The 144,179-nt window shown below is 45.3% G+C and overlaps 7 protein-coding genes across 7 annotated transcripts; all 7 read right to left on the bottom strand.

Annotated features, from left to right (window-relative positions):
- Positions 1-15,601: 15,601 nt before the first annotated feature.
- LOC144259683 (olfactory receptor 51G2-like) lies at positions 15,602-16,570 on the bottom strand. The gene has a single exon (XM_077807989.1). It carries the CDS (start codon positions 16,568-16,570, stop codon positions 15,602-15,604), a length of 969 nt encoding a protein of 322 aa, XP_077664115.1.
- Positions 16,571-39,325: 22,755 nt separating this feature from the next.
- Positions 39,326-40,291, bottom strand: LOC144259682 (olfactory receptor 51G2-like). Its single transcript, XM_077807988.1, has one exon. It carries the CDS (start codon positions 40,289-40,291, stop codon positions 39,326-39,328), a length of 966 nt encoding a protein of 321 aa, XP_077664114.1.
- Positions 40,292-54,565: 14,274 nt separating this feature from the next.
- LOC144259681 (olfactory receptor 51G2-like) lies at positions 54,566-55,531 on the bottom strand. The gene has a single exon (XM_077807987.1). It carries the CDS (start codon positions 55,529-55,531, stop codon positions 54,566-54,568), a length of 966 nt encoding a protein of 321 aa, XP_077664113.1.
- Positions 55,532-80,582: 25,051 nt separating this feature from the next.
- Positions 80,583-81,548, bottom strand: LOC144259680 (olfactory receptor 51G2-like). The gene has a single exon (XM_077807986.1). The coding sequence runs from the start codon at positions 81,546-81,548 to the stop codon at positions 80,583-80,585; it is 966 nt and encodes a 321-aa protein (XP_077664112.1).
- Positions 81,549-95,607: 14,059 nt separating this feature from the next.
- On the bottom strand, positions 95,608-96,573 carry LOC144259679 (olfactory receptor 51G2-like). The gene has a single exon (XM_077807984.1). The coding sequence runs from the start codon at positions 96,571-96,573 to the stop codon at positions 95,608-95,610; it is 966 nt and encodes a 321-aa protein (XP_077664110.1).
- A 17,973-nt stretch (positions 96,574-114,546) lies between these two features.
- On the bottom strand, positions 114,547-115,512 carry LOC144259678 (olfactory receptor 51G2-like). The gene has a single exon (XM_077807983.1). The coding sequence runs from the start codon at positions 115,510-115,512 to the stop codon at positions 114,547-114,549; it is 966 nt and encodes a 321-aa protein (XP_077664109.1).
- Positions 115,513-129,005: 13,493 nt separating this feature from the next.
- LOC144259677 (olfactory receptor 51G2-like) lies at positions 129,006-130,052 on the bottom strand. Its single transcript, XM_077807982.1, has one exon. The coding sequence runs from the start codon at positions 130,050-130,052 to the stop codon at positions 129,006-129,008; it is 1,047 nt and encodes a 348-aa protein (XP_077664108.1).
- Between the last annotated feature and the right edge of the window lie 14,127 nt (positions 130,053-144,179).

Below are 144,179 nucleotides of genomic sequence, written 5' to 3'. Positions count from 1 at the left end.
GATTTAGGGGTAACCCAATTCACAAGATGTTTCGCAACATTCAGCAATCGCCCATCTCAGAGGTGGGGTAAATGGTGTAACTGCATGAGTCAGGGGACTGTCACTGACTTGCTTTCAGTAAGGATTTGACCCTGATAGTTTTTTCCTCAAAGAGACGTTAGTTCTTGTGAAAGGTGCCCGCTTGACAGACCTGGAGATGCCTGTGCTATAAGGAGCCAAAATTCCACACGTACTATTGTGGATGGACAGCACCAAGGGTATACTGTTCGGCACATGGGCGAGTGAACTTATAGTCTTTCCATTACCTGGATTTGAAACAATTTATTTTATTGTGCAACTTAAACAAAGCAGCCAGATCTCCCCAGAGTTCCAGGGAATCTCCCACAGCCCCCAGGTATATTCTGCAGCCACAACATACATCCTCCTAGGAACAGCCAAAGCCAACCCCACATCCAAACATTCTCGTCCCTACTCCATCAAGCCCCGCTCCAACCATGAACTCATTATGCAGCCCCTTCTCCAGCCCAGTAATCCTCTCTCCCCAATCGCCTCCTCACCCTGTCACCTGTTTCCCCACTCCAGGCCCCAGAGCCTTCATCCTGACCTCTCAGTCCCTCCGTTCTGCCCTGCAGCCCCCCATCCTCCTTTGTCTCTGTTTTCACCGTCCTGCATGGTTCCATTCTGGACACCCGTTCTCCTACTCCTGGCCTCTTCCACCTCCTCCCTGTCCCGTCTCCAACTGCTCCCCACAATTGGATCTTTCTCACAAAGCCCCATGAGCAGATCCCCTCAATTTCTCATCAGCCCCGTTCCCCAGCCCCTCACACACCATCAGCCCTGCCATATCCCCTGCCCTGAGGGCATAAGGGGGCCTGTCCCCCACTCTGCCCTCACACACCATCAGCCTCTCCATATTCCCTGCCCTGAGAGGACAAGGGGGGCTGCCATTTGCCCTGCCCCTCACAGGCCATCCGCCCCTCCATTTCACTCTTTTGGGCAATTGTTCAGGGAAAAATTCTGCCTTCCCTCAGCTCATCTCCCTTGGAGCTCCTGGTTGCTCTCCTCCCTGGTCTGCCACTAAATCAGCTGCTCCCCTGTCTTTCTGCCTTTCTCAAGCACATTCCTCACACTTGATTTCTCTGCCCCATTGTCCTGATCATTTATTTGCTGAATGTTTGGCTTCTTTGAACTCAATTTGAAATGTAGCTACAAGATCAGTGGATTTGGGAAGTAATCCTGCTGCTTTGGATAGGTCTGTGTCACTGGGTTGTAGCAGGTCAGGCCTAATCCGATGTTGTCCAGTTTGCAAATTAATTCCAATTCAGCAGTCTCTCATTGGAGTCTGTTTTTGAAGGTTTTTTTTGAAGAATTGCCACTTTTAGGTCTGTTATTGGGTGACCAGAGATACTGAAATGTTCTCCGACTTGTTTTTGAATGTTATGATTCCTGATGTCAGATTTGTGTCCATTTATTCTTTTGTGTAGAGACTGTCCGGTTTGGCCAATGTACATGGCATTGTTATTTTTGCCGATACAGACTAACACAGCTACCACTCTGAAACCTGACAATCCTGAAGAGTTCAAGTCAACTTGCTGCTGAATTCCTGCCCAGATGGTTCTTTCCATGAACCTGGAACCCTTCCTGAACCCTCAGGACTAACTTAAATACAGAAATAGGCAACTCACCGAAATTCCACTCTGCAGAGAGACGATATCTCCTTACTGCACCAGGAATGCAGAGCCCTGAGAATCAGTGTATGAATCTCACGTCTGACACTCGCCGTGCTGAACAGTCACCTTTCTGATTCCCCTGAACAGTCCCTGAGGACTTTCAGGTTGGCCGGGACTCCCAGACAATTCCCTCAGCTGTGTGAGCAGCAGGAGGAGCAGAAAATAGACACTGGAGAACTTCAGCTGGAGAGCCACCCCCGGGAATAAAGAAATGATTCTCTGATCCCAGGGGCTCAGATTGTGAGGACAAACTGAGTCTTCCAAATTGTTCAGCCTGTTGACAGATGTTTGTCTGTGTGTGTCTGTTCTTTCTGCCTGCTTTGCTGACTCTGGCCAGATAGCCCATACAGCAGGCTCCAGTTGAACTGCCCAATAAATCCACAGAGTCAGTTGTCAGTGAAGGAACTCGGTCAGTTTTATTGTGAACGAGGCACTATGCTAATGCCCCAGATCAGTAGTTACAGGTACATGTGTGCCAAAACAATGGACTGGCTACATGAATGGCGGGACTTTCTATTCCCTCCTCATTCAGAAAAAGACATTGCCTCTGAGATACATCTTTATGCACAGACGCAAACAAGTTAAGTATTACTCCTGATGTATCAGGGTGCCACCCTCTAATGTATTGAGGTAGCACCCATTGATGTGTTCAGGTGCCATCCATTACCTTGTACACATTGGTTTCCTCAAATACCTCTACCCATTATGCCGTTATCCTGACCTTATCCTTCAGACGGGTCAGCATCTTCCTGTTATCTTTGGGGAAATAGTTTGGCATCCAGGTGTTCTGGTATCAGCTTTCTGGAAACTGTTTGCATCTTTATTCTTGTGTCAAGCACTGCTTAGGAATGTGTGTTTCTGCAATATCAGCCCTGTTCCTGCCAGATTCTGTAAGCCAGGCCTGTCCCTTGCTCACAACTTAACTTTGCTTTATAGCTCCAAAGTTTTGACTCCTTTAACCCAGGTCTCATGGCCTCACACCAGGACTCGACTACAAGGGATTATGTTTCAGGCCCTCTTCCTCCTACACAGCCTAGCAACAGATAATGGCCTTCTTTTGTGTGTGTAATATACTGCCATCTGCACGATGTGTGGAAAATGATTCCATTAGCTATGGGACCAAGAAGCATTTTCAATGGCTCGTAGCAGCATAGTGCTGCAGACCACCCATGCAGTAGCAATATTTAGTCGATTAGCTGTGAAAAGTAACTGTCACTCTGTGGAGGCCAAATGACGTGATCCGAAATTAATACAGGCCAAGGGGCATGGAAAAGGATTTCTTCTCCCAGGATACTGCCATCCACAGTATTTGTCAGTGTCTCGTTGTGCCAAAATCACATGGCATTCCTCTCACACGGTATCCCACATTTTACAAGGGAACAGCCATGGAATTTCCCCAATCTTTGCCCTGCAGCCATTTCAGTATGGTGGTATTTTAGGTAGGTGTGCCCTACCAGGGTGAGAACACAGGGGAAAGGAATCAAACCACTTCTACATCTGGATCTTTTCTTTGGGCTGCCGTCCCTCCCCCATACTTGCAGGTTTCAGAGTAGCAGCCGTGTTCGTCTGTATTCGCAAAAAGAAAAGGAGTACTAGTGGCACCTTGGAGACTAACCAATTTATTTGAGCATAAGCTTTCATGAGCTACAGCTCACTTCAGCGGATGCATTCAGTGGAAAATACAGTGAGGAGATTTATATACACACGGAACATGAAAAAAAGGTTATACACACTGTAAGGAGAGTGATCACTTAAGATGAGCTATTCCCAGCAGGAGAGTGAGGGGCGGGGGGGAAGAAAACGTTTTGTAGTGATAATCAAGGTGGGCCATTTCCACCAGTTAACAGGAACGTCCGAGGAGCAGTAGGGGGCGGGGGGAATAAACATGGGGAAACAGTTTTACTCTGTTTACTCTGTTTAATGACACATCCACTCCCAATATATATTCATATTAATTGTATCCAGTTTGCAAATTAATTCCAATTCAGCAGTCTCTCGTTGGAGTCTTTTTTTGAAGTCTTTTTGTTGTAATATTGCGACCTTTTGGTCTGTAATGGAGTGACCAGAGAGATTGAAGTGTTCTCCAACTGGTTTTTGAATGTTATAATTCTTGACATCTGATTTGTGTCCATTAATTTTTTTACGTAGAGACTGTCCAGTTTGACCAATGGACATGGCAGAGGGGCATTGCTGGCACATGATGGCATATATCACATTGGTAGATGCGCAGGTGAACGAGCCTCTGATAGTGTGGCTGATGTGATTAGGCCCTATGATGGTGTCCCATGAATAGATATCTGGACACAGTTGGCAAAAGGCTTTGTTGCAAGGATTGGTTCCTGGGTTAGTGGTTCTGTTGTGTGGTGTGTGGTTGCTGGAGAGTGTTTGCTTCAGGTTTGGGGTATGTCTGTAGGCAAGGACTGGCCTGTCTCCCAAGATTTGTGAAAGTGATGGGTCTTCCTTCAGGATAGGTTCTAGATCCTTGATGATGCATTGGAGAGGTTTTAATTTGGGGGCTGAAGGCGGTGGCTAGTGGCGTTCTGTCATTTTCTTTGTTGGGCCTGTCCTGTAGTAGGTGACTTCTGGGTACTCTTCTGGCTCTGTCAGTTTGTTTCTTTTCTTCAGCAGGTGGGTATTGCAGTTCTAAGAATGCTTGATAGAGATCTTGTAGGTGTTTGTTTCTGTCTGAGGGGTTGGAGCAAATGCGGTTGTATCGTAGAGCTTGACTGTAGACGATGGATAGTGTTGTGTGGTCTGGGTGAAAGCCGGAGACATATAGGTAGGAATAGCGTTCAGTAGGTTTCCAGTATAGGGTGGTGTTTATGTGACTGTCGCTTATTAGCACCGTAGTGTCCAGGAAGTGGATCTCTTGTGTGGACTGTTCCAGGCTGAGGTTGATGGTGAGATGGAAATTGTTGCAATCATGGTGGAATTCCAATACTTGCAGGTGTTTCCAGGAGTTCTCTTGTGTGGGGAGGGAGGCCACTAGATGATGTTACACCCCACCTTATATAGAATTAACATTGAGTGGGAATCCTTTGTTCTGATTGATAAGAAGACAGAAAATATAATAATGCCACTCTATAATATAATATTATAATATATAATGCCACTCTATAATATAGTATAAAATGCCACACAACAGATAGTCAACCCGCGGAACGCCTTGCCAGAGGATGTTGTGAAGGCCAAGGCCATAACAGAGTTCAAAAACGAACTAGATAAATTCATGCAGGATAGGTCCGTCAATGGCTGTTAGCCAGGATGGGCGGGGAAGGTGTCCCTAGCCTCTGTTTGCCAGAAGCTGGGAATGAGCTACAGGGGATGGATCACTGGATGATTCCCTGTTCTGTTCATTCCCTCTGGGACACCTGGCACTGGCCACTGTCGGAAGACAGCACACTGGGCTAGATGGACGTTTGGTCTGACCCAGTAGGGCCATTCTTATGTACTTATGTTCCTAACACAAGAACATAGCACATGAAACTAATATGAAGCAGGTTTAAAACAAACAAAAGGATGCATGTCCTCACACAATGCACTGTGAGCCTGTGAAACTCTTTGTCAGAGGATCTTGTGAAGGCCAAGACTCTAACAGGGTTTTAAAAAGAACTCGATACATTCCTGGAGGTTGGGTCCGTCAAGGGCTATTAGCCAGGATGGGCAGGGATGATGTCCCTAGCCTCTGTTTGCCAGAAACGGGGAATGGGTGACAGGGGATGGATCACTTGATGATTCCCTGTTCTGTTGTTTCCCTCTGGAGGACCTGATATTGTCCACTGTCAGAAGACAGGGAACTCAGCTAAAGGGCCTTTGGTTTGACTCAGTATGGCCGTTCTTATGTTCTTATAATCCTCTGAAAAAACTCAATGGGTTTAGATACTAAGATAGGGTGTCTTGTTTCGAGAGGCTGGTGTAGCGTGCAGGGCCGCATCTTGTTCTTTGCCAGTACTTTGCCACATACAACTCATGAAGGTCTCGGTGCATGGCTGGACCCGCTCCATGTTAAGCCTAGTTTGAAATAAGCTTCATCTTATTTTCAGATTCTGTGTTTTGCCGGAACCTCCACTGCTGCCCTCACTTTGTCTTGTGATGTACACTTTTCTCCCATGGTCACAAAATGATCCATTTCTCAGGTAAGTTATTTCTCCCTGTAAAAGCGCTGCTGATACTGGTTTTAAGTTTGTTTTTAAGTACTTGGGGGAACCACACAACGGACATCTGAGGTGTCACAGTTGCTAAGAGAGCCCTTCACGGGACTAGTGTAGATTCCTACAGCACCTGGTGTGTCAGCCCAGGCTTCCGCTGCCACCCTGTGTTGACCGAGGCTCCGGCTGTCCCTTTATGCCCTCCTCTGGGTGTGCACGGCCCTTCTGCCTGAGTTACAGCTGCCTGGGTCTGACAGCCGGAGCTCTTACAAAAAGAACCACATAGCTTGCGCCTCCCTTTACACATTCCCGTGCCTCCCATAATTTGAGAACTGGTGCTCTAAAGGGATCGGACTGAAAGCAACTGTCCAGGAAAAGCCCGAGAAATGTCTGTTGGAACCATTGAACTCCCATGACAGTGGCGTCATCATAATACTGGGCTATGACCGGCAAGTGAGCAATCCTTGATCTTTGTAAGAACTGCTCAACATTGCGATAGATGGCAGCAGCATCCCCTCGCTCAGAGCAATCAATGAATCCTAGAAATTGTCCCTTTATTTCCAGATTTTCTGTGTCTCTCACGCAGACTGCATTTCTTCTGGTTTAAAACTGTGGGCTTCATCCACAAAAACTGAACAAACCCATTCTCCTGGACTTTCTGAATGATTGCGCTTTTCACAATGTCAGCAGCAGCAACTTGGAAGAGCTCTTTCTGAGTTGAGTGGCTTCGGAGATGGAAAGGACCCTTCGTTTTCTTTTTGAGTGCTTCATCATACTGTGAAAACAAATTCCATAGTTCCAGAAGGTTTCCACAGTTTGCTGATTCTTCTCTCTCCTCCTGCCCCCACAGTGGAATTCTTTGGTTAGCCAGGGAAAGAAATATATTGGTGGTTTTTGCAGCATACTCTCTGCTTTCATGTAACACCATCTTGTGAGAATGTGACAACTGTGCCACTCTAGAGCCCACGCCTTTTGAAAAAATGCTTTGAAAAAATGCCACCTTTCAGATTCGTTCAGGATCCGGACACAGGGAAGAAAGGAGAGCAGCAGAATATGGACCATGGACTTCAGAAAAGCAGATTTTGACTCCCTCAGGGAACTGATGGGCAGGATCCCCTGGGAGAATAACATGAAGGTGTAAGGAATCCTTATTGAGGTTACAGGGACAAACCATCCCGATTTGTAGAAAGAATAGTAAATATGGCAGGCGACCAGCTTGGTTTTACAGTGAAATCCTTGCTGATCTTGAACACAAAAAAAGAAGCTTACGAGAAGTGGAAGACTGGACAAACGACCAGGGAAGAGTATAAAAATATTGCTCAGGGATGCAGGAGTAAAATCAGGAAGGCCAAATCACAGCTGGAGTTGCAGCTAGCAAGCGATGTTAAGAGTAACAAGAAGGGTTTCTTCAGGTATGTTAGCAACAAGAAGAAAGTCAAGGAAAGTGTGGGCCCCTTACTAAATGAGGGAGGCAACCTAGTGACAGAGGATGTGGAAAAAGCTTATATACTCAATGCTTTTTTTGCCTCTGTCTTCACAAACAAGGTCAGCTCCCAGACTACTGCACTGGGCAGCACAGCATGGGGAGGAGGTGACCAGTCCTCTGTGGAGAAAGAAGTGGTTCGGGACTATTTAGAAAAGCTGGATGAGCACAAGTCCATGGGGCCGGATGCACTGCATCCGAGAGTTCTAAAGGAGTTGGCGGATGTGATTGCAGAGCCATTGGCCATTATCTTCGAAAACTCATGGCGATCGGGAGAGGTCTGGATGACTGGAATAAGGCTAATGTAGTGCCCATCTTTAAAAAAGGGAAGAAGGAGGATACTGGGAACTACAGGCCAGTCAGCCTCACCTCTGTCCCTGGAAAAATCATGGAGCAGGTCCTCAAGGAATCAATTCTGAAGCACTTAGAGGAGAGGAAAGTGATCAGGAACAGTCAGCAGGGATTCACCAAGGGCAAGTCATGCCTGACTAATCTAATTGCCTTCTATGATGAGATAACTGGCTCTGTGGATGAGGGGAAAGCGGTGGATGTGTTGTTCCTTGACTTTAGCAAAGCTTATGACACGGTCTCCCACAGTATTCTTGCCAGCAACTTAAAGAAGTATGGGATGGATGAATGCACTATAAGGTGGATAGAAAGTTGGCTAGATTGTCGGGCTCAACGGGTAGTGATTAATGGCTCCGTGTCTAGTTGGCAGCCGGTATCATGTGGAGTGCCCCAAGGGTCGGTCCTGGGGCCAGTTTTGTTCAATATCTTCATAAATGATCTGGAGGATGGTGTGGATTGCATCCTCAGCAAGTTTGCAGATGACACTAAATTGAGAGGAGAGGTAGATACGCTGGAAGGTAGGGATAGGATACAGAGGGACCTAGACAAATTAGAGGATTGGGCCAAAAGAAATCTGATGAGGTTCACCAAGGACAAGTGCAGAGTCCTGCACTTAGGATGGAAGAATCCCATGCACCACTACAGACTAGGGACCAAATGGCTCGGCAGCAGTTCTCCAGAAAAGGAGCTAGGGGTTACAGTGGACGAGAAGCTGGATATGAGTCAACAGTGTGCCCTTGTTGCCAAGAAGGCCAATGGAATTTTGGGATGTATATAAAGGGGCATTGCCAGCAGATCGAGGGATGTGATCGTTCCCTCTATTCAACATTGGTGAGGCCTCATCTGGAGTACTGTGTCCAGTTTTGGGCCCCACACTACAAGAAGGATGTGGAAAAATTGGAAAGCGTCCAGCGGAAGGCAACAAAAATGATTAGGGGTCTGGAACACATGACTTATGAGGAGAGGCTGAGGGAACTGGGATTGTTTAGTCTGTGGAAGAGAAGAATGAGAGGGGATTTGATAGCTGCTTTCAACTACCTGAAAGGGGGTTCCAAAGAGGATGGATCCCGACTGTTCTCAGTGGTAGCTGATGACAGAACAATCCATGATGACTCCAAGATCTCTTTCCTAGGGAGGTGATGGAATCACCTTCCTTTGAGGTTTTTAAGGTCAGGCTTAACAAAGCCCTGGCTGGGATGATTTAGTTGGGGATTGGTCCTGCTTTGAGCAGGGGGTTGGACTAGATGACCTCCTGAGGTCCCTTCCAACCCTGATATTCTATGATTCTATGATCACTGCTTGTGTATGGAGGATTGTCTATTTTTCCAGCCTTTTATTCCACTTTCAGTGAATGCAGGGGTATCTCAACTGGAAAACTGGAAAACTGGAAATCTGTCTTCAAGGAAAGAAAAAAACTGCAGCTACCTTCTCTCTGTACTCTAAAAATGTTTTGTCATTTTCCAATGTAAATGAGAAAGACTGAGACACAACTTTGCTTAACCTAGTGTCCGTAGTTCACTTTCTCTCCTTCTTTGGACTTTCCGCTACTTAATAGTTTCTGGCATTTGCATGCCTCTGCTCTTTATTTGATGTCTTGCTCCTATTACCTGGCCCAGCTGTGGGACTCTTGCTGGTGTTTTTCACTGGCCAGCGGTGGGGTCCTCGGTTGAGCGGGTGTTGGGGGTAGACAAGAGGAGAGGAGGCACTCGGGGAGCAGCAGGTGGGGGAGCCATGGAGGAGGGGGTCATGGAGGACAGGAGGGAGTCAGCGAGTGGTGATTGGTGGGCCATGGAGGAGGGAGGTGGAGGAGAAGAGGGACTCAGTCAGTGTTGAGTGGGAGAGTCAAGGGGGATGGGATAGAGGAGAGCATGGACGCAGCAAGCGGCAAGTGTGGATCCATGGAAGAAGAGAGTCAGTGAGTGGTGAGTGATGGGCCTCAAGGGTTGGAGGAGGGGAGAGACTCAGTGGGTGGCAGGGTCTCTCGAAGGAGAAGAGGAGGCACTCAGTGAGAAGCAGCAGGTGGCAGGGACCTCAGTGGAGGGTGGAGCAGGGACAGGAAGAGTTGGAGCATGGGCAGGGCCAGGGGAGAAAAGCAGAAGGGTCCTTGGGGCAGAGCACAGGTGGGGTCACCATGGCCCAGGTGTCCGCACTCTCAAAGGTGGCGGTTCAGGGGCTGCATGGCTGGGGAGGTTTAGCCTCCACTGGCCTATTCTACCCACCACCTATGTAAGGTGGCCCTCCCTGGGCCACTTCCCACCACTGCCCTGCGAATGTCCCAAGGTCTCCATCTGGGGTACGGCAGCATGAAGGATGTCTGTGTGTATTTATAAAATCTCCTCACTGTACTTTCCACTTTATGCATCCGATGAAGTGAGCTGTAGCTCATGAAAGCTTATGCTCAAAGAAATTGGTTAGTCTCTAAGGTGCCACAAGTACTCCTTTTCTTTTTGAGAATACAGAGTCCTCTGAAACCTGCTCACCACAAGGCACTTTCTGGTGGTTGATGTAGCAAGATCATTCTCCTACTCTCTTGTGAAGCAACTGCCTCTTTCTGTGCTTTGGCCGAACCTCCCGGGGACAGCTCAGTCCAAGGGCTCTCCCCCGCTGGGATAGTCCAAACAACAAATAAAGGGGATCGATCAAGTCCAGCTTTCATATGAGAGATGAATGATTTCCTCTCAGGCTGTCCCTGCAGCTTCTCCCTTCCCTCAAGCGGGACCTTTGAGCAGTTGTTCATGGGGAGACTCTACCTTCTCTCAGCTCATCTCCCCTGGAGCTGCCAGTAGCAGGTCTGCTCTGCTCCCTGGTCTGCCACAAAATGAGCTGCTCCCCTGGCTTTCTGCCTCAATCAAGCACTTCTTTTCAGACTTGATTTGTCTGCCCCATTTTCCTGATAATTTACTTGCTGAATGTTTGCTTCTTTCAACTCATTTTGAAGTGGGGTTGGAAGGTAATCCTGCTGCTTTGTATAGATCTGAATCTTTCGATTGTAGCAGTTTTGAAACAGCATCTACCATTTCCAGAACCTTTTTTTGGAGCAGTATGAAAAACACAAAACTAAAATTTTCCATTAATTTCTTTAATGCTGAAGGTTTGTATAATTCAGTGGCATTTTTGCTCAGAAGAATTATTTCCGTGTGTGCCTTCGTTGTGTGTAAACACTGAATGTGAGAGGAAGGAGTGTTTCATACTGGTTGTTGATCCATTTTGTAGTGTGACTTGGCAAGGCCAGATGGCTATAGAAAAGTAGTGGGAGATAGATAGATTAAATCCCTGGTACCAGGTTAAGTGAAATGGAAGCTGCTCCAGGTCAGTTAAGACACCTGGGACCAATTAAGAATTTTCCAGAAGGCAGAGAGAATGCTAGGTTGATTGGGACACCTGAAGCCAATCATGGGCTGCCTGAAACTAGTTAAAAGCCTCCCAGTTATTCAGCTGGGTGTGCATGTCAGGAGCTGTGGGAGGAAGTTGCGCTGTTGGAGAGGCTGAGTAGTACACACCATATCAGGCACAAGGAAGGAGGCCCTGAGGTGAGGGTGAAGTGGAGCTTGAGGAAGTGAGGGCTGCTGTGGGGCAAGTAGCCCAGGGAATTGTACATGTCATGTTTCTAAAAGGTCAGCTACCATAGCTGATACTATTAGGGTCCCTGGGCTGGAACCTGGAGTAGAGGGTGGGCCTGGGCTCCCCCCCCCCCGCCCCGCCACCTTTGCCCCCTGATTAATTACTGAGACTGGAAGACAACAGAGACTGTGCAAGGAAGGATAACTTCTCCTCACCTCTGTTGCTGGCTTATGATGAAAATGACTCAGTAGACTGTGACCCTTGTCTCTAGAGAGAGAAGGGTTATGTGTATGATCACAGTGAGCCTCTGAGGCTTGTGAAATCTGCCAGGAAACATGGGACCCACAGAGGCAAGGACAGAACTTTGTCACAGTAGTCAATTGCTTGACCAAGCTTTTATTTCTTATGAAATATTTTTCAAGAGGCCAAATAAGCAATATCCAGTTTACTGCTCTAACCTCATAAGAAAATAGTGCAGAAAAAAGGATTTATCTGATTCCAGTCTCTGGGAAGCCGTCTCGTGCAGTGATGTTACATTCACCTTACACAGAAAGTTACACCTTTCAACTTTCACCATTTATATGAAGATTTCACAAGTTACACATCTCTTTACACATCACTAAAATCCAACCCATCAGTTTGTCCCAGTTCCCCAATGTAAGCGGGGGAATGGTGCTGCTATTGTGGGGAACTTTCCTGGCTTCTGCACTACCTTGGTGGAATTGGCAGGCCAAAGAGTCTGAATCCTCACTTCCACTCTTTTTACCAAGAGGCCTGCCTGACCTCAAGGACTCCTCTTCGATTCTCCAGTGTGGCAGAGTCCGTGTAATGGTGACACAGCTGGGCCCAGGATTCCTGGGAGGCTGAACCCCCAGTCTCATCGTGGGGGCTAGGGTGTTCCCTAGGACAGGGGTTAGGGTGTCCCCACTCCTGGGTACTCTCTTCACACCAGACCCTTCTCGAACCCACTGATCACTACATTAAGTTAAAACCAAATATAACATATTAAACAGCAGCTGTAAAAAAAGGAAAAATGGGAAATGTTTGAGGAAACAAGGAACCCCTCTTTATGAGCATGGGAAACACCAGCAACAGCCATCTCTGGGATGGAAGAAATGTTCCCAATTTGCTCCTCACATGTACCCAGCCTAGTGCCCAGGCCCTGGCTGCTCTGTGCTGATACTGCAGGGAAGGAACCTGCTCTGGCAGTGGCCGCACGCCCTCAGACTCTAGGTGGCAGGACCTTTCTCGCCAGCATCTGTCCTCCCAGCAGATTCACATCCCACCTTCTGAGTCCAGCCTTCAACGCCCTCTTCTCTAGTGACGACTCCCTGTGCTGGGCGGTTTGCAGATGTCCCCACCTGGCTCTCCCCAGCTCCTCCTTGTGCTTGGCTGCTGGGTTACTTGTGACATGGCTGGTACCCACTATCTTGGCTCTGGCCCCACAGATCATCTGCCTTTCTTTCTCTCCCCATGATATACTCTCCTTGTGATCAGAAGAAGTGCTTGAGTTGGAGCCCTCTCTGTTTAAAAGTTGTAGGGTTTCCAATTCGACTTTGGAACAAAAATGCCCCCTCGCTTGCAAAGGAGCTGGAACAGGCCTGGCTACCTGGCCCACTGCCTCCAGAACTTGGAGATAGGTCTAGTTCCGAGACAGGTAGCCAAACTGCAAAAGACGTGGGCACTAATCAGCACCCTCAGGAGAGGGAGAGAGGGAGCAAGAGAGGGCCTTTGAATCTATGAAGATGAATATGGCAGACTGTGCAGAACAAATTAACAGAAGGCTTCATGGTATGCAGATTTCATTAATGAAGGGCATATTAAGGAAGGATTTAAACAAATAAGTAAATATTAATCACAATGATTTACTATGAAGAGCAAGGTAAAAATGCTGAAAAATTATATTTTATTATGGTGACATCAATAGTTAAGTCACAGTTAAAGTTGAGTCAAGTTTTGCTCTTAGAGCAGGGATTCAACTGCTGTGTCTATGAAATATTGTGTAGCTTTAGCCAACACAGCAACACTTATTCTCTGAGTGCAGAATGAGTTTTCAGAGAATTTACAAGTCAACCTGCTAAGTAGTTTAGGAATGCATAAACGTGGTCTTCCTCCCTTGAAACTCCTTCTTCCTTAAATGTATTCCACTGAACAACCTAATTCCCTGGACAAAACAGGATACTTTATTCAAGAAGGAGAAGCTTGAAGGGTACAGGACTGCAGTTTTGCTAACTGTGGGGCGAACAATACAATCTTTCCTTTTGGGAGGTGGTGACCATAGTCGCTGGAGGGGCTGTACGGAGAATGCTCAATCAGGACAAACTGCAAGGAATAGGGCAGACAATCCCCAAAACTGGTGGCTTATTCTTATAATTGATTCACCAAAACAGTAACCAATCAGCTTCTATAATACCTTCCTGGTTCCCAAGAAGCAAAAATACCGTTCTCTTTAAGCAATCTAGCCTTTGGCTCCCACCCACACAGCCAAGTCCATCTATTAAGGGTTATAAAATCTTATTCACCATCTGTGAAGTTCAACTACTCTCAAGGGATCGGACACATTTCACACCAGGTAAAATACACACTGACAGACAATTCTTATTCACAAATCTAAGATATATTTAAAAGGAAAAGAAAGAGAGTTATTGTGGTAAAAGATTGTTATCCATACAGATATGAACCCAGTTCACAGGTCAGTTTCTAAGCAGAAATGGTGAGTCTGCCGATCTGTAGAAATCTTTCTGGAATTAATGGAAAAAGTCATAGTCCAATAGACAGTCCATATACAGAGTGTTTTCAATTTTTTCCATGAGAATTGCAGGGCTAATCCACAAGTCCTCCATCTTGTTACTTGAACATCCCCTGACAAAGCTTAAGCAGATCTGAGATAGTAAGGATCAGGCCCCAAAGTCCCTTTATAGCTGAAATTCAGCTGATTAGCCTCCTGTCCCCAAATGACCACAGCAGGCTGAAGAATGGATGAAGAATAAGTAATGTGCATTTTTGCCTTGAAATAAATCTCTATTTCCTATGTCTACACTGATAACTAGCAGCATTGATTACCATAAGGTCATTAACCATTGAAATGGTTCACAGGTAGTTTACTACAAACTTCTAAGAGAAATAAAGACAATGATATTATAAAACAAGTTTCATCAAAATGGTAATATCCCCTTTTGACCTCTGAATCAAGAGAATAGGTCATGAAACAAGACTTACAGGAACTGAAATTTATCATCTACAAGCTAATTTGGTCACATTGTTGAACTTGTAATAAGATATAGGTAAACCCAGACAAATATAATTAGTATATACTTTTGATTCTGTAACAATATATGCCTATATTTCAAGAACTCTAGTTTATTTACGGTGGCTTTGCTAGCTATCCATAAGGAACGGCCCTGTTTCCCATTTCAATACTTTTCTAATATGTCCTTAAGGGTTGCTTTTAGTCACAGAGGCACTTGGATACCGTGGGCCATATTGGCTCCGAGTGAGACAGATTAGACAGACCAAATCAGTGCCCCTGTCAAGGTTCCTCCCACACTCTGAACTCTAGGGTACAGATGTGGGGACCTGCATGAAAACCTCCTAAGCTTACTTTTACCAGCTTAGGTTAAGACTTCTCCAAGGTACAAATTAATTTTATCTTTTGTCCTTGGAATAACCACTGCCACCACCAAACTCGAACTGGGTTTAATGGGAAACATAGTTTGGACACATCTTTCCCCCCAAAATCCTCCCAACCCTTGCACCCCACTTACTGGGAAAGCTTTGGTTAAAATCCTCACCAATATGCATAGGTGACCACAGACTCAAACACTTGGATCTGAGAACAAGGAAAAAGCATTCAGTTTTCTTACAAGAAGACTTTTAATAGAAATAGAAGTAAATAGGAGTAAAGGAATCACCCCTGTAAAATTAGGATGGTAGGTACCTTACAGGGTAATTAGATTCAAAACATAGAGAATCCCTCTAGGCAAAACCTTAAGTTACAAAAAAGACACACAGAGGGAAATAGTCATTCTATTCAGCACAGTTATTTTCTCAGCCATTTAAAGAAATCATAATCTAACGCATACCTAGCTAGATTACTTACTAAAAGTTCTAATACTCCATTCCTGGTCTATCCCCGGCAAAGCAGTATACCGACAGACACACAGACTCTTTGTTTCTCTCCCTCCTCCCAGCTTTTGAAAGTATCTTGTCTCCTCATTGGTCATTTTGGTCAGGTGCCAGCGAGGTTACCTTTAGCTTCTTAACCCTTTACAGGTGAGAGGATTTTTCCCTGGCCAGGAGGGATTTTAAAGGGATTATCCTTCCCTTTATATTTATGACAGCCCGCATTGGAGTCTGTTAGTGGAATAGTTTTGAAAGATCTTCATGATCCGTTTACGAATCTCTTTGGTTTTCATGCTGTATACAATGGGATTGAGAACCGGGGGGAAGAGGAGGTGGAGATAAGACAGAAGAATTTGACTCTGAGGGAGAGCCTGTTTCTTGAACCTTTGAATCATAGACAAACTGATCAGCGGGGTGTAGAAAAGCAGGGTGACGCAGATGTGGGAGACACAGGTGTTTAGAGCCTTGAGACGCTCTTGCCAGGACGTAATACGCAATAGAGTCTGAAGGATCATGATGTAAGACAAGACAATGAGCACTGAGTCTAATCCCAGAGAAGAAAAGAGAATAAACAAACCATAGAAGCTGCTGGGCGTAGTGTCTGTGCAGGCCATCTTCATCACATCTTGATGCAAACAATATGAATAAGAGAGAGGTTGAATCTTGCTGTATGGCCACCTCTTGAGAAGAATGACAGCTGGGATATTCAGACCACTAGCCCTAATTATTATCACCAGCCCTATGTTTCCTATCCTTGCACTGGTTAAAGTCGAAGCGTATCTCAGCGGGTGGCGTATTGCAACAAAGCGGTCAAATGCCATGGCTAATAGTACAGACGATTCCATCATGGAGAAAGTTTGAATAAAGAAAAGTTGGGTCAGACAGAGATCAATGCCAATTTCTCTGGCGTTAAACAGGAAGACGCTGATCATAGTTGGCAAGGTGGAAACAGATAAGCCAAGGTCAGTGACAGACAACAGAGAAAGGAACATATACATGGGCTGATGGAGACTGTGCTGTGTCTTGATCACAAACAGAATCAGACTGTTTCCTAGAATTGCAATGAGGTATATGGAACAGAAAGGGATGGAGATCCAGGGGCCATCAGCTTCCAGCCCTGGGATCCCTGCCAGGAGGAATCTTGCAGGACTGATGTTGGTTTCATTGCAGGTTGGCATGATGCACTGGGGAGGTTCTGGTCAGTTTCTTAAACCACATCCCCTACAATTAAAAGCAACATGATTGAAAATATGTGACAGCAAGTCAGAAAATATGGCCCATTCTGCCCCCGCTCTTCAGACAGGTTGGAGTCAGTACCTTGATTAAAAACCCTGGTGGTACTCACACCTCCCCACATCAGTTATAAAATCCCATTAATAATAATATTGTGTTCTAATATAGAGCTTTGCATTTATAAATCTCAAAGTGATTTACAAAAGTATCAGTGGGTCTGATTCAAAGCCCACTGACACTCATCAGAAGGAGGATGTAGAGCCTCATTTAACTGAGGGGGAAACTGAAGCACAAAACAGGTAAGCAACTTGTTCAAGGTCACTCAGGAGATCAGTGACAGAACTCAGGTCTCCAGGCTCTCAACTGAGTGCCCCTTCACTAGACTAGACCACACCCTCTCCCCTAGATGGACCTTGGCATATGAAGACTTCTATGAACTTATTATTAAAGGGAACATAAGAAAAGCAGAGTGGACCTGAAGCAAAAGACTGGATCAGAACACTCGTACGTTCTGGAACAAGATTTCAGTCTGGATCCAGGTCTCAACTCTTTAGCTTGGATCCATGATAAAAAAGTAAATGTTTTAGCTATTTAAAAATCCTGTGAGAGGAGAACAATGATGTGTATTGTGAATGGTCCCCGGGCTGAGAAGCGTTCATAGAAACTACTCAGTGATGACTGACAGGGACTTCTCCAAAGCCACACAAGGAGGCTGTGGTAGAACAGGGAACACAATCCAGCTCTGCTGTGTTTTAGCTGTAAATAAGGCTGCCCTCGCTGTTGTACATGATTATGTATGTTATTATTGGAGGGGAAGGGGACGAAAAGAAAAGGAGCCTCTGAAGTCTGTGAATGTTAGCTGTGTCCTATCTTCATTCTAGATGCTTCCTTTGCTCACACTAGGTGAGATCCACCCCTGTGGAGAAAGCCAAAATTTCCTCAACCGGAAGTTTTGCCATGTGCAAAGTTTACAGTTTAAAGACCTATCCTCAGTTCTATGCAAGACACCAAGGGACATCAACGGACCCAACAGGCACTAAGCCACCAAAACACTCATTGAAAGTAAATTTTGTTGGAGCAAAGACAAAAAGCTCCATTTTCCCACTTATGGTATCCGAGCAGACACTCCAGGGGGTGTTATATGCCAAGCAAGCACCATGCCTCCGAAAGCTGCAGGAAATGCAGGGAGTGCAAGTCACCCTTTCAGAGGTTACCCACACTCTCTCCGATTGGGTAGAAACTATGGTCAGATTATTCAGTATTTGCCACTCCAGGGTTAACTGCACCCCTTCCTGTTAAGAGTCTGGTGCTAGTGACTGTCAGTCAGGTTATGGGTCTAGATAGACCACAGCTGGGATGTGGTATGGCCATGCTGAGGCTCCTTCTTACCATACACAGCCCCAGGCAAGTCAATGGTACTTACGAAAAAGTGCCACAGGGAGTTAAAAACACAAGCTGGCTTTCACTGGGGTTTGGGTTCTTCACTCATGGAAAATTCCGTGCTACAAGGGTAATGTTTGCACCATCTGGGCCCTCAGATTGCAAGCACCACAAGGGAGGGACCTGTCTTCCGAGGAGTTTGGGTCCTATATACAACAACGAATAACGTTGCTGATCATAAGAATGTGCAGGTCTCATTGGTTACAGATTAAACGTTCCAAGCAGTTGAGACTGGCTGTCCCTATCCGTGAAATAACTCCAGTGTGATCAGCGCACTTACCAAAGCCACGAAAGTAGCAGCTGGACAGTGTTCATCCTTGACTCCTGAGGAAGCAGAGCCTGAACAGCCTGGGCAGCAGCATTCCCTCTCTCTGCCAGGCACACAGTGCAGCAATGTTTATAGCCCAGTAGGTAAAAGCTCTAGAGGACAGATAATCAATTGGGAATCACCGTTGATCACATTGTTACATGTTTTAGCTTGACCAGCACAAATGGAAAAGACTTAAAAGGTGAATGATTTGAAGTATTTCTACAGCGACTGGTGCAGTGTCCCGGATTTAAGGGTAACCCAATTCACAAGATGTTTCGCAACATTCAGTAATCGCCCATCTCAGAGGTGGGCTAAATGGTGTAACTGCATGAGTCAGGGGACTGGCACTGACTTGCTTTCGATCAGGATTTGACACTGATATTTTTTTCTCAAAGAGACGTTAGTTCTTGTGAAAGGTGCCCGCTTGACAGACCTGCAGATGCCTGTGCTGTAAGGAGCCAAAATTCCACACGTACTATTGTGGATGGACAGCACCAAGGGTGTACTGTTCGGCACATGGGCGACTGAACTTGTAGTCTTTCCATTACCTGGATTAGAAACAATTTATTTTATTGTGCAACTTAAACAAAGCAGCCAGATCTCCCCACGGTTCCAGGGAATCTCCGACAGCACCCAGGTATATTCTGCAACCACAACATACATCCTCCTAGGAACAGCCAAAGCCAACCCCACACCATCCATTCTCCTCCTACTCCATCAAGCTCCATTCCAACCATGAACTCATTATGCAGCCCCTCCTCCAGCCCAGTAATCCTCTCTCCCCTTCTCCAGCCCAGTAATCCTCTCTTCCCAATCCCCAATCCCCTCCTCGCCCTGTCACCCATTTCCCCACTCCAGGATAAGGGGGCCTTTCCCCCACTCTCCTCTCACATGCCATCAGCCCCTCCATATTCCCTGCCCTGAGAGGACAAGGGGGGCTGCCATTTGCCCTGCCCCTCACAGGCCATCTGCCCCTCCATTTTACTCTTTTGGGCAGTTGTTCAGGGAAAAATTCTGCCTTCCCTCAGCTCATCTCCCTTGGAGCTCCTGGTTGCTCTCCTCTCTGATATGCCACTAAATCAGCTGCTTCCCTGTCTTTCTGCCTTACTCAAGCACTTTCCTCACACTTGATTTCTCTGCCCCATTGTCCTGATCATTTACTTGTTAAATGTTTGGCTTCCTTGAATTCAATTGGAAATGTAGCTACAAGATCAGTGGCTTTGGGAAGTAATCCTGCTGCTTTGGATAGGTCTGTGTCTTTGGATTGTAGCAGTTTTGAAACAGCATTTACTATTTCCCTGAATCCTTCTTTGGAGCACAATGAGAAAAACAAAACTAAAAATTTCCATTCATTTCTTTAATGCTGAAGGCTTGGAAACTTCAACGGCACTTTTGCTCAGGAGAATTATTTCCATGGGTGCCTTCATTGTCTCTAAACACTGAAGGTGAGAGGAAGGAGTGATTCACACTGGTTGTTGATCAATTGTGTAGTCAATTGCCTGACCAAGCTTTCATTTGCAATCATTTGTATGATATGATACCAGCTTTTTGGAAGGAGTGATGTTGCATGCACCTTATGCAGAACGTCTGCTCCGCAAAGTTACACATTTCAGCTTTTATCACGTATTTGAAGATTTCACAAGTTACACATCTCTTGAAATGTCACTGAAATCCCACCCATCAGTTTGTCCCTGTTCCCGCAATTAAGTGGGGAGCTCTAGCCCATAAGGACAGTTTGCTAGCTTGCTACAATGTGTTTTTTTCATTCATTTGATTGAGTCTATTATTTGGGGGGGGTTGTTTATGCTGAATTCCACTACATGTTATTCATAATTGTTGTTCATAATAGTTGGCTGGAACACAATGAACCTACAGGCCTCTATCCTCTATGATTATCTAGACCAAGTTAGTGTAAGGGTTTGTAACCTTTGGCATAGATAAATGGCCTACCAGTTACCCTGCTTGACTTTGGGGAACTCAATAGGGAACTGAATTAAATATGTTTACCATTGGTCTGGAACAGACCGGTAACTGCAGGGTACACTGCAGGACATGGAAGTCATAAGTTAGGCCAAGGGTAACGGTTTCAGGGAATAGATAATCAATATTACTATGTATGAATATATGTCATAATATGTTAATCTATAGAGTAAGTGTACCCGAAGATGTCTCTGGGTAAGGAAATAAGATTTGGGCATGATAGGCTGTGTCCTGATTGTGTGTTTAGGAAAAGTTAGCACATGTGACTCCATTTTGGTTTGGGGCCCACCATTGTTTAAATGCCAGCACATCATACACCAGGAGGAGTGATCCTTAGATACTGAATCCCTGTGAAAATCCTCCTCCTTGTCTCCAGCCTGCCTTGACTCCCAGTATCTGTTTTTTGTCAGTCTCTAACTCCCTGTCTCTTGGCCTTGATGTGAGGCCTCCCATCCTGATAATAAAAGTTACTGATGCATGGCTTTAGGACCATGCTGTGTAATTAACAAACTGGTATAGCACGAGGAATGCACCAAGCAGGGATAGGTGGTAGATAAGACAAGGGTTTGTTTATTGGCTAAGGTTTCCAATGCACAAGGGCAACATGCTTTGCTAAAAAGTATATAACCTTTGTATAATCTGTATTCAGGGTCCCCTCCTGGCTAGCAGGGGGGCACCACGCTCGAGCGTAATAAACTTAGTGTCTTTTGGGAACTCTGCAGTTGTGGACTTTGTTTCTGTGCCTCAGCCTAGATTTGAACTGTGCGTGACCTATCAGGTATAATTCGCAGCACTGGTGTGCGTGTCCTACCAGGTGTAATTCGCAGCATTTGTGTGCATGTCCTACCAGGTATAATTCGTAGCAGTTGTGTGCGTGTCCTACCAGGTATAATTCGCAGCACTTGTGTGCGTGTCCTACCAGGTGTAATTCGTAACAGTTTTGGCGACCACGAAGGGACTCTAGGCTCGCCCCAACAAGCGAGACTACACTCCTCCTCTGGGACAGCTCCCGCCGGCACAGGGTGAGTTCACCTTTGAGAACTCCAAGGAACGGGGGTGTGAGCCATCGCTTAGGCGATAAGGTGGCACATTTGGTGTCCTTTCGGTAGCCCATTATGGGTTCTGGGCAGAGTGTAAGTAAGGGGACCCCTTTGGCTGAAATTCTCGAGAATTGGGGGACTATTTCTGCTACCCATAGGTTAGGTAAAAAAACAAAACAAAACAAAAAAAAGCTGTAATCTTGTGCAAGGTTGAGTGGCCAGCACTAACAACTCAAACACCTTTTGACTGGCCACCGGATGGTTCCTTTGCTGGGGAAAAATTAACAGCGCTTAGGAAAAGGCTGGAAAACAAAGCTCCAGCCCAGATGGATTATTGGTATGTATGGAACAACTGGGCTTATGCGAGTGCGAAAGGACGTCCTCTTTCCTCCTCCTTTTCTTATTCACCTCAGGGGTCTCCAGCCCCATTCTGTGCTATGCCTGCTTCTGCCCCTCCTCCGGCTTACCCTCCGCTTTCTGACTTATGCCTGTCACCTCCTTGCTTGCCAATTAGCCGTGCTTTCTGTCCAGGTGACAAGCCTCATGGGGGGAGGACTCGGGTAGCCCTTGTAAGTAAAAATATTTAAGAAAAGAGACCAGGATGGCTGGGGGCTAGTTAAGAAGCCCACCCTCCTTGTTAATTTGGTAGTGAAACAAAGCTGGTGCTCATGGAAGGGACCGTTCAGAGAAAAAAAAACAGGATCGGGCCCAAGCAGGCAGGCAACAGATAGAGAGATTGGAAAACAGGTTGGAAACTTGAAGGTCATAGTGAAAAAAGAGGAGTAAATAATTACAGGAATGGAAAACGTAAATCCCGGAATAATATTTGGAATGGTAAAATCTAAGTTTATTGGGTGTCGTTTTGGGAAATAAGCAAGTGATTTAAGAAAGTAAAGTAAGAAGTTAACTCTTTAGTTGCTGGAAAGATTTAAGCAGTTGAACTTTGTGAAATACTGGAAAGAAAAAAAATTCTTGGTTTCTTTGCAGCCATTTTGGAAAAAAATGGGCCCTTTTCCAAAGAAATGCAATTATACAGTGCTACTTAATTAATATCTTATTAGGCTCCAAGGGGCTACAATAGGTGGTGTCTTCCTTTTCAGGTCGCTGTGTGTTTGACAGCAGGAGTTAAAAGTAAAAGGCAATCAAAAGTCTGGTAAAGTTTATTGTGCCCTTTTTAAAGTAAAAATCTTTAACCTGCGGATCCAAAAGCAAGCCGGAAAGCATTTGTTTTAATGTAAATTACCTAACTGATAAGGGAGAGGCCACTGAAACCTGGGCTGCCTATAAAACAAATACAAGAAAATATGGGTAATTCCTCTGTTTTGCATGCAATTAACAAGGGTATTTGTATAAAAAGTAAATATTTTAAGCAATGACTGACTGCCCAAAAGGGGTAGATCTGTGTTTTATTTTTGTCTTTCAGAAAAACAGAGAAAACTGATGCAAGCTGAAAAGCAATTCAACATCTCATGAATTTACTGGCACAATAGGAATTCTGTTCTGTGTTCTGTCTTGTGGTGTTTGTCTTGTGGCCAGAATTGCTGTGTTTAATTTTTCATAGGACAGTTTAGTTTAAAACTAAATAGAAGGGTTAAATCAAAATGCAGATACTTGTTTTATTCAACTTGGAATACAAAGTGTTTGGATAATATCAAAAAATGTGATAGACTAAAGTTTAACACATTTGCTTAAGTAAAAAAAAAAAAAAAAATTCATTGGCCAGATCGTTTAATTGAAAAAAATTATTGTTAAAATTTGCACACAGACAGTCTTTGGAAGAAAGGACATGAAAGGTTAACCCACTCCCCATATTATACATGGGATCCTTCTGGTTACCTCACATTTCTAGCCAGAGGGCTGGGAAGGGAAGAAAGCTATTGGACACCAGAGGTTGTACCAAGTGGACTCCTCAAAAGTGGGTGTGCTTGTCCTGGCTTGTTGCTCCAAAGCTCTGTAATAAAGTCATTTTTCTAGAAGGGTGTATGTGGCATACATTAAGCAATAAGAACTAAAGTGCTGTATAATGGGCAATGTACATGTGTTCCTTTTTAAACAAAAATGTATAAGTAAAAAGTGAAAGTTTCCATTGCAGGTTAATAAAAGCCAAGAAGGGGAAAAGAAATAAAGTGGAGGACGAGCTAATTCAACGCTGCAGCTGGCAGGCTCGGTCCAAAGATAAGACACTGGCCTGCCCAAGGACACTACTCACAGCTAGAATTTGGCTAACAGCCAAGAAAGAGGGGGGCTTGAATGTGCCCAAGCAGCTGTGAGATCTGCAACACACTGCCAGACATTAATGAAATGTGTGAGGTCTCTGTATTTACAGGTGAAAGAAGTCCTGCTTCAAGAATCCTGAGCAAACCTGCCATTTGTTAAAACCAGGTGACTGGGTCTAAATAAAGGTCCATCAACAAAAGACTACTCTGGCCCCATGCTGGAAAGTCCCTAATTAAGTCCTGCTAACTACCAACACCGCTGTGAAGTGCCAAGGACTGACTGCCTGGACCCATGCTTCTTACTGCAAAAAGACCCCTCCACCTCGAGATGACTTCACTTCGACTACTGATCAGCCTGTCCCTCCTTCTGGGTTTTTTTTTCTTTCCTCCTTTTAAACAGCAGGAAAAAAAAAAAAAAAACAAGGTGAAGTGCTAGTAACGTCTCCCTTGTCCAATGACAGAGCTAACCTTCATTCAGTATTTGCTAAAGAAACCAAAGCACTACAGGGTGACGTGCTAGTAACCTCTCCCCTGTATAATGCAAAACCATGCCTGTTTCAAGAAAGTTAAGTTGGCGCTGGGACCCCCACCTGACCCTGACAAGCCATTGGACGAGCCACTTCACGAATGAACACTACAACCAACCCATGGACTGAGCTTTCCAGCTACTGGGACCTTCACAGCCCACCAGAACTTTTTGTGTTCCTGTTTATTGGACTTACAATGGGGGGTAGTGTTTTTTGTATGGTACAGGGGAGGATGTCGACATTGGTATGGTTTGCCTCGGGGGGTCCTCTCCCTATTCCCAAGTCCAGTACAAGGATGGGAGGGCAATAGCTTCTTGAATTTAACCTGTGCTATCAAACAGGGTGTAAATCGAACGCAGTGTTGGATTTGTATTCATACCCCACATATTTATGTCGGGGGTCCCGTTGGTAGGGGTACCTATCCCCCTTAATCGAACACTCCAAGCTAAGCTATGGGAAAACACTACATTTAACTGGAATATTACAATCCAAATATGCTCTATTGATATGGTAGCGCAGGGTAATTATGCTTTATGTGTGTCACGACGTAAGGGCATAGAAAATACAGTTTTTGTAGGGAATTTTGTGGGGTGCAAGGACACCATCCAAATCAGCTCTGGTGCAGGAGGTCCCTTGACCTACTCCAGGACCCCGTGGCCAGTCCCCGAGGGGTCTGGCTGGTATTGGTTATGCAATCACACAGCCTATAAGGTTCTCCCAGCAGGATGGTGTGGTACATGTACCTTAGGGGATATAGTACCCGCCATGACAGTACACCAGAACCTGACCCGGGGAGAGATCCGCAATCTAGTATGGAGGGACAGACGAAGTATTCCTTTAAACCCCCTTTCTCAACGGCCCAAAGGCTTTCACTCCTTTGTGCATTGGTTTCTGCCATGGTTGGGAGTAAGCGAGCTGGAAAAAGCTATAGTTAACATTTCAGCTGCTTTGGAACTAATGGCAAATGCTACTGCAGATGCTCTCTCTGCCCTTCAAATTGAAGTCACCCAGCTATTCCAAACTACATTGCAAAACCGCCTAGCCCTGGATTATCTCCTTGCAAATCAGGGTGGGGTTTCTGCTCTGGTTAATTCAAGCTGTTGCATATTTGTAAATCAGCACCATAGGGTGGAAACTGACATCCACATCCTCAAGCAACAGGCAGCCCTATTCCACCACATCAGCCTCGACACTACCAGCGCCGGATTCCAGGAGGTCTGGGACTGGCTCATCTCATGGCTACCGGATGTGGGGACTTGGGGACGGCGTATTTTGTATTTACTTTTTTTGACTGTTATTGTGTTTGCGTTATTTTTTGTATGCCTACAATGCTGCAGTATGTGCTGTCGGCAGTTGCTAACCCTGCAACGCGGTTACTCAGCCCCAATATAGCTTACTGACGTACAAAAAGAAAGGGAGGACTGTTAAGGAAAAGTTAGCACATGTGACTCCATTTTGGTTTGGGGCCCACCATTGTTTAAATGCCAGCACATCATACACCAGGAGGAGTGATCCTTAGATACTGAATCCCTGTGAAAATCCTCCTTCTTGTCTCCAGCCTGCCTTGACTCCCAGTATCTGTTTTTTGTCAGTCTCTAACTCCCTGTCTCTTGGCCTTGATGTGAGGCCTCCCATCCTGATAATAAAAGTTACTGATGCATGGCTTTAGGACCATGCTGTGTAATTAACAAACTGGTATAGCACGAGGAATGCACCAAGCAGGGATAGGTGGTAGATAAGACAAGGGTTTGTTTATTGGCTAAGGTTTCCGATGCACAAGGGCAACATGCTTTGCTAAAAGGTATATAACCTTTGTATAATCTGCATTCAGGGTCCCCTCCTGGCTAGCAGGGGGGCACCACGCTCGAGCGTAATAAACTTAGTGTCTTTTGGGAACTCTGCAGTTGTGGACTTTGTTTCTGTGCCTCAGCCTAGATTCGAACTGTGCGTGACCTATCAGGTATAATTCGCAGCATTTGTGTGCATGTCCTATCAGGTGTAATTTGTAACATTGTGGCAGGGTCAGCACCCTATAAGAGGCAAACAACCATGCAGGAGGGGGGCTCTCTCCCTACTCTGTGGTACTCTCTTCACACCAGACACTTCCCTGACCCACTGATCACTACATTAAGTTCAAATCAAGTATAGGTTATTAAACAGTAACTGTAAGAAAAATTTGCAAAAAATGGGAAAGGTTCAAGGAAACAAGGAACATCGCTCCGTGGGCACAGGGACATCACAGACAGCTGTCTCTGGGACATAAGGAAAGATCGCAGGCTGTTCCTCACATGTCCCAGGCCTCCTGCCCAGGCATTGACTGCTCTGTTGTGATACTGCAGGAAAGGCACCTTCTCTGAAAGTGGCCACACATGCTCAGGGTCTAGGTGGAAGGACCCTTCTCCCCAGCATCGGCCCTTTCATCAGCTGGTGAGAGCAAGGTGGGTAAGAGAATGGCTCATTACAGATAGTTGACAAGAAGGCATGAGTAACAGTAGGGAGAAATTTGTATTCGGGAAATATAATTTAGGTTTTGTAATGACCCAACCACTCCCAGCCTCTGTTCAGTCCTACAGAAAAAGGCAACTCATCGAAATTCCACTCTGCAGAGAGAGGATATCTTCTTACTGCACTAGGAAGGCAGAGCCCTGAGAATCAGTGTATGAATCTCTCATCTGACACTCGCCGTGCTGAACAGCCACCTTTATGATTCCCCTGAACAGTCCCTGAAGTCTTTCAGGTTGGCCAGGACTCCCAAACAATTCCCTCAGCTCCGTGAACAGCAGGAGGAGCAGAAAATAGACACTAGAGAACTTCAGCTGGAGAGCCTCCCTCGGGAGTAAAGAAATGATTCTCTGATCCCAGAGGCTCAGGTTGTCAGGACAAACTGAGTCTTCCAAATTGTTCAGCCTGTTGACAAATGTTTGGCCGTGTGTGTCTGTTCTTTCTGCCTGCTGTGCTGACTTTGGCTGACTCTGGCCAGATAGCCCATACAGCAGGCTCCAATTGAACTGCCCAATAAATCCACAGAGTCGGTTGTCAGTGAAGGAACTTGGTCAGTTTTATAGCTGACGAGGCACTGTGCTAATTCCCCAGATCAGTGGTTACAGGTACACGAACACATGTATGCCAAAACAATGGTTTGGCTACATGAATGGCGGGACTTTCTATTCTCTCATTCATTCAGAGAAAGACATTGCTCTGAGATACATCTTAATGCATAGGTGCATTTCTCCTGATGTATCAGGGTACCACCCTCTAATGTATTGACGTGCCACCCATTGACGTGTCCAGGTGCCATCCATTACCTTGTACATATTGGTTTCCTCAAATATCTCTATCCATTATGCTGTTATCCTGACATTATTGTTAAGATGGGTCAGCGTCTTCCTGTCATCTTTAGGGAATGGGTTTGGCATCCAGGTGTTCTGGTACCAGCTTTCTGGAAACTTTTTGCATATTTATTCTTGTGCTGAGCACTACTTAGGAACGTGTGTTTCTGCAATATCAGTCCTGTTCCTGCCAGATTCTGTAAGCCGGTCCTGTCCCTTGCTCACAACTTAACTTTGCTTTATAGCTGCAAAGTTTTGACTCCTTTAACCCAGGTCTCAGGCCTCACACCAGGCCTCGACTACAAGGAATTATATTTCAGGCCCTCTTCCTGCTACACAGCTTAACAACTGATGACTTCCTTCTTTTGTGTGTGTAATATACTGCCATCTGCATTATGTGTGGGAAATGATTCCATAAGCTATGGGAGCAAAAAGCGTTTTCAATGGATCATAGCAGCATAGCGCTGCATACCACCCTTGCAGTAGCAATGTTTCGTCGATTAGCTTTGAAACGTAACTGCCACCCTGTGGAGGCCAAATGACGTGATCCGAAATTAATACAGGCCAAAGCGCATGGAAAAGGATTTCTTCTTCCCAGGATACTGCCATCAACAGTATTTGTCAGTGTCTTGTTTTGAGGTCTCAAGTGGATATATATTTGGCACCTCCCAATTGTTCCAGTAATTCATCGTCTCTTTCGATTGGGTTAGCGTGAAATTTCAATAGTGTGTACATCTTTCAGAAATCGATGTAGGAAGAGGTTGTGCTATCCTATGTCAGAACTAGTACCATGGGGACTTTTCACACACCGTGTGATTTTTTTCACCACTCCCAGGGCCAAAATCACCTGGCGTTCCTCTCACACGGTATCCCACATTGTACAAAGGATCAGCCATGGAATTTCCCCAATCTTTGCCCTGCAGCCATTTCAGTGTGGTGGTATTTTAGGTAAGTGTGCCCTGCAAGGGTGAGAACACAGGGGAAAGGAATCAAACAACTTCTACATCTGGATCTTTGGTTCAGGCTGCCATCCCTCCCCCATACTTGCAGGTATTTCCAGGAGTTCTCTTGTGTGGGGATGGAGGCCACAAGATGATGTCTCACCCCACCTTATGTAGAATTAACATCAAGTGGGAGTCCTTTGTTCCAAAAAGAGTTCCCAATCCAGTTTGTGGAAAAATACAGGTACCCAAAATGGAGTTCAGTGTCATGTGGTCTGTTCACATGCTTTTGCATGCCCTGCTGAGTCATAGCAGCGATTAGCCATAAGCAGTCTGAGGGTTTTCAGGAAGGCTCACCAGATGGGGGATAAGGCCAGGTCGTTACCCTGAATAGGTCCTTCACAATCCATTGTCAAGACTGGAAGCATTTTGCCTCGTGGGCGTCACCCAGGTGTAACTACATTTGAAATACAGATACATAGTCAATATTCATATCTCCACATACAAAAATGGTACATACACACAAAGAGGATCATCCTTTTCAGCAAATCATAACTTTTCCAATGACACCTGACAAGACATATCTCGTACAAAATGTATGATCATTATGTCAGAATTATATCAGAATCATTCAACTATGAAGAATATGGGGCACAGTGTCATAACGAGGTCATGAAGACAATCCGCTCTGTGGCTTTTCAAAGATTCAAATGACAGCAGTAAAGCACATTAGAAAAGAGAATCTCAACTACACATACAAAATGATGGGGTCTAAATTAGCTGTTACCAATCAAGAAAGAGATCTTGCGGTCATGGTAGAGAGTTGTCTGAAAACATCTGCTCCATGTGCCACAATAGTCCAAAAAGTTAACAGAATGTTGTGAACCACTAGGGAAGTGATTGATATGAAGACAGAAAATATAATAATGCCACTCTATAATATAATATAGTATAATATAATTAATTAATATAAAATGCCACACAACAGACAGTCAACCTGCGGAACGCCTTGCCAGAGGATGTTGTAAAGGCCAAGACCATAATAGAGTTCAAAAAAGAACTAGATAAATTCATGCAGGATAGGTTCATCAATGGCTATTAGTCAGGATGGGCAGGGATGGTGTCCCTCGCCTGTGCTTGTCAGAAGCTGGGAATGAGTGACAGGGGATGGATCACTGGATGATTCCCTGTTCTGTTCATTCCCTCTGGGGCACCTGGCACTGGCCACTGTCGGAAGACAGCACACTGGGCTCGATGGACGTTTGGTCTGACCCAGTAGGGCCATTCTTATGTACTTATGTTTATTTTTGTGCTGAGCTGTCATAAAAATAAAGGGAAGGGTAAAACCCCTTTAAAATCCCTCCTGGCCAGTGGAAAAATCCTCTCACCTGTAAAGGGTTAAGAAGCTAAAGGTAACCTCGCTGGCTCCTGACCAAAATGACCAATTAGGAGACAAGATACTTTCGAAAGCTAGGAGGAGGGAGAAAAACAAAGGGCCTGTGTCTGTCTGTGTGATGCTTTTGCTGGAGACAGAACAGGAATGGAGTCTTAGAACTTAGTCAGTAATCTAGCTAGGTATGTGTTAGATTATGATTTCTTGAAATGCCTGAGAAAATAGCTGTGCTGAATAGAATGACTATTCCTGTCTGTGTGTCTTCTTTGTAATTTAAGGTTTTGCCTAGAGGGATTCTCTATGCTTTGAATCTAATTACCCTGTAAGATATTCACCATCCTGATTTTACAAAGGTGATTCTTTTTTTTACTTCTATTAAAAGTCTTCTTGTAAGGAGACCTTGAGCAGATCACTGAGGACTACGTGGCTCTGGGAAGAAGGATAAAGGAGTTTGAGGCGCAAGTAGTGTTCTCGTCCATCCTCCCCGTGGAAGGAAAAGGCAGGGTAGGGACCGTCAAATCGTCGATGTCAACGAGTGGCTACGCAGGTGGTGTCGGAGAGAAGGCTTTGGATTCTTTGACCATGGGATGGTGTTCCATGAAGGAGGAGTGCTGGGCAGAGAGGGGCTCCACCTAACGAAGAGAGGGAAGAGCATCTTTGTGAGCAGGCTGGCTAACCTAGTGAGGAGGGCTTTGAACTCGGTTCACCGGGGGAAAGAGACCTTTTAAAGCCCTGAGGTAAGTGGGCAAGCAGGATACCGGGAGGAAGCACAGGCAGGAACGTCTGTGAGGGGAGGGCTCCTACCTCATATTGAAAATGAGGGGCGATCAGCAGGTTATCTCAAGTGCCTATATACAAATGCACAAAGCCTTGGAAACAAGCAGGGAGAACTGGAGGTCCTGGTGAAGGCAAGGAATTATGATGTGATTGGAATAACAGAGACTTGGTGGGATAACTCACATGACTGGAGTCTTGTCATGGATGGTTATAAACTGTTCAGGAAGGACAGGCAGGGCAGAAAAGGTGGGGGAGTAGCACTGTATGTAAGGGAGCAGTATGACTGCTCAGAGCTCTGGTATGAAACTGCAGAAAAACCTGAGTGTCTCTGGATTAAGTTTAGAAGTGTGAGCAACAAGAGGGATGTAGTGGTGGGAGTCTGCTATAGACCACCGGACCCGGGGGATGAGGTGGATGAGGCTTTGTTCCAGCAACTCGCAGAAGCTACTAGATCACAGGCCCTGGTTCTCATGGGTGACTTTAACCATCCTGATATCTGCTGGGAGAGCAATACAGCAGTGCATAGACAATCCAGGAAGTTTTTGGAAAATGTAGGGGACAATTTCCTGGTGCAAGCGCTGGAGGAGCCAACTAGGGGGAGAGCTTTTCTTGATCTGCTGCTCACAAACCGGGAAGAATTAGTAGGGGAAGCAAAAGTGGATGGGAATCTGGGAGGCAGTGACCATGAGTTGGTCGAGTTCAGGATCCTGACACAGGAAAGAAAGGTAAGCAGCAGGATACGGACCCTGGACTTCAGGAAAGCAGACTTAGATTCCTTCAGGGAACTGATGGGTAGGATCCCCTGCAGGAATAACATGACGGGGAAAGGAGTCCAGAAGAGCTGGCTGTATTTCAAAGAATCCCTATTGAGGTTACAGGGACAAACCATCCTGATGTGTCGAAAGAATAGTAAATATGGCAGGCGTCCAGGTTGGCTTAACAGTGAAATCCTTGCTGATCTTAAACATAAAAAAGAAGCTTACAAGAAGTGGAAGATTGGACAAATGACCAGGGAAGAGTATAAAAATGTTGCTCGGGCATGTAGGAATGAAATCAGGAGGGCCAAATCGCACCTGGAGCTGCAGCTAGCAAGAGATGTTAAGAGAAACATGAAGGGTTTCTTCAGGTATGTTGGCAACAAGAAGAAAGCCAAGGAAAGTGTGGGCCCCTTACTGAATGAGGGAGGCAACCTAGTGACAGAGGATGTGGAAAAAGCTAATGTACTCAGTGCTTTTTTTGCCTCTGTCTTCACAAACAAGGTCAGCTCCCAGACCTCTGCACTGGGCAACACAGCATGGGGAGTAGGTGGCCAGCCCTCTGTGGAGAAAGAAGTGGTTCAGGACTATTTAGAAAAGCTGAACGTGCACAAGTCCATGGGGCCGGATGCGTTGCATCCGAGAGTGCTAAAGGAGTTGGCGGCTGTGATTGCAGAGCCATTGGCCATTATCTTTGAAAACTCATGGCGATCGGGGGAAGTCCCGGACAACTGGAGAAAGGCTAATGTAGTGCCCATCTTTAAAAAAGGGAAGAAGGAGGATCCTGGGCACTACAGGCCAGTCAGCCTCACCTCAGTCCCCAGAAAAATCATGGAGCGGGTCCTCAAGGAATCAATCCTGAAGCACTTAGAGAAGAGGAAAGTGATCAGGAACAGTTAGCATGGATTCACCAAGGGCAAGTCATGCCTGACTAATCTAATCGCCTTCTATGATGAGATTACTGGTTCTGTGGATGAAGGGAAAGCAGTGGATGTATTGTTTCTTGACTTTAGCAAAGCTTTTGACACGGTCTCCCACAGTATTCTTGTCAGCAAGTTAAAGAAGTATGGGCTGGATGAATGCACTACAAGGTGGGTAGAAAGTTGTCTAGATTGTCGGGCTCAACGGGTAGTGATCAATGGCTCCATGTCTAGATGGCAGCCGGTATCAAGTGGAGTACCCCAAGGGTCGGTCCTGGGGTCGGTTTTGTTCAATATCTTCATAAATGATCTGGAGGATGGTGTGGATTGCACTCTCAGCAAATTTGAGGATGAAACTAAACTAGGAGGAGGAGTAGATACGGTGGCAGGTAGGGATAGGATACAGAGGGACCTAGACAAATTGTAGGATTGGGCCAAAAGAAATCTGATGAGGTTCAACAAGGATAAGTGCAGAGTCCTGCAATTTGGACGGAAGAATCCAATGCACAGCTACAGACTAGGGACCGAATGGCTAGGCAGCAGTTCTGCGGAAAAGGACCTAGGGGTGACAGTGGACGAGAAGCTGGATATGAGTCAACAGTGTGCCCTTGTTGCCAAGAAGACCATTGGCATTTTAGGATGTATAAGTAGGGGCATAGCAAGCAGATCGAGGGACGTGATCGTTCCCCTCTATTCGACATTGGTGAGACCTCATGTGGAGTACTGTGTCCAGTTTTGGGCCCCACACTACAAGAAGGATGTGGATAAATTGGAGAGAGCCCAGCGAAGGGCAACAAAAATGATTAGGGGTCTGGAACACATGACTTCTGAGGAGAGGCTGAGGGAACTGGGATTCTTTAGTCAGCAGAAAAGAAGAATGAGGGGGGATTTGATAGCTGCTTTCAACTACCTGAGAGTTGGTTCCAGAGAGGATGGTTCTAGACTATTCTCAGTGGTGGAAGAGGACAGGACAAGGAGTAATGGTCTCAAGTTGCAGTGGGGGAGGTTTAGATTGGATATTAGGAAAAACCTTTTCACGAGGAGGGTGGTGAAACACTGGAATGTGTTACCTAGGGAGGTGGTAGAATCTCCTTCCTTAGAAGTTTTTAAGGTCAGGCTTGAGAAAGCCCTGGATGGGATGATTTAATTGGGGATTGGTCCTGCTTTGAGCAGGGGGTTGGACTAGATGACCTCCTGAGGTCCCTTCCAACCCTGATATTCTATGATACTGAATGCTTTTTCATTGTTCTAAGATCCAAGGGTTTGGGTCTGTGGTCACCTATGCAAATTGGTGAGGACTTTTACCAAACCTTCCCCAGGAAGTGGGGCACAAGGGGTGCAAGGACCCAGATAAAGTTTGGTGGTGGCAGTGTAAATCCAAGGGCAAAGGGTAAAATAATTTATACCTTGGGGAAGTTTTAACCTAAGCTGGTAAAAGTCAGCTTAGGAGGTTTTCATGCAGGTCCCCACATCTGTACCCTAGAGTTCAGAGTTGGGAAGGAACCTTGACACGAGCACTACTTAGGAATGTGTGTTTCTGCAATATCAGCCCTGTTCCTGCCAGCTTCTGTAAGCCAGGCCTGTCCCTTGCTCACAACTTGACTTTGATTTATAACTGCAAAGTTTTGACTACTTTAACCCAGATCTCATGGCCTCACACCAGGCCTCGACTACAAGGGATTATGTTTCAGGCCCTCTTCCTGCTACACAGCCTAGCAACTGATGATGACCTTCTTTTGTGTGTGTGATATACTGCCATCTGCACTATATGTGGGAAATTATTCCATAAGCTATGGGACCAAGAAGCATTTTCAATGGATCGTAGTAGCATAGCGCTGCAGACCACCCATGCAGTAGCAATATTTAGTCGATTAGCTGTGAGAAGTAACTGCCCCCTCTGGAGGCCAAATGACGTGATCCGAAATTAATACAGGCGAAAGGGCACGGAAAAGGATTTCTTCTCCCAGGATACTACCATCAACTGTTTTTGTCAGTGTCTTGTTTTGAGGTCTAAAGTGGATATATATCTGGCAACTCCCAATTCTTCTAGTAATTCATCTTCTCTTTTGATTGGGTTAGCGTGAAATTTCAATAGTGTATACATCTTTCAGAAATCGATGTAGGAAGAGGTTATGCTATCCTGTGTCAGAACTAGTCCCATGGGGACTTCTCCACTCACTGTGTGATTCCTTCACCACTCCCAGGGCCAAAATCACCTGGCGTTCCTCTCACATGGTATCCCACATTGTATAAGGGAACAGCCATGGAATTTCCCCAATCTTTGCCCTGCAGCCATTTCAGTATGGTGGTATTTTAGGTAGGTTTTCCCTGCCAGCGTGAGAACACAGGGGAAAGGAATCAAACAACTTCTACATCTGGATCTTTGGTTCGGGCTGCCATCCATACTTGCAGGTTTCAGAGTAGCAGCCATGTTCCTCTGTATTCACAAAAAGAAAAGGAGAACCAGTGGCACCTTAGAGACTAACCAATTTATTTGAGCATAAGCTTTTGTGAGCTACAGCTCACTTCATCGGATGCATTCAGTGGAAAATACAGTGAGGAGATTTATATATACACAGAACATGAAAAAATAGGTATACACACTGTAAGGAGAGTGATCACTTACAATGAGCTAGGGGGGAAGAAAATCTTTTGTAGTGATAATCAAGGTATGCCATTCCCAGCAGTTAACAGGAAAGTCTGAGGAACGGTGGGGGGCGGGGAATAAATGTGGAGAAATAGTTTTACTTTGTGTAATGACATATCCACTCCCAGTCTCTATTCAACCCTAAGTTAATTGTATCCAGTTTGCAAATTAATTCCAATTCAGCAATCTCCCGTTGAAGTCTGTTTTTGAAGCCTTTTTGTTGTAATATTGTAACTTTTAGGTCTGTAATCGAGTGACCAGAGAGATTGAAGTGTTCTCCAACTGGTTTTTGAATGTTATAATTCTTGACATCTGATTTGGGTCCATTTATTCTTTTACGTAGAGACTGTCCAATTTGACGAATGGACATGGCAGAGGGGCATTGCTGGCACATGATGGCATATATCACATTGGTAGATGCGCAGGTGAACGAGCCTCTGATAGTGTGGCTGATGTGATTAGGCCCTATGATGGTGTCCCCTGAATAGATATCTGGACACAGATGGCAACAGGCTTTGTTGCAATGATAGGTTCCTGGGTTAGTGGTTCTGTTGTGTGGTGTGTGGTTGCTGGTGAGTATTTGCTTCAGGCTGGGGAGCTGTCTGCAGGCAAGGACTGGCCTCTCTCCCAAGATTTGTGAGAGTGATGGGTCGTCCTTCAGGATAGGTTGTAGATCCTTGATGATGTGTTGGAGAGGTTTTAGTTGGGGGCTGAAGGTGATGGCTAGTGGCGTTCTGTTATTATCTTTGTTGGGCCTGTCCTGTACTAGGTGACTTCTGGGTACCCTTCTGGCTCTGTCAATTTGTTTCTTCACTTCAGCAGGTGGGTACTGTAGTTGTAAGAATGCTTGATAGAGATCTTGTAGGTGTTTGTCTCTGTCTGAGGGGTTGGAGCAAATGCGGTTGTATCGCAGAGCTTGGCTGTAGACGATGGATCGTGTTGTGTGGTCTGGGTGAAAGCTGGAGACATATAGGTAGGAATAGCGGTCAGTAGGTTTCCGGTATAGGGTTGTGTTTATGTGACTGTTGCTTATTAGCACCGTAGTGTCCAGGAAGTGGATCTCTTGTGTGGACTGATCCAGGCTGAGGTTGATGGTAGGATGGAAATTGTTGAAATCATGGTGGAATTCCAATACTTGCAGGTATTTCCAGGAGTTCTCTTATGTGGGGAGGGAGGCCACTAGATGATGTCTCACCCCACCTCATGTAGAATTAACATCGAGTGGGAATCCTTTGTTCCAAAAACAGATCCCAATCCAGATTGTGGAAAAATACAGGTACCCAAAATGGAGTTCAGTGTCATGTGGTCTGTTCACATTCCTTTGCATGCCCGGCTGAGTCACAGCAGCGATTAGTCATAGGCAGTCTGGAGGGTTTTCAGGAAGGCTCACCAGATGGGGGATAAGGCCAGGTCATTACCCTGAATAGGTCCTTCACAATCCATTGTCAAGACTGGAAGCATTTTGCATCGTGGGCGTCACCCAGGTGTAACTACATTTGAAAAACAGATACATAGTCAATATTCATAAATTAGCTGTTAGCAATCAAGAAAGAGATCTTGTGGTCATGGTAGCGAGTTGTCTGAAAACATCTGCTCAATGTGCCACAATAGTCCAAAAATTTAATGTTGTGAAACACTAGGAAAGTGATTGATATTAGACAGAAAATAAATTAATTCCACTCTATAATATAATAGTATATAATAGGATTTATCTGATTCCATTCTCTGAGAAGCCGTCTCGTGCAGTGGTGTTACATCCACCTTACGCAGAAAGTGTGCTTCCCAAAGCTACACCTTTCAACTTTCACCATTTATATGAAGATTTAACTAAAGGTACACGTACCTTTACACGTCACTAAAATCCAACCCATCAGTTTGTCCCAGTTCCCCAATATAAGCGGGGGAATGGTCCTGCTATTGTGGGAAACTTTCCTGGCTTCTGCACTGCCCTGGAGGAATTGGATAGCCAAAGAATTTGAATCCTCACTTCTACTCCCTTTACCCAGAGTCCTGCCTGACCTCAAGGACTCCCCTTCCACTCTCCTGTGTGGCAGAGTCCGTGTAATTGTGACACAGCTGGGACCAGGATTCCTGGAAGGCTGAACCCCAGTCTCATCGTGGGGGCTAGGGTGTTCCCTAGGACAGAGGCTAGGGTGTCCCCATTCCTGGGTACTCTCTTCGCACCAGACCCTTCTCTAACCCACTGATCACTACATTGAGTTCAAACGAAATTTAATTTATTCAACAGCAGCTGTAAAAAAAGGAAAAAAATGGGAAATGTTAGAGGAAACAAGGAACCCCGCTTTTTGGGCATGGGAAACACCACCAACAGCCATTTCTGGGATGTAAGAAATGTTCCCAATTTGTTCCTCACACATCACCTATTGCCCAGGCCCTGGCTGCTCCATGGTGATACTGCAGGTAAGGAGCCTGCTCTGGCACTGGGCACACTCCCTCATGCTCCAAATTGCAGGACTTTCTCTCCAGCATCTGTCCTCCCAGCAGATTCACATCCCACCTTCTGAGTCCAGCCTTCAACGCCCTCTTCTCTAGTAACGACTCCCTGTGCTGGGCGGTATGCAGAAGTCCCCACCTGGCTCTCCCCAGCTGCTCCTTGTGCATGGCTGCCGGCTTACTTGTGACATGGCTGGCACCCACTCTTGGCTCTGGCCCCACAGATCATCTGTCTTTCTTTCTCTCCCCACGAGATACTCTCCTTGTGATCAGAAGAAGAGCTTGAGCTGGAGCCCTCTATATTTAAAAGTTGAAAGGTTTCCAATTCAACTTTGGAACAAAAATGCCCCCTCACTTGCAAAGGAGCTGGAACAGGGATGGGTATCTGGCCCAGGAAGGATTTCAACAAATAAGTAAATATTAATCACAATGATTTACTATGAAGAGCAAGGTAAACATGCTGAAAATTTATATTTTATTATGGTGGCATCAATAGTGAAGCCACAGTTAAAATTGAGTCAAGTTTTACTCTTAGAGCATGGATTCAACTTCTGAATCTATTAAATGTGGTGTAGCCTTAGCCAACACGACAAGACTTACTCTCTGAGTGCAGAATGAGTTTTCAGAGAATTTACAAGTCAACCTGCTAAGTAGTTTCAGAATGCATACAGGTAGTCTTCCTCCCTTAAAACTCCTTCTTCCTCATACGTATTCCACTGAACACCCTAATTCCCTGGACAAAACAGGATACTTTATTCAAGAAGGAGAAGCTTTAAGGGTACAGGACTGCAGGTTTGCTAACTGGGATTTTGGGGGGCGAACAATACAAGCTTTCCTTTTGGGATGCTGTGACCATGGTCACTGGAGGGGCTATACTGAGAATGCTCAATCAGGGCAAACTGCAAGGAATAGGGCACACAATCCGCAAAACTGGTGGCTTATTCTTACAATTGATTCACCAAGACAGTAACCATACAGCTTCTATAATACCTTCCCGGTTACAAAGAAGCCAAAATACAGTTCTCTTTAAGCACTCTAGCCTTTGGCTCCCACCCACACAGCCAAGTCCATCTATTAAGGGTTATATAAAATCTTATTCACCATCTGTAAAGTTCTCCTACTCTCAAGAGATCGGACACATTTCACATCATGTCAAATAAACACTTACAGACAATTCTTATTCACAAATCTAAGATTTATTTTAAACAAAAAGGAAGAGAGTTATTGTGGTAAAAGATCATTATACACAGAGATATGAACGCAGTTCACAGGCCAGTTTCAAAGAAGAAATGGTGAGGCTGCCGACTTGTAGAAGTCTTTCTGGAATTAATGGAAAAAGTTATAGTCCAATAGACAGTCCATATACAGAGGGTTTTCAAATTCTTCCATGAGAATTGCAGGGCTAATCCACAAGTCCTCCATCTTGTTACTTGAACATCCCCGACAAAGCTTAAGCAGCTCTGAGATGATAAGGATCAGGCCCAAAAGGCCCTTTATAGCTGAAGTTCAGCTGATTAACCTCTTGTACCCAAATGATCACAGCAGGCCTTCCTTTGGTGCAGAATAAGTAATGTGCATTTTGCTTTGAAATAAATCAACACAAGTTTCATCTTAACGTTAGTATCCCCTTTTGACCTCTGAATTAACAGAATAGGTAATGAAACATGACTTTCAGGAACTGAAATTTATCATCTACAAGCTAATTTGGTCACATAGTTGAACTTGTAATAAGATATAGGTAAACCCAGACAAATACAATTAGGATCTACTTTCGATTCTCTAACAATACAAGCCTATATATCAAGAACTCTAGTTTATTTACCGTGGCTTTGCTAGCTATCCATGAGGAACGGCCCTGTTTACCATTTCAATACTTTTCTACTATGTACTTAAGGGTTGCTTTTAGTGACAGAGGCACGTGGACACCACGGGCCATATTCGCTCCGACAGAGACAGATTAGACAGACCAAATCAGTGCCCCCACTGGAGTTTGTTAGTGGAATAGTTTTGAAAGATCTTCATGATCCGTTTGCGAATCTCTTTTGTTTTCATGCTGTATACAATAGGATTGAGCACCGGGGGGAAGAGGAGGTAGAGATAAGACAGAAAAATTTGACTCTCAGGGAGAGCCTTTTTCTTAAACCTGTGAATCATCGACAAACTGATCAGCGGGGTGTAGAAAAGCAGGATGACGCAGATGTGGGAGACACAGGTGTTCAGAGCCTTTAGACGCTCTTGCCGGGAAGTGATACTCAATAGAGTCTGAAGGATCATAATGTAAGACAAGACAATGAGCACTGAGTCTAATCCCAGAGTAGAAATGACAACAAACAAACCATAGAAGCTGCTGGGTGTAGTGTCTGCACAGGCCATCTTCATCACATCTGGATACAAACAATATGAATAAGAGAGAGGTTGGATCTTGCTGTACGGCCATCTCTTGAGAAGAATGACAGCTGGGATATGCAGACCAATACCCCTGATTATTATTGCCAGCCCTATGTTTCCTATCCTTGCACTGGTTAAAGTCGAAGCGTATCTCAGCGGGTGGCGTATTGCAACGAAGCGGTCAAATGCCATGGCTACGAGTACAGACGATTCCATCATGGAGAAAGTGTGAATAAAGAAAAGTTGGGTCAGACAGACATCAATGCCAATTTCTCTGGTGTTAAACAGGAAGACGCTGAGAATTGTTGGCAAGGTGGAAAGAGATAGGCCAAGATCGGTGACAGACAACAGAGAAAGGAACAAGTACATGGGCTGATGGAGATTCTGCTGTGTCTTGATCACAAACAGAATCAGACTGTTTCCTAGAATTGCAATGAGGTATATGGAACAGAAAGGGATGGAGATCCAGGGGCCATGAGCTTCCAGCCCTGGGATGCCTGCCAGGAGGAATCTTGCAGGACTGATGTTGGTTTCATTGCAGGTTGGCATGATGCACTGCGGAGGTTCTGGTCAGTTTATTAAACCACACCCCCTACAATTAAAAGCAACATGATTAAAAATATGTGACATCATGACAGAAAATATGGCCCATTATGCCCCCGCTCTTCAGACAGGTTGGAGTCAGTACCTTGATTAAAAACCCTGGTGGTACTCACACATCTCCAGATCAGTTAGAACATCCCATTACTAATAATATCCCGTTCTTATACAGAGCTTTGCATTTATAAATCTCATAGTAATTTACAAAAGAGCATAAGAATCAATGGGTCTGATTCAAAGCCCATTGAGACTCAAAAGAAGGAGGATGTAGATCCTCATTTAACTGAGGGGAAAACTAAAGCAGAAAACAGGTAAGCAACATGTTCAGGGTCACTCAGGAGATCAGTAACAGAACTCAGGTCTCCAGGCTCTCAGCTGAGTGCCCCTTCACTAGACTAGACCACACCCTCTCCCCTAGGTGGAGCTTAGCATATGAAGGCTTGTATGAACTCATTATTAAAGGGAACATAAGAAAAGCAGAGTGGACCTGAAGCAAAACACTGGATCAGAACACTCGTACATTCTAGAACAAGATTTCAGTCTGGATCCAGATCTCAACTCTTTAGCTTGGGTCCATGATAAAAAAGTAAATGGTTTAGCTATTTAAAAATCCTGTGAGAGGAGAACAATGATGTGAATTGTGAATGGTCCATGGGCTGAGAAGCGTTCATACAAACTACTCAGTGATGACTCATAGTGACTTGTCCAAAGCCAAACAAGGAGGCTGTGGTAGAACAGGGAACACAATCCAGCTCTGCTGTGCTTTAGCTGTAAATAAGGCTTCCTTCGCTGTTGTAGATGATGTTATTATTGGAGGGGGAGGGATGAAAAGAAAAGGATCCTCTGAAGACTGTGAATGTTAGCTGTGTCCTATCTTCATTCTAGATGCCTCCTTTCCTCACACTGGGTGAGATCCAGCCCTGTGGAGAAAGCCAGAAATTCCTTCACTGGGAGTTTTGACGTGTGCAACATTTACTGTGAGAACCCCTATCCTCAATTCTATGCATAACTCCGAGGGACATCAAGGGGCCCAACAGGCCCTTACCCTCACTGCAATTAAATATTGTTGGAGCAAAGACAAAGAGCTCCATTTTCCCACTTATGGTATCCTAGCAGACACTCCAGTGGGGGTTATATGCCAAGCAAGCACCATGCCTCCAGAAGCAGGAGAAAATGCAGAGAGTACAAGTCACCCTTTCAGAGGTTACACACACTCTCCGATTGGCTAGAAACTATGGTCAGATTATTCAGTATTTGCCATTCCAGGGTTAATTGCACCCCTTCCTGTTTAGAGTCTGGTGCTAGTGACTGTCAGTCAGGTTATGGGTCTAGATAGACCACAACTGGGACGCGGTATGGCTATGCTGAGGCTCCTTCTTACCATAAACAGCCCCAGGCAAGCCAATGGTACTTAAAAAAAAGTGCCACAGGGAGTTAAAAACACAAGCTGACTTTCACTGGGATTTGGGTTTTTTACTCATGGAAAATTCCGTGCTACATGGGTAATGTTTTCACCATCTGGGCCTCCAGGTTGCAAGCACCACAAGGGAGGGACCTGTCTTCCGAGGAGTTTGGGTCCTATATACAACAACGAATAACGATGTTGATCATAAGAATGTGCAGGTCTCATTGGTTACAGATTAAACGTTCCAAGCAGTTGAGACTGCCTGTTCCTGTCCGTGAAATAACTCCAGTGTGATCAGTGCACTTACCAAAGCCACGAAAGGAGCAGCTGGAGAGTGTTCATCCTTGACTCCTGAGGAAGCAGAGCCTTAACAGCCTGGGCAGCAGCATTCCCTCTCTCTGTCAGGCACGCAGTGCAGCAATGTTAATAGCCCAGTGGGTAAAAGCTCTGGAGGACAGATAATCAATTGGGAATCACCGTTGATCACATTGTTACCCGTTTTAGCTCGACCAGCACAAATGGAAAAGACTTAAAAGGTGAATGATTTGAAGGATTTCTGAACCGACTGGTGCAGTGTCCCGGATTTAGAGGTAACCCAATTCACAAGATTTCGCAACATTCAGCAATCGCCCATCTCAGAGCTGGGGTAAATTGTGTAACAGCATGAGTCAGGGGAATGGCACTGACTTGCTTTCAGTCAGGATTTGACCCTGATGTTTTTTTCTCAAAGAGACGTTAGTTCTTGAAAGGTGCCAGCTTGACAGACCTGCAGATGCCTGTGCTATAAGGAGCCAAAATTCCACACGTACTATTGTGGATGGACAGCACCAAGGGTGTACTGTTCGGCACATGGGCGACTGAACTTGTAGTCTTTCCATTACCTGGATTTGAAACAATTTATTTTATTGTGCAACTTAAACAAAGCAGCCAGATCTCCCCACTTTTCAAGGGAATCTCCCACAGCCCCAGGTATATTCTGCAACCACAACATACATCCTCCTAGGAACAGCCAAAGCCAACCCCACATCCATCCATTCTCCTCTCGTCTCCATCAAGCCCCGCTCCAACCATGAACTCATTATGCAGGCCCTTCTCCTGCCCAGTAATCCTCTCTCCCCAATCCCCTCCTCACCCTGTTACCCGTTTCCCCACTCCAGGCCCTAGAGCCTTCATCCTGCCCTCTCAGTCCCTCCGTTCAACCCTGCAGCCCCCTGTCCTCCTTTGTCTGTGTTTTCACCTACCTGCATGGTTCCATTCTGGACACCCGTTCTCCTACTCCTGGCCTCTTCCACCTCCTTCCTGTACTGACTCCAACTGCTCCCCCCAATTGGATCTTTCCCCCAAATCCCCATGAGCAGCTCCCCTCAACTTCTCATCAGCCCTGTTCCCCAGCCCCTCACACACCATCAGCCCTGCCATATCCCCTGCCCTGAGAGCACAAGGGGGCCTGTCCCCTCTCCTGCCCCTCACACAGCAACAGCCCCGCCATATCCCCTGCCCTGAGAGGACAAGGGGGGCTGCCATTTGCCCTGCCCTCAGATAATCAATATTACTATGTATGAATATATCTCATAATATGTTAACCTATAGAGTAAGTGTACCCGAAGATGTCTCTGGGTAAGGAAATAGGAAATTGGGCATGATAGGCTGTGTCCTGACTGTGGCAGGGCCAGCACCCTATAAGAGGGCAAACAACCATGCAGGAGGGGGGCTCTCTCCCCACTCTGTGGTACTCTCTTCACACCAGACACTTCCCTGACCACTGATCACTACATTAAGTTCAAACTAAATATAAGTTATTAAAGAGTAACTGTAAGAAAAATAAGCAAAAAATGGGAAAGGTTCAAGAAAAGAAGGAACATCGCTCAGTGGGCACAGGGACATCACAGACAGCTGTCTCTGGGACATAAGGAAAGATCGCAGGCTGTTCCTCACATGTCCCAGGCCTCCTGCCCAGGCACTGGCTGCTCTGTTTTAATACTGCAGGTAAGGCACCTTTTCTGGCAGTGGCCACACATGCTCAGGGTCTAGGTGGCAGGACCCTTCTCCCCAGCATCGGCCCTTTCATCAGCTGGCGAGAGCAAGGTGGCTTAGAGAATGACCCATTACAGATAGTTGACAAGAAGACATGAGTAACAGGAGGGAGAAATGTGTATTGGGGAAATTAAATTTAGGTTTTGTAATGACCCAAACACTCCCAGCCTCTGTTCAGGCCTAATCGGATGGTATCCAGTTTGCAAATTAATTCCAATTCAGCAGTCTCTCGTTGGAGTCTGTTTTTGAAGTTTTGTTGTTGAAGAATTGCCAATTTTAGGTCTGTTATTGAGTCACCAGAGGTATTGAAGTGTTCTCCAAGTGGTCTTTGAATGTTATGATTCCTGATGTCAGATATGTGGCCATTTATTCTTTTCTGTAGAGACTGTCCGGTTTGGCCAATGTACATGGCATCGTTATTTTTGCCAGTAAAGACTATCACAGCTACCACTCTGAAACCTGACAATCCTGAAGAGTTCAAGTCAACTTGCTGCTGAATTCCTGCCCAGATGGTTCTTGACATGAACCTGGAACCCTTCCTGAGCCCTCAGCACTAACTTAAATACAGAAATAGGCAACTCACCGAAATTCCACTCTGCAGAGAGAGGATATCTCCTTACTGCACCAGGAAGGCAGAGCCCTGAGAATCAGTGTATGAATCTCACGTCTGATACTCGCCGTGCTGAACAGCAACTTTATGATTTTCCTGAACAGTCCCTGAGGACTTTCAGGTTGGCCAGGACTCCCAGACAATTCCCTCAGCTGTGTGAACAGCAGGAGGAGCAGAAAATAGACACTAGACAACTTCAGCTTGAGTACCTCCCCCAGGAGTGAAGAAATGATTCTCTGATCCTAGGGGCTCAGGTTGTCAGGACAAACTGAGTCTTCCAAATTGTTCAGCCTGTTGACAGATATTTGGCTGTGTGCATTTGTTCTTTCTGCCTGCTGTACTGACTCTGGCCAGATAGCCCATACAGCAGGCTCCAATTTAACTGTCCAGTAAATACACAGAGTCGGGTGTCAGTGAAGGAACTTGGTCAGTTTATTGCCAAGGAGCCACTGTGCTAATGCCCCACATCAATGGTTACATGTACACTAACACATATGTGCCAAAACAATGGACTGGCTACATGAATGGCGGGACTTTCTATTCTCTCCTCATTCAGAGAAAGACATTGCCTCTGAGATACATCTTTATGCACAGACGCAAACAAGTTAAATATTAACCCCGATGTATCAGGGTACCACCCTCTAATGTATTGAGGTAGCACCCATTGATGTGTCCAGGTGCCATCCATTATCTTGTACATATTGGTTTCCTCAAATATCTCTATCCATTATGCTGTTATCCTGACCTTATCCTACAGATGGGTCAGCGTCTTCCTGTTATCTTTGGGGAATGGGTTTGGCATCCATGTATTCTGGTATCAGCTTTCTGGAAACTGTTTGCATGTTTATTCTTCTGCCGAGCACAACATAGGAATGTGTGTTTCTGCAATATCAGTCCTGTTCCTGCCACATTCTGTAAGCCGGGCCTGTCCCTTGCTCACAACTTAACTTTGCTTTAAAGCTGCAAAGTTTTGACTCCTTTAACCCAGGTCTCATGGCCTCACACCAGGCCTCGACTACAAGGGATTATGTTTCAGGCCCTCTTCCTCCAACACAGCCTAGCAACTGATGATGGTCTTCTTTTGTGTGTGTAATATACTGCCATCTGCACGATGTGTGGGAAATGATTGCATAGGCTATGGGACCAAAAAGCATTTTCAATGGATCGTAGCAGCATAGCTCTGCATACAACCCATGCAGTAGCAATATTTCGTCGATTAGCTGTGAGAAGTAACTGTCACCCTGTGGAGGCCAAATGACGTGATCCAAAATTAATACAGGCCAAAGGGCACAGAAAAGGATTTCTTCTCCCAGGATACTGCCATCCACAGTATTTGTCAGGGTCTCATTATGAGGTCAAAGTGGATATATATCTGGCAACTCCCAATTTGTTCTCGTAATTCATCTTCTCTTTTGGCTAAGCATCAAATTTCAATAGTGTGCACATCTTTCATAAATTGATGTAGGAACAGGTTGTTCTATCCTGTGTCAGAACTAGTACCATTGGGACTTCTCCACTCACTGTGTGATTCCTTCACCACTCCCAGGGCCAAAATCACCTGGCGTTCCTCTCACACGGTATCCCACATTGTACAAGGGAACAGCCTTGGAATTTCCCCAATCTTTGCCCTGCAGCCATTTCAGTATGGTGGTATTTTAGGTGGGTGTGCCCTGCCAGGGTGAGAACACAGGGGAAAGGAATCAAACAACTTCTCCATCTGGATTGTTTGTTCGGGCTGCCCTGGTGAGCCATAGCAGCGATTAGCCATAGGCAGTCTGGAGGGTTTTCAGGAAGGCTCACCAGATGGGGGATAAGGCCAGTTCATTACCCTGAATAGGTCCTTCACAATCCATTGTCAAGACTGGAAGCATTTTGCCTCGTGGGCGTCACCCAGGTGTAACTACATTTGAAATACAGATACACAGTCAATATTCATAACTCCACATACAAAAATGATACATGCACACAAAGAGGATCATCCTTTTCAGCAAATCATAACTTCTCCAATGACACCTGACAAGACATATCTCGTACAAAATGTATGATAATTATGTCGGAATTATATCAGAATCATTCAACTATGAAGAATAGGGGGCACAGTGTCACAACGAGGTCATGAGGAGAATCCCCTCCATGGCTTTTAAAAGATTCAAATGACAGCAGTAAAGCACATTAGAAAAGAGAATCTCAACTACACATACAAAACGATGGGGTATAAATTAGCTGTTACCAATCAAGAAAGAGATCTTGCGGTCATGGTAGAGAGTTGTCTGAAAACATCTGCTCCGTGTGCCACAATAGTCCAAAAAGTTAACAGAATGTTGTGAACCACTAGGAAAGTGATTGATAAGAAGACAGAAAATATAATAATGACACTCTATAATATAATATTATAATATATAATACCACTCTATAATATAGTATAAAATGCCACACAACAGACAGTCAACCTGCGGAACACCTTGCCAGAGGATGTTGTGAAGGTCAAGACCATAATAGAGTTCAAAAAAGAACTAGATACATTCATGAAGGATAGGTCTATCAGTGACTATTAGCCAGGATGGGCAGGGATGGTGTCCCTCGCCTGTGTTTGTCAGAAGCTGGGAATGAGTGACTCGGGATGGATCACTGGATGATTTCCTGTTCTATTCATTCCCTCTGGGGCACCTGGCACTGGCCACTGTCGGAAGACAGGACACTGGGCTCGATGGACGTTTGGTCTGACCCAGTAGGGCCATTCTTATGTATTTATGTTCCTAACACAAGAACATAGCACACAAAACTAATATGCAGCAGGTTTAAAACAAACAAAAGGATGTATGTCCTCACACAACGCACTGTGAGCCTGTGAAACTCTTTGCCAGAGGATCTTGTGAAGGCCAAGACTTTAACAGGGTTTTAAAAAGAACTTGATATGTTCCTGGAGGTTGGGTCCGTCAAGGGCTATTAGCCAGGATGGGCAGGGATGATGTCCCTAGCCTCTGTTTGCCAGAAACGGGGAATGGGTGACAGGAGATGGATCACTTGATGCTTTCCTGTTCTGTTCCTTCCCTCTGGGCCACCTGATATTGTCCACTGTCGGAAGACAGGGAACTCAGCTAAATGGGCCTTTGGTTTGACTCTGTATGGCCGTTCTTATGTTCTTATAATCCTCTGAAAAAACTCAATGGGTTTAGATACTAAGATAGAGTGTCTTGTTTCGAGGGGCTGGTGTAGCCTGCAGGGCCGCATCTTGTTCTTTGCCAGTACTTTGCCACATACAACTCATGGAGGTCTCAGTGCATGGCTGGACCCGCTCCATGTTAAGCCTAGTTTGAAATAAGCTTTATCATATTTTCAGATTCTGTGTTTTGCCGGAACCTCCACTGCTGCCCTCACTTTGGCTGGTGTTGTACACTTTTCTCCCATGGTCACAAAATGATCCATTTCTCAGGTAACTTGTTTCTCCCTGTAAGCGTGCTGCTGATACTGGTTTTAAGGGGAACCACACAACGGACATCTGAGGTGTCACAGTTGCTAAGAGAGCCCTTCACGGGACTAGTGTAGATTCCTACAGCACCTGGTGTGTCAGCCCAGACTTCCGCTGCCACCCTGTGTTGACCGAGGCTCCGGCTGTCCCTTTATGCCCTCCTCTGGGTGTGCACGGCCCTTCTGCCTGAGTTACAGCTGCCTGGATCTGACAGCCGGAGCTCTTACAAAAAGAACCACATAGCTTGCGCCTCCCTTTACACATTCCCATGCCTCCCATAGTTTGAGAACTGGTGCTCTAAAGGGATCGGACTGAAAACAACTGTCCAGGAAAAGCCCGAGAAATGTCTGTTGGAACCATTGAACTCCCATGACAGCGACGTCATCATAACACTGGGCTATGACCGGCAAGTTTGCAGTCACCGATGTTTGTAAGAACTGCTTAACGTTGTGACAGATGGCACCAGCATCCCCTCGCTCAGAGCAATCAATGAATCCTACAAATCGTCCCTTTATTCCCAGATTTTCTGTGTCTCTCACGCAGACTGCAATTCTTCTGGTTTAAAATTGTGGGCTTCATCCACAAGAACTGTGCAGAACCCATTCTCCTGGACTTTCTGAATGATTGCGCTTTTCACAATGTCAGCAGCAGCAACTTGGAAGAGCTCTTTCTGAATTGAGTGGCTTCTGAGATGGAAAGTGTTAGGAGGCTTATTCCTTCACCCGCTTCCTTCCCTGGTCCTTCTCGCATGAACAGAGAGCAAAGTCCAAAGGTGCAAACAATTAGATGATTATTGGTGTGAACTTCCAGCAAGCATGATTCCAGTTTCCTTCCTTAGTGTCCTTCTTCCCAGCTCTGACACCACAGAGCCTTACACCTGTGTCCTTGTTCCCATTCCTGCCCTTAGCCAAACAGGATTCCAATTTCCTTACCCCCATTCCCTGTTCCCATTTCCGCTTTTAGCAAAACATGATTCCAATTTCCTTACCCATAGCAAAACATGATTCCAATTTCCTTACTCACATTCCCTGTTCCCATCTCCCCATTTAGCAAAACAGGATTCCAATTTCCTTACCCACAGTCCCTGTTCCCATTTTCCCCACACACAGACACCCACCCACCCACCCACTCACTTCCTGATTGACTGCAGACTATATAGTAAAATTTGAGTTCTGCTTTGCTATACCTTAACCAATCACTTTCCCAAAATTTAACTAACCAATGCTAACATATTGTAACATGATTATGTAACCAATTATATCCCACCACCTTCATTAGTTTACACCCAGCAAAATTAATTATACAGCAGACAGGAACAATCACAGAACCAGACAGAGATTATACAGACAAACAATAGCAAAGTGGGAACTTTTATGACAAGACAATACAGAGGTGAGGATTTCACATCCCAGCTATTGATAAGTGAGTTCTTGCCAGACAGGATGCTATCAAACTAAGTTTCCTTTTACATTTTCTAGGCACTTCCCTTTCTCTGGAGGCGATAGGCATTATCCGGACAGGATTGTATCCTAACAGCCCAATAGCACCTTCTTTCAACTTGACTAGTTTGGAATGTGAGGAGGTGACTGGTCGCTTCCTAGCTTATGGCTGCCTCTGCTGCTTACCCAAAGGCCTTAGCCTAAGAACAGGGCCTCAGACTGTCACAGTAAGAGAAGGCCCTTACACCGGCAGACAGTGATTTTGATTCTTTCTTTTATACCTCTAGAACTAGCCAAGTGATAAGAATACACCTAAATTCTTAAAGTACAGGCCTTTGCAGACAGGCCCGAATATCTATATCCTAACAGAAAGGACACTTTGTTTTCTTTGTGAGTGCTTCATCACACTGTGAAAACAAATTGCATAGTTCCAGAAAGTTTCCACAGTTTGCTGATTCTTCTCTCTCCTCCTGCCCCCCTCAGTGGAATTCCTTGGTTAGACAGGGAAAGAAATATATCGGTGGTTTTTGAAGCATACTCTCCGCTTTCATGTAACACCATCTTGTGAGAATATGACAACTGTGCCACTCGAGAGCCCACCTTTTTTGACTGTTTGAAAAAATGCCACCTTTCCGATCACTGCTTGTGTATGGTAGATTGTCTATTTTTCCAGCCTCTTATTCCACTTTCAGTGAACGCAGGGATCTCTCAACTGGAAAACTGGAAAACTGTCTGCAAGGAATGGAGAAAACTGCAGCTGCCTTCTCACTGTACTCTAAAAATGTTTTCTCATATTCCAGTTTAAATGAGAAAGACTGAAACACATCTTTGCTTAACCTAGTGTCCGTAGTTCACTTTCTCTCCTTCTTTGGACTTTCTGCCACTTGATAGTCTCTGGCATTTGCATGCCTCTGCTCTTTATTTGATGTCTTGCTCCTATTCCCTGGCCTAGCTGTAGGACACTTGCTGGTGTTTTTCACTGGCCAGCGGTGGGGGCCTCGGTGGAGCAGGTGTTGGGAGTAGATGAGAGGAGAGGAGGCACTCGGGGAGCAGCAGGCGGGGGAGCCATGGAGGAGGGGTCGTGGAGGACAGGAAGGAGTCAGCGAGTGGTAGTTGGCGGTCAGTGGAGGAGGGGGGTGGAGGAGAGGAGGGACACAGTCTGTGGTGGGTGGGAGAGTCAAGGGGGATGGAGTGGTGTCATAAATACAAAAGGAAGGGTAAACCCCATTAAAAACCCTCCTGGCCAGAGGAAAAATCCTCTCACCTGTAAAGGGTTAAGAAGCTAAAGGTAACCTCGCTGGCACCTGACCAAAATGACCAATGAGAAGACAAGATACTTTCAAAAGCTGAGAGGAGGGAGAAAAACAAAGGGTCTGTGTCTGTCTTCATGCTGCTTCAGAACAGGAATGGAGTCTTAGAACTTTTAGTAAGTAATCTAGCTTGGTATGTGTTAGATTATGATTTCTTTAAATGGTTGAATAGAATGAATATTCCTGTCCATGTACCTTTTTTGTAACTTAAGGTTTTGCCTGGAGGGATTCTCTATGTTTTGAATCTAATTACCCTGTAAGGTATCTACCATCCTGATTTTACAGAGGTGATTCCTTCACTTCTATTAAAAGTCTTCTTGTAAGGAAACTGAATGCTTTTTCATTGTTCTAAGATCCAAGGGTTTGGGTCTGTGGTCACCTATGCAAATTGATGAGGATTTTTACCAAACCTTCGCCAGGAAGTGAGGTGCAAGGATTGGGAGGATTTTGGGGGGAAAGACGTGTCCAAACTACGTTTCCCAGTAAACCCAGTTAAAGTTTGGTGGTGGCAGTGGAAATCCAAGGGCAAAGAGTAAAATGAATTTGTACCTTAGGGAAATTTTAACCTAAGCTGGTAAAAGTAAGCTTAGGAGGTTTTGATGCAGGTCCCCACATCTGTACCCTAGAGTTCAGAGTGGGGAAGGAACCTTGACAGGTGGAGGAGAGGATGGACGCAGCAAGCGGCAAGAGTGGGTCCGTGGAGGAGGAGAGTCAGTGAGTGGTGGGTGCGGGGCCACATGGGTTGGAGGAGGGGAGAGACTCAGTGTGTGGCAGGGCCTCTCGGAGGAGAAGAGGAGGCACTCAGTGAGAAGCGGCAGGTGGCAGGGGCCTCAGTAGTGGGTGGAGCAAGGACAGAAAGAGGTGGAGCATGGACAGGGCCAGGGGAGGAAAGCAGAAGGGTGCTTGGGGCGGAGCACAGGTGGGGTCACCATGGTCCAGGTGTCTGCACTCTCAAAGGTGGCGGGTCAGGGGCTGCATGGTTGGGGAGGTTTAGCCTCCACTGGCTTATTCTACCCACCACCTATGTAAGGTGGCCCTCTCTGGGCCACTTCCTACCACCGCCCTGCGAATGTCCAAAGGTCTCCATCTGGGGTAAGGCAGCATGAAGGGTGTCTGCTCACCCCAAGGAACTTTCTGGTGGTTGCGTGTAGCAAGACCATTCTCCTACTCTCTTGGGAAGCAACTGTCTCTTTCTGTGGTATGACCGAACCGCCCGGGAACAGCTCATACCAAGGGCTCTCCCCTGCTGGGATAGTCCAAACAACAAATAAAGGGGATCAATCAAGTCCAGCTTTCATATGAGAGATGAATGATTTCCTTTCAGGCTGTCCCTGCAGCGCCTCCCTTCCCTCAGGGAGGGACCTTTGAGCAGTTGTTCATGGGGAGATTCTGCCTTTCCTCAGATCATCTCCCCTAGAGCTGCCAGTAGCAGGTCTGCTCTGCTCCCTGGTCTGCCACAAAATGAACTGCTCCCCTCCCTTTCTGCCTTTATCAAGCACTTCTTCTCGGATTTGATTTGTCTGCCCCATTTTCCAGATAATTCACTTACTGAATGTTTGGCTTCTTTCAACTCATTTTGAAGTGTAGCTACACCTTCTGTGGCTTTGGGAAATAATCCTGCTGCTTCGTATCGATCTGAGTCTTTGGATTGTCGCAGTTTTGAAACAGCATTTACCATTTCCAGAATCTTTCTTTGGAGCACAATGAAAAACACAAAACTAAAATTTTCCACTAATTTCTTTAATGCTGAAGGTTTGAAAATTCAAAGGCATTTTTGCTCAGAAGAATGATTTCCGTGGGTGCCTTCATTGTGTGTAAACACTGATTGTGAGAGGAAGGAGTGATTCATACTGGTTGTTGATCAATTGTGTAGTCAATTGCTTTACCAAGTTTTTATTTCTTAGGAAATATTTTTCAAATGGCCAAATAAACAATGTCCGGTTTACTGCTCCAACCTCATAAGAAAATAGTGCAGAAAAAGGGATTTATCTGATTCCAGTGTCTGGGAAGCCATCTTGTGCAGTGGTGTTACATTCACCTTACGCAGAAAGTGTGCTTCCCAAAGTTACACCTTTCAACTTTCAACATTTATGTGAAGATTTCACAAGGTACACATCTCTTTACACGTCACTAAAAGCTAATCCATCAGTTTGCCCGAGTTCTCCAATGTAAGCGGGGGAATGGTCCTGCTATTGTGGGGAACTTTCTTGGCTTCTGCACTACCCTGGTGGAATTGGCTAGGCAAAGAGTCTGAATCCTCACTTCCACTCCCTTGACCCAGAGTCCTGCCTGACCTCAAGGACGCGCCTTCCACTCTCCTGTGTGGCAGAGTCCATGTAATGTTGACACAGCTGGGCCCAGGATTCCTGGAAGGCTGAACCCCCAGTCTCACCGTGGGGGCTAGGGTGTCCTCATTCCTGGGTACTCTCTTCGCGCTAGACCCTTCTCTATCCCACTGATCACTACTTTAAGTTCAAACCAAGTATAATTTATAAACAGCAGCTGTAAAAAAAGGAAAAAAATGGGAAGTGTTCAAGGAAACAAGGAACCCCGCTCTGTGGGCATGGGAAACACCACCAACAGCCATCTCTGGGTTGTAAGAAATGTTCCCTCAGGCTCCAGGTGGAAGGACTTTTCTCCACAGCATCTGTCCTCCCACCAGATTCACATCCCACTTTCTGATTCCAGAGGTGAGGAGGTGACTGGTCGCTTCCTAGCTTATGGCTGCCTCTGCTGCTTAGCCAAAGGCCTTAGCCTAAGAACAGGGCCTCAGACTGTCACAGTAAGAGAAGCACCTTACACCAGCAGAAAGTGATTTTGATTCTTTCTTTTATACGTCTAGAACTAGCCAAGTGATAAGAATACATCTAAATGCTTAGAGTACAGGCCTTTACAGACAGGCCTGAAGATCTATATCCTAATATAAAGTTCTACTACTCTCAAGAGATCAGACACATTATACACTATGTCAAATACACACTTACAGACAATTCTTATTCACAAATCTAAGATTCATTTAAAACAAAAAGAAAGAGAGTTATTGTGGTAAAAGATTGTTATACATACAGATATGAATCCAGTTCACAGGTAAGTTTCAAAGCAGAAATGGTGAGGCTGCCATTTTGTAGAAATCCTTCTGGAATTAATGAAAAAAGTCACAGTCCAATAGGCAGTCCATATGCAGAATTTTTTCAAATTCTCACATGAGACTTGCAGGGCTGATCCACAAATCCTCCATCTTGTTACTTGAACATCCCCTGACAAAGCTTAACCAGCTCTGAGATAGTAAGGATCAGGCCCAAAAGGCCCTTTATAGCTGAAATTCAGCTGATTAGCCTCTTGTCCCCAAATGATCACAGCAGGCCTTCCTTGGGTGAAGAATATGTAATGTTAATTTTCGCTTTGAAATAAATCTCTATTTCCTATGTCTACACTGATAACTAGCAGCACTGATTAGCAAAAGGCCATTAACCATTGAAATGGTTCTCAGGTAGTTTACTACAAACTTCAAAGAGAAATAAAGACAAGGATATTATTACAACACAAGTTTCATCTTAACGTTAATATCCCCTTTTGACCTCTGAATCAAGAGAACAGGTCATGAATCATGATTTACAGGAACTGAAATTGATCATCTACAAGCTAATTTGGTCACATTGTTGAACTTGTAATAAGACTTAGGTAAACCCAGACAAATACAATTAGTATCTACTTTTGATTGTCTAACAATACAGGCCTATATTTCAAGAACTCTAGTTTATTTACCGTGGCTTTGCTAGCTATCCATGAGGAACGGCCCTGTTTCCAATTTCAATACTTTTCTAATATGTCCTTAAGGGTTGCTTTTAGTTCAACTGGCCTGCTCGTTGCTTAATCCTCACTGGCTCAGCGTGACAGAGGCACTTGGACACCACCGCCCATATTCGCTCCGAGAGAGACAGATTAGACAGACCAAATCAGTGCCCCCATTGGAGTCTGTTAGTGGAATAGTTTTGAAAGATCTTCATGATCCGTTTACGAATCTCTTTGGTTTTTATGCTGTATACAATGGGATTGAGCACCGGGGGGAAGAGGAGGTGGAGATAAGACAGAAGAATTTGACTCTGAGGGAGAGCCTGTTTCTTGAACCTGTGAATCATAGACAAACTGATCGGCGGGGTGTAGAAAAGCAGGCTGACACAGATGTGGGAGACACAGGTGTTCAGAGCCTTGAGACGCTCTTGCCAGGATGTGATACTCAATAGAGTCTGAAGGATCATGATGTAAGACAAGACAATGAGCACTGAGTCTAATCCCAGAGACAAAATGATAACAAACAAACCATAGAAGCTGCTGGATGTAGTGTCTGCACAGGCCATCTTCATCACATCTGGATACAAACAATATGAATAAGAGAGAGGTTGGATCTTTCTGTACGGCAACTTCTTGAGAAGAATGACAGCTGGGATATGCAGACCACTACCCCTGATTATTATCGCCAGCCCTATGTTTCCTATCCTTGCACTGGTTAAAGTCGAAGTGTATCTCAGTGGGTGCCGTATTGCAACAAAGCGGTCAAATGCCATGGCTACGAGTACAGATGATTCCATCATGGAGAAAGTGTGAATAAAGAAAAGTTGGGTCAGACAGACATCAATGCCAATTTCTCTGGTGTTAAACAGGAAGATGCTGAGCATTGTTGGCAAGGTGGAAACAGATAAGCCAAGGTCGGTGACAGACAACAGAGAAAGGAACAAGTACATGGGCTGATGGAGATTCTGCTGTGTCTTGATCACAAACAGAATCAGACTGTTTCCTAAAATTGCAATGAGGTACATGGAACAGAAAGGGATGGAGATCCAGGGGCCATTAGCTTCCAGCCCTAGGATGCCTGGAAGGAGGAATCTTGCAGGACTGATGTTGCTTTCATTACAGGTTGGCATGATGTACTGAGGAGGTTCTGGTCAGTTTCTTAAACCACATTCCCTACAATTAAAAGCAACATGATTAAAAATATGTGACACCATGAGAGAAAATTTGGCCCATCCTGCCCCTGCTCTTCAGACAGGTAGGAGTCAGTACCTTGATTAAAAACCCTGGTGGTACTCACACATCCCCACATCAGTTATAAAATACCATTAATAATAATATCCTGTTCTTATATAGAGCTTTGCATTTATAAATCTCAAAGTGATTTACAAAGGAGCACAAGTATCAATGGGTCTGATTCAGCGCCCATTGACACTCATCAGAAGGAGGATATAGATCCTCATTTAACTGAGGGGAAAACTAAAGCACAAAACAGGTAAGCAACATGAGCAAGGTCACTCAGGAGATCAGTGACAGAACTCAGGTCTCCAGGCTCTCAGATGAGTGCCCCTTCACTAGACTAGACCACACCCTCTCCCCTAGGTGGAGCTTGGCATATGAAGACTTCTATGAACTCATTATTAAAGGAAACATAAGAAAAGCAGAGTGGACCTGAAGCAAAACACTGGATCAGAACACTCGTACGTTCTGGAACAAGATTTCAGTCTGGATCCAGATCTCAAGTCTTTAGCTTGGGTCCATGATAAAAAAGTAACTATTTAAGTTTAGCTATTTAAAAATCCTGTGAGAGGAGAACAATGATTTGTATTGTGAATAGTCCATGGGCTGAGAAGCGTTCATACAAACTACTCAGTGATGTCTCACAGGGACTTGTCCAAAGCCTCACAAGGAGGCTGTGGTAGAACAGGGAACACAATCCAACTCTGCTGTGTTTTAGCTGTAAATAAGGCTTCCCTCGCTGTTGTACATGATGTTATTATTGGAGGGGGAGGGGACGAAAAGAAAAGGAGCATCTGAAGACTGTGAATGTTAGCTGTGTCCTATTTTCATTCTAGATGCCTCCTTTGCTTACACTGGGTGAGATCCAGCCCTGTGGAGAGAGGCAGCATTCCTCAACCGGGAGTTTTGCCATGTGCAAAGTTTAGTGTGAAAACCCCTAACCTCAGTTCTATGTACAACTCCTAGGGACATGAACGGGCCCAAGAGGCCCTTAGCCAGCAAAACCCTCATTGATATTACATTTTGTTGGACGAAAGACAAAGAGCTCCATTTTCCCACTTATGGTATCCTTGCAGACACTCCAGGGGGTGTTATATGCCAAGCAAGCACCATGCCTCCAGAAGCTGCAGGAAATGCAAGGAGTGCAAGTCACCTTTCAGAGGTTACTCACACTCTCCCACTGGCTAGAAACTATGGTCAGATTATTCAGTATTTGCCATTCCAGGGTTAATTGCCCTCCTTCCTGTTAAGAGTCTGGTGCTAGTGACTGTCAGTCAGGTTATGGGTCTAGATAGACCACAGCTGGGATGTGGTATGACCATGCTGAGGCTCCTTCTTACCATACACAGCCCCAGGCAAGTCAATGGTACTTACAAAAAACTGCCACAGGGAGTTAAAAACACAAGCTGGCTTTCACTGGGATTTCGGTTCTTGGCTCATGGAAAATTCAGCGCTACATGGGTAACGTTTGCACCATCTGGGCCCTCAGATTGCAAGCACCACAAGGGAGGGACCTGTCTTCCAAGGAGTTTGGGTCCCATATACAACAACGAATAACGATGCTGATCATAAGAATGTGCAGGTCTCATTGGTTACAGATTAAACATTCCAAGCCATTGAGACTTCCTGTCCCTATCCGTGAAATAACTCCAGTGTGCTCAGCGCACTTACCAAAGCCACGAAAGTAGCAGCTGGAGAGTGTTCATCCTTGACTCCTGAGGAAGCAGAGCCTGAACAGCCTGGACAGCAGCATTCCCTCTCTCTGTCAGGCACGCAATGCAGCAATGTTTATAGCGCAGTGGGTAAAAGCTCTGGAGGATCAGATAATCAATTGGCATAAAGAAAAGGAGTACTTGTGGCACCTTAGAGAATAAACAATTTATTTGAGCATAAGCTTTCGTGAGCTACAGCTCACTTCAGTGGATGCATACTGTGGAAAGTAGCTCACGAAAGCTTATGCTCAAATAAATTGGTTAGTCTCTAAGGTGCCACAAGTACACCTTTTCTTTTTGCGAATACAGACTAACACAGCTGTTACTCTGATAATGATCAATTGGGAATCACCGTTGATCACATTGTTACACGTTTTAGCTCGACCAGCACAAATGGAAAAGACTTAAAAGATGAATGATTTGAAGTATTTTTGAACCGACTGGTGCAGTGTCCCGGATTTAGGGGTAACCCAATTCACAAGATGTTTCGCAACATTCAGCAATCTCCCATCTCAGAGCTGGGGTAAATGGTGTAACTGCATGAGTCAGGGGACTGGCACTGACTTGCTTTCGGTCAGGATTTGACCCTGATATTTTCTTCCTCAAAGAGACGTTAGTTCTTGTGAAAGGTGCCAGCTTGACAGACATGGAGATGCCTGTGCTTTAAGGAGCCAAAATTCCACACGTACTATTGTGGATCGACACCACCAACGGTGTACTGTTCGGCATGTGGGCGAGTGAACTTGTAGGCTTTCCATTACCTGGATTTGAAACAATTTATTGTGCAACTTAAACAAAGCATCCAGATCTCCCCACAGTTCCAGGGAATCTCCCACAGCTCCTGGGTATATTCTGCAGCCACAACATACATCCTCCTAGGAACAGCCAAAGCCAACACAACGTTCATCCATTCTCCTCCCTACTCCATCTAGCCCCATTCCAAGCATGAACTCATTATGCAGCCCCTTCTCCAACCCAGTAATCCTCTCTCCCCGATCCCCTCCTCGCCCTGTCACCCATTTCCCCACTCCAGGATAACAGTGCAAGTCCCCCACTCTCCTCTCACACACCATCAGCTCCTCCATTTTCCCTGCCCTGAAAGGACAAGGGGGCTTCCATTTGCCCTGCCCCTCACAGGCCATCCGCCCCTCCATTTCACTCTTTTGGGCAGCTGTTCAGGGAGAAATTCTGCCTTCCCTCAGCTCATCTCGCTTGGAGCTCCTGGTTGCTCTCCTTCCTGGTCTGCCACAAAACCAGTTGCTCCCCTGTCTTTCTGCCTTTCTCACGCACTTTCCTCAGACTTGATTTCTCTGCCCCATTGTCCTGATCATTTACTTGTTGAATGTTTGGCTGCTTTGAACTCAATTGGAAATGTAGCTACAAGATCAGTGGCTTTGGGAAGTAATCCTGCTGCTTTGGATAGGTCTGTGTCTTTGGATTGTAGCAGTTCTGAAAAAGCATTTACCATTTCCAGAATCTTTCCAGTTCTTTGGAGCACAATGAGAAAAACAAAACTAAAAATTTCCATTAATTTCTTTAATGCTGAAGGCTTGGAAATTTCAATGGCACTTTTGCTCAGGAAAATTATTTCCATGGGTGCCTTCATTGTCTCTAAACACTGAAGGTGAGAGGAAGGAGTGATTCACACTGGTTGTTGATCAATTGTGTAGTCAATTGCTTGACCAAGCTTTCATTTGCAATCATTTGTATGATATGATACTAGTTTTTTGGAAGCAGTAATGTTGCATTCACCTTATGCAGAACATCTGCTCCGCAAAGTTACACATTTCAGCTTTTATCACGTATTTGAAGATTTCACAAGTTACACATCTCTTGAAATGTCACTGAAATCCCACCCATCAGTTTGTCCCTGTTCCCGCAATTAAGTGGGGAGCTCTAGCCCATAAGGCCAGTTGGCTACCTTGCTCTAATGTGTTTTTTTTCATTAATTTGATTGAGTCTATTATTTGGGCGGGGGGGGGTTATGCTGAATTCCAGTACATGTTATTCATAATTGTTGTTCATAATAGTTGGCTGGAACGCAATGAACCTACAGGCCTCTATCCTCTATGATTATCTAGACCAAGTTAGTATAAGGGTTTGTAACCTTTGGCATAGATAAATGGCCTACCAGTTACCCCGCTTGACTTTGGGGAACTGAATAGGGAATTGAACAAAGAATTGAATATGTTTACCATCGGTCTGGAACAGACCAGTAACTGCAGGGTACACCGCAGGACATGGAAGTCATAAGTTAGGCCAAGGGTAACGGATGAGATAATCAATATTACTATGTATGAATATATGTCATAATATGTTAACCAATAGAGTAAGTGTACCCGAAGATGTCTCTGGGTAAGGAAATAGGAAATTGGGCATGATAGGCTGTGTCCTGACTGTGGCAGGGCCAGCACCCTATAAGAGGGCAAACAATCATGCAGGAGGGTGGCTTTCTCCCCACTCTGTGGTACTCTCTTCACTCCAGACACTTCCCTGACCCACTGATCACTACATTAAGTTCAAACCAAATATAGGTTATTAAACAGCAACTGTAAGAAAAATTTGCAAAAAATGGGGAAGGTTCAAGGAAACAAGGAACATCGCTCAGTAGGCACAGTGTTAAGGAAAAGTTAGCACATGTGACTCCATTTTGGTTTGGGGCCCACCATTGTTTAAATGCCAGCACATCATACACCAGGAGGAGTAATCCTTAGATACTGAATCCCTGTGAAAATCCTCCTCCTTGTCTCCAGCCTGCCTTGACTCCCAGTATCTGGTTTTTGTCAGTCTCTAACTCCCTGTCTCTTGGCCTTGATGTGAGGCCTCCCATCCTGATAATAAAAGTTACTGATGCATGGCTTTAGGACCATGCTGTGTAATTAACATACTGGTATAGCACGAGGAATGCACCAAGCAGGGATAGGTGGTAGATAAGACAAGGGTTTGTTTATTGGCTAAGGTTTCCAATGCACGAGGGCAACATGCTTTGCTAAAAGGTATATAACCTTTGTATAATCTGCATTCAGGGTCCCCTCCTGGCTAGCAGGGGGGCACCACGCTCGAGCGTAATAAACTTAGTGTCTTTTGGGAACTCTGCAGTTGTGGACTTTGTTTCTGTGCCTCAGCCTAGATTCGAACTGTGCGTGACCTATCAGGTATAATTCGCAGCATTTGTGTGCGTGTCCTACCAGGTGTAATTCGTAGCACTTGTGTGCGTGTCCTACCAGGTATAATTCGCAGCACTTGTGTGCGTGTCCTACAAGGTGTAATTCGTAACAGTTTTGGCGACCACGAAGGGACTCTAGGCTCGCCCCAACAAGCGAGACTACACTCCTCCTCTGGGACAGCTCCCGCCGGCACAGGGTGAGTTCACCTTTGAGAACTCCGAGGAGGGGGGGTGTGAGCCGTCGCTTAGGCGATAAGGTGGCACATTTTGTGTTCTTTTGGTAGCCCGTTATAGGTTCTGGGCAGAGTGTAAGTAAGGGGACCCCTTTGGCTGAAATTCTCAAGAATTGTGGGAATATTTCTGGCACCCATGGGTTAGGCAGATAAAAAGCTGTTATTTTATGTTAGGTTGAGTGGCCAGCACTAACAACTCAAACATCTGTTGAATGGCCACCGGATGGGTCCTTTGCTGGAGATACATTAACAGTGCTTAAAAGGAGGCTGGAGGACAAAGCTCCAGCCCAGATGGATTATTGGTATGTATGGGACAACTGGGCTTATGCGCATGCAAAAGGACATCCTCTTTCCTCCTCCTTTTCTTATTCATCTCAGGGGTCTCCAGCCCCGCTCTGTGCTATGCCTGCTTCTGCGCCTCCTCCGGCTTACCCTCGACTTATGCCCGTCACCTCCTTGCTTGCCAATTAGCTGTGCTTTCTGTCCAGGTGACAAGCCTCATGTGGGGAGGACTCGGGTAGCCCTTGTAAGTAAAAATATTTTAAAAAAGAGACCAGGAGGGCTGGGGGCTGGTTAAGAAGCCCACCCTCCTTGTTAATTTGGTAGTGAAACAAAGCTGGTGCTCATGGAAGGGACAGTTCAGAGAAAAAAAACATGATCGGGCCCAAGCGGACAGGCAACAGATAGAGAGATTGGAAAACGGGTTGAAAACTTAAAGGTCATAGTGAAAAAGAAAAGTAAATCATTACAGGAATGAAAAACGTAAATCCCGGAATAATACTTAAAATGGTAAAATCTAAGTAATTGGGTGTCGTTCTGAAAAATAAGCAAGTAATTTAAAAAAAAAAAAGTAAAAAGTTAACTCTTTAGTTGCTGGAAAGAATTAAACAGTTAAACTTTGTAAAATACTGAAAAGAAAAAAAAATGCTTGGTTTCTTTGCAGTCATTTTGGAAAAAAAATGGGCCCTTTTCCAAAGAAATGCAATTATACAGTGCTACTTAATTAATATCGTATTAGGTTCCAAGAGGCTACAATAGGTGGTGTCTTCCTTTTCAGGTCGCTGTGTGTTTGACAGCAGGAGTTAAAAGTAAAAGGCAATCAAAAGTCTGGTAAAGTTTATTGTGCCCTTTTTAAAGTAAGAATCTTTAACCTGTGGATCCAAAAGCAAGCCGGAAAGCATTTATTTTAATGTAAATTACCTAACTAAAAAGGTAGAGGCCACTGAAACCTGGGCTGCCTATAAAACAAATACAAGAAAATATGGGTAATTCCTCTGTTTTGCCTGCAATTAACAAGGGTATTTGTATAAAAAGGAAATATTTTAAGCAATGACTGACTGCCCAAAAGGGGTAGATCTGTGTTTTATTTTTGTCTTTCAGAAAATCAGAGAAAACTGATGCCAGCTGAAAAGCAATTCAACATCTCATGAATTTACTGGCACAATAGAAATTCTGTTCTGTATTCTATGTCCTGTCTTGTGGTGTTTGTCTTGTGGCCAGAATTGCTGTGTTTAATTTTTCATAGGACAGTTTAGTTTAAAACTAAATAGAAGGGTTAAATCAAAATGCAGATACTTGTTTTATTCAACTTTCAATACAAAGTGTTTGGATAATATCAAAAAATGTGATATACTAAAGTTTAATACATTTGCTTAAGTAAAAAAAAAAAAAAAATTCATTGGCCAGATCTTTTAATTAAAAAAATTGTTGTTAAAATTTGCACACAGACAGTCTTTGGAAGCAAGGACATCAAAGGTTAACCCACTCCCCATATTATACATGAGATCCTTCTGGCTACCTCACATTTCTAGCCAGAGGGCTGGGGAGGGAAAAAAAGCTATTGGGCACCAGAAGTTGTACCAAGTGGACTCCTCAAAAGTGGGTGTGCTTGTCCTGGCTTGTTGCTCCAAAGCTCTGTAATAAAGTCATTTTCCTAGAAGGGTATATGTGGCATACATTATACAATAAGACTAAAGTGCTGTATAATGGGCAATGTACATGTGTTCCTTTTTAAACAAAAATGTATAAGTAAAAAGTGAAAGTTTCCTTTGCAGGTTAATAAAAGCCAAGAGGGGAAAAAAAATAAAACGGAGGACGAGCTAATTCAACGCTGTAGCTGGCAGGCTTGGCAGGCTCGGTCGAAAGATGAGACACTGGCCTGCCCAAGGACACTACTCACAGCTAGGATTTGGCTAACAGCCAAGAAAGAGGGGGGCTTAAATGTGCCCAAACAGCTGTGAGATCTGCAACACACTGCCAGACATTAATGAAATGTGTGAGGTCTCTGTATTTACAGGTAAAAGAAGTCCTGCTTCAAGAATCCTGAGCAAACCTGCCATTTGTTAAAACCAGGTGACTGGGTCTACATAAAGGTCCCTCGACAAAATACTACTCTGGCCCCATGCTGAAAAGGCCCTTATTAAGTCCTGCTAACTACCAACACCGCTGTGAAGTGCCAAGGACTGACTGCCTAGACCCATGCTTCTTACTGCAAAAAGACCCCTCCACCTCGAGGTGACTTCACTTCGACTACTGATCAGCCTGTCCCTCCTTCTGTTTTTTTTTTTTCTTTCCTCCTTTTGAACAGCAAAAAAAAAAACAAAAAACAACAAGGTGAAGTGCTAGTAACCTCTCCCTTGTCCACTGACAAAGCTAACCTGCATTCAGTATTTGCTAAAGAAACCAAAGCACTACAGGGTGACGTGCTAGTAACCTCTCCCCTGTATAATGCAAAACCATGACTGTTCCAAGAGAGAAGGAACGCCTGCTCTGCTGAAACCACCAAGATCCAAAAATTCCTGACTGCAAAAGACACTGAGAATTGGCCTTGATGGCAAAGACGGAGCATTGTACATTGGCAGGGAGAAAGTTGCGGAATGTATTCTTGGGAATGTGAAGTAAAGTGGTGGGGTGGGTTTATTCCAGAGGCTGGAACTGTGCTTGTAGGCAAGTATAAATACCAAAAACGCCTTACAGCCACGAACATTACTCCCACCATCTGCCACCACTCCTTTGCAGGTAAAGGTTCCTGGATCCATCATAGCTACGTTAAGTTGGCGCTGGGACCCCCACCTGACCCTGACAAGCCATTGGATGAGCCACTTCACAAATGAACACCACAGCCAACCCATGGACTAAGCTTTCCAGCTACTGGGACCTTCACAGCCCACCAGGACTTTTTGTGTTCCTGTTTATTGGACTTACATTGGGGGTAGTGTTTTTTGTATAGTACAGGGGAGGATGTCGACATTGGTATGGTTTGCCTGGGAGGGGTTCTCTCCCTATTCCCAAGTCCAGTACAAGGATGGGAGGGCAATAGCTTCTTGAATTTAACCCGTGCTATCAAACAGGGTGTAAATTGAACGCAGTGTTGGATTTGTATTCGTACCCCCACATATTTAGGTCAGGGCGTCCTGTTGGTAGGGGTACCTATCCCCCTTAATTGAACACTCCAAGCTAAGCTATGGGCAAACACTACATTTAACTGGAATGTTACAATCCAAATATGGTCTATTGATATGGTGGCCCAGAGTAATTATGCTTTATGTGTGTCACGACGTAAGGGCGTAGAAAATACAGTTTTTGTAGGGAATTTTGTAGGGTGCAAGGACACCACCCAAATCAGCTCTGGTGCGGGAGGCCCCTCTACCTACTCCAGGACCCCGTGGCGGTCCCCGAGGGGTCTGGCTGGTATTGGTTATGCAATCACACAGCCTATAAGGTTCTCCCAGCAGGATGGTGTGGTACATGTACCTTAGGGGATATAGTACCCGCCGTGACATTACACCAGAACCTGACCTGGGGAGAGATCCGCAATCTAGTATGGAGGGACCGACGAAGTATTCCTTTAAACCTCCTTTCTTATCGGCCCAAAGGCTTTCACTCCTTTGTGCGTTGGTTTCTGCCATGGTTGGGAGTAAGCGAGCTGGAAAAAGCTATAGTTAACATTTCAGCTGCTTTGGAACTAATGGCAAATGCTACTGCAGATGCTCTCTCTGCCCTTCAAATTGAAGTCACCCAGCTATCCCAAACTACATTGCAAAACCGCCTAGCCCTGGATTATCTCCTTGCAAATCAGGGCGGGGTTTGTGCTCTGGTCAATTCAAGCTGTTGTGTATTTGTAAATCAGCACCATAGGATGGAAACTGACATCCACATCCTCAAGCAAGAGGCAGCCCTATTCCACCACATCAGCCTCGACACTACCAGCGCCGGATTCCAGGAGGTCTGGGACTGGCTCACCTCATGGCTACCGGATGTGGGGACTTGGGGACGGCGTATTTTCTATTTACTTTTTTTGACTGTTATTGTTTTTGCGTTATTTTTTGTATGCCTACAATGCTGCAGTATGTGCTGTCGGCAGTTGCTAACCCTGCAGCGCGGTTACTCAGCCCTGATATAGCTTACTGACGTACAAAAAGAAAGGGAGGACTGTTAAGGAAAAGTTAGCACATGTGACTCCATTTTGGTTTGGAGCCCACCATTGTTTAAATGCCAGCACATCATACACCAGGAGGAGTGATCCTTAGATACTGAATCCCTGTGAAAATCCTCCTTCTTGTCTCCAGCCTGCCTTGACTCCCAGTATCTGGTTTTTGTCAGTCTCTAACTCCCTGTCTCTTGGCCTTGATGTGAGGCCTCCCATCCTGATAATAAAAGTTACTGATGCATGGCTTTAGGACCATGCTGTGTAATTAACATACTGGTATAGCACGAGGAATGCACCAAGCAGGGATAGGTGGTAGATAAGACAAGGGTTTGTTTATTGGCTAAGGTTTCCAATGCAAGAGGGCAACATGTTTTGCTAAAAGGTATATAACATTTGTATAATCTGCATTCAGGGTCCCCTCCTGGCTAGCAGGGGGGCACCACGCTCGAGCGTAATAAACTTAGTGTCTTTTGGGAACTCTGCAGTTGTGGACTTTGTTTCTGTGCCTCAGCCTAGATTCGAACTGTGTGTGACCTATCAGGTATAATTCGCAGCACTGGTGTGCGTGTCCTACCAGGTGTAATTCGTAGCACTTGTGTGCGTGTCCTACCAGGTGTAATTCGTAGCACTTGTGTGTGTGTCCTACAAGGTGTAATTCGTAACAACAGGGACATCACAGACAGCTGTCTCTGGGACATAAGGAAAGATCGCAGGCTGTTCCTCACATGTCCCAGGCTTCCTGCCCAGGCACTGACTGCTCTGTTTTGATACTGCATGAAAGGCACCTTCTCTGAAAGTGGCCACACACGCTCAGGGTCTAGGTGGCAGGACCCTTCTCCCCAGCATCGGCCCTTTCATCAGCTGGCGAGATCAAGGTGGGTAACAGAATGGCTCATTACAGATAGTTGACAAGAAGACATGAGTAAGAGTAGGGAGAAATTTGTATTGGGGAAATTAAATTTAGGTTTTGTAATGACCCAACCACTCCCAGCCTCTGTTCAGGCCTACAGAAAAAGGCAACTCACCGAAATTCCACTCTGCAGAGAGACGATATCTCCATACTGCACCAGGAAGGCAGAGCCCTGAGAATCGGTGTATGAATCTCACGTCTGACACTCGCCGTGCTGAACAGCCACCTTTATGATTCCCCTGAACAGTCCCTGAGGACTTTCAGGTTGGCCAGGACTCCCAGACAATTCCCTCAGCTCCGTGAGCAGCAGGAGGAGCAGAAAATAGAGAGAACTTCAGCTGGAGAGCCACCCCCAGGAGTAAAGAAATGATTCTCTGATCCCAGGGGCTCAGATTGTCAGGACAAACTGAGTCTTCCAAATTGTTCAGCCTGCTGACAGATGTTTGGCTGTGTACCTTCGTTCCTTCTGCCTGCTGTACTGACTATGGCCAGATAGCCCATGCAGCAGGCTCCAGTTGAACTGCCCAATAAATTCTCAGAGTCGGTTGTCAGTGAAGGAACTTGGTCACTTTTATTGCGAACGAGGCACTATGCTAATGCCCCAGATCAGTGGTTACGGGTAAACGAACACATGTATGCCAAAACAATGGACTGACTACATGAATGGCGGGACTTTCTATTCCCTCCTCATTCAGAAAAAGTCATTGCCTCTGAGATACATCTTTATACACAGATGCAAACAAGTTAAGTATTACTCCTGATGTATCAGGGTGCCACCCTCTAATGTATTGAGGTACCACCAATGGACGTTTCCAGGTGCCATCCATTACCTTGTACACATTGGTTTCTCAAATATCTCTACCCATTATGCCGTTATCCTGACCTTATCCTTCAGGTGGGTCAGCGTCTTCCTGTTATCTTTGGAGAATGGGTTTGGCATCCAGGTGTTCTGGTACCAGCTTTCTGGAAACTGTTTGCATCTTTATCCTTGTGCCGAGCACTACTTAGGAATGTGTGTTTCTGCAATATCAGTCCTGTTTCTGCCACATTCTGTAAGCTGGGCCTGTCCCTTGCTCACAACTTAACTTTGCTTTATAGCTGCAAAGTTTCGACTCCTTTAACCCAGGTCTCAGGCCTCACACCAGGCCTCGACTACAAGGGATTATGTTTCAGGCCCTCTTCCTCCTACACAGCCTAGCAACTGATGATGGCCTTCTTTTCTGTGTGTAATATACTGCCATCTGCACGATGTGTGGGAAATGATTCCATAAGCTATGGGACCAAGAAGCATTTTCAATGGATCGTAGCAGCATAGCGCTGCATACCACCCATACAGTAGCAATATTTAGTCGATTAGCTGTGAGAAGTAACTGCCCCCTGTGGAGGCCAAATGACGTGATCCGAAATTAATACAGGCCAAAGGGCACGGAAAAAGATTTCTTCTCCCAGGATACTGCCATCCACAGTATTTGTCAGTGTCTCGCTGTGAGGTCTAAAGTGGGTATATGTCTGGCAACTCCCAATTTGTTCTCGTAATTCATCTTCTCTTTTGATTGGCTAAGCATCAAATTTCAATAGTGTGTACATCTTTCAGAAATTGGTGTAGGAACAGGTTGTGCTATCCTGTGTCAGAACTAGTCCCATGGGGACTTCTCCACTCACTGTGTGATTCCTTCACCACTCCCAAAGCCAAAATCACCTGGCGTTCATCTCACACGGTATCCCACATTGTATAAGGGAACAGCCATGGAATTTCCCCAATCTTTGCCCTGCAGCCATTTCAGTATGGTGGTATTTTAGGTAGGTGTGCCCTGCCAGGGTGAGAACACAGAGGAAAGGAATCAAACAACTTCTCCATCTGGATCGTTTGTTTGGGCTGCCCTGGTGAGTCATAGCAGCGATTAGCCATAGGCAGTCTGCAGGGTTTTCAGGAAGGCTCATCAGATGGGGGATAAGGCCAGGTCATTACCCTGAATAGGTCCTTCACAATCCGTTGTCAAGACTGGAAGCATTTTGCCTCGTGGGCGTCACCCAGGTGTAACTACATTTGAAATACAGATACACAGTCAATATTCATAACTCCACATACATAAATGATACATGCACACAAAGAGGATAAACCTTTTCAGCAAATCATAACTTCTCCAATGACACCTGACAAGACATATCTCGTACAAAATGTATGATAATTATGTCAGAATTATATCAGAATCATTCAACTATGAAGAATATGGGGCACAGTGTCACAACGAGGTCATGAGGAGAATCCCCTCCGTGGCTTTTAAATGATTCAAATGATAGCAGTAAAGCACATTAGAAAACAGAATCTCAACTACAGATAGAAAATGATGGGGTCTAAATTAGCTGTTACCAATCAAGAAAGAGATCTTGCGGACATGGTAGAGAGTTGTCTGAAAACATCTGCTCCATGTGCCACAATAATCCAAAAAGTTCACAGAATGTTGTGAACCACTAGGAAAGTGATTGATAAGAAGACAGAAAATATAATAATGCCACTCTATAATATAATATTATAATATATAATGCCATTCTGTAATATAGTGTAAAATGCCACACAACAGACAGTCAACCTGCGGAACGCCTTCCAGAGGATGGTGTGAAGGCCAAGACCATAATAGAGTTCAAAGAAGAACTAGATAAATTCATGAAGGATAGGTCCATCAATGGCTATTAGCCAGGATGGGCAGGGATGGTGTCCCTCGCCTGTGTTTGTCAGAAGCTGGGAATGAGTGACAGGGGATGGATCACTGGATGATTCCCTGTTCTGTTCATTCCCTCTGGGGCACCTGGCACTGGCCACTGTCGGAAGACAGGACACTGGGCTCGATGGACGTTTGGTCTGACCCAGTAGGGCCATTCTTATGTATTTATGTTCCTAACACAAGAACATAGCACACAAAACTAATATGCAGCAGGTTTAAAACAAACAAAAGGATGTATGTCCTCACACAACGCACTGTGAGCCTGTGAAACTCTTTGCCAGAGGATCTTGTGAAGGCCAAGACTATAACAGGGTTTTAAAAAGAACTTGATACGTTCCTGGAGGTTGGGTCCGTCAAGGGCTATTAGCCAGGATGGGCAGGGATGATGTCCCTAGCCTCTGTTTGCCAGAAATTGGGAATCGGTGACAGGGGATGGATCACTTGATGCTTTCCTGTTCTGTTCCTTCCCTCTGGGCCACCTGATATTGTCCACTGTCGGAAGACAGGGAACTCAGCTAAATAGGCATTTGGTTTGACTCAGTATGGCCGTTCTTATGTTCTTATAATCCTCTGAAAAAACTCAATGGGTTTAGATACTAAGATAGGGTGTCTTGTTTCGAGAGGCTGGTGTTGCGTGCAGGGCCGCATCTTGTTCTTTGCCAGTACTTTGCCACATACAACTCATGGAGGTCTCGGTGCATGGCTGGACCCGCTCCATGTTAAGCCTAGGTTGAAATAAGCTTCATCATATTTTCAGATTCTGTGTTTTGCCGGAACCTCCACTGCTGCCCTCACTTTGGCTTGTGTTGTACACTTTTCTCCCATGGTCACAAAATGATACATTTCTCAGGTAAGTTGTTTCTCCCTGTAAGCGCGCTGCTGATACTGGTTTTAAGTTTGTTTTTAAATACTTGGGGGAACCACACAACGGACATCTGAGGTGTCACAGTTGACAAAAGAGCCCTTCACGGGACGAGTGTAGATTCCTACAGCACCTGGTGTGTCAGCCCAGGCTTCTGCTGCCACCCTGTGTTGGCCAAGAATCCGGCTGTCCCCTTTATGCCCTCCTCTGGGTGTGCACGGCCCTTCTGTCTGAGTTACAGCTGCCTGGGTCTGACAGCCGGAGCTCTTACAAAAAGAACCACATAGCTTGCACCTCCCTTTACACATTCCCGTGCCTCCCATAGTTTGAGAACTGGTGCTCTAAAGGGATCGGACTGAAAGCAACTGTCCAGGAAAAGCCCGAGAAATGTCTGTTGGAACCATTGAACTCCCATGACAGCAGCGTCATCATAACACTGGGCTCTGACCGGCAAGTTTGCAATCCCCAATGTTTGTAAGAACTGCCTAATGTTGTGATAGATGGCACCAGCATCCCCTCGCTCAGAGCAATCAATGAATCCTACAAATCATCCCTTTATTCCCAGATTTTCTGTGTCTTGTTACGAATTACACCTGGTAGGACACGCACACAACTGCTGCGAATTACACCTGGTAGGACACGCACACAAGTGCTACGAATTATACCTGATAGGACACGCACACCAATGCTGCGAATTATACCTGATAGAACACGTACAGTTCAAATCTAGGCTGAGGCACAGAAATAAAGTCCACAACTGCAGAGTTCCCAAAAAACATTAATTTATTACGCTCGAGCGTGGTGCCCCCCTGCTAGCCAGGAGGGGACCCTGAATGCAGATTATACAAAGGTTATATACCTTTTAACAAAGCACGTTGCCCTCGTGCATCGGAAACCTTAGCCAATAAACAAATCCTAGTCTTATCTACCACCTATCCCTGCTTGGTGCATTCCTCATGCTATACCAGTATGTTAATTACACAGCATGGTCCTAAAGCCATGCATCAGTAACTTTTATTATCAGGATGGGAGGCCTCACATCAAGGCCAAGAGACAGGAAGTTAGAGACTAACAAAAGCCAGATACTGGGAGTCAAGGCAGGCTGGAGACAAGAAGGAGGATTTTCACAGGGATTCAGTATCTAAGGATCACTCCTCCTGGTGTATGATGTGCTGGCATTTAAACAATGGTGGGCCCCAAACCAAAATGGAGTCACATGTGCTAACATTTCCTTAATAGTCTCTCACGCAGACTGCATTTCTTCTGGTTTACAACTGTAGGCTTCATCCACAAGAACTGTGCAGAACCCATTCTCCTGGACTTTCTGAATGATTGCGCTTTTCACAATGTCAGCAGCAGCAACTTGGAAGAGCTCTTTCTGAGTTGAGTGGCTTCTGAGATGGAAAGTGTTAGGGGGCTTATTCCTTCACCCGCTTCCTTCCCTGGTCCTTCTCGCATGAACAGAGAGCAAAATCCAAAGGTGCAAACAATTCGATGTTTATTGGTGTGAACTTCCAGCAAGCATGATTCCAGTTTCCTTCCTTAGTGTCCTTCTTCCCAGCTCTGACACCACAGAGCCTTACACCTGTGTCCTTGTTCCCATTCCTGCCCTTAGCCAAACATGATTCCAATTTCCTTACCCACAGTCTCTGTTCCCATTTTCCCCACACACAGACACCCACACACCCCACCCACTCACTTCCTGATTGACTGCAGACTATACAGTAAAACTTGAGTTCTGCTTTGCTATACCATAACCAATCACTTTCTGGAAATTTAACTAACCAATCCTAACATATTGTAACATGATTATGTAACCAATTATATCCCACCACCTTCATTAGTTTACACCCAGCAAAATTAATTATACAGCAGACAGGAACAATCACAGAACCAGACAGAGATTATACAGACAAACAATAGCAAAGTGGGAACTATAATGACAAGACAATACAGAAGTGAGGATTTCACATCCCAGCTATTGATAAGTGAGTTCTTGCCAGACAGGATGCTATCAAACTAAGTTTCCTTTTACATTTTCTAGGCACTTCCCTTTCTCTGGAGGCGATAGGCATCATCCGGACAGGATTGTATCCTAACAGCCCAATAGCATCTTCTTTCAATGTGACTAGGCTGCAATGTGAGGATGTGACTGGTCGCTTCCCAGTTTATGGCTGCCTCTGCTGCTTAGCCAAAGGCCTTAGCCTAAGAACAGGGCCTCAGACTGTCACAGTAAGAGAAGGCCCTTACACCAGCAGAAAGTGATTTTGATTCTTTCTTTTATAGGTCTAGAACTAGCCAAGTGATAAGAATACATCTAAATTCTTAAAGTACAGGCCTTTGCAGACAGGCCCGAATATCTATATCCTAACAGAAAGGACACTTTGTTTTCTTTGTGAGTGCTTCATCACACTGTGAAAACAAATTGCATAGTTCCAGAAAGTTTCCACAGTTTGCTGATTCTTCTCTCTCCTCCTGCCCCCCTCAGTGGAATTCCTTGGTTAGACAGGGAAAGAAATATATCGGTGGTTTTTGCAGCATACTCTCTGCTTTCATGTAACACCATCTTGTGAGAATGTGACAACTGTGCCACTCGAGAGCCCACGTCTTTTGACTGTTTGAAAAAATACCATCTATCCGATCACTGCTTGTGTATGGCAGATTGTCTATTCTTCCAGCCTCTTATTCCACTTTCAGTGAACGCAGGGGTCTCTCAACTGGAAAACTGGAAAACTGTCTGCAAGGAAAGCAGAAAACTGCAGCTGCCTTCTCACTGTACTCTAAAAATGTTTTCTCATATTCCAGTTTAAATGAGAAAGACTGAAACACATCTTTCTTAACCTAGTGTCCGTAGTTCACTTCCTCTCCTACTTTGGACTTTCCGCCACTTGATAGTCTCTGGCATTTGCATGCCTCTGCTCTTTATTTGATGTCTTGCTCCTATTACTTGGCCCAGCTGTGGGTCTCTTGCTGGTGTTTTTTACTGGCCAGCGGTGCGGGCCTCGGTGGAGCAGGTGTTGGGGGTAGATGAGAGGAGAGGAGGCACTCGGCGAGCAGCAGGCGGGGGAGCCATGGAGGAGGGGTCGTGGAGGACAGGAGGGAGTCAGCGAGTGGTAGTTGGCAGTCAGTGGAGGAGCGGGGTGGAGGAGAGGAGGGACTCAGTCCGTGGTGGGTGGGAGAGTCAAGGGGAATGGGGTGGTGTCATAAATATAAAGGGAAGGGTAAACCCTTTAAAATCCCTCCTGGCCAGAGGAAAAATCCTCTCACCTGTAAAGGGTTAAGAAGCTAAAGGTAACCTCGCTGGCACCTGACCAAAATGACCAATGAGGAGACAAGATACTTTCAAAAGCTGAGAGGAGGGAGAAAAACAAAGGGTCTGTGTCTGTCTGCATGCTGCTTCAGAACAGGAATCGAGTCTTAGAACTTTTAGTAAGTAATCTAGCTTGGTATGTGTTAGATTATGATTTCTTTAAATGGCTGAGAAAAGAGCTGTGTTGAATAGAATGACTATTCCTGTCTGTGTACCTTTTTTGTAACTTAAGGTTTTGCCTAGAGGGATTCTCTATGTTTTCATAGAATCATTGAATCATAGAATATCAGGGTTGGAAGGGACCCCTGAAGGACATCTAGTCCAACCCCCTGCTCAAAGCAGGACCAATTCCCAGTTAAATCATCCCAGCCAGGGCTTTGTCAAGCCTGACCTAAAAAACCTCTAAGGAAGGAGATTCTACCACCTCCCTAGGTAACGCATTCCAGTGTTTCACCACCCTCTTAGTGAAAAAGTTTTTCCTAATATCCAATCTAAACCTCCCCCACTGCAACTTGAGACCATTACTCCTCGTTCTGTCATCTGCTACCATTGAGAACAGTCTAGAGCCATCCTCTTTGGAACCCCCTTTCAGGTAGTTGAAAGCAGCTATCAAATCCCCCCTCATTCTTCTCTTCTGCAGGCTAAACAATCCCAGCTCCCTCAGCCTCTCCTCATAAGTCATGTGTTCTAGACCCCTAAACATTTTTGTTGCCCTTCGCTGGACTCTCTCCAATTTATCCACATCCTTTTTGTAGTGTGGGGCCCAAAACTGGACACAGTACTCCAGATGAGGCCTCACCAATGTCGAATAGAGAAGAACAATCACGTCCCTCCATCTGCTCACTATGCCCCTACTTATACATCCCAAAATGCCATTGGCCTTCTTGGCAACAAGGGCACACTGCTGACTCATATCCAGCTTCTCGTCCACTGTCACCCCTCGGTCCTTTTCCGCAGAACTGCTGCCTAGCCATTCGGTCCCTAGTCTGTAGCGATGCATTGGATTCTTCCATCCTAAGTGCAGGACCCTGCACTTATCCTTATTGAACCTCGTCAGATTTCTTTTGGCCCAATCCTCCAATTTGTCTAGGTCCTTCTGTATCCTATCCCTCCCCTCCAGCGTATCTACCACTCCTCCCAGTTTAGTATCATCCGCAAATTTGCTGACAGTGCAATCCACACCATCCTCCAGATCATTTATGAAGATATTGAACAAAACCAGCCCCAGGACCGACCCTTGGGGCACTCCACTTGATACCGGCTGCCAACTAGACATGGAGCCATTGATTACTACCCGTTGAGCCCGACAATCTACCCAGCTTTGTACCCACCTTATAGTGCATTCATCAAGCCCATACTTCCTTAACTTGCTGACAAGAATACTGTGGGAGACCGTGTCAAAAGCTTTGCTAAAGAAACAATACATCCACTGCTTTCCCTTCATCCACAGAACCAGTAATCTCATCATAAAAGGCGATTAGATTAGTCAGGCATGACCTTCCCTTTGTGACTCCATGCTGGCTGTTCCTGATCACTTTCCTCTCATGCAAGTGCTTCAGGATTGATTCTTTGAGGATCTGCTCCATGATTTTTCCAGGGACTGAGGTGAGGCTGACTGGCCTGTAGTTCCCTGGATCCTCCTTCTTCCCTTTTTTAAAGATTGGCACTACATTAGCCTTTTTCCAGTCATCTGGGACTTCCCCCGTTCGCCACGAGTTTTCAAAGATAATGGCCAATGGCTCTGCAATCACAGCCGCCAATTCCTTTAGCACTCTCGGATGCAACTCGTCTGGCCCCATGGACTTGTGCACGCCCAGATTTTCTAAATAGTCCCTAACCACCTCTTTCTCCACAGAGGGCTGGCCATCTCTTCCCCATTTTGTGATGCCCAGCGCAGCAGTCTGGGAGCTGACCTTGTTAGTGAAAACAGAGGCAAAAAAAGCATTGAGTACATTAGCTTTTTCCACATCCTCTGTCACTAGGTTGTCTCCCTCATTCAGTAAGGGGCCCACACTTTCCTTGGCTTTCTTCTTGTTGCCAACATACCTGAAGAAACCCTTCTTGTTACTCTTGACATCTCTTGCTAGCTGCAGCTCCAGGTGCGATTTGGCCCTCCTGATATCATTCCTACATGCCCGAGCAATATTTTTATACTCTTCCCTGGTCATATGTCCAACCTTCCTCTTCTTGTAAGCTTCTTTTTTATGTTTAAGATCCGCTAGGATTTCACCATTAAGCCAAGCTGGTCGCCTGCCATATTTACTATTCTTTCGACTCATCGGGATGGTTTGTCCCTGTAACCTCAACAGGGATTCCTTGAAATACAGCCAGCTCTCCTGGACTCCTTTCCCCTTCAAGTTAGTCCCCCAGGGGATCCTGGCCATCCGTTCCCTGAGGGAGTCGAAGTCTGCTTTCCTGAAGTCCAGGGTCCGTATCCTGCTGCTTACCTTTCTTCCCTGCATCAGGATCCTGAACTCAACCAACTCATGGTCACTGCCTCCCAGATTCCCATCCACTTTTGCTTCCCCCACTAATTCTACCCGGTTTGTGAGCAGCAGGTCAAGAAAAGCGCCCCCCCTAGTTGGCTCCTCTAGCACTTGCGCCAGGAAATTGTCCCCTAGGCTTTCCAAAAACTTCCTGGATTGTCTATGCATCGCTGTATTGCTCTCCCCGCAGATATCAGGAAAATTAAAGTCACCCATGAGAATCAGGGCATGCGATCTAGTAGCTTCAGTGAGCTGCCGGAAGAAAGCCCCATCTACCTCATCCCCCTGGTCCGGTGGTCTATAGCAGACTCCCACCACTACATCACTCTTGTTGCACACACTTCTAAACTTAATCCAGAGACACTCAGGTTTTTCTACAGTTTCGTACCGGAGCTCTGAGCAGTCATACTGCTCCCTTACATACAGGGATGTATGTAAATCTAATTACCCTGTAAGGTATCTACCATCCTGATTTTACAGGGGTGATTAAAAGTCTTCTTGTAAGGAAACTGAATGCTTTTTCATTGTTCTAAGATCCAAGGGTTTGGGTGTGTGGTCACCTATGCAAATTGATGAGGATTTTTACCAAACCTTCCCCAGGAAGTGAGGTGCAAGGATTGGGAGGATTTTGGGGGGAAAGACATGTCCAAACTACGTTTCCCAGTAAACCCAGTTAAAGTTTGGTGGTGGCAGTGGAAATCCAAGGGCAAAGGGTAAAATGAATTTGTACCTTAGGGAAATTTTAACCTAAGCTGGTAAAAGTAAGCTTAGGAGGTTTTCATGCAGGCCCCACATCTGTACCCTAGAGTTCAGAGTGGGGAAGGAACCTTGACAGGTGGAGGACAGGATGGACGCAGCAAGCGGCAAGAGTAGGTCCGTGGAGGAGGAGAGTCAGTGAGTGGTGGGTGCGGGGCCACAAGGGTTGGAGGAGGGGAGAGACTCAGTGGGTGGCAGGGCCTCTCGGAGGAGAATGGGAGGCACTCAGTGAGAAGCGGCAGGTGGCAGGGGCCTCAGTGGTGGGTGGAACAAGGACAGAAAGAGGTGGAGCATGGACAGGGCCAGGGGAGGAAAGCAGAAGTGTCCTTGGGGCAGAGCACAGGTGGGGTCACCATGGCCCAGGTGTCCGCACTCTCAAAGGCGGCAGGTCAAGCGCTGCATGGCTGGGGAGGTTTAGCCTCCACTGGCCTATTCTACCCACCAGCTATGAAAGGTGGTCCTCCATGGGCCACTTCCTACCACCGCCCTGCGAATGTCCCAAGGTCTCCATCTGGGGTACGGCAGCATGAAGGGTGTCTGCTCACCCCAAGGCACTTTCTGGTGGTTGCGTGTAGCAGGACCATTCTCCTACTCTCTTGGGATGCCACTGTCTCTTTCTGTGGTATGGCCGAACCACCCGGGGACAGCTCATACCAAGGGCTCTCCCCTGCTGGGATAGTCCAAACAACAAATAAAGGGGATCAATCAATTCCAGCTTTCATATGAGAGATGAATGATTTCCTTTCAGGCTGTCCCTGCAGCGCTTCCCTTCCCTCAGGGAGGGACCTTTGAGCAGTTGTTCATGGGGAGATTCTGCCTTTCCTCAGATCATCTCCCCTTGAGCTGCCGGTAGCAGGTCTGCTCTGCTCCCTGGTCTGCCACAAAATGAGCTGCTCCCCTGACTTTCTGCCTTTATCAAGCACTTCTTCTCGGATTTGATTTGTCTGCCCCATTTTCCAGATAATTCACTTACTGAATGTTTGGCTTCTTTCAACTCATTTTGAAGTGTAGCTACACCTTCTGTGGCTTTGGGAAATAATCCTGCTGCTTCGTACCGATCTGAGTGTTTGGATTGTCGCAGTTTTGAAACAGCATTTACCATTTCCAGAATCTTTCTTTGGAGCACAATGAAAAACACAAAACTAAAATTTTCCACTAATTTCTTTAATGCTGAAGGTTTGAAAATTCAAAGGCATTTTTGCTCAGAAGAATGATTTCCGTGGGTGCCTTCATTGTGTGTAAACACTGATTGTGAGAGGAAGGAGTGATTCATACTGGTTGTTGATCAATTGTGTAGTCAATTGCTTGACCAAGTTTTTATTTCTTAGGAAATATTTTTCAAATGGCCAAATAAACAACATCCGGTTTACTGCTCTAACCTCATAAGAAAATAGTGCAGAAAAAGGGATTATTCTGATTCCAGTGTCTGGGAAGCCATCTTGTGCAGTGGTGTTACATTCACCTTACGCAGAAAGTGTGCTTCCCAAAGTTACACCTTTCAACTTTCAACATTTATGTGAAGATTTCACAAGGTACACATCTCTTTACACGTCACTAAAAGCTAACCCATCAGTTTGCCCCAGTTCTCTAATGTAAGGGGGCAATGGTCCTGCTATTGTGGGGAAATTTCCTGGTTTCTGCACTACCCTGGTGGAATTGGCTAGGCAAAGAGTCTGAATCCTCACTTCCATTCCCTTTACCCAGAGTCCTGCCTGACCTCAAGGACTCGCCTTCCACTCTCCTGTGTGGCAGAGTCCATGTAATGTTGACACAGCTAGGCCCAGGATTCCTGGAAGGCTGAACCCCCAGTCTCATCGGGGGGGCTAGGGTGTCCACATTCTGGGTACTCTCTTCGCACTAGACCCATCTCTATCCCACTGATCACTACATTAAGTTCAAACCAAGTATAATTTATTAAACAGAAGCTGTAAAAAAAGGAAAAAATGGGAAGTGTTCGAGGAAACAAGGAACCCCGCTCTGGGCATGGGAAACACCACCAACAGCCATCTCTGGGTTGTAAGAAATGTTCCCTCAGGCTCCAGATGGAAGGACCTTTCTCCACAGCATCTGTCCTCCCACAAGATTCACATCCCACTTTCTGAGTCCGGCCTTCAAAGCCCTCTTCTCTAGTGATGTCTCCCTCTCTTGGGCCGTTTGCAGATGTCCCCACCTTGCTCTCCCAGGTGCTCATTGTGCTTGGCTGCTGGGTTACTTGTGACATGGCCGGCAACCACTATCTTTGTCTGGCCCCACAGATCATCTGTCTTTCTTTCTCTCCCCACGAGATACTCTCCTTGTGATCAGAAGAAGTGCTTGAGTTGGAGCCCTCTCTGTTGAAAAGTTGAAGGGTTTCCAATTCGACTTTGGAACAAAAATGCCCCCTCGCTTGAAAAGGAGTTGGAACAGGGATGGGTACCTGGCCCACTGCCTCCAGAACTTGGACATAGGTGTAGTTCCTAGACAGGCCCCCAAACTGTAAAAGACACGGGCACTAATCAGCACTCTCAGGAGAGGGAGAGAGAGAGCAAGAGAGGGCCTTTGAATCTTTGAAGATGAGTATAGCAGACTGTGCAGAACAGATGAAGAGAAGGCTTCAGGGTATGCAGATTTCATTAATGAAGGGCATATTAAGGAAGGATTTCAACAAATAAGTAAATATTAATCACAATTATTTAATATGAAGAGCAAGTAAGCATGCTGAAAATTTATATTTTATTATGGTGGCATCAATATTGAAGCCACAGTTAAAGTTGAGTCAAGTTTTGCTCTTAGAGCATGGATTCAACTTCTGTATCTATGAAATGTGGTGTAGCCTTCGCCAACACGGCAACACTTACTCTCTGAGTGCAGAATGAGTTTTCAGAGAATTTACAAGTCAACCTGCTAAGTAGTTTAGGAATGCATGTACGTAGTCTTCCTCCCTTAAAACTCCTTCTTCCTTATACGTATTCCACTGAACACCCTAATTCCCTGGACAAAACAGAAAACTTTATACAAGGAGGAGAAGCTTTAAGGGTACAGGACTGCAGTTTTGCTAACTGGGATTTTGGGGGGAGAACAATACAAGCTTTCCTTTTGGGAGGCTGTGACCATGGTCGCTGGAGGGGTTATACTGAGAATGCTCAATCAGGGCAAACTGCAAGGAATAGGGCAGACAATCCCCAAAACTGTTGGCTTATTCTTTTAATTGATTCACCAAAAGAGTAACCAAACAGCTTCTATAATACCTTCCTGGTTCCCAAAAAGACAAAGTACAGTTCTCTTTAAGCAACCTAGCCTTTGACTCCCACCCACACAGCCAAATCCATCTATTAAGGGTTATATAAAATTTTATTCACCATCTGTAAAGTTCTACTACTCTCAAGACATCGGACACATTTCACATCATGTCAAATAAACACTTACAGACAATTCTTATTCACAAATCTAAGATTTATTTAAAAGGAAAAGAAAGAGAGTTATTGTGGTAAAAGATTGTTATATATACAGATATGAAACCAGTTCACAGGTCAGTTTCAAAGCAGAAATGGTGAGGCTGCCGATTTGTAGAAATCCTTCTGGAATTAATGGAAAAAGTCATAGTCCAATAGGCAGTGAATAAGCAGAGTGTTTTCAGATTCTTCCACTAGAATTGCAGGGCTAATCCACAAGTCCTCCATCTTGTTACTTCAACATCCCCCGACAATGCTTAAGCAGCTCTGAGATAGTAAGGATCAGGCCCAAAAGGCCCTTTATAGCTGAAGTTCAGCTGATTAGCCTCTTGTCCCCAAATGATCACAGCAGGCCTTCCTTGGGTGAAGAATAAGTAATGTGCATTTTTGCTTTGAAATAAATCTCTGTTTCCTAAGTCTACACTGATAACTAGCAACATTGATTAGCAAAAGGCCATTAACCATTGAAATGGTTCACAGGTAGTTTACTACAAATTTCAAAGAGGAATAAAGACAATGATATTATTACAACACAAGTTTCATCTTAACGTTAATATCCCCTTTTGACCTCTGAATTAACAGAATAGGTCATGACACCTGACTTACAGGAACTGAAATTTTTCATCTGCAAGCTAATTTGGTCACATTGTTGAACTTGTAATAAGATATAGGTAAACCCAGACAAATATAATTAGTATCCACTTTTGATTCTCTAAAAATACAGGCCTATATTTAAAGAACTCTAGTGGCTTTGCCATGAGGAATGGCCCTATTAACAATTTGAATACTTTTCTCATATGTCCTTAAGGGTTCCTTTTACTTTAGTAGGCCTGCTGGTTGTTAAATCCTCGCTGGCTGAGCATGACAGAAGCACTTGGACATCACGGGCCATATTGGCTCCGAGAGAGACAGAGTACAGAAACCAAATCAGTGCCCCCTTTGGACTCTCTTAGTGGAATAGTTTTGAAAGATCTTCATGATCCGTTTACAAATCTCTTTGGTTTTTATGCTGTATACAATAGGATTGAGCACTGGGGGGAAGAGGAGGTGGAGATAAGACAGAGGAATTTGACTCTGAGGGAGAGCCTGTTTCTTGAACCTGTGAATCATAGACAAACTGATCGGCGGGGTGTAGAAAAGCAGGCTGACGCAGATGTGGGAGACACAGGTGTTCAGAGCCTTGAGACGCTCTTTCCAGGATGTGATACTCAATAGAGTCTGAAGGATCATGATGTAAGACAAGACAATGAGCACTGAGTCTAATCCCAGAGAAGAAAGGATAACAAACAATCCATAGAAGCTGCTGGATGTAATGTCTGCGCAGGCCATCTTCATCACATCTGAATGCAAACAATATGAATAAGAGAGAGTTTGGATCTTTCTGTACGGCAACCTCTTGAGAAGAATGACAGATAGGATATTCAGACCACTAGCCCTGATTATTATCGCCAGCCCTATGTTTCCTATCCTTGCACTGGTTAAAGTCGAAGCGTATCTCAGTGGGTGGCGTATTGCAACAAAGCGGTCAAATGCCATGGCTACGAGTACAGAGGATTCCATCATGGAGAAAGTGTGAATAAAGAAAAGTTGGGTCAGACAGACATCAATGCCAATTTCTCTGGTGTTAAACAGGAAGATGCTGAGCATTGTTGGCAAGGTGGAAACAGATAAGCCAAGGTCGGTGACAGACAACAGAGAAAGGAACAAGTACATGGGCTGATGGAGATTCTGCTGTGTCTTGATCACAAACAGAATCAGACTGTTTCCTAGAATTGCAATGAGGTACATGGAACAGAAAGGGATGGAGATCCAGGGGCCATCAGCTTCCAGCCCTGGGATGCCTGCCAGGAGGAATCTTGAAGGACTGATGCTGGTTTCATTGCAGGTTGGCATGATGCACTGCGGAGGATCTGGTCAGTTTATTCAACCACATCCCCTACAATTAAAAGCAACATTACTAAAAATACGCGACACCATGAGAGAAAATATGGCCCATCCTGCCCCCGCTCTTCAGACAGGTTGGAGTCAGTACCATGATTAAAAACCCTGGTGGTACTCACACATCCCCAGATCAGTTGTAAATCACATTACGAATAATATCCCGTTCTTATATAGAGCTTTGCATTTATAAATCTCAAAGTGATTTACAAAAGATCACAAGAATCAATGGGTCTAAATCAAAGCCCATTGACACTCATAAGGAGGAGGATGTAGATCCTCATTTAACTGAGGGGGAAACTGAAGGACAAAACAGGTAAACAAATTGTTCAAGGTCACTCAGGAGATCCGTGACAGAAGTCAGGTCTCCAGGCTCTCAGCTGAGTGCCCCTTCACTAGACTAGACCACACCCTCTCCCTTAGGTGGAGCTTGGCATATGCAGACCTGTATGAACTCATTATTAAAGGAAACATAAGAAAAGCAGAGTGGACCCGAAACAAAACATTGGATCAGAAAATTCGTCCGTTCTGGTACAAGATTTCAGTCTGGATCCAGATTTCAACTTTTTAGCTTTGGTCCACGATAAAAACTAAATGGTTTAGCTATTTAAAAATCCTGAGTGGAGAACAATGATGTGTATTGTGAATGGTCCATGGGCTGAGAAGCATTCATAGAAACTACTCAGTGATGACTGATAGTAACTTGTCCAAAGCCACACGAGGAGGCTGTGAACAAACAGGGAACACAATCCAGCTCTGCTGTGTTTTAGCTGTAAATAAGGATGTCCTCGCTGTTGTACATGATGTTATTATTGGCGGGGGAGGGGACAAAAAGAAAAGGATCCTCTGAAGACTGTGAATGTGAGCTGTGTCCTATCTTCATTCTAGATGCCTCCTTTGCTCACACTGGGTGAGATCCAGCCCTGTGCAGAGAGCCAGAAATTCCTCAACCAGAAGTTTTGCCATGTGTAAAGTTTACTGTGAGAACCCCTATCCTCAGTTCTATGCATGACTCCTTGGGACATCAAGGGGCCCAACAGGCCCTTACTCAGCAAAACCCTCATTGAAATTAAATTTTGTTGGAGCAATGACAAAATGCTCCATTTTTCCACTTATGGTATCCTAGCAGACACTCCGGGGGGGCGGGGGGGGGGGTTATATGCCAAGCAAGCACCATGCCTCCAGAATCTGCAGGAAATGCAGGGAGTGCAAGTCACCCTTTCAGAGGTTACTCACACTCTCCCATTGGCTAGAAACTATGGTCAGATTATTCAGTATTTGCCAATCCAGGGTTAATTGCACCCCTTCCTGTTAAGCATCTGGTGCTAGTGACTGTCAGTCAGGTTATGGGTCAAGATAGACCACAGCTGGAATGTGGTATGGCCATGCTTAGGCTCCTTCTTACCATACACAGCCCCAGGCAAGTCAATGGTATTTACGAAAAAGTGCCACAGGGAGTTAAAAGCACAAGCTGGCTTTCACTGGGGTTTCGGTTCTTTACTCATGGAAAATTCCACGCTTCAAGGGTAATGTTTGCACCATCTGGGCCCTCAGATTGCAAGCACCACAAGAGAGGGACCTGTCTTCCGACGAGTTTGGGTCCTATATACAACAACGAATAACGATGCTGATCATAAGAATGTGCAGGTCTCATTGGTTACAGATTAAACGTTCCAAGCAGTTGAGACTGGCTGTCCCTGTCCGTGAAATAACTCAAGTGTGATCAGCGCACTTACCAAAGCCATGAAAGTAGCAGCTGGAGAGTGTTCATCCTTGACTCCTGAGGAAGCAGAGCCTGAACAGCCTGGGTAGCAGCATTCCCTCTCTCTGTCAGGCACGCAGTGCAGCAATGTTTATAGCACAGTAGGTAAAAGCTCTAGAGGACAGATAATCAATTGGGAATCACCGTTGATCACATTGTTACCCGTTTTAGCTCGACCAGCACAAATGGAAAAGACTTAAAAGGTGAACAATTTGAAGTATTTCTGCAGCGACTGGTGCAGTGTCCCGGATTTAGGGGTAACCCAATTCACAAGATGTTTCGCAACATTCAGCAATCGCCTATCTCAGAGCTGGGGTAAATGGTGTAACTGCATGAGTCAGGGGACTGGCACTGACTTGCTTTCGGTCAGGATTTGACCCTGATAGTTTTTTTCTCAAAGAGACATTAGTTCTTGTGAAAGGTGCCAGCTTGACAGATCTGGAGATACCTGTGCTTTAAGGAGCCAAAATTCCACACGTACTATTGTGGATGGACAGCACCAAGGGTGTACTGTTCGGCACATGGGCGAGTGAACTTGTAGTCTTTCCATTACCTGGATTTGAAACAATTTATTTTATTGTGCAACTTAAACAAAGCAGCCAGATCTCCCCACAGTTCCAGGGAATCTCCCACAGCCCCCAGGTATATTCTGCAACCACAACATACATCCTCCTAGGAACAGCCAAAGCCAACCCCACATCCATCCATTCTCCTCTCGTCTCCATCAAGCCCCGCTCCAACCATGAACTCATTATGCAGGCCCTTCTCCTGCCCAGTAATCCTCTCTCCCCAATCCCCTCCTCGCCCTGTCACCCGTTTCCCCACTCCAGGCCCCAGAGCCTTCATCCTGCCCTCTCAGTCCCTCCGTTCAACCCTGCAGCCCCCCATCCTCCTTTGTCTGTGTTTTCACCTACCTGCATGGTTCCATTCTGGACACCAGTTCTCCTACTCCTGGCCTCTTCCACCTCCTCCCTGTCTCGACTCCAACTGCTCCCCCCCATTGGATCTTTCCCCCAAATCCCCATGAGCAGCTCCCCTCAACTTCTCCTCAGCCCTGTTCCCCAGCCCCTCGCACGCCAGCAGCCCCACCAGATTCCCTGCCCTGAGGGCACAAGGGGGCCTGTCCCCTCTCCTGCCCCTCACACAGCAACAGCCCCACCAGATTCCCTGCCCTGAGAGGACAAGGGGTGCTGCCATTTGCCCTGCCCTGAGATAATCAATATTACTATGTATGAATATATGTCATAATATGTTAATCTATAGAGTAAGTGTACCCGAAGATGTCTCTGGGTAAGGAAATAGGAAATTGGGCATGATAGGCTGTGTCCTGACTGTGGCAGGGCCAGCACCCTATAAGAGGGCAAACAACCATGCAGGAGGGGGGCTCTCTTCCCACTCTGTGGTACTTTCTTCACACCAGACACTTCCCTGACCCACTGATCACTACATTAAGTTCAAACCAAATATAAGTTATTAAACAGCAACTGTAAGAAAAATTTGCAAAAAATGGGAAAGGTTCAAGGAAACAAGGAACATCGCTCAGTGGGCACAGGGACATCACAGACAGCTGTCTCTGGGACATAAGGAAAGATCACAGGCTGTTCCTCACATGTCCCAGGCCTCCTGCCCAGGCACTGGCTGCTCTCCTGTGATACTGCAGGAAAGCCACCTTTTCTGGCACTGGCCACACATGCTCAGGGTCTAGGTGGCAGGACCATTCTCCCCAGCATCGGCCCTTTCATCAGCTGGGGAAAGCAAGGTAGCTTAGAGAATGACCCATTACAGATAGTTGACAAAAGACATGAGTAACAGGAGGGAGAAATTTGTATTGGGAAATTAAATTTAGGTTTTGAAATGACCCAACCACTCCCAGCCTCTGTTCAGGCCTAATCGGATGGTATCCAGTTTGCAAATTAATTCCAATTCAGCAGTCTCTCGTTGGAGTCTGTTTTTGAAGTTTTGCTGCTGAAGAATTGCCACTTTTAGGTTTGTTATTGAGTCATCAGAGATATTGAAGTGTTCTCCAAGTGGTCTTTGAATGTTATGATTCCTGATGTCAGATTTATGTCCATTTATTCTCTTGTGTAGAGACTGTCCGGTTTGGCCAATGTATATGGCATCGTTATTTTTGCCGATACAGACTTTCACAGCTACCACTCTGAAACCTGACAATCCTGAAGAGTTCAAGTCAACTTGCTGCTGAATTCCTGCCCAGATGGTTCTTGACATGAACCTGGAATGCTTCCTGAGCCCTCAGGACTAACTTAAATACAGAAATAGGCAACTCACCGAAATGCCACTCTGCAGAGAGACGATATCTCCTTACTGCACCAAGAAGGCAGAGCCCTGAGAATCAGTGTATGAATCTCATGTCTGACACTTGCCATGCTGAACAGCAACTTTATGATTTTCCTGAACAGTCCCTGAAGACTGCCAGACAATTCCCAGACAATTCCCTCAGCTGTGTGAGCAGCACGAGGAGCAGAAAATAGACACTAGAGAACTTCAGCTTGAGAGACTCCCCCGGGAGTGAAGAAATGATGCTCTGATCCCAGGGGCTCAGATTGTCAGGACAAACTGAGTCTTCCAAATTGTTCAGCCTGCTGACAAATGTTTGGCTGTGTGCCTTCATTCCCCAGCCTGCTGTACTGACTATGGCCAGATAGCCCACGCAGCAGGCTCCAGTTGAACTGCCCAATAAATTCTCAGAGTCGGTTGTCAGTGAAGGAACTTGGTCAGTTTTATTGCGAACGAGGCACTATGCTAATGCCCCAGATCAGTGGTTACATGTACACTAGCACATGTATGCCAAAACATTCAGAAAGAGACATTGCCTCTGAGATAAATCTTTATGCACAGATGCAAACAAGTTAAGTATTATGCCTGATGTATCAGGGTACTAGCCTCTAATGTATTGAAATAGCACCAATTTATGTGTCCAGGTGCCATCCATTATCTTGCACATATTGGTTTCCTCAAATATCTCTATCCATTATGCCGTTATCCTGACCTTATCCTTCAGATGGGTCAGCGTCTTCCTGTTATCTTTGGAGAATGAGTTTGGCATCCACGTATTCTGGTATCAGCTTTCTGGAAACTCTTTGCATGTTTATTCTTCTGCCGAGCACAACATAGGAATGTGTGTTTCTGCAATATCAGTTCTGTTCCTGCCACATTCTGTAAGCTGGGCCTGTCCCTTGCTCACAACTTAACTTTGCTTTATAGCTGCAAAGTTTTGACTACTTTAACCCAGGTCTCATGGCCTCACACCAGGCCTCGACTCCAAGGGATTATGTTTCAGGCCCTCTTCCTCCTACACAGCCTAGCAACTGATGATGGCCTTCTTTTCTGTGTGTAATATACTGCCATCTGCACGATGTGTGGGAAATGATTCCATAAGCTATGGGACCAAAAAGCATTTTCAATGGATCGTAGCAGCATAACTCTGCATACCACCCATGCAGTAGCAATATTTCGTCAATTAGCTGTGAGGTGGAGGCCAAATGACTTGATCCGAAATTAATACATGCCAAAGGGCACGGAAAAGGATTTCTTCTCCCAGGATACTGCCATCCACAGTATTTGTCAGGATCTTGTTATGAGGTATAAAGTGGATATGTATCTGGCAACTCCCAATTGTTCTCATAATTCATCTTCTCTTTTGATTGGCTAAGCATTAAATTTCAATAGTGTGTAGGAAGAGGTTGTGCTATCGTGTGTCAGAACTAGTCCCATGGGGACTTCTCCACTCACTGTGTGATTCCTTCACCACTCCCAGGGCCAAAATCACCTGGCGTTCCTCTCACACGGTATCCCACATTGTACAAGGGAACAGCCATAGAATTTCCCCAATCTTTGCCCTGCAGCCATTTCAGTATGGTGGTATTTTAGGTAGGTGTGCCCTGCCAGGGTGAGAACACAGGGGAAAGGAATCCAACATCTTTTACATCTGGATCATTTGTTCGGGCTGCCCTGGTGAGTCATAGGAGCGATTAGCCATAGGCAGTTTGAAGGGTTTTCAGGAAGGCTCACCAGATGGGGGATAAGGCCAGGTCATTACCCTGAATAGGTCTTTCACAATCCATTGTCAAGACTGGAAGCATTTTGCCTCGTGGGCGTCACCCAGGTGTGACTACATTTGAAATACAGATACACAGTCAATATTCATAACTTCACATACAAAAATGATACATGCACACAAAGAGGATAAACCTTTTCAGCAAATCATAACTTCTCCAATGACACCTGACAAGACATATCTCGTACAAAATGTATGATTATTATGTCAGAATTATATCAGAATCATTCAACTATGAAGAATATGGGGCACAGTGTCACAACGAGGTCATGAGGAGAATCCCCTCCGTGGCTTTTCAAAGATTCACATGATAGCAGTAAAGCACATTAGAAAACAGAATCTCAACTACAGATAGAAAATGATGGGGTCTAAATTAGCTGTTACCAATCAAGAAAGAGATCTTGCGGTCATGGTAGCGAGTTGTCTGAAACCATCTGCTCCATGTGCCACAATAGTCCAAAAAGTTAACAGACTGTTGTGAACCACTAGGAAAGTGATTGATAAGAAGACAGAAAATATAATAATGCCACTCTATAATATAATATAGTATAAAATGCCACACAACAGACAGTCAGCCTGCGGAACTCTTTGCCAGAGGATCTTGTGAAGGCCAAGACTATAACAGGGTTTTAAAAAGAACTCGATACGTTCCTGGAGGTTGGGTCCATCAAGGGCTATTAGCCAGGATGGGCAGGGATGATGTCCCTAGTCTCTGTTTGCCAGATGCTGGGAATGGATGACAGGGGATGGATCACTTGATGATTCCCTGTTCTGTTCCTTCCCTTTGGGGCACCTGATAATTTCCACTATCAGAAGACAAGGAACTCAGCTAAATGGGCCTTTGGTTTGACTCAGTATGGCCGTTCTTATGTTCTTATAATCCTCTGAAAGAACTCAATGGGTTTAGATACTAAGATAGGGTGTCTTGTTTCGAGGGGCTGGTGTAGCGTGCAGGGCTGCATCTTGTTCTTTGCCAGTACTTTGCCACATACAACTCATGGAGGTCTCGGTGCATGGCTGGACCCGCTCCATGTTAAGCCTAGTTTGAAATAAGCTTCATCATATTTTCAGATTCTGTGTTTTGCCGGAACCTCCACTGCTGCCCTCACTTTGGCTTGTGTTGTTCACTTTTCTCCCATGGTCACAAAATGATCCATTTCTCAGGTAAGTTGTTTCTCCCTGTAAGCGCGCTGCTGATACTGGTTTTAAGTTTGTTTTTAAGTACTTGGGGGAACCACACAACGGACATCTGATGTGTCACAGTTGACAAGAGAGCCCTTCACAGGACTAGCTTAGATTCCTACAGCACCTGGTGTGTCAGCCCAGGCTTCCGCTGCCACCCTGTGTTGGCCAAGGCTCCGGCTGTCCCCTTTATGCCCTCCTCTGGGTGTGCACGGCCCTTCTGCCTGAGTTACAGCTGCCTGGGTCTGACAGCCGGAGCTCTTACAAAAAGAACCACATAGCTTGCGCCTCCCTTTACACATTCCCGTGCCTCCCATAGTTTGAGAACTGGTGCTCTAAAGGGATCGGACTGAAAGCAACTGTTCAGGAAAACCCCAAGAAATGTCTGTTGGAACCATTGAACTCCCATGACAGCGGCGTCATCATAACACTGGACTCTGACCTGCAAGTTTGCAGTCACCGATGTTTGTAAGTACTGCTTAAAGTTGTGATAGATGGCACCAGCATCCCCTCGCTCAGAGCAATCAATGAATCCCACAAATCGTCCCTTTATTCCCAGATTTTCTGTGTCTCTCATGCAGACTGCATTTCTTCTGGTTTAAAACGGTGGGCTTCATTCACAAGAACTGTGCAAAACCCATTCTCCTGGACTTTCTGAATGATTGCGCTTTTGGAAGAGCTCTTTCTAGTTGAGCGGCTTCTGAGATGGAAAGGACCCTTCGTTTTCTTTCTGAGTGCTTCATCACACTGTGAAAAGAACTTTTCATAGTTCCAGAAAGTTTCCATAGTTTGCTGATTCTTCTCCCTCCTCCTGCCCCCGCCGTGGAATTCCTTGGTTAGACAGGGAAAGAAATATATCGGTGGTTTTTGCAGCATACTCTCTGCTTTCATGTAACACCATCTTGTGAGAATGTGACAACTGTGCCACTCGAGAGCCCACGTCTTTTGACTGTTTGAAAAAATGCCACCTTTGTGATCACTGCTTGTGTATGGCAGATTGTCTATTTTTCCAGCCTCTTATACCACTTTCAGTGAACGCAGGTGTCTCTCAACTGGAAAACTGTCTGCAAAGAAAGCAGAAAACTGCAGCTGCCTTCTCACTGTACTCTAAAAATGTTTTGTCATATTCCAATGTAAATGAGAGAGACTGAGACACAACTTTGCTTAACATAGTGTCCGTAGTTCACTTTCTCTCCTTCTTTCGACTTTCTGCCTCTTGATAGTCTCAGGCATTTGCATTTCTCTGCTCTTTATTTGATGTCTTGCTCCTATTCCCTGGCCCAGCTGTGGGACTTTTGCTGGTGTTTTTCACTGGCCAGCGGTGGGGGCCACAGTGGAGCAGGTGTTGGGGGTAGACGAGAGGAGAGGAGGCACTTGGCGAGCAGCAGGCAGGGAAGCCATGGAGGAGGGGTCGTGGAGGACAGGAGGGAGTCAGTGAGTGGTGGTTGGTGGGCCATGGAGGTGGGCGGAGGAGGAGGGGAGGGACTCAGTCAGTGTTGAGTGGCAGAGTCAAGGGGATAGGCATGGAGGAGAGGATGGACACAGCAAGCGGCAAGAGTGGGTCCGTGGAGGAGGAGAGTCAGTGAGTGGTGGGTGTGGGGCCACAAGGTTTGGAGGAGGGGAGAGACTCAGTGGGTGACAGGGCCTCTCGGAGGAGAAGAAGAGGCACTCAGGGAGAAGTGGAAGGTGGCAGGGGCCTCAGTGGAGGGTGGAACAGGGACAGGAAGAGGTGGAGCCTGGGCAGAGCCATGGGAGAAAAGCAGAAGGGTCCTTGCGGCAGAGCACAGGTGGGGTCACCATGGCCCAGGTGTCCGCACTCTCAAAGGTGGCGGGTCAGGGGCTGCATGGTTGGGGAGGTTTAGCCTCCACTGGCCTATTCTACCCACCACCTTTGTAAGGTGGCCCTCCCTGGGCCACTTCCTACCACCGCCCTGCGAATGTCCCAAGGTCTCCATCTGGGGTACGGCAGCATGAAGGGTGTCTGCTCACCCCAAGGCACTTTCTGGTGGTTGCGTGTAGCAAGACCATTCTCCTACTCTCTTAGGAAGCAATTGCCTCTTTCTGTGGTATGGCCGAACCACCAAGGGACAGCTCAGTCCAAACAACAAATAAAGGGGATCAATCAATCCAGCTTTCATATGAGAGATGAATGATTTCCTCTCAGGCTGTCCCTGCAGCACCTCCCTTCCCACAGGGAGGGAGCTTTGGGAAGTTGTTCATGGGGAGATTCTGCTGTCCCTCAGCTCACCTCCCCTGGAGCTGCTGGGAGCAGGTCTGCTCTGCTCGCTGGTCTGCCACAAAATGAGCTGCTCCCCTGCCTTTCTCCCTTTATCAATCACTCCTTTTCGGACTTGATTTGTCTACCCCATTTTCCAGATAATTTACTGGCTAAATGTTTGGCTTCTTTGAACTCAATTGGAAATGTAGCTACACGTTCAGTGGCTTTGGGAAGTAATCCTGCTGCTTCGTATCGATCTGAGTCTTTGGATTGTCGCAGTTTTGAAACAGCATTTACCATTTCCAGAATCTTTCTTTGGAGCACAATGAAAAACACAAAACTAAAATTTTCCATTAATTTCTTTAATGCTGAAGGCTTGTAAAATTCAATGGCATTTTTGCTCAGAAGAATGATTTCCGTGAGTGCCTTCATTGTGTCTAAACAATGCATGTGAGAGGAAGGAGTGATTCATACTGGTTGTTGATAGGTGAGAAGTTTTTTGCAGGAGTGGTGCTTGAAATTCTGTGGCCTGCGTCGTGCAGGAGGTCAGACTAGATGATCATAATGGTCCCTTCTGACCTAAATATCTATGAATCTATGAATTGTGTAGTCAGTTGCTTGACCAAGATTTCATTTCTTATGAAATATTTTTCAAATGGCCAAATAAACAATGTCTGGTTTCCTACTCTAACCTCATAGGAAAATAGCGCAGAAAAAGGGATTTATCTGATTCCAGTCTCTGGGAAGTCGGCTCATGCAGTGGTGTTACATTAACCTTACGCAGAAAGTGTGCTTCCCAAAGTTATACCTTTCAACTTTCACCATTTATTTGAAGATTTCACAAGGTACACATCTCTTTACACATCACTAAAATCCAACCCATCAGTTTGTCCCAGTTCCCCAATGTAAGCAGGGGAATGGTCCTGCTATTGTGGGAAACTTTCCTGGCTTCTGCACTACCCTGGTGGAATTGGCGAGTCTGAATCCTCACTTCCACTTCCTTTACCCAGAGGTCTGCCTGACCTCAAGGACTCGCCTTCCTCTCTCCTGTGTGGCAGAGTCCGTGTAGTGGGGACACAGCTGGGCCCAGGATTCCTGGGAGGCTGAACCCCCAGTCTCATCGTGGGGGCTAGGGTGTTCCCTCGGACAGGGGCTAGGGTGTCCCCACTCCTGGGTACTCTCTTCACACCAGACCCTTCTCGAACCCACTAATCACTACATTAAGTTCAAACCAAATATAATTTATTCAACAGCAGGTGTAAAAAAAGGAAAAAATGGGAAATGTTAGAGGAAACAAGGAACCCCGCTCTGTGGGCATGGGAAACACCACCAACAGCCATCTCTGGGATGTAAGAAATTTTTCCCAATTTGTTCCTCACATGTCCCCGGCCTAATGCCCAGGCCCTGGCTGCTCCATGGTGATACTGCAGGGAAGGAGCCTGCTCTGGCGGTGGGCACACTCCCTCAGGCTCTAGGTGGCAGGACCTTTCTTGCCAGCATCTGTCCTCCCACCAGATTCACATCCCACCTTCTGAGTCCAGCCTTCAATGCCCTCTTCTCCAGTGACGTCTCCCTGTGCTGGGCCATTTGCAGATGTCCCCACCTTTACTCTCCCCAGCTACTCATTGTGCTTGGCTGCTGGGTTACTTGTGACATGGCCGGCACCCACTATCTTGGCTCTGGCCCCACAGATCATCTGTCTTTCTTTCTCTCCCCATGAGATACTCTCCTTGTGATCAGAAGAAGTGCGTGAGTTGGAGCCCTCTCTGTTGAAAAGTTGAAGGGTTTCCAGCTCGACTTTGGAACAAAAATGCCCCCTCGCTTGCAAAGGAGCTGGAACTGGCCTGCGTACCTGGACCACTGCCTCCAGAACTTGGAGATAGGTCTAGTTCCTAGACAGGCCCCCAAACTGCAAAAGACCTGGGCACTAATCAGCACTCTCAGGAAAGGGAGAGTTAGAGCAAGAGAGGGCCTTTGAATCTATGAAGAAGAGTATGGCAGACTATGCAGAATAAATTAACAGAAGGCTTCATGGCATGCAGATTTCATTAATTAAGGGCAAATTAAGGAAGGATTTCTACAAATAAGTAAATATTAATCACAATGATTTACTATGAAGAGCAAGGTAAACATGGTGAACATTTATATTTTATTATGGTGGCATCAATATTGAAGCCACAGTTAAAGTTGAGTCAAGTTTTGCTCTTAGAGCATGGATTCATCTTCTGTATCTATGAAATATGGTGTAGCCTTAGCCAACACGACAAGACTTACTCTCTGAGTGCAGAATGAGTTTTCAGAGAATTTACAAGTCAACCTGCTAAGTAGTTTAGGAATGCATATACGTAGTCTTCCTCCCTTAAAACTCCTTCTTCCTTATACGTATTCCACTGAACACCCTAATTCCCTGGACGAAACAGAATACTTTATTCCAGAAGGAGAAGCTTTAAGGGTACAGGACTGCAGTTTTGCTATCTGGGATTTTTGGGGGTGAAGAATACAAGCTTTCCTTTTGGGAGACTGTGACCATGGTCACTGGAGGGGCTATACTGAGAATGCTCAATCAGGGCAAACTGCAAGGAATACGGCAGACAATCCCCAAATCTGGTGCCTTATTCTTATAATTGATTCACCAAAACAGTAACCAAACAGCTTCTATAATACCTTCCTGGTTCCCAAGAAGCCAAAATACAGTTCTCTTTAAGCAATATAGCCTTTGGCTCCCACCCACACAGCCAAGTTCATCTATTAAGGGTTATATAAAATCTTATTCGCCATCTGTAAAGTGTTAGGGGGCTTATTCCTTCACCCACTTTCTTCCCTGGTTCTTCTTGCATGACAGAGAGGAACAATACCCAAAGTCCAAAGGTGCAAACAATTCATTGTTGATTGGGTGAACTTCCAGCAAGCATGATTCCAGTTTCCTTCCTTAGTGTCCCCCTTCCCAGCTCTGACACCACAGAGCCTTACACCTGTGTCCCTGTTCCCATTCCTGCCCTTAGCCAAACATGATTCCAATTTCCCCACCCCCATTCCCTGTTCCCTCCCCCCCTACACCCCCACTCACTTCCTGATTGACTTCAGACTATATAGTAGAACTTGAGTTCTGCTTAGCTATACCTTAACCAATCATTTTCCTGAAAATTAACTAACCAATCTGAACGTATTGTAACATGATTATGTAACCAATTATATCCCACCACCTTAATAAATTTACACCCTGTAAAATTAATTATACAGCAGACAGAAACAATCACAGAACCAGACAGAGATTATACAGACAAACAATAGCAAAGTGGGAACTATAATGACAAAACAATACAGAAGTGAGGATTTCACATCCCAGCTATGGATAAGTGAGTTCTTGCCAGACAGGATGCTATCAAACTAAGTTTCCTTTTACATCTTCCAGGCACTTCCCTTTCTCTGGAGGCGATAGGCATTATCAGGACAGGATTATATCCTAACAGCCCAATAGCATCTTCTTTCAATGTGACTAGGCTGCAATGTGAGGATGTGACTGGTCGCTTCCCAGTTTATGGCTGCCTCTGCTGCTTAGCCAAAGGACTTAGCCTAAGAACAGGGCCTCAGACTGTCACAGTAGGAGAAGCACCTTACACCAGCAGAAAGTGATTTTGATTCTTTCTTTTATATGTCTAGAACTAGCCAAGTGATAAGAATACATCTAAATGCTTAGAGTACAGGCCTTTACAGACAGGCCTGAATATCTATATCCTAATATAAAGTTCTACTACTCTCAAGAGATCAGACACATTATACACTATGTCAAATATACACTTACAGACAATTCTTATTCACAAATCTAAGATTTATTTAAAACAAAAAGAAAGAGAGTTATTGTGGTAAAAGATTGTTATACATACAGATATGAATCCAGTTCACAGGTAAGTTCCAAAGCAGAAATGGTGAGGCTGCCATTTTGTAGAAATCCTTCTGGAATTAATGGAAAAAGTCATAGTCCAATAGGCAGTCCATATACAGAATTTTTTCAAATTCTCACATGAGAATTGCAGGGCTAATCCACAAATGCTCCATCTTGTTACTTGAACATCCCCTGACAAAACTTAAGCAGCTCTGAGACAGTAAGGATCAGGCACAAAAGTCCCTTTATAGCTGAAATTCAGCTGATTAGCCTCTTGTCCCCAAATGATCACAGCAGGCCTTCCTTGGGCAAAGAATATGTAATATTCATTTTTGCTTTGAAATAAATCTCTATTTCCTATGTCTACACTGATAACTAGCAGCACTGATTAGCATAAGGCCATTAACCATTGAAATAGTTCACAGCTACTTTACTACAAACTTCAAAGAGAAATAAAGACAAGGATATTATTACAACACAAGTTTCATCAAAATGGTAATATCCCCTTTTGACCTCTGAATCAAGATAATAGGTCATGAAACATGACTTATAGGAACTGAAATTTATCATCTACAAGCTAATTTGGACACATTGTTGAACTTGTAGTAAGATATAGGTAAACCCAGACAAATACAATTAGTATCTACTTCTGATTCTCTAACAATACAGGTCTATATTCCAAGAACTCTAGTTTATTTACCGTGGCTTTGCTAGCTATCCATGAGGAACGGCCCTGTTTCCAATTACAATACTTTTCTAATATGTCCTTAAGGGTTGCTTTTAGTTCAACTGGCCTGCTCGTTGCTTAATCCTCACTGGCTCAGCATGACAGAGGCACTTGGACACCACCGCCCATATTGGCTCCAAGAGATACAGATTAGACAGATCAAATCAGTGCCCCCATTGGAGTCTGTTAGTGGAATAGTTTTGAAAGATCTTCATGATCCGTTTACGAATCTCTTTGGTTTTTATGCTGTATACAATGGGATTGAGCACTGGGGGGAAGAGGAGGTGGAGATAAGACAGAGGAATTTGACTCTGAGGGAGAGCCTGTTTCTTGAACCTGTGAATCATCGACAAACTGATCGGCGGGGTGTAGAAAAGCAGGCTGACACAGATGTGGGAGACACAAGTGTTCAGAGCCTTGAGACGCTCTTGCCAGGATGTGATACTCAATAGAGTCTGAAGGATCATGATGTAAGACAAGACAATGAGTACTGAGTCTAATCCCAGAGACAAAATGATAACAAACAAACCATAGAAGCTGCTGGATGTAGAGTCTGCACAGGCCATCTTCATCACATCTGGATGCAAACAATATGAATAAGAGAGAGGTTGGATCTTGCTGTACGGCAACTTCTTGAGAAGAATGACAGCTGGGATATGCAGACCAATACCCCTGATTATTATCGCCAGCCCTATGTTTCCTATCCTTGCACTGGTTAAAGTCGAAGCGTATCTCAGTGGGTGGCGTATTGCAACAAAGCGGTCAAATGCCATGGCTACGAGTACAGAGGATTCCATCATGGAGAAAGTGTGAATAAAGAAAAGTTGGGTCAGACAGACATCAATGCCAATTTCTCTGGTGTTAAACAGGAAGATGCTGAGCATTGTTGGCAAGGTGGAAACAGATAAGCCAAGGTCGGTGACAGACAACAGAGAAAGGAACAAATACATGGGCTGATGGAGATTCTGCTGTGTCTTGATCACAAACAGAATCAGACTGTTTCCTAAAATTGCAATGAGGTACATGGAACAGAAAGGGATGGAGACCCAGGGGCCATCAGCTTCCAGCCCTGGGATGCCTGCCAGGAGGAATCTTGCAGGACTGATGTTGGTTTCATTGCAGGTTGGCATGATGCACTGCAGAGTTTCTGGTCAGTTTCTTAAACCACATTCCCTACAATTAAAAGCAACATGATTAAAAGTACATGACACCATGAAAGAAAATATGGCCCATCCTGCCCCTGCTCTTCAGACAGGTTGGAGTCAGGTTGATTAAAAACCATGGTGGTACTCACACATCCCCACATCAGTTATAAAATCCCATTACTAATAATATCCTGTTTTTATATAGAGCTTTGCATTTATAAATCTCAAAGTGATTTACAAAAGAGCACAAGTATCAATGGGTCTGATTCAACGCCCATTGACACTCATAAGAAGGAGGATATAGATCCTCATTTAACTGAGGGGAAAACTAAAGCACAAAACAGGTAAGCAACATGTGCAAGGTCACTCAGGAGATCAGTGACAGAAGTCAGGTCTCCAGGCTCTCAGCTGAGTGCCCCTTCACTAGACTAGACCACATCCTCTCCCCTAGGTGGAGCTTAGCATATGAAGGCTTGTATGAACTCATTATTAAAGGGAACATAAGAAAAGCAGAGTGGACCTGAACCAAAACACTGGATCAGAACACTCGTACATTCTAGAACAAGATTTCAGTCTGGATCCAAATCTCAACTCTTTAGCTTGGGTCTATGAAAAAAAAATAAATTGTTTAGCTTTTTAAAACTCCTGTGAGAGGAGAACAATGATGTGTATTGTGAATGGCCCATGGGCTGAAAAGCGTTCATACAAACTACTCAGTGATGTCTCACAGGGACTTGTCCAAAGCCACACAAGGAGGCCGTGGTAGAACAGGGAACACAATCCAGCTCTGCTGTGTTTTAGCTGTAAATAAGGATGCCCTCCCTGTTGTACATGATGTTATTATTGGAGGGGGAGGGGACGAAAAGAAAAGGAGCCTCTGAAGACTGTGAATGTTAGCTGTGTCCTATCTTCATTCTAGATGCCTCCTTTGCTTACGCTGGGTGAGATCCACCCCTGTGGAGAGAGCCAGCATTCCTCAACCGGGAGTTTTGCCATGTGCAAAGTTTACTGTGAAAACCCCTATCCTCAGTTCTATGTGCAACTCCTAGGGACACCAACGGGCCCAACAGGCCCTCAGACAGCGAAACCTCATTAAAAGTAAATTTTGTTGGAGCAAAGACAAAGAGCTCCATTTTTCCACTTATGGTATCCTTGCAGACGTTCCATGGGGTGTTATATGCCAAGCAAGCACCATGCCTCCAGAAGCTGCAGGAAATGCAGAGAGTACAAGTCACCCTTTCAGAGGTTATACACTCTCTCCGATTGGCTAGAAACTATAGTCAGATTATTCAGTATTTGCCACTCCAGGGTTAGTTGCCCCCCTTCCTGTTAAGAGTCTGGTGCTAGTGACTGTTAGTCAGGTTATGGGTCTAGATAGACCACAGCTGGGACGTGGTATGGCCATGCTGAGGCTCCTTGTTACCATACACAGCCCCAGGCAAGTCAATGGTACTTACAAAAAACTGCCACAGGGAGTTAAAAACACAAGCTGGCTTTCACTGGGATTTGGGTTTTTTACTCATGGAAAATTCCACGCTACATGGGTAATGTTTCCACCATCTGGGCCCTCAGATTGCAAGCACCACAAGGGAGGGACCTGTCTTCCGAGGAGTTTGGGTCCTATATACAACAACGAATAACAATGCTGATCATAAGAATGTGCAGGTCTCATTGGTTACAGATTAAACGTTCCAAGCAGTTGAGACTGCCTGTCCGTGTCCGTGAAATAACTCCAGTGTGCTCAGCGCACTTACCAAAGCCACGAAAGTAGCAGCTGGAGAGTGTTCATCCTTGACTCCTGAGGAAGCAGAGCCTGAACAGCCTGGGCAGCAGCATTCCCTCTCTCTGTCAGGCACGCAGTGCAGCAATGTTTATAGCCCAGTGGGTAAAAGCTCTAGAGGACAGATAATCAGTTGGGAATCACCGTTGATCACATTGTTACACGTTTTAGCTCGACCAGCACAAATGGAAAAGACTTAAAAGGTGAATGATTTGAAGTCTTTCTGAACCGACTGGTGCAGTGTCCCGGATTTAGGGGTAACCCAATTCACAAGATGTTTCGCAACATTCAGCAATCGCCCATCTCAGAGCTGGGGTAAATGGTGTAACTGCATGAGTCAGGGGACTGGCACTGACTTGCTTTCAGTCAGGATTTGACCCTGATATTTTTTTCCTCAAAGAGACGTTAGTGCTTGTGAAAGGTGCCAGCTTGACAGACCTGGAGATGCCTGTGCTATAAGGAGCCAAAATTCCAAACGTACTATTGTGGATCGACACCACCAAGGGTGTACCAAGGGTGCACCAAGGGTGCTCCTCACAGACCATCCGCCCCTCCATTTCAGTCTTTTGGGCAGAAATTCTGCATTCCCTCAGCTCATCTCCCTTGGAGCTCCTGGTTGCTCTCCTCCCTGGTCTGCCACTAAATCAGCTGTTCCCCTGTCTTTCTGCCTTTCTCAAGCACTTTTCTCACACTTGATTTCTCTGCCCCATTGTCCTGATCATTTACTTGTTGAATGTTTGACTGCTTTGAACTCAATTGGAAAAGTAGCTGCAAGATCAGTGGCTTTGGGAAGTAATCCTGCTGCTTTGGATAGGTCTGTGTCTTTGGATTGTAGCAGTTTTGAAACAGCATTTACCATTTCCAGAATCCTTCTTTGGAGCACAATGAAAAAAACAAAACTAAAAATTTCTATTATTTTTTTTAACGCTGAAGGCTTGAATCTTCAACGGCACTTTTGCTCAGGAGAATTATTCCATGGGTGCCTTCATTGTCTCTAAACACTGAAGGTGAGAGGAAGGAGTGATTCACACTGGTTGTTGATCAATTGTTCAGTCAATTGCTTGACCAAGCTTTCATTTGCAATCATTTGTATGATATGATACCAGTTTTTTGGAAGGTGTGATGTTGCATGCACCTTATGCAGAACGTCTGCTCTGCAAAGTTACACATTTCAGCTTTTATCACGTATTTGAAGATTTCACAAGTTACACATCTCTTGAAATGTCACTGAAATCCCACCCATCAGTTTGTCCCAGTTCCCACAATTAAGTGGGGAGCTCTAGCCCATAAGACCAGTTACCTACCTTGCTCTAATGTGGTTTTCTCATTAATTTAATTGAGTCTATTATTTGGGGGGGGTGGTTGTTTATGCTGAATTCCAGTACATGTTATTCATAATTGTTGTTCATAATAGTTGGCTGGAACGCAATGAACCCCTGATGTACACATCTTCATTTGTGGTTTTGGTCTCTTGTTTACTTGCACATTAATATTACTACTGTGTAACCAGAACCAGGTGCGACTGTTCCAGGTTTTTACTGTGTTTAGCATGAAAGGAAAATGTGTTTGTACGTGAAAGGAGTACTTTCAATGTGTATAAACAAATAAATGCAGAGTTGGATCTAAAAAATTAAAAAAAAAAAAAAGGGGGAGGGATAGCTCAGTGGTTTGAGCATTGGCCTGCTAAACCCAGGGTTGTGAGTTCAATCCTTGAGGGGGCCATTTGGGGCAAAAATTGGGGATTGGTCCTGCTTTGAGCAGGGGGTTGGACTAGATGACCTCCTGAGGTCCCTTCCAACCCTGATATTCTATGATTCTATGATTCTAACCTACAGGCCTCTATCCTCTATGATTATCTAGAGCAAGTTAGTATAAGGGTTTGTAACCTTTGGCATAGATAAATGGCCTACCAGTTACCCTGCTTGACTTTGGGGAACTGAATAGGGAACTGAACAAAGAATTGAATATGTTTACCATTGGTCTGGAACAGACCAGTAACTGCAGGGTACACCGCAGGACATGGAAGTCATAAGTTAGGCCAAGGGTAACGGTTTCAGAGAATAGATAATCGGTATTACTATGTATGAATATATGTCATAATATGTTAATCTATAGAGTAAGTGTACCCGAAGATGTCTCTGGGTAAGGAAATAGGAAATTGGGCATGATAGGCTGTGTCCTGACTGTGGCAGGGCCAGCACACTATAAGAGGGCAAACAACCATGCAGGAGGGTGGCTCTCCCCCCACTCTGTGGTACTCTCTTCACACCAGACACTTCCCTGACCCACTGATCACTACATTAAGTTCTAACCAAATATAGGTTATTAAACAGCAACTGTAAAAAAAAATTGCAAAAAATGGGAAACTCTGAAAGTGGCCACACACGCTCAGGGTCTAGGTGGCAGGACCCTTCTCCCCAGCAACGGACTTTAATCAGCTGGCGAGAGCAAGGTGGGTAAGAGAATGACTCATTACAGATAGTTGACAAGAAGGCATGAGTAAGAGTAGGGAGAAATTTGTATTCGGGAAATTAAATGTAGGTTTTGTAATGACCCAACCACTCCCAACCTCTGTTCAGTCCTACAGTAAAAGGCAACTCATTGAAATTCCACTCTGCAGAGGGACGATATCTCCTTACTGAACTAGGAAGGCAGAGCCCTGAGAATCAGTGTATGAATCTCACGTCTGACACTCGCCATGCTGAACAGCCACCTTTATGATTCCCCTGAACAGTCCCTGAGGACTTTCAGGTTGGCCAGGACTCCCAAACAATTCGTCAGCTCCGTGAACAGCAGGAGGAGCAGAAAATAGACACTAGAGAACTTCAGCTGGAGAGCCTCCCTCGGGAGTAAAGAAATGATTCTCTGATCCCAGAGGCTCAGGTTGTCAGGACAAACTGAGTCTTCCAAATTGTTCAGCCTGTTGACAAATGTTTGGCTGTGTGTGTCTGTTCTTTCTGCCTGCTGTGCTGACTTTGGCGGACTCTGGCCAGAGAGCCCATACAGCAGGCTCCAATTGAACTACCCAATAAATCCACAGAGTTGGTTGTCAGTGAAGGAACTTGGTCAGTTTTATAGCTAACGAGGCACTGTGCTAATTCCCCAGATCAGTGGTTACAGGTACACGAACACATGTATGCCAAAACAATGGACTGGCTACATGAATGGCAGAACTTTCTATTCTCTCATTCATTGAGAGAAAGACATTGCTCTGAGATACATCTTTATGCATAGATGCATACAAGTTAAGCATTTCTCCTGATGTATCAGGGTACCACTCTCTCATGTATTGACGTGCCACCCATTGACGTGTCCAGGTGCCATCCATTACCTTGTACATATTGGTTTCCTCAAATATCTCTATCCATTATGCCATTATCCTGACATTATCGTTAAGATGGGTCAGCATCTTCCTGTCATCTTTAGGGAATGGGTTGGCATCCAGGTGTTCTGGTATCAGCTTTCTGGAAACTGTTTGCATCTTTATTCTTGTGCTGAGCGCTACTTAGGAACGTGTGTTTCTGCAATATCAGTCCTGTTCCTGCTACATTCTGTAAGCCGGGCCTGTCCCCTGCTCACAACTTAACTTCGCTTTATAGCTGCAAAGTTTTGACTACTTTAACCCAGGTCTCAGGCCTCACACCAGGCCTCGACTACAAGGGATTATATTTCAGGCCCTCTTCCTCCTACACAGCTTAACAACTGATGACGTCCTTCTTTTGTGTGTGTAATATACTGCCATCTGCATTATGTGTGGGAAATGATTCCATAAGCTATGGGAGCAAAAAGCATTTTCAATGGATCATAGCAGCATAGCACTGCATATCACCCTTGCAGTAGCAATGTTTCGTCGGTTAGCTTTGAAATGTAACTGCCACCCTGTGGAGGCCAAATGACGTGATCCAAAATTAATACAGGCCAAAGCTCATGGAAAAGGATTTCTTCTTCCCAGGATACTGCCATCAACAGTATTTGTCAGTGACTTGTTTTGAGGTCTCAAGTGGATATATATCTGGCACCTCCCAATTGTTCCAGTAATTCATCGTCTCTTTCGATTGGGTTAGCGTGAAATTTCAATTGTGTGTACATCTTTCAGAAATCGATGTAGGAAGAGGTTGTGCTATCCTGTGTCAGAACTAGTACCATGGGGACTTCTCCACACACCGTGTGATTTTTTTCACCACTCCCAGGGCCAAAATCACCTGGCGTTCTTCTCACACAGTATCCCACATTGTACAAGGGAACAGCCATGGAATTTCCCCAATCTTTGCCCTGCAGCCATTTCAGTATGGTGGTATTTTAGGTAAGTGTGCCCTGCCAGGGTGAGAACACAGGGGAAAGGAATCAAACAACTTCTACATCTGGATCTTTGGTTCGGGCTGCCGTCCCTCCCCCATACTTGCAGGTATTTCCAGGAGTTCTCTTGTGTGGGGATGGAGGCCACTAGATGATGTCTCACCCCACCTTATGTAGAATTAACATCAAGTGGGAATCCTTTGTTACAAAAAGAGTTCCCAATCCAGTTTGTGGAAAAATACAGCTACCCAAAATGGAGTTCAGTGTCATGTGGTCTGTTCACATGCTTTTGCATGCCCTGCTGAGTCATAGCAGCGATTAGCCATAAGCAGTCTGGAGGGTTTTCAGGAAGGCTCACCAGATGGGGGATAAGGCCAGTTCATTACCCTGAATAGGTCCTGAACAATCCATTGTCAAGACTGGAAGCATTTTGCCTCGTGGGCGTCACCCAGGTGTAACTACATTTGAAATACAGATACACAGTCAATATTCATAACTCCACATACAAAAATGATACATGCACACAAAGAGGATCATCCTTTTCAGCAAATCATAACTTCTCCAATGACACCTGACAAGATATATCTCGTACAAAATGTATGATCATTATGTCAGAATTATATCAGAATCATTCAACTATGAAGAATATGGGGCACAGTGTCATAACGAGGTCATGAGGAGAATCCCCTCTGTGGCTTTTCAAAGATTCAAATGACAGCAGTAAAGCACATTAGAAAAGAGAATCTCAACTACACATACAAAATGATGGGGTCTAAATTAGCTGTTACCAATCAAGAAAGAGATCTTGCGGTCATGGTAGCGAGTTGTCTGAAAACATCTGCTCCATGTGCCACAATAGTCCAAAAAGTTAACAGAATGTTGTGAACCACTAGGAAAGTGATTGATAAGAAGACAGAAAATATAATAATTCCACTCTAAAATATAATATAGTATAATATAATTAATTAATATAAAATGCCACACAACAGACAGTCAACCTGCGGAACGCCTTGCCAGAGGATGTTGTAAAGGCCAAGACCATAATAGAGTTCAAAAAAGAACTAGATAAATTCATGCAGGATAGGTCCATCAATGGCTATTAGTCAGGATGGGCAGGGATGGTGTCCCTCGCCTGTGCTTGTCAGAAGCTGGGAATGAGTGACAGGGGATGGATCACTGGATGATTCCCTGTTCTGTTCATTCCCTCTGGGGCACCTGGCACTGGCCACTGTCGGAAGACAGCACACTGGGCTCGATGGACGTTTGGTCTGACCCAGTAGGGCCATTCTTATGTACTTATGTTTATTTTTGTGCTGAGCTGTCATAAAAATAAAGGGAAGGGTAAAACCCCTTTAAAATCCCTCCTGGCCAGTGGAAAAATCCTCTCACCTGTAAAGGGTTAAGAAGCTAAAGGTAACCTCGCTGGCTCCTGACCAAAATGACCAATTAGGAGACAAGATACTTTCGAAAGCTAGGAGGAGGGAGAAAAACAAAGGGCCTGTGTCTGTGTGATGCTTTTGCCGGAGACAGAACAGGAATGGAGTCTTAGAACTTAGTCAGTAATCTAGCTAGGTATGTGTTAGATTATGATTTCTTGAAATGCCTGAGAAAATAGCTGTGCTGAATAGAATGACTATTCCTGTCTGTGTGTCTTCTTTGTAACTTAAGGTTTTGCCTAGAGGGATTCTCTATGTTTTGAATCTAATTACCCTGTAAGGTATTCACCATCCTAATTTTACAGAGGTGATACCTTTTTTTCCTTCTATTAAAAGTCTTCTTGTAAGGAGACCTTGAGCAGATCACTGAGGACTACGTGGCTCTGGGAAGAAGGATAAAGGAGTTTGAGGCGCAAGTAGTGTTCTCGTCCATCCTCCCCGTAGAAGGAAAAGGCCGGGTAGGGACCGTCAAATCGTCGATGTCAACGAGTGGCTACGCAGGTGGTGTTGGAGAGAAGGCTTTGGATTCTTTGACCATGGGATGGTGTTCCATGAAGGAGGAGTGCTGGGCAGAGAGGGGCTCCACCTAACGAAGAGAGGGAAGAGCATCTTTGTGAGCAGGCTTGCTAACCTAGTGAGGAGGGCTTTGAACTAGGTTCACCGGGGGAAAGAGACCTTTTAAAGCCCTGAGGTAAGTGGGCAAGCAGGATACCGGGAGGAAGCACAGGCAGGAACGTCTGTGAGGGGAGAGCTCCTACCTCATACTGAAAATGAGGGGCGATCAGCAGGTTATCTCAAGTGCCTATATACAAATGCACAAAGCCTTGGAAACAAGCAGGGAGAACTGGAGGTCCTGGTGAAGGCAAGGAATTATGATGTGATTGGAATAACAGAGACTTGGTGGGATAACTCACATGACTGGAGTCTTGACATGGATGGTTATAAACTGTTCAGGAAGGACAGGCAGGGCAGAAAAGGTGGGGGAGTAGCACTGTATGTAAGGGAGCAGTATGACTGCTCAGAGCTCCGGTATGAAACTGCAGAAAAACCTGAGTGTCTCTGGATTAAGTTTAGAAGTGTGAGCAACAAGAGGGATGTAGTGGTGGGAGTCTACTATAGACCACCGGACCCGGAGGATGAGGTGGATGAGGCTTTGTTCCAGCAACTCGAAGAAGCTACTAGATCACAGGCCCTGGTTCTCATGGGTGACTTTAATCATCCTGATATCTGCTGGGAGAGCAATACAGCGGTGCATAGACAATCCAGGAAGTTTTTGGAAAGCGTAGGGGACAATTTCCTGGTGCAAGTGCTGGAGGAGCCAACTAGGGGGAGAGCTTTTCTTGACCTGCTGCTCACAAACCGGGAAGAATTAGTAGGGGAAGCAAAAGTGGATGGGAATCTGGGAGGCAGTGACCATGAGTTGGTCGACTTCAGGATCCTGACACAGGAAAGAAAGGTAAGCAGCAGGATACGGACCCTGGACTTCAGGAAAGCAGACTTAGATTCCATCAGGGAACTGATGGGTAGGATCCCCTGCGGGAATAACATGACGGGGAAAGGAGTCCAGGAGAGCTGGCTGTATTTCAAAGAATCCCTATTGAGGTTACAGGGACAAACCATCCCGATGTGCCGAAAGAATAGTAAATATGGCAGGCATCCAGCTTGGCTTAACAGTGAAATCCTTGCTGATCTTAAACATAAAAAAGAAGCTTACAAGAAGTGGAAGATTGGACAAATGACCAGGGAAGAGTATAAAAATGTTGCTCGGGCATGTAGGAATGAAATCAGGAAGGCCAAATCGCACCTGGAGCTGCAGCTAGCAAGAGATGTTAAGAGAAACATGAAGGGTTTCTTCAGGTATGTTGGCAACAAGAAGAAAGCCAAGAAAAGTGTGGGCCCCTTACTGAATGAGGGAGGCAACCTAGTGACAGAGGATGTGGAAAAAGCTAATGTACTCAATGCTTTTTTTGCCTCTGTCTTCACAAACAAGGTCAGCTCCCAGACCTCTGCACTGGGCAACACAGCATGGGGAGTAGGTGGCCAGCCCTCTGTGGAGAAAGAAGTGGTTCGGGACTATTTAGAAAAGCTGAACATGCACAAGTCCATGGGGCCGGATGCATTGCATCCGAGAGTGCTAAAGGAGCTGGCGGCTGTGATTGCAGAGCCATTGGCCATTATCTTTGAAAACTCATGGCGATCGGGGGAAGTCCCGGACAACTGGAGAAAGGCTAATGTAGTGCCCATCTTTAAAAAAGGGAAGAAGGAGGATCCTGGGCACTACAGGCCAGTCAGCCTCACCTCAGTCCCCAGAAAAATCATGGAGTGGGTCCTCAAGGAATCAATCCTGAAGCACTTCGAGAAGAGGAAAGTGATCAGGAACAGTCAGCATGGATTCACCAAGGGCAAGTCATGCCTGACTAATCTAATCGCCTTCTATGATGAGATTACTGGTTCTGTGGATGAAGGGAAAGCAGTGGATGTATTGTTTCTTGACTTTAGCAAAGCTTTTGACACGGTCTCCCACAGTATTCTTGTCAGCAAGTTAAAGAAGTATGGGCTGGATGAATGCACTACAAGGTGGATAGAAAGTTGGCTAGATTGTCGGGCTCAATGGGTAGTGATCAATGGCTCCATGTCTAGATGGCAGCTGGTATCAAGTGGAGTACCCCAAGGGTCGGTCCTGGAGTCGGTTTTGTTCAATATCTTCATAAATGATCTGGAGGATGGTGTGGATTGCACTCTCCTCAAATTTGCGGATGATACTAAACTAGGAGGAGTGGTAGATACGGTGGCAGGTAGGGATAGGATACAGAGGGACCTAGACAAATTGGAGGATTGGGCCAAAAGAAATCTGATGAGGTTCAACAAGGATAAGTGCAGGGTCCTGCACTTAGGACGGAAGAATCCAATGCACAGCTACAGACTAGGGACCGAATGGCTAGGCAGCAGTTCTGCGGAAAAGGACCTAGGGGTGACAGTGGACGAGAAGCTGGATATGAGTCAACAGTGTGCCCTTGTTGCCAAGAAGACCATTGGCATTTTGGGATGTATAAGTAAGGGCATAGCCAGCAGATCGAGGGATGTGATCGTTCCCCTCTATTCAACATTGGTGAGACCTCATGTGGAGTACTGTGTCCAGTTTTGGGCCCCACACTACAAGAAGGATGTGGAAAAATTGGAAAGCGTCCAGCAAAGGGCAACAAAAATGATTAGGGGTCTGGAACACATGACTTCTGAGGAGAGGCTGAGGGAACTGGGATTGTTTAGTCTACGGAAGAGAAGAATGAGGGGGGATTTGATAGCTGCTTTCAACTACCTGAGAGGTGGTTCCAGAGAGGATGGTTCTAGACTATTCTCAGTGGTAGAAGAGGACAGGATAAGGAGTAATGGTCTCAAGTTGCAGTGGGGGAGGTTTAGGTTGGATATTAGGAAAAACTTTTTCACGAGGAGGGTGGTGAAACACTGGAATGTGTTACCTAGGGAGGTGGTAGAATCTCCTTCCTTAGAAGATTTTAAGGTCAGGCTTGAGAAAGCCCTGGATGGGATGATTTAATTGGGGATTGGTCCTGCTTTGAGCAGGGGGTTGGACTAGATGACCTCCTGAGGTCCCTTCCAACCCTGATATTCTATGATTCTATGAAACTGAATGCTTTTTCATTGTTCTAAGATCCAAGGGTTTGGGTCTGTGGTCACCTATGCAAATTGGTGAGGATTTTTACCAAACCTTCCCCAGGAAGTGGGGCACAAGGAGTGGGAGGAACCCAGATAAAGTTTGGTGGTGGCAGTGTAAATCCGAGGGCAAAGGGTAAAATAATTTGTACCTTGGGGAAGTTTTAACCTAAGCTGGTAAAAGTAAGCTTAGGAGGTTTTCATGCAGGTCCCCACATCTGTACCCTAGAGTTCAGAGTTGGGAAGGATCCTTGACACGAGCACTACTTAGGAATGTGTGTTTTTGCAATATCAGCCCTGTTCCTGCCAGCTTCTGTAAGCCGGGCCTGTCCCTCGCTCACAACTTGACTTTGCTTTATAGCTGCAAAGTTTTGACTACTTTAACCCAGATCTCATGGCCTCACACCAGGCCTCGACTACAAGGGATTATGTTTCAGGCCCTCTTCCTGCTACACAGCCTAGCAACTGATGATGACCTTCTTTTGTGTGTGTGATATACTGCCATCTGCACTATGTGTGGGAAATGATTTCATAAGCTATGGGACCAAAAAGCATTTTCAATGGATCATAGCAGCATAGCGCTGCGTACCACCCATGAAGTAACAATATTTAGTCGATTAGCTGTGAGAAGTAACTGCCACCCTGTGGAGGCCAAATGACGTGATCCGAGATTAATACAGGCCAAAGGGCACGGAAAAGGATTTCTTCTCCCAGGATACTACCATCAACTGTTTTTGTCAGTGTCTTGTTGTGAGGTCTAAAGTGGATATATATCTGGCAACTCCCAATTCTTCTAGTAATTCATCTTCTCTTTTGATTGGGTAAGCATGAAAGTTCAATAGTGTGTCCATCTTTCAGAAATCGAGGTAGGAAGAGGTTGTGCTATCCTGTGTCAGAACTAGTACCATGGGGACTTCTCCACTCACTGTGTGATTCCTTCACCACTCCCAGGGCCAAAATCACCTGGCGTTCCTCTCACATGGTATCCCACATTGTATAAGGGAACAGCCACGGAATTTCCCCAATCTTTACCCTGCAGCCATTTCAGTATGGTGGCATTTTAGGTAGGTTTTCCATGCCAGCGTCAGAACACAGGGGAAAGGAATCAAACAACTTCTACATCTGGATCTTTGGTTCGGGCTGCCGTCCCTCCCCCATACTTGCAGGTTTCAGAGTAGCAGCCATGTTCCTCTGTATTCACAAAAAGAAAAGGAGAACCAGAGGCACCTTAGAGACTAACCAATTTATTTGAGCATAAGCTTTTGTGAGCTACAGCTCACTTCATCGGATGCATTCAGTGGAAAATACAGTGAGGGGATTTATATATACACAGAACATGAAAAAATGGGTATACACACTGTAAGGAGAGTGATCACTTACAATGAGCTAGGGGGGAAGAAAATCTTTTGTAGTGATAATCAAGGTGTGCCATTCCCAGCAGTTAACAGGAATGTCTGAGGAACGGTGGGGGGCGGGGAATAAATGTGGAGAAATAGTTTTACTTTGTGTAATGACATATCCACTCCCAGTCTCTATTCAACCCTAAGTTAATTGTGTCCAGTTTGCAAATTAATTCCAGTTCAGCAATCTCCCGTTGAAGTCTGTTTTTGAAGCCTTTTTGTTGTAATATTGTAACTTTTAGGTCTGTAATCGAGTGACCAGACAGATTGAAGTGTTCTCCAACTGGTTTTTGAATGTTATAATTCTTGACATCTGATTTGGGTCCATTTATTCTTTTACATAGAGACTGTCCAGTTTGACCAATGGACATGGCAGAGGGGCATTGCTGGCATATGATGGCATATATCACATTGGTAGATGCGCAGGTGAACGAGCCTCTGATAGTGTGGCTGATGTGATTAGGCCCTATGATCGTGTTCCCTGAATAAATATCTGGACACAGTTGGCAACAGGCTTTGTTGCAAGGATAGGTTCCTCGGTTGGTGGTTCTGTTGTGTGGTGTGTGGTTGCTGGTGAGTATTTGCTTCAGGCTGGGGAGCTGTCTGCAGGCAAGGACTGGCCTCTCTCCCAAGATTTGTGAGAGTGATGGGTCACCCTTCAGGATAGGTTGTAGATCCTTAATGATGCATTGGAGAGGTTTTAGTTGGGGGCTGAAGGTGATGGCTAGTGGCGTTCTGTTATTATCTTTGTTGGGCCTGTCCTGCACTAGGTGACTTCTGGGTACCCTTCTGGCTCTGTCAATTTGTTTCTTCACTTCAGCAGGTGGGTACTGTAGTTGTAAGAATGCTTGATAGTGATCTTGTAGGTGTTTGTCTCTGTCTGAGGGGTTGGAGCAAATATAGTTGTATCGTAGAGCTTGGCTGTAGACGATGGATTGTGTGGTGTGTTCTGAGTGAAAGCTGGAGACATATAGGTAGGAATAGCGGTCAGTAGGTTTCCGGTATAGGGTGGTGTTTATGTGACTGTTGCTTATTAGCACCGTAGTGTCCAGGAAGTGGATCTCTTGTGTGGACTGATCGAGGCTGACTTTGATGGTGGGATGGAAATTGTTGAAATCATGGTGGAATTCCAATACTTGCAGGTATTTCCAGGAGTTCTCTTATGTGGGGAGGGAAGCCACTAGATGATGTCTCACCCCACCTCATGTAGAATTAACATCGAGTGGGAATCCTTTGTCCCAAAAATAGATCCCAATCCAGATTGTGGAAAAATACAGGTGCCCAAAATGGAGTTCAGTGTCATGTGGTCTGTTCACATTCCTGTGCATGCCCTGCTGAGTCATAGCAGCGATTAGACATAGGCAGTCTGGAGGGTTTTCAGGAAGGCTCACCAGATGGGGGATAAGACCAGGTCATTACCCTGAATAGGTCCTTAACAATCCATTGTCAAGACTGGAAGCATTTTGCATCGTGGGCGTCACCCAGGTGTAACTACATTTGAAAAACAGATACACAGTCAATATTCATAACTCCACATACATAAATGATACATGCACACAAAGAAGATAATCCTCTTCAGCAAATCATAACTTTTCCAATGACACCTGACAAGACATACCGTGTATAAAATGTATGATCATTATGTCAGAATTATATCAGAATCATTCAACTATGAAGAATATGGGGCACAGTGTCACAACGAGGTCATGAGGAGAATTCCCTCCGTGGCTTTTAAAAGATTCAAATGATAGCAGTAAAGCACATTAGAAAACAGAATCTCATCTACAGATAGAAAATGATGGGGTCTAAATTAGCTGTTACCAATCAAGAAAGAGATCTTGCGGTCATGGTAGCGAGTTGTCTGAAAACATCTGCTCAATGTGCCATAATAGTCCAAAAATTTAATGTTGTGAACCACTAGGAAAGTGATTGATAAGAAGACAGAAAATAAATTAATTCCGCTCTATAATATAATATTATATAATATTATAATCCAGAGGGAATGAACAGAACAGGGAATCATTCAGTGATCCATCCGCTGTCGCTTATTACCAGCTTATGGCAAACAGAGGCTAGGGACGCCTTCCTTGCCCATCCTGGCTAATAGCCATTGATGGACCCAACCTCCATGAATTTATCCAGTTCTTTTTTGAACTCTGTTATGGTCTTGGCCTTTGCAACATCCTCTGGCAAGGAGTTCCACAGGTTGACTGTGTATTGTGTGGCATTTTATAATTTATTATGTTATAATATATAATGCCACTCTATAATATAATATAATATTTCCCACTACCACCCTGCGAATGTCCCAAGGTCTCCATCTGGTCTAAGTCAGCATGAAGGGTGTCTGCTGAAGGCTTGAAAATTCAATGGCATTTTTCCTCAGAAGAGTGTTTTCCGTGGGTGCCTTCATTGTGTGTAAACATTGAATGTGAGAGGAAGGAGTGATTCATACTGGTTGTTGTTCAATTGTGTAATCAATTGCTTGACGAAGTTTTCATTTCTTACTAAATATTTTTCAAATGGCCAAATAAACAATGTCCGGTTTACTGCTCTAACCTCATAAGAAAATAGTGCGGAAAAAAGGATTTATCTGATTCCAGTCTCTGGGAAGCCGTCTTGTGCAGTGGCGTTACATCCACCTTACGCAGAAAGTGTGCTTCCCAAAGTTACACCTTCAACTTTCACCATTTATATGAAGATTTAACTAAAGGTACACGTACCTTTACACGTCACTAAAATTCAACCCATCAGTTTGTCCCAGTTCCCCAATATTAGCGGGGGAATGGTCCTGCTATTGTGGGAGACTTTCCTGGCTTCTGCACTGCCCTGGTGGAATTGGATAGCCAAAGAATTCGAATCCTCACTTCTACTCCCTTTACCCAGAGTCCTGCCTGACCTCAAGGACTCGCCTTCCACTCTCCTGTGTGGCAGAGTACGTGTAATTGTGACACAGCTGGGCCCAGGATTCCTGGAAGCCTGAACCCCAGTCTCATCGTGGGGGCTAGGGTGTTCCCTCGGACAGGGGCTAGGGTGTCCCCATTCCTGGTTACTTTCTTCGCACCAGACCCTTCTCTAACCCACTGATCACTACATTAAGTTCAAACCAAATTTAATTTATTCATCAGCAGCTGTAAAAAAAGGAAAAAATGGGAAATGTTAGAGGAAACAAGGAACCCCGCTTTGTGGGCATGGGAAACACCACCAACAGCCATTTCTGGGATGTAAGAAATGTTCCCAATTTGTTCCTCACACATCACCTATTCCCCAGGCCCTGGCTGCTCCGTGGTGATACTGCAGGTAAGGAGCCTGCTCTGGAACTGGGCACACTCCCTCATGCTCCAAGTGGCAGGACCTTTCTCCCCAGCATCTGTCCTCCCACAAGATTCACATCCCACCTTCTGAGTCCAGCCTTCAACGCCCTCTTCTCTAGTAACGACTCCCTGTGCTGGGCGGTATGCAGAAGTCCCCACCTGGCTCTCCCCACCTGCTCCTTGTGCTTGGCTGCCGGGTTACTTGTAACATGGCTGGCACGCACTATCTTGGCTCTGGCCCCACAGATCATCTGTCTTTCTTTCTCTCCCAACGAGATACTCTCCTTGTGATCAGAAGAAGAGCTTGAGTTGGAGCCCTCTATATTTAAAAGTTGAAAGGTTTTCAACTCAACTTTGGAACAAAAATGCCGCCTCGCTTGCAAAGGAGATGGAAAAGGGATGGGTATCTGGCCCAGGAAGGATTTCAACAAATAAGTAAATATTAATCACAATGATTTACTATGAAGAGCAAGGTAAACATGCTGAAAATTTATATTTTATTATGGTGGCATCAATAGTGAAGCCACAGTTTAAGGTGAGTCATTGCAGGTTTGCTAACTGGGATTTTAGGGGGCGAACAATACAAGCTTTACTTTTGGGATGCTGTGACCATGGTCGCTGGAGGGGCTATACTGAGAATGCTCAATCAGGACAAACTGCAAGGAATAGGGCAGACAATCCCCAAAACTGGTGGCTTATTCTTACAATTGATTCACCAAGACAGTAACCATACAGCTTCTATAATACCTTCCCGGGTACCAAGAAGTCAAAATACAGTTTTCTTTAAGCAATCTTACCTTTGGCTCCCACCCACACAGCCAAGTCCATCTATTAAAGGTTATATAAAATCTTATTCACCATCTGTAAAGTTCTCCTACTCTCAAGAGATCGGACACATTTCACACCAGGTCAAATACACACTGACAGACAATTCTTATTCACAAATCTAAGATTTATTTAAAAGGAAAAGAAAGAGAGTTATTGTGGTAAAAGATCATTATACATAGAGATATGAACCCAGTTCACAGGCCAGTTTCAAAGCAGAAATGGTGAGGCTGCCGATTTGTAGAAGTCTTTCTGGAATTAATGGAAAAAGTTATAGTCCAATACGCAGTCCATATACAGAGTGTTTTCAAATTCTTCCATGAGAATTGCAGGGGTAATCCACAAGTCCTCCATCTTGTTACTTGAACATCCCCTGACAAAGCTTAAGCAGCTCTGAGATAGTAAGAATCAGGCCCAAAAGGCCCTTTATAGCTGAAGTTCAGCTGATTAACCTCTTGTCCCCAAATGATCAAAGCAGGCCTTCCTTGGGTGAAGAATAAGTAATGTGCATCTTTGCTTTGAAATAAATCTCTATTTCCTATGTCTACACTGATAACTAGCAACATTGATTAGCATAAGGCCATTAACCATTGAAATGGTTCCCAGGTAGTTTACTACAAACTTCAAAGAGAAATAAAGACAAAGATATTATTACAACACAAGTTTCATCTTAACATTAGTATCCCCTTTTGACCTCTGAATTAACAGAATATGTAATAAAACATGACTTTCAGGAACTGAAATTTATCATCTACAAGCTAATTTGGTCACATTGTTGAACTTGTAATAAGATATAGGTAAACCCAGACAAATACAATTAGTATCTACTTTCGATTCTCTAACAATACAAGCCTATATTTCAAGAACTCTAGTTTATTTACCAAAAAGAAAAGGAGTACTTGTGGCACCTTAGAGACTAACCAGTTTATTTGAGCATGAGCTTTCGTGAGCTACAGCTCACAAGTGAGCTGTAGCTCACGAAAGCTCATGCTCAAATAAACTGGTTAGTCTCTAAGGTGCCACAAGTACTCCTTTTCTTTTTGCGAATACAGACTAACACGGCTGTTACTCTGAAACCAGTTTATTTACCGTGGCTTTGCTAGCTATCCATGAGGAACGGCCCTGTTTACCATTTCAATACTTTTCTACTATGTACTTAAGGGTTGCTTTTAGTGACAGAGGCACTTGGACACCACGGGCCATATTCGCTCCGACAGAGACAGATTAGACAGACCAAATCAGTGCCCCCACTGGAGTTTGTTAGTGGAATAGTTTTGAAAGATCTTCATGATCCGTTTACGAATCTCTTTGGTTTTCATGCTGTATACAATGGGATTGAGCACCGGGGGGAAGAGGAGTTGGAGATAAGACAGAAAAATTTGACTCTCAGGGAGAGCCTTTTTCTTGAACCTGTGAATCATCGACAAACTGATCAGCGGGGTGTAGAAAAGCAGGGTGACGCAGATGTGGGAGACACAGGTGTTCAGAGCCTTGAGACGCTCTTGCCGGGATGTGATACTCAATACAGTCTGAAGGATCATGATGTAAGACAAGACAATGAGCACTGAGTCTACTCCCAGAGTAGAAATGACAACAAACAAACCATAGAAGCTGCTGGGCGTAGTGTCTGCACAGGCCATCTTCATCACATCTGGATGCAAACAATATGAATAAGAAAGAGGTTGGATCTTGCTGTACGGCAACCTCTTGAGAAGAATGACACCTGGAATATGAACACCACTAACCCTGATTATTATCACCAGTCCTATATTTCCTATCCTTGTACTGGTTAAAATAGAAGCGTATCTCAGTGGGTGGCGTATTGCAACGAAGCGGTCAAATGCCATGGCTACGAGTACAGAGGATTCCAAGATGGAGAAAGTGTGAATAAAGAAAAGTTGGGTCAGACAGACATCAATGCCAATTTCTCTGGTGTTAAACAGGAAGACGCTGAGAATTGTTGGCAAGGTGGAGAAAGATAAGCCAAGGTCGGTGACAGACAACAGAGAAAGGAACAAGTACATGGGCTGATGGAGATTCCGCTGTGTCTTGATCACAAACAGAATCAGACTGTTTCCAAAAATTGCAATGAGGTACATGGAACAGAAAGGGATGGAGATCCAGGGACCATCAGCTTCCAGCCCTGGGATGCCTGCCAGGAGGAATCTTGCAGGACTGATATTGCTTTCATTGCAGGTTGGCATGATGCACTGCGGAGGTTCTGGTCAGTTTATTAAACCACATCCCCTACAATTAAAAGCAACATGATTAAAAATATGTGACATCATGACAGAAAATATGGCCCATTATGCCCCCGCTCTTCAGACTGGTTGGAGTCAGTACCATGATTAAAAACCCTGGTGGTACTCACACATCCCCAGATCAGTTAGAACATCCCATTACTAATAATATCCTGTTCTTATATAGAGCTTTCCATTTATAAATCTCAAAGTGATTTACAATAGAGCAAAAGATTTACAAAAGATTTCAGTCTGGATCCAGATCTCAACTCTTTAGCTTGGGTCCATGATAAAAAAGTAAATGGTTTAGCTATTTAAAAATCCTGTGAGAGGAGAACAATGATGTGAATTGTGAATGCTCCATGGGCTGAGAAGCGTTCATAGAAACTACTCAGTGATGACTCATAGTGACTTGTCCAAAGCCAAACAAGGAGGCTGTGGTAGAACAGGGAACACAATCCAGCTTTGCTGTGTTATAGCTGTAAATAAGGCTTCCCTCGCTGTTGTACATGATGTTATTATTGGAGGGGGAGGGAATGAAAAGAAAAGGAGCCTCTGAAGACTGTGAATGTGAGCTGTGTCCTATCTTCATTCTAGATGCCTCCTTTGCTCACACTGGGTGAGATCAAGCCCTGTGGAGAAAGCCAGAAATTCCTTCACCGGGAGTTTTGACATGTGCAAAATTTACTGTGAGAAACCCTATCCTCAATTCTGTGCATAACTCCGAGGGACATCAAGGGGCCCAACAGGCCCTTACCCTCACTGCAATTAAATATTGTTGGAGCAAAGACAAAGAGCTCCATTTTCCCACTTATGGTATCCTAGCAGACACTCCGGGGGGGTTATATGCCAAGCAAGCACCATGCCTCCAGAAGCTGCAGGAAATGCAGAGAGTACAAGTCACCCTTTCAGAGGCTACACACACTCTCCGATTGGCTAGAAACTATGGTCAGATTATTCAGTATTTGCCACTCCAGGGTTAATTGCCCCCCTTCCTGTTTAGAGTCTGGTGCTAGTGACTGTCAGTCAGGTTATGGGTCTAGATAGACGACAGCTGGGATGTGGTATGGCCATGCTGAGGCTCCTTCTTACCATACACAGCCCCAGGCAAGTCAATGGTACTTATGGAAAAGTGCCACAGGGAGTTAAAAACACAAGCTGGCTTTCACTGGGATTTCGGTTCTTTACTCATGGAAAATTCCACGCTACATGGGTAATGTTTGCACCATCTGGGGCCTCAGATTGCAAGCACCACAAGGGACGGACCTGTCTTCCGAGGAGTTTAGGTCCTATATACAACAACGAATAACGTTGCTGATCATAAGAATGTGCAGGTCTCATTGGTTACAGATTAAACGTTCCAAGCAGCTAAGACTGCCTGTCCCTGTCCGTGAAATAACTCCAGTGTGATCAGTGCACTTACCAAAGCCACGAAAGTAGCAGCTGGAGAGTGTTCATCCTTGACTCCTGAGGAAGCAGAGCCTGAACAGCCTGGGCAGCAGCATTCCCTCTCTCTGTCAGGCACGCAGTGCAGCAATGTTTATAGCCCAGTGGGTAAAAGCTCTGGAGGACAGATAATCAATTGGGAATCACCGTTGATCACATTGTTACACGTTTTAGCTCGACCAGCACAAATGGAAAAGACTTAAAAGGTGAATGATTTGAAGTCTTTCTGCAGCGACTGGTGCAGTGTCCCGGATTTAGGGGTAACCCAATTCACAAGATGTTTCGCAACATTCAGCAATCGCCCATCTCAGAGCTGGGGTAAATGGTGTAATGCATGAGTCAGGGGACTGGCACTGAGTTGCTTTCGGTCAGGATTTGACCCTGATATTTTTTTCTCAAAGAGACGTTAGTTCTTGTGAAAGGTGCCAGCTTGACAGACCTGCAGATGCCTGTGCTATAAGGAGCCAAAATTCCACACGTACTATTGTGGATCGACACCACCAAGGGTGTACTGTTTGGCACATGGGCGAGTGAACTTGTAGTCTTTCCATTACCTGGATTAGAAACAATTTATTTTATTGTGCAACTTAAACAAAGCAGCCAGATCTCCCCACAGTTCCAGGGAATCTCCGACAGCCCCTGGGTATATTCTGCAGCCACAACATACATCCTCCTAGGAATAGCCAAAGCCAACCCCACACCATCCATTCTGCTCCTACTCCATCAAGCCCCATTCCAACCATGAACTCATTATGCAGCCCCTTCTCCAGCCCAGTAATCCTCTCTCCCCGATCCCCAATCCCCTCCTCGCCCTGTCACCCATTTCCACACTGCAGGATAAGGGGGCACGTCCCCCACTCTCCTCTCACACACCATGAGCCCCTCCATATTCCCTGCCCTGAGAGGACAAGGGGGGCTGCCATTTGCCCTGCCCTTCACAGGCCATCCGCTCCTCCATTTCACTCTTTTGGGCAGTTGTTCAGGGAAAAATTCTGCCTTCCCTCAGCTCATCTCCCTTGGAGCTCCTGGTTGCTCTCCTCCCTGGTATGCCACTAAATCAGCTGTTCCCCTGTCTTTCTGCCTTTCTCAAGCACTTTCCTCACACTTGATTTCTCTGCCCCATTGATCTGATCATTTACTTGTTAAATGTTTTGCTTCCTTGAATACAATTGGAAATGTAGCTACAAGATCAGTGGCTTTGGGAAGTAATCCTGCTGCTTTGGATAGGTCTGTGTCTTTGGATTGTAGCAGTTTTGAAACAGCATTTACCATTTCCAGAATTCTTCTTTGGAGCACAATGAGAAAAACAAAACTAAATATTTCCATTAATTTCTTCAATGCTGAAGGCTTGGAAACTTCAACGGCACTTTTGCTTAGGAGAATTATTTCCATGGGTGCCTTCATTGTCTCTAAACACCGAAGGTGAGAGGAAGGAGTGATTCACACTGGTTGTTGATCAATTGTGTAGTCAATTGCCTGACCAAGCTTTCATTTGCAATCATTTGTATGATATGATACCAGTTTTCTGGAAGCAGTGATGTTGCATGCACCTTATGCAGGACGTCTGCTCCGCAAAGTTACACATTTCCGCTTTTATCACGTATTGGAAGATTTCACAAGTTACACATCTCTTGAAATGTCACTGAAATCCCACCCATCAGTTTGTCCCAGTTCCTGCAATTAAGCGGGGAGCTCTAGCCCATAAGGCCAGTTACCTAGCTTGCTACAATGTGTTTTTTTCATTAATTTCATTGAGTCTATTATTTGGGGGGGGGGTTGTTTATGCTGAATTCCAGTACATGTTATTCATAATTGTTGTTCATAATAGTTGGCTGGAACGCAATGAACCTACAGGCCTCTATCGTCTATGATTATCTAGAGCAAGTTAGTATAAGGGTTTGTAACCTTTGGCATAGATAAATGGCCTACCAGTTATCCCGCTTGACTTTGGGGAACTGAATAGGGAATTGAACAAAAAATTGAATATGTTTACCATCGGTCTGGAACAGACCAGTAACTGCAGGGTACACCGCAGGACATGGAAGTCATAAGTTAGGCCAAGGGTAACAGTTTCAGGGAATAGATAATCGGTATTACTATGTATGAATATATGTCATAATATGTTAATCTATAGAGTAAGTGTACCCGAAGATGTCTCTGGGTAAGGAAATAGGAAATTGGGCACGATAGGCTGTGTCCTGACTGTGGCAGGGCCAGCACACTATAAGAGGGCAAACAACCATGCAGGAGGGTGGCTCTCCCCCCACTCTGTGGTACTCTCTTCACACCAGACACTTCCCTGACCCACTGATCACTACATTAAGTTCAAACCAAATATAGGTTATTAAACAGCAACTGTAAGAAAAATTTGGTTCAAGGAAACAAGGAACATCGCTCAGTGGGCACAGGGACATCACAGACAGCTGTCTCTGGGACATAAGGAAAGATTGCAGGCTGTTCCTCACATGTCCCTGACCTCATGCCCAGGCACTGGCTGCTCTGTTTTGATACTGCATGAAAGGCACCTTCTCTGAAAGTGGCCACACACGCTCAGGGTCTAGGTGGCAGGACCCTTCTCCCCAGCATCGGCCCTTTCATCAGCTGGCGAGAGCAAGGTGGGTAAGAGAATGTCTCATTACAGATAGTTGACAAGAAGGCATGAGTAAGAGTAGGGAGAAATTTGTATTGGGGAAATTAAATTTAGGTTTTGTAATGACCCAACCACTCCCAGCCTCTGTTCAGGCCTACAGAAAAAGGCAACTCACCGAAATTCCACTCTGCAGAGAGACGATATCTCCCTACGGAACAAGAAAGGCAGAGCCCTGAGAATCGGTGTATGAATCTCACGTCTGACACTCGCCGTGCTGAACAGCCACCTTTATGATTCCCCTGAACAGTCCCTGAGGACTTTCAGGTTGGCCAGGACTCCCAGACAATTACCTCAGCTCCGTGAACAGCAGGAGGAGCAGAAAATAGACACTGGAGAACTTCAGCTGGAGAGGCACCCCCGGGAGTAAAGAAATGGTTCTCTGATACCAGGGGCTCAGATTGTCAGGACAAACTGAGTCTTCCAAATTGTTCAGCCTACTGACAGATGTTTGGCTGTGTGCCTTCGTTCCTTCTGCCTGCTGTACTGACTCTGGCCAGATAGCCCATGCAGCAGGCTCCAGTTGAACTGCCCAACAAATTCTCAGAGTCGGTTGTCAGTGAAGGAAATTGGTCAGTTTTATTGCCAAGAAGCAACTGTGCTAATGCCCCAGATCAGTGGTTACAGGTACACTAACACATGTATGCCAAAACAGTGGACTGGCTACATGAATGGTGGGACTTTCTATTGCCCCCTCATTCAGAAAAAGACATTGCCTCTGAGATACATCTTTATACACAGATGCAAACAAGTTAAGTATTACTCCTGATGTATCAGGGTGCCACCCTCTCATGTATTGAGGTACCACCAATGGACGTGTCCAGGTGCCATCCATTACCTTGTACACATTGGTTTCCTCAAATATCTCTACCCATTGTGCCGTTATCCTGACCTTATCCTTCAGATGGGTCTGTGTCTTCCTGTTATCTTTGGGGAATGGGTTTGGCATCCAGGTGTTCTAGTATCAGCTTTCTGGAAACTGTTTGCATCTTTATTCTTCTGCCGAGCACTACTTAGGAATGTATGTTTCTGCAATATCAGTCCTGTTCCTGCCAGATTCTGTAAGCCGGGCCTGTCCATGGCTCACAACTTAACTTTGCTTTATAGCTGCAAAGTTTTGACTCCTTTAACCCAGGTCTCAGGCCTCACACCAGGCCTCGACTACAAGGGATTATGTTTCAGGCCCTCTTCCTCCTACACAGCCTAGCAACTGATGATGGCCTTCTTTTCTGTGTGTAATATACTGCCATCTGCACAATGTGTGGGAAATGATTCCATTAGCTATGGGACCAAGAAGCATTTTCAATGGATCGTAGCAGCATAGTGCTGCAGACCACCCATGCAGTAGCAATATTTCGTCAATTAGCTGTGAGATGTAACTGCCACCCTGTGGAGGCCAAATGACGTGATCCAAAATTAATACAGGCCAAAGGGTACGGAAAAGGATTTCTTCTCCCAGGATACTGCCATCCACAGTATTTGTCAGTGTCTCATTGTGAGGTCTAAAGTGGATATATATCTGGCAACTCCCAATTGTTCTCATAATTCATCTTCTCTTTTGATTGGCTAAGCATCAAATTTCAATACTGTGTACATCTTTCATAAATTGATGTAGGAACAGTTTGTGTTATCCTGTGTCAGAACTAGTACCATAGGGACTTCTCCACTCACTGTGTGATTCCTTCACCACTCCCAGGGCAAAAATCACCTGGTGTTCATCTCACACGGTATCCCACATTGTAGAAGGGAACAGCCACGGAATTTCCCCAATCTTTACCCTGCAGCTATTTCAGTGTGGTGGTATTTTATGTAAGTGTGCCCTGCCAGGGAGAGAAAACAGGGGAAAGGAATCAAACAACTTCTACATCTGGATTGTTTGTTCGGGCTCCCCTGGTGAGTCATAGCAGCGATTAGCCATAGGTGGTCTGGAGGGTTTTCAGGAAGGCTCACCAGATGGGGGATAAGGCCAGTTCATTTCCCTGAATAGGTCCTTCACAATCCATTGTCAAGACTGGAAGCATTTTGCCTCGTTTGCATCACCCAGGTGTAACTACATTTGAAATACACATACATAGTCAATATTCATAACTCCACATACAAAAATGGTACATGAACACAAAGAGGATAAACCTTTTCAGCAAATCATAACTTCTCCAATGACACCTGACAAGATATATCTCGTACAAAATGTATGATAATTATGTCAGAATTATATCAGAATCATTCAACTATGAAGAATATGGGGCACAGTGTCACAACGAGGTCATGAGGAGAATTCCCTCCGTGGCTTTTAAAAGATTCAAATGAAAGCAGTAAAGCACATTAGAAAAGAGAATCACAACTACACATAGAAAATGATGGGGTCTAAATTAGCTGTTACCAATCAAGAAAGAGATCTTGCGGTCATGGTAGAGAGTTGTCTGAAAACATCTGCTCCGTGTGCCACAATAATCCAAAAAGTTAACAGAATGTTGTGAACCACTAGGAAAGTGATTGATAAGAAGACAGAAAATATGATAATGTCACTCTATAATATAATATTATAATATATAATGCCACTCTATAATATAGTATTAAATGCCACACAACAGACAGTCAACCTGTGGAACACTTTGCCAGAGGATGTTGTGAAGGCCAAGACCATAACAGAGTTCAAAAAAGAACTAGATAAATTCATGAAGGTTAGGTCCATCAATGGCTATTAGCCAGGATGGGCAGGGATGGTGTCCCTCGCCTGTGTTTGTCAGAAGCTGGGAATGAGTGACAGGGGAGGGACTGGATGATTCCCTGTTCTGTTCATTCCCTCTGGGGCACCTGGCACTGGCCACTGTCGGAAGACAGGACACTGGGCTAGATGGATGTTTGGTCTGACCCAGTAGGGCCATTTTTATGTACTTATGTTCCTAACAGAAGAACATAGCACACAAAACTAATATGCAGCAGGTTTAAAACAAACAAAAGGATGTATGTCCTCAAACAATGCATTGTGAGCCTGTGAAACTCTGTGCCAGAGGATCTTGTGAAGGCCAAGACTTTAAGAGAGTTTTAAAAAGAACTTGATACATTCCTGGAGGTTGGGTCCGTCAAGGGCTATTAGCCAGGATGGGCAGGGATGATGTCCCTAGCCTCTGTTTGCCAGAAATTGGGAATCGGTGACAGGGGATGGATCACTTGATACTTTCCTGTTCTGTTCCTTCCCTCTGGGCCACCTGATATTGTCCACTGTCGGAAGACAGGGAACTCAGCTAAATGGGAGTTTGGTTTGACTCAGTATGGCCATTCTTATGTTCTTATAATCCTCTGAAAAAACTCAATGGGTTTAGATACTAAGATAGGGTGTCTTGTTTCGAGAGGCTGGTGTTGCGTGCAGGGCCGCATCTTGTTCTTTGCCAGTACTTTGCCACATACAACTCATGGAGGTCTCGGTGCATGGCTGGACCCGCTCCATGTTAAGCCTAGTTTGAAATAAGTTTCATCATATTTTCAGATTCTGTGTTTTGCCGGAACCTCCACTGCTGCCCTCACTTTGGCTTGTGTTGTACACTTTTCTCCCATGGTCACAAAATGATCCATTTCTCAGGTAAGTTGTTTCTCCCTGTAAGCGCGCTGCTGATACTGGTTTTAAGTTGGTTTTTAAGTACTTGGGGGAACCACACAACGGACATCTGAGGTGTCACAGTTGCTAAGAGAGCCCTTCACGGGACTAGTGTAGATTCCTACAGCACCTGGTGTGTCAGCCCAGGCTTCCGCTGCCACCCTGTGTTGGCCGAGGCTCCGGCGGTCTCCTTTATGCCCTCCTCTGGGTGTGCACGGCCCTTCTGCCTGAGTTACAGCTGCCTGGATCTGACAGCCAGAGCTCTTACAAAAAGAACCACATAGCTTGCGCCTCCCTTTACACATTCCCGTGCCTCCCATAGTTTGAGAACTGGTGCTCTAAAGGGATCGGACTGAAAGCAACTGTCCAGGAAAAGCCCGAGAAATGTCTGTTGGAACCATTGAACTCCCATGACAGTGGCGTCATCATAACACTGGGCTCTGACCGGCAAGTTTGCAATCCCCAATGTTTGTAAGAACTGCTTAACGTTGTGATAGATGGCACCAGCATCCCCTCACTCAGAGCAATCAAAGAATCCTACAAATCGTCCCTTTATTCCCAGATTTTCTGTGTCTCTCACGCAGACTGCATTTCTTCTGGTTTAAAACTGTGGGCTTCATCCACAAGAACTGTGCAGAACCCATTCTCCTGGACTTCCTGAATGGTTGTGCTTTTCACAATGTCAGCAGCAGCAACTTGGAAGAGCTCTTTTTGAGTTGAGTGGCTTCTGAGATGGAAAGTGTTAGGGGGCTTATTCCTTCACCCGTTTCCTTCCCTGGTCCTTCTCGCATGAACAGAGAGCAAAGTCTAAAGGTGCAAACAATTCCATGTTTATTGGTGTGAACTTCCAGCAAGCATGAGTCCAGTTTGTTTCCTTAGTGTCCTTCTTCCCAGCTCTGACACCACAGAGCCTTACACCTGTGTCCTTGTTCCCATTCCTGCCCTTAGCCAAATAGGATTCCAATTTCCTTACACCCATTCCCTGTTCCCATTTCCGCTTTTAGCAAAACATGATTCCAATTTCCTTACCCACAGTCCCTGTTCCCATTTTCCCCACACACAGCCACCCACCCAACCACCCACTCACTTCCTGATTGACTGCAGACTATATAGTAAAACTTGAGTTCTGCTTAGCTATACCTTAACCAATCACTTTCCGGAAATTTAACTAACCAATCCTAACATTTTGTAACATGATTATGTAACCCATTATATCCCACCACCTTCATTAGTTTACACCCAGCAAAATTAATTATACAGCAGACAGGAACAATCACAGAACCAGACAGAGATTATACAGACAAACAATAGCAAAGCGGGAACTATAATGACAAGACAATACAGAAGTGAGGATTTCACATCCCAGCTATTGATAAGTGAATTCTTGCCAGACAGGATGCTATCAAACTAAGTTTCCTTTTACATTTTCTAGGCACTTCCCTTTCTCTGGAGGCGATAGGCATTATCAGGACAGGATTGTATTCCTAACAGCCCAATAGCACCTTCTTTCAATGTGACTAGTTTGGAATGTGAGGAGGTGACTGGTCGCTTCCTAGCTTATGGCTGCCTCTGCTGCTTAGCCAAAGGCCTTAGCCTAAGAACATAGCCTCAGACTGTCACAGTAAGAGAAGGCCCTTACACTGGCAGACAGTGATTTTGATTCTTTCTTTTATACCTCTAGAACTAGCCAAGTGATAAGAATACACCTAAATTCTTAAAGTACAGGCCTTTGCAGACAGGCCCGAATATCTATATCCTAACAGAAAGGACACTTTGTTTTCTTTGTGAGTGCTTCATCACACTGTGAAAACAAATTGCATAGTTCCAGAAAGTTTCCACAGTTTGCTGATTCTTCTCTCTCCTCCTGCCCCCCTCAGTGGAATTCCTTGGTTAGACAGGGAAAGAAATATATCGGTGGTTTTTGCAGCATACTCTCCGCTTTCAGGTAACATCATCTTGTGAGAATATGACAACTGTGCCACTCGAGAGCCCACGTCTTTTGACTGTTTGAAAAAATGCCACCTTTCCGATCACTGCTTGTGTATGGCAGATTATCTATTTTTCCAGCTTCTTATTCCACTTTCAGTGAACGCAGGGGTCTCTCAACTGGAAAACTGGAAAACTGTCAGCAAGGAAAGCAGAAAACTGCAGCTGCCTTCTCACTGTACTCTAAAAATGTTTTCTCATATTCCAGTTTAAATGGGAAAGACTGAAACACATCTTTGCTTAACCTAGTGTCCGTAGTTCACTTTCTCTCCTTCTTTGGACTTTCCGCCACTTGATAGTCTCTGGCATTTGCATGCCTCTGCTCTTTATTTGATGTCTTGCTCCTATTCCCTGGCCTAGCTGTGGGACACTTGCTGGTGTTTTTCACTGGCCAGCGGTGGGGGCCTCTGTTGAGCAGGTGTTGGGGGTAGCACGAGAGGAGAGGAGGCACTCGGGGAGCAGCAGGCGGGGGAGCCATGGAGGAGGGGTCGTGGAGGACAGGAGGGAGTCAGCGAGTGGTAGTTGGCGGTCAGTGGAGGAGGGGGGTGGAGGACAGGAAGGACTCAGTCCGTGGTGGGTGGGAGAGTCAAGGGGGATGGGGTGGTGTCATAAATACAAAGGGAAGGGTAAACCCCTTTAAAATCCCTCCTGGCCAGAGGAAAACTCCTCTCACCTGTAGAGGGTTAAGAAGCTAAAGGTAACCTCGCTGGCACCTGACCAAAATGACCAATGAGGAGACAAGATACTTTCAAAAGCTGAGAGGAGGGAGAAGAACAAAGGGTCTGTGTCTGTCTGCATGCTGCTTCAGAACAGGAATGGAGTCTTAGAACTTTTAATAAATAATCTATCTTGGTATGTGTTAGATTATGATTCCTTTAAATGGCTGAGAAAAGAGCTGTGTTGAATAGAATGACTATTCCTGTCCGTGTACCTTTTTTGTAACTTAAGGTTTTGCCTAGAGGGATTCTCTATGTTTTGACTCTAATTACCCTGTAAGGTATCTACCATCCTGATTGTACAGAGGTGATTCCTTTACTTCTATTAAAAGTCTTCTTGTAAGGAAACTGAATGCTTTTTCATTGTTCTAAGATCCAAGGGTCTGGGTCTGTGGTCACCTATGCAAATTGGTGAAGATTTTTACCAAACTTTCCCCAGGAAGTGAGGTGCAAGGGTTGGGAGGATTTTGAGGGGAAAGACGTGTCCAAACTACGTTTCCCAGTAAACCCAGTTAAAGTTTGGTGGTAGCAGTGGAAATCCAAGGGCAAAGGGTAAAATGAATTTGTACCTTAGGGAAATTTTAACCTAAGCTGGTAAAAGTAAGCTTAGGAGGTTTTCATGCAGGTCCCCACATCTGTACCCTAGAGTTCAGAGTGGGGAAGGAACCTTGACAGGTGGAGGAAAGGATGGACGCAGCAAGCGGCAAGAGTGGGTCTGTGGAGGAGGAGAGTCAGTGAGTGGTGGGTGCGGGGCCACAAGGGTTGTAGGAGGGGAGAGACTCAGTGGGTGGCAGGGCCTCTCAGAGGAAAAGAGGAGGCAGTCAGTGAGAAGGGGCAGGTGGCAGGGGCCTCAGTGGAGGGTGGAGCAGGGACAGGAAGAGTTGGAGCATGGGCAGAGCCATGGGAGAAAAGCAGAAGGGTCCTTGCGGCAGAGCACAGGTGGGGTCACCATGGCCCAGGTGTCCGCACTCTCAAAGGCGGCAGGTCAAGGGCTGCATGGCTGGGGAGGTTTAGCCTCCACTGTAGCCTCCATTCTACCCACCACCTATGTAAGGTGGCCCTCCCTGGGCCACTTCCTACCACCGCCCTGCGAATGTCCAAAGGTCTCCATCTGGGGTAAGGCAGCATGAAGGGTGTCTACTCACCCCAAGTCACTTTCTGGTGGTTGCGTGTAGCAAGACCATTCTCCTACTCTCTTGGGAAGCAACTGTCTCTTTCTGTAGTATGGCCGAACCACCCGGGGACAGCTCATACCAAGGGCTCTCCCCTGCTGGGATAGTCCAAACAACAAATAAAGGGGATCAATCAAGTCCAGCTTTCATATGAGAGATGAATGATTTCCTTTTAGGCTGTCCCTGCAGCGCCTCCCTTCCCTCAGGGAGGGACCTTTGAGCAGTTGTTCATGGGGAGATTCTGCCTTTCCTCAGATCATCTCCCCTAGAGCTGCCGGTAGCAGGTCTGCTCTGCTCCCTGGTCTGCCACAAAATGAGCTGTTCCCCTGCCTTTCTGCCTTTATCAAGCACTTCTTCTCATACTTGATTTGTCTGCCCCATTTTCCAGATAATTCACTTACTGAATGTTTGGCTTCTTTCAACTGATTTTGAAGTGTAGCTACACGTTCAGTGGCTTTGGGAAATAATCCTGCTGCTTCGTACCGATCTGAGTCTTTGGATTGTCGCAGTTTTGAAACAGCATTTACCAATTCCAGAATCTTTCCAGCACGACAAGACTCTCTGAGTGCAGAATGAGTTTTCAGAGAATTTACAAGTCAACCTGCTAAGTAGTTTAGGAATGCATATACGTAGTCTTCCTTCCTTAAAACTCCTTCCTTATACTTATTGCACTGAACACCTTAATTCCCTGGACAAAACAGGATACTTTATTCAACAAGGAGAAGCTTTAAGGGTACAGGACTGCAGTTTTGCTAACTGGGATTTTGGGGGGCGAATAATAGAAGCTTTCCTTTTGAGAGGCTGTGACCATTGTCGCTGGCGGGGCTATACTGCGAATACTATCAGGGTAAACTGCAAGGAATAGGGCAGACAATCCGCAAAACTGATGACTTATTCTTATAATTGATTCACCAAAACAGTGACCAAACAGCTTCTATAATACCTTCCTGGTTCCCAAGAAGCCAAAATACAGTTCTCTTTAAGCAATCTAGTTCTACTACTCTCAGGATATTGGACACACTACACATCAGGTCAAATACACACTTACAGACAATTCTTATTCACAAATCTAAGATTTATTTAAAAGGAAAAGAAAGAGAGTTATTGTGGTAAAAGATTGTTATACATACACATATGAACCCAGTTCACAGGTCAGTTTCACAGCAGAAATAGTGAGGCTGCCGATTTGTAGAAATCCTTCTGGAATTAATGGAAAAAGTCATAGTCCAATAGGCAGTCCATAAGCAGAGTGTTTTCAAATTCTTCCATGAGAATTGCAGGGCTAATCCACAAGTCCTTCATCTTGTTACTTGAACATCCCCTGACAAAGCTTAAGCAGCTCTGAGATATAAGGATCAGGCCCAAAAGGCCCTTTATAGCTGAAGTTCAGCCGATTAACCTCTTGACCCCAAATGATCACAGTAGGCCTTCCTTGGGTGAAAAATAAGTAATGTGCATTTTTGCTTTGAAGTAAATCTCTATTTCCTATGTCTACACTGATAACTAGCAACATTGATTAGCATAAGGCCATTAACCATTGAAATGGTTCACAGGTAGTTTACTACAAACTTCAAAGAGAAATAAAGACAATGATATTATTACAACACAAGTTTCATCTTAACGTTAATATCCCCTTTTGACCTCTGAATTAACAGAATAGGTAATGAAAAATGACTTACAGGAAGTGAAATTTATCATTTACAAGCTAATATGGTCACATTGTTGAACTTGTAATAAGATATAGGTAAACCCAGACAAATACAATTAGGATCTACTTTTGATTCTCTATCAATACAGGCCTATATTTCAAGAACTCTAGTTTATTAACCATGGCTTTGCTAGCTATCCATGAGGAATGGCTCTGTTTACAATTTCAATACTTTTCTAATATGTCCTTAAGGATTGCTTTTAGTGACAGAGGCACTTGGACACCGCGGGACATATTGGCTCCGAGAGAGACAGATTAGACAGACCATATCAGTGCCCCCATTGGAGTCTGTAGGGGAATAGTTTTGAAAGATCTTCATGATCCGTTTACGAATCTCTTTGGTTTTTATGCTGTATACAATGGGATTGAGCACCGGGGGGAAGAGGAGTTGGAGATAAGACAGAAGAATTTGACTCTGAGGGAGAGCCTGTTTCTTGAACCTGTGAAGCATAGACAAACTGATCGGTGGGGTGAAGAAAAGCAGGATGACGCAGATGTGGGAGACACAGGTGTTCAGAGCCTTGAGACGCTCTTGCCGGGATGTGATACTCAATACAGTCTGAAGGATCATGATGTAAGACAAGACAATGAGCACTGAGTCTAATCCCAGAGAAGAAAGGATAACAAACAAACCATAGAAGCTGCTGGGCGTAGTGTCTGTGCAGGCCATCTTCATCACATCTGGATACAAACAATATGAATAAGAGAGAGATTGGATCTTGCTGTACGGCAACCTCTTGAGAAGAATGACAGCTGGGATATGCAGACCAATACCCCTTATTATTATTGCCAGCCCTATATTTCCTATCCTTGCACTGGTTAAAGTCGAAGCGTATCTCAGCGGGTGGCGTATTGCAACAAAGCGGTCAAATGCCATGGCTACGAGTACAGACGATTCCATGATGGAGAAAGTGTGAATAAAGAAAAGTTGGGTCAGACAGACATCAATGCCAATTTCTCTGGTGTTAAACAGGAAGACACTGAGCATTGTTGGCAAGGTGGAAACACACAAGCCAAGGTTGGTGACAGACAACATAGAAAGGAACAAGTACATGGGCTGATGGAGATTCTGTTGTGTCTTGATCACAAACAGAATCAGACTGTTTCCTAAAATTACAATGAGGTACATGGAACAGAAAGGGATGGAGATCCAGGGGCCATCAGCTTCCAGCCCTGGGATCCCTGCCAGGAGGAATCTTGCAGGACTGATGTTGGTTTCATTGCAGGTTCGCATGATGCACTGGGGAGGTTCTGGTCAGTTTATGAAACCACATCCCCTACAATTAAAAGCAACATGATTAAAAATATGTGACACCATGACAGAAAATATGGCCCATCCTGCCCCGCTCTTCAGACTCGTTCAAGTCAGTACTGTGATTAAAAACCCTGGTGGTCCTCTAAAATCCCCAGATCAGTTATAAAATCCCATAAAGAATAATATCCCGTTCTTATATAGAGCTTTGCATTTATAAATCTCAAAGTGATTTACAAAAGAGCATAAGTATCAGTGGATCTGATTCAAAGCCCATTGAGACTCGAAAGAAGGAGGATGTAGATCCTCATTTAACTGAGCGGAAAACTAAAGCATAAAACAGGTAAGCAACTTGTTCAGGGTCACTCAGGAGATCAATGACAGAACTCAGGTCTCCAGGCTCTCAGCTGAGTGCCCCTTCACTAGACTAGACCACACTCTCTCCCCTAGGTGGAGCTTTGCATATGAAGGCTTGTATGAACTCGTTATTAAAGGGAACATAAGAAAAGCAGAGTGGACCTGAAGCAAAACACTGGATCAGAACACTCGTACGTTCTGGAACAAGATTTCAGTCTGGATCCAGATCTCAACTCTTTAGCTTGGGTCCATGATAAAAAAGTAAATGGTTTAGCTATTTAAAAATCCTGTGAGAGGAGAACAATGATGTGAATTGTGAATGGTCCATGGGCTGAGAAGCGTTCATACAAACTACTCAGTGATGACTCATAGTGACTTGTCCAAAGCCAAACAAGGAGGCTGTGGTAGAACAGGGAACACAATCCAGCTCTGCTGTGTTTTAGCTGTAAATAAGGCTTCCCTCCCTGTTGTACATGATGTTATTATTGGAGGAGGAGGGGATGAAAAGAAAAGGATCCTCTGAAGACTGTGAATGTTAGCTGTGTCTATCTTCATTCTAGATGCCTCCTTTCCTCACACTGGGTGAGATCAAGCCCTCTGGAGAAAGCCAGAAATTCCTAAACCGGGAGTTTTGCCATCTGCAAAATTTACTGTGAGAACCCCTATCCTGAATTCTATGCATGACTCCGAGGGAGATCAAGGGGCCCAACAGGCCCTTACCCTCACTGCAATTAAATATTGTTGGAGCAAAGACAAAGAGCTCCATTTTCCCACTTATGGTATCCTAGCAGACACTCCAGTGGGGGTTATATGCCAAGCAAGCACCATGCCTCCAGAAGCTGCAGGAAATGCAGAGAGTACAAGTCACCCTTTCAGAGGCTACACACACTCTCCGATTGGCTAGAAACTATGGTCAGATTATTCAGTATTTGCCACTCCAGGGTTAATTGCCCCCCTTCCTGTTTAGAGTCTGGTGCTAGTGACTGTCAGTCAGGTTATGGGTCTAGATAGACGACAGGTGGGATGTGGTATGGCCATGCTGAGGCTCCTTCTTACCATACACAGCCCCAGGCAAGTCAATGGTACTTATGGAAAAGTGCCACAGGGAGTTAAAAACACAAGCTGGCTTTGACTGGGATTTCGGTTCTTTACTCATGGAAAATTCCACGCTACATGGGTAATGTTTGCACCATCTGGGGCCTCAGATTGCAAGCACCACAAGGGAGGGACCTGTCTTCCAAGGAGTTTGGGTCCTATATACAACAACGAATAACGATGCTGATCATAAGAATGTGCAGGTCTCATTGGTTACAGATTAAACGTTCCAAGCAGTTGAGACTGCCTGTCCCTGTCCGTGAAATAACTCCAGTGTGCTCAGCGCACTTACCAAAGCCACGAAAGTAGCAGCTGGAGAGTGTTCATCCTTGACTCCTGAGGAAGCAGAGCCTGAACAGCCTGGGCAGCAGCATTCCCTCTCTCTGTCAGGCACGCAGTGCAGCAATGTTTATAGCCCAGTGGGTAAAAGCTCTAGAGGACAGATAATCAATTGGGAATCACCGTTGATCACATTGTTACACGTTTTAGCTCGACCAGCACAAATGGAAAAGACTTAAAAGGTGAATGATTTGAACTATTTCTGCACTGACTGGTGCAGTGTCCCGGATTTAGGGGTAACCCAATTCACAAGATGTTTCGCAACATTCAGCAATCGCCCATCTCAGAGCTGGGGTAAATGGTGTAACTGCATGAGTCAGGGGACTGGCACTGACTTGCTTTCGGTGAGGATTTGACCCTGATATTTTTTTCCTCAAAGAGACGTTAGTTCTTGTGAAAGGTGCCAGCTTGACAGACCTGGAGATGCCTGTGCTATAAGGAACCAAAATTCCACACGTGCTATTGTGGATGGACAGCACCAAGGGTGTACTGTTCGGCACATGGGCGAGTGAAATTGTAGTCTTTCCATTACCTGGATTTGAAATAATTTATTTTATTGTGCAATTTAAACAAAGCAGCCAGATCTCCCCAAAGTTCCATGGAATCTCCCACAGCCCCCAGGTATATTCTGCAGCCACAACATACATCCTCCTAGGAACAGCCAAAGCCAACCCCACATCCATCCATTCTCCTCTCGTCTCCATCAAGCCCCTCTCCAATCATGAACTCATTATGCAGGCCCTTCTCCTGCCCAGTAATCCTCTCTCCCCAATCCCCTCCTCGCCCTGTCACCCGTTTCCCCACTCGAGGCGCCAGAGCCTTCATCCTGCCCTCTCAGTCCCTCCGTTCTGCCCTGCAGCCGCCTGTCCTCCTTTGTCTGTGTTTTCACCTACCTGCATGGTTCCATTCTGGACACCAGTTCTCCTACTCCTGGCCTCTTCCACCTCCTCCCTGTCCCGACTCCAACTGCTCCCCCCCATTGGATCTTTCCCCCAAATCCCCATGAGCAGATCCCCTCAACTTCTCATCAGCCCTGTTCCCCAGCCCCTCACACACCATCATCCCCGCCATATCCCTGCCCTGAGAGGACAAGGGGGGCTGCCATTTGCCCTGCCCTCAGATAATCAATATTACTATGTATGAATATATCTCTTAATATGTTAATCTATAGAGTAAGTGTACCCGAAGTTTTCTCTGGGTAAGGAAATAGGAAATTGGGCATGATAGGCTGTGTCCTGACTGTGGCAGGGCCAGCACCCTATAAGAGGGCAAACAACCATGCAGGAGGGGGGCTCTCTCCCCACTCTGTGGTACTCTCTTCACACCAGACACTTCCCTGACCCACTGATCACTACATTAAGTTCAAACCAAATATAGGTTATTAAACAGCAACTGTAAGAAAAATTTGAGAAAGGTTTAAGAAAAGAAGGAACATCGCCCAGTGGGCACAGGGACATCACAGACAGCTGTCTCTGGGACATAAGGAAAGATCACAGGCTGTTCCTCACATGCCCCAGGCCTCCTGCCCAGGCACTGGCTGCTCTGCTGTGATACTGCAGGAAAGGCACCTTCTCTGGCAGTGGCCACACATGCTCAGGGTCTAGGTGCAGGACCCTTCTCCCCAGCATCGGCCCTTTCATCAGCTGGGGAGAGTAAGGTGGCTTAGAGAATGACCCATTACAGATAGTTGACAATAAGACATAAGTAACAGGAGGGAGAAATTTGTATTGGGAAATTAAATTTAGGTTTTGTAATGACCCAACCACTCCCAGCCTCTGTTCAGGCCTAATCGGATGGTATCCAGTTTGCAAATTAATTCCAGTTCAGCAGTCTCTCATTGGAGTCTGTTTTTGAAGTTTTGTTGTTGAAGAATTGCCACTTTTAGGTCTGTTATTGAGTCACCAGAGATATTGAAGTGTTCTCCAAGTGGTCTTTGAATGTTATGATTCCTGATGTCAGATTTGTGGCCATTTATTCGTTTGTGTAGAGACTGTCCGGTTTGGCCAATGTACATGGCATCATTATTTTTGCCGATACAGACTATCACAGCTACCACTCATAGAATCAATCATAGGATCATAGAATATCAGGGTTGGAAGGGACCCCAGAAGGTCATATAGTCCAACCCCCTGCTCAAAAGCAGGACCCATACCCAATTAAATCATCCCAGCCAGGGCTTTCTCAAGCCTGACCTTAAAAACTTCTAAGGAAGGAGATTCCACCACCTCCCTAGGCAACGCATTCCAGTGTTTCACCACCATCCTAGTGAAAAAGTTTTTTCCTAATATCCAACCTAAACCTCCCCCATTGCAACTTGAGACCATTACTCCTTGTCCTGTCCTCTTCTACCACTGAGAATAGTCTAGAACCATCCTCTCTGGAACCACCTCTCAGGTAGTTGAGAGCAGCTATCAAATCCCCCCTCATTCTTCTCTTCTGCGGACTAAACAATCCCAGTTCCCTCAGCCTCTCCTCAGAAGTCATGTGTTCCAGACCCCTAATCATTTTTGTTGCCCTCCGCTGGACTCTTTCCAATTTATCCACATCCTTCTTATAGTGTGGGGCCCAAAACTGGACACAGTACTCCACATGAGGCCTCACCAATGTCGAATAGAGGGGGACGATCACATCCCTCGATCTGCTCGCTATGCCCCTACTTATACATCCCAAAATGCCATTGGCCTTCATGGCAACAAGGGCACACTGCTGACTCATATCCAGATTCTCGTCCACTGTCACTCCTAGGTCCTTTTCCGCAGAACTGCTGCCTAGCCATTCGGTCCCTAGTCTGTAGCTGTGCATTGGGTTCTTCCGTCCTAAGTGCAGGACCCTGCACTTATCCTTATTGAACGTCATCAGATTTCTTTTGGCCCAATCCTCCAATTTGTCTAGGTCCCTCTGTATCGTATCCCTGCCCTCCAGCGTATCTACCACTTCTCCCAGTTTAGTATCATCCTCAAATTTGCTGAGAGTGCAATCCACACCATCCTCCAGATCATTTATGAAGATATTGAACAAAACCGACCCCAGGACCAACCCCTGGGGTACTCCACTTGACACCGGCTGCCAACTAGACATGGAGCCATTGATCACTACCCGTTGAGCCCGACAATCTAGCCAACTTTCTACCCACCCTATAGTGCATTCATCCAGCCAATACTTCTTTAACTTGCTGACAAGAATACTGTGGGAGACCGTGTCAAAAGCTTTGCTAAAGTCAAGAAACAATACATCCACTGCTTTCCCTTCATCCACAGAACCAGTAATCTCATCATAGAAGGCGAATAGATTAGTCAAGCATGACCTTCCCTTGGTGAATCCATGCTGACTGTTCCTGATCACTTTCCTCTCATGTAAGTGCTTCAGGATTGATTCTTTGAGGACCTGCTCCATGATTTTTCCGGGGACTGAAGTGAGGCTGACTGGCCTGTAGTTTCCAGGATCCTCCTTCTTCCCTTTTTTAAAGATTGGCACTACATTAGCCTTTTTCCAGTCATCCAGGACTTCCCCCGATCGCCATGAGTTTTCAAAGATAATGGCCAATGGCTCTGCAATCACAGCTGCCAGTTCCTTTAGCACTCTTGGATGCAACTCGTCCGGCCCCATGGACTTGTACACGCCCAGCTTTTCTAAATAGTCCCGAACCACCTCTTTCTCCACAGAGGGCTGGCCATCTATTCCCCATGTTCTGATGCCCAGCGCAGCAGTCTGGGAGCTGACCTTGTTCGTGAAGACAGAGGCAAAAAAAGCATTGAGTACATTAGCTTTTTCCACATCCTCTGTCACTAGGTTGCCTCCCTCATTCATTAAGGGGCCCACACTTTCCTTGGCTTTCTTCTTGTTGCCAACATACCTGAAGAAACCCTTCTTGTTACTCTTAACATCTCTCGCTAGCTGCAGCTCCAGTTGCGATTTGGCCCTCCTGATTTCATTCCTACATGCCCGAGCAATATTTTTATACTCTTCCCTGGTCATATGTCCAACCTTCTACTTCTTGTAAGCTTCTTTTTTATGTTTAAGATCCGCTAGGATTTCACCGTTAAGCCAAGCTGGTCGCCTGCCATATTTACTATTCTTTCGACACATCGGGATGGTTTGTCCCTGTAACCTCAACAGGGATTCCTTGAAAATACAGCCAGCTCTCCTGGACTCCTTTCCCCTTCATGTTAGTCCCCCAGGGGATCCTACCCATCCGTTCCCTGAGGGAGTCGAAGTCTGCTTTCCTGAAGTCCAGGGTGCGTATCCTGCTGCTTACCTTTCTTCCCTGTGTCAGGATCCTGAACTCAGCCAACTCATGGTCACTGGCTCCCAGATTCCTGTCCACTTTTGCTTCCCCTACTAATTCTTCCCAGTTTGTGAGCAGCAGGTCAAGAAAAGCTCCCCCCCTAGTTGGCTCCTCTAGCACTTGCACCAGGAAATTGTCCCCTACGCTTTCCAAAAACTTCCTGGATTTTCTATGCACCACTGTATTGCTCTCCCAGCAGATATCAGGAAAATTAAAGTCACCCATGAGAACCAGGGCATGCGATCTAGTAGTTTCCACGAGCTGCCGGAAGAAAGCCTCATCCACCTCATCCGCCTGGTCCGGTGGTCTATAGCAGACTCCCACTATTACATCACTCCTGTTGCTCACACTTCTAAACTTAATCCAGAGACACTCAGGTTTTTCTGCAGTTTCGTACCAGAGCTCTGAGCAGTCATACTGCTCCCTTACATACAGTGCTACTCACCCACCTTTTCTGCCCTGCTTTTGAGCAGGGGTTTGGACTAGATGACCTCCTGAGGTCCCTTCCAACCCTGATATTCTATGATTCTATGATTCTATGATATAGGCAACTCACCGAAATGCCACTCTGCAGAGAGATGATATCTCCTTACTGCACCAAGAAGGCAGAGCCCTGAGAATCAGTGTGTGAATCTCATGTCTGACACTTGCCGTGCTGAACAGCAACTTTATGATTTTCCTGAACAGTCCCTGAAGACTGCCAGACAATTCCCAGACTATTCCCTCAGCTCCGTGAACAGCAGGAGGAGCAGAAAATAGATACTAGAGAACTTCAGCTTGAGAGCCTCCCCCGGGAGTGAAGAAATGATTCTCTGATGCCAGGGGCTCAGATTGTCAGGACAAACTGAGTATTCCAAATTGTTCAGCCTGTTGACAGATGTTTGGCTGTGTGCGTTTGTTCTTTCTGCCTGCTGTACTGACTCTGGCCAGATAGCCCATACAGCAGGCTCCAATTAAACTGTCCAGTAAATCCACAGAGTCGGGTGTCAGTGAAGGAAATTGGTCAGTTTTATTGTCAAGGAGCCACTGTGCTAATGCCCCAGATCATGGACTGGCTACATGAATGGCGGGACTTTCTATTCCCTCCTCATTCAGAAAAAGACATTGCCTCTGAGATACATCTTTATGCACAGATGCAAACAAGTTAAGTATTACACCTGATGTATCAGGGTGCCACCCTCTAATGTATTGAGGTAGCACCCATTGATGTGTCCAGGTGCCATCCATTATCTTGCACATATTGCTTTCCTCAAATATCTCTATCCATTATGCCGTTATCCTGACCTTATCCTTCAGATGGGTCAGCGTCTTCCTGTTATCTTTGGAGAATGGGTTTGTCATCCATGTATTCTGGTATCAGCTTTCTGGAAACTGTTTGCATGTTTATTCTTCTGCCGAGGACGACATAGGAATGTGTGTTTCTGCAATATCAGTCCTGTTCCTGCCAGATTCTGTAAGCTGGTCCTGTCCCTTGCTCACAACTTTACTTTGCTTTATAGCTGCAAAGTTTTGATGACTTTAACTCAGGCATCACACCAGGCCTCGACTACAAGGGATTATGTTTCAGGCCCTCTTCCTCCTACACAGCTTAGCAATTGATAATGGCCTTATTTGTGTGTAATATACTGCCATCTGCACTGTGTGTGGGAAATGATTCCATAAGCTATGGGACCAAAAAGCATTTTCAATGGATCATAGCAGCATAGCTCTGCATACGACCCATGCAGTAGCAATATTTCGTCGATTAGCTGTGAGAAGTAACTGCCACCCTGTGGAGGCCAAATGACGTAATCCGAAATTAATACAGGCCAAAGGGCACAGAAAAGGATTTCTTCTCCCAGGATACTGCCATCCACAGTATTTGTCAGGGTCTCGTTATGAGGTCTAAAGTGGATATATATCTGGCAACTCCCAATTTGTTCTCGTAATTCATCTTGTCTTTTGATTGCCTAAGCATCAAATTTCAATAGTGTGTAGGAAGAGGTTGTGCTATCCTGTGTCAGAACTAGTCCCATGGGGACTTCTCCACTCACTGTGTGATTCCTTCACCACTCCCAGGGCCAAAATCACCTGGCGTTCCTCTCACATGGTATCCCACATTGTAAAAGGGAACAGCCATGGAATTTCCCCAATCTTTGCCCTGCAGCCTTTTCAGTATGGTGGTATTTTAGGTAGGTGTGCCCTGCCAGGGTGAGAACACACGGGAAAGAAATCCAACATCTTTTCCATCTGGATCTTTTGTTCAGGCTGCCCTGGTGAGCCATAGCAGCAATTAGCCATAGGCAGTCTGCAGGGTTTTCAGGAAGGCTCACCAGATGGGGGATAAGGCCAGTTCATTACCCTGAATAGGTCCTTCACAATCCATTGTCAAGACTGGAAGCATTTTGCCTCGTGGGCATCACGCAGGTGTGACTACATTTGAAATACAGATACACAGTCAATATTCATAACTCCACATACAAAAATGATACATGCACACAAAGAGGATCATCCTTTTCAGCAAATCATAACTTCTCCAATGACACCTGACAAGACATATCTCGTACAAAATGTATGATAATTATGTCAGAATTATATCAGAATCATTCAACTATGAAGAATATGAGGCACAGCGTCACAACGAGGTCATGAGGAGAATCCCCTCCGTGGCTTTTAAACGATTCAAATGATAGCAGTAAAGCACATTAGAAAAGAGAATCTCAACTACACATAGAAAATGATGGGGTCTAAATTAGCTGTTACCAATCAAGAAAGAGATCTTGCGGTCATGGTAGAGAGTTGTCTGAAAACATCTGCTCCATGTGCCACAATAGTCCAAAAAGGTAACAGAATGTTGTGAACCACTAGGAAAGTGATTGATAAGAAGACAGAAAATATAATAATGCCACTCTATAATATAATTTAGTATAAAATGCCATTTTATATAGTATAAAATGCCACACAACAGTCAGCCTGCGGAACTCTTTGCCAGAGGATCTTGTGAAGGCCAAGACTATAACAGGGTTTTAAAAAGAACTCGATACGTTCCTGGAGGTTGGGTCCATCAGTGGCTATTTGCCAGGATGGGCAGGGATGATATCCCTAGCCTCTGTTTGCCAGACGCTGGGAATGGATGACATGGGATGGATCACTTGATGATTCCCTGTTAGGTTCCTTCCCTTTGGGGCACCTGATAATGTCCACTATCAGAAGACAAGGAACTCAGCTAAATGGGCCTTTGGTTTGACTCAGTATGGCCGTTCTTATGTTCTTATAATCCTCTGAAAGAACTCAATGGGTTTAGATACTAAGATAGGGTGTCTTGTTTCGAGGGGCTGGTGTAGCGTGCAGGGCCGCATCTTGTTCTTTGCCAGTACTTTGCCACATACAACTCATGGAGGTCTCGGTGCATGGCTGGACCCGCTCCATGTTAAGCCTAGTTTGAAATAAGCTTCATCATATTTTCAGATTCTGTGTTTTGCCGGAACCTCCACTGCTGCCCTCACTTTGGCTTGTGTTGTACACTTTTCTCCCATGGTCACAAAATGATCCATTTCTCAGGTAAGTTGTTTCTCCCTGTAAGCGCGCTGCTGATACTGGTTTTAAGTTGGTTTTTAAGTACTTGGGGGAACCACACAACGGACATCTGAGGTGTCACAGTTGCTAAGAGAGCCCTTCATGGGACTAGTGTAGATTCCTACAGCACCTGGTGTGTCAGCCCAGGCTTCTGCTGCCACCCTGTGTTGGCCAAGGCTCCGGCTGTCCCCTTTATGCCCTCCTCTGGGTGTGCATGGCCCTTCTGCCTGAGTTACAGCTGCCTGGGTCTGAGAGCCGGAGCTCTTACAAAAAGAACCACATAGCTTGCGCCTCCCTTTACACATTCCCGTGCCTCCCATAGTTTGAGAACTGGTGCTCTAAAGGGATCGGACTGAAAGCAACTGTCCAGGAAAAGCCCGAGAAATGTCTTTTGGAACCATTGAACTCCCATGACAGCAGCGTCATCATAACACTGGGCTCTGACCGGCAAGTTTGCAATCCCTGATGTTTGTAAGAACTGCTTAACGTTGTGATAGATGGCACCAGCATCCCCTCGCTCAGAGCAATCAATGAATCTTACAAATCGTCCCTTTATTCCCAGATTTTCTGTGTCTCTCACACAGACTGCATTTCTTCTGGTTTAAAACTGTGGGCTTTATCCACAAGAACTGTGCAGAACCCATTCTCCTGGACTTCCTGAATGGTTGTGCTTTTCACAATGTCAGCAGCAGCAACTTGGAAGAGCTCTTTCTGAGTTGAGTGGCTTCTGAGATGGAAAGTATTAGGGGGCTTATTCCTTCACCCGCTTCCTTCCCTGGTCCTTCTCGCATGAACAGAGAGCAAAGTCCAAAGGTGCAAACAATTTGATGTTTATTGGTGTGAACTTCCAGCAAGCATGAGTCCAGTTTCTTTCCATAGTGTCCTTCTTCCCAGCTCTGACACCACAGAGCCTTACACCTGTGTCCTTGTTCCCATTCCTGCCCTTAGCCAAACAGGATTCCAATTTCCTGACCCCCATTCCCTGTTCCCATTTCCGCTTTTAGCAAAACATGATTCCAATTTCCTTACAAACAGTCCCTGTTCCCATTTTCCCCACACACAGCCACCCACCCACCCACCCACTTACTTCCTGATTGACTGCAGACTATATAGTAAAACTTGAGTTCTGCTTTGCTATACCTTAACCAATCACTTTCCGGAAATTTAACTAACCAATCCTAACATATTGTAACATGATTATGTTACCAATTATATCCCACCACCTTCATTAGTTTACACCAAGCAAAATTAATTATACAGCAGACAGGAACAATCACAGAACCAGACAGACATTATACAGACAAACAATAGCAAAGAGGGAACTGTAATGACAAGACAATACAGAAGTGAGGATTTCACATCCCAGCTATTGATAAGTGAATTCTTGCCAGACAGGATGCTATCAAACTAAGTTTCCTTTTACATTTTCTAGGCACTTCCCTTTCTCTGGAGGCGATAGGCATTATCCGGAGAGGATTGTATTCCTAACAGCCCAATAGCTCCTTCTTTCAGTGTGACTAGGTTGGAATGTGAGGAGGTGACTGGTCGCTTCCTAGCTTATGGCTGCCTCTGCTGCTTAGCCAAAGGCCTTAGCCTAAGAACAGGGCCTCAGACTGTCACAGTAAGAGAAGGCCCTTACACCGGCAGACAGTGATTTTGTTTCTTTCTTTTATACCTCTAGAACTAGCCAAGTGATAAGAATACACCTAAATTCTTAAAGTACAGGCCTTTGCAGACAGGCCTGAATATCTATATCCTAACAGAAAGGACACTTTGTTTTCTTTGTGAGTGCTTCATCACACTGTGAAAACAAATTGCATAGTTCCAGAAAGTTTCCACAGTTTGCTGATTCTTCTCTCTCCTCCTGCCCCCCTCAGTGGAATTCCTTGGTTAGACAGGGAAAGAAATATATCGGTGGTTTTTGCAGCATACTCTCCACTTTCATGTAACACCATCTTGTGAGAATGTGACAACTGTGCCACTCGAGAGCCCACGTCTTTTGACTGTTTGAAAAAATGCCACCTATCCGATCACTGCTTGTGTATGGCAGATTGTCTATTTTTCCAGCCTCTTATTCCACTTTCAGTGAACGCAGGGGTCTCTCAACTGGAAAACCGGAAAACTGTCTGCAAGGAAAGCAGAAAACTGCAGCTGCCTTCTCACTGTACTCTAAAAGTGCCTCCTCTCCTCTCGTGCTATCCCCCCCAGGTTTTCTCACCCTCCTCACCAGGAGGATAGTGAGTTTGTGTGTGTGGTTTTTGGAGGGGTGTGAGGGGGTGAGAGAACCTGGATTTGTGCAGGAAATGGCCCACCTTGATTATCATGCACATTGTGTAGAGAGTTGTCACTTTGGATGGGCTATTACCAGCAGGAGAGTGAGTTTGTGTGTGGGGGGGTGGAGGGTGAGAAAACCTGGATTTGTGCTGGAAATGGCCCAACTTGATGATCACTTTAGATAAGCTATTACCATCAGGAGACTGGGGTGGGAGGAGGTATTTTTTACCATCAGGAGACTGGGGTGGGAGGAGGTATTTTTTCATGGTCTCTGTGTATATAATCTCTTCTGCAGTTTCCACAGTATGCATCCGATGAAGTGAGCTGTAGCTCACGAAAGCTCATGCTCAAATAAATTGGCTAGTCTCTAAGGTTCCACAAGTACTCCTTTTCTTTTTGAGAAAAACAAACGGTCTGTGTCTGTCTGCATGCTGCTTCAGAACAGGAATGGAGTCTTAGAACTTTTAGAAAGTAATCTAGCTTGGTATGTGTTAGATTATGATTTCTTTAAATGGCTGAGAAAAGAGCTGTGTTGAATAGAATGACTATTCCTGTCCGTGTACCTTTTTTTTAACTTAAGGTTTTGCCTAGAGGGATTCTCTACGTTTTGAATCTTATTACCCTGTAAGGTATCTACCATCCTGATTTTACAGAGGTGATTCCTTTACTTCTATTAAAAGTCTTCCTGTAAGGAAACTGCATGCTTTTTCATTGTTCTAAGATCCAAGGGTTTGGGTCTGTGGTCACCTATGCAAATTGATGAGGATTTTTACCAAACCTTCCCCAGGAAGTGAGGTGCAAGTGTTGGGAGGATTTTGGGGAGAAAGACGTGTCCAAACTACGTTTCCCAGTAAACCCAGTTAAAGTTTGGTGGTGGCAGTGGAAATCCAAGGGCAAAGGGTAAAATTAATTTGTACCTTAGGGAAATTTTAACCTAAGCTGGTAAAAGTAAGCTTAGGAGGTTTTCATGCAGGCCCCACATCTGTACCCTAGAGTTCAGAGTGGGGAAGGAACCTTGACAGGTGGAGGAGAGGATGGACGCAGCAAGCGGCAAGAGTGGGTCCGTGGAGGAGGAGAGTCAGTGAGTGGTGGGTGCGGGGCCACAAGGGTTGGAGGAGGGGAGAGACTCAGTGGGTGGCAGGGCCTCTCGGAGGAGAATGGGAGGCACTCAGTGAGAAGCGGCAGGTGGCAGGGGCCTCAGTGGTGGGTGGAGCAAGGACAGAAAGAGGTGGAGCATGGACAGGGCCAGGGGAGGAAAGCAGAAGCGTCCTTGGGGCAGAGCACAGGTGGGATCACCATGGCCCAGGTGTCCATACTCTCAAAGGCGGCAGGTCAAGAGCTGCATGGCTGGGGAGGTTTAGCCTCCACTGGCTTCTTCTACCCACCACCTATGTAAGGTGGCCCTCCCTGCGCCACTTCCTACCACCGCCCTGCGAATGTCCCAAGGTCTCCATCTGGGGTAAGGCAGCATGAAGGGTGTCTACTCACCTCAAGGCACTTTCTGGTGGTTGCGTGTAGCAAGACCATTCTCCTATTCTCTTGGGAAGCAACTGTCTCTTTCTGTGGTATGACCGAACCGCCCGGGAACAGCTCATACCAAGGGCTCTCCCTTGCTGGGATAGTCCAAACAACAAATAAAGGGGATCAATCAAGTCCAGCTTTCATATGAGAGATGAATGATTTCCTTTCAGGCTGTCCCTGCAGCACCTCCCTTCCCTCAGGGAGGGACCTTTGAGCAGTTGTTCATGGGGAGATTCTGCCTTTCCTCAGATCATCTCCCCTAGAGCTGCCGGTAGCAGGTCTGCTCTGCTCCCTGGTCTGCCACAAAATGAACTGCTCCCCTCCCTTTCTGCCTTTATCAAGCACTTCTTCTCGGATTTGATTTGTCTGCCCCATTTTCCAGATAATTCACTTACTGAATGTTTGGCTTCTTTCAACTCATTTTGAAGTGTAGCTACACCTTCTGTGGCTTTGGGAAATAACCCTGCTGCTTCGTATCGATCTGAGTCTTTGGATTGTCGCAGTTTTGAAACAGCATTTACCATTTCCAGAATCTTTCTTTGGAGCACAATGAAAAACACAAAACTAAAATTTTCCACAAATTTCTTCAATGCTGAAGGTTTGAAAATTCAAAGGCATTTTTGCTCAGAAGAATGATTTCCGTGGGTGCCTTCATTGTGTGTAAACACTGATTGTGAGAGGAA

The sequence above is a fragment of the Eretmochelys imbricata genome, chromosome 1 (genome assembly GCF_965152235.1).
Source record: "Eretmochelys imbricata isolate rEreImb1 chromosome 1, rEreImb1.hap1, whole genome shotgun sequence".
NCBI lineage: Eukaryota > Metazoa > Chordata > Testudines > Cheloniidae > Eretmochelys > Eretmochelys imbricata.
Note: the sequence above shows the minus strand (reverse complement) of the source record. Positions and strands in the feature narration are given on the sequence as shown.

Coding starts and splice junctions, on each gene's coding strand:
- LOC144259683 (XM_077807989.1), bottom strand. CDS start 16,570: ATGCCAACCTGCAATGAAACCAACATCAGTCCTGCAAGATTCCTCCTG.
- LOC144259682 (XM_077807988.1), bottom strand. CDS start 40,291: ATGCCAACCTGCAATGAAACCAACATCAGTCCTGCAAGATTCCTCCTG.
- LOC144259681 (XM_077807987.1), bottom strand. CDS start 55,531: ATGCCAACCTGTAATGAAAGCAACATCAGTCCTGCAAGATTCCTCCTT.
- LOC144259680 (XM_077807986.1), bottom strand. CDS start 81,548: ATGCCAACCTGCAATGAAACCAGCATCAGTCCTTCAAGATTCCTCCTG.
- LOC144259679 (XM_077807984.1), bottom strand. CDS start 96,573: ATGCCAACCTGCAATGAAACCAACATCAGTCCTGCAAGATTCCTCCTG.
- LOC144259678 (XM_077807983.1), bottom strand. CDS start 115,512: ATGCCAACCTGCAATGAAAGCAATATCAGTCCTGCAAGATTCCTCCTG.
- LOC144259677 (XM_077807982.1), bottom strand. CDS start 130,052: ATGCGAACCTGCAATGAAACCAACATCAGTCCTGCAAGATTCCTCCTG.